Source organism: Hypanus sabinus, chromosome 6 (assembly GCF_030144855.1).
Source record: "Hypanus sabinus isolate sHypSab1 chromosome 6, sHypSab1.hap1, whole genome shotgun sequence".
NCBI lineage: Eukaryota > Metazoa > Chordata > Chondrichthyes > Myliobatiformes > Dasyatidae > Hypanus > Hypanus sabinus.
In genome coordinates this window covers 100,981,104-101,125,282 of record NC_082711.1, presented here as the reverse complement: position 1 = coordinate 101,125,282, position 144,179 = coordinate 100,981,104, and the positions used below count along the sequence as shown (strand labels likewise).

The 144,179-nt window shown below is 41.1% G+C and overlaps 1 pseudogene; it reads right to left on the bottom strand.

Moving 5' to 3' along the window:
* Positions 1–72,788: 72,788 nt before the first annotated feature.
* LOC132395175 (heterogeneous nuclear ribonucleoprotein A1-like) lies at positions 72,789–73,910 on the bottom strand (annotated as a pseudogene).
* Positions 73,911–144,179: the final 70,269 nt, after the last annotated feature.

Below are 144,179 nucleotides of genomic sequence, written 5' to 3'. Positions count from 1 at the left end.
CATTATTTATACATTCTTTGATTCTTTGGCAGTAATTGCACTTTGAATCTATGGTGATAAAGTACTTTGAGAGGTTGGTTATAGCTAGAGTCAACTCCTGCCTCAGCAAGGACCTCGACCCACTGCAATTTGCCTATCATCACAATAGGTCTATGGCAGACGTGATCTCAATGGCTCTCCATGCAGCCTTGGATCAGCTGGACAATTCGAATACCTATGTCCGGATGCTGTTCATTGACTACACTCAGCGTTTAATACCATCTTTCCTACAGTTATGATTGAAAAGCTCCAGAACTTGGGCCTCTGTACCTCCCTCTGCAACTGATCTACGATTTCTTAACCAGAAGACCACAGTCTGTACGGATTGGAAATAACGTCTCCACCTCCCTGACAATCAACACTGGTGCATCACAGGGATGCGTGCTTAGCTCACTGCTCTACTCTCTCTATACCCATGACCGTGTGGCTAGGCATAACTCAAATGCCATCTCCAAATTTGCTGACAATACAGCCAATACTGGCAGAATCTCAGATGGTGAGGAGACAGTGTACAGGAGCAAGATATACCAAGAAGTTGATTGATGTCACAACAACAACATTGCACTCAACTTCAATAAGGTCAAACAACTAATTGTGGATTTCAGAAAGTGTAAGACAAGGGAACACAAACCAATCCTCATAGAGGAATCAGAAGTGGAGAGATTGAGCAATTTCAAGTTCCTGAGTGTCAATATTTCTGAGGACTTAACTCGCACCTAACATATTGATGCAGCTATAAAGGAAGGCAAGACAGTGGCTTTATTTCATTAGCAGCTTGAGGAGATGTGGTATGTCACCAAAAGCACTCGCAAATTCTGCAGATATACCATGGAGAGATTTCTAATTTGCTGCAATGCAAAGCTGCAGAGTTGTAAAATTAGTCGGCTCCATCATGGGCACAAGTGTTTATAGTATCCAGGACATCAAGGAGTGGTGACTCAAAAAGGCAGAACCTTTCATTGAGGACCCCCATCACCCAGGACATGCTTTCTTCTCATTGCTACCATCAGGAAGGAGGTACAGAAGCCTGAAGGCACACACTCAATAATTCAGGAACAGCTTCTTTCTCCTCTGCCATCGGACTTCTGAATAGACATTGAACCCATAAGCATTACCTCAGTAGTTATCCTCTTTTATTTTGAACTACTTATTTAATCTAACTATCTTCTACAGGTCGACCTTCTATAATCCGGCACCATCGGGACCTGAGGAATGCTGGATTAGTGAAAATGCCAAACTACAGAAGGATCACATTAAGCAATAGCAAACCCCCTCATCATATCTATAAAATATCATGTAAATCAGTACAAGTTAGATAATAATGGAACAGAAATATCAAATGAGTAGCAAGTGAAATTTTAATGAAGTAATATACTGTACAGGCACAGATAAAATAAAGGGTAAATGTACAGGGAATTAACTTAGAACAGTTGAGCACTTATGCTTCTAAAGTGAGACTTTTAATGTACCTTCAGGCAAAGTTACATGTCTGCAAGTGTGGGGTTGTCAGGATCATCAACATCTTCATCATGAAAAGTGAGTGAAACATCAGGAACTGGTGCTGAAACTGGCACAACAGTTTCTGCAAAAACTGTTGATGTTGGTGGCAGCACATCTGGGTGAGCAGAAGCAGAAGTCAGAGAAAGGAGGTCTTTTATACGCCAAATTTCACATGACCGCCAGGCAGCTGGGGATTGAACTGTTGCTGTGAAGTGAACAGATATCACAACAAATGCCAATGGTATTAAAACTGATTCTGATTCTGGTGGAGATGTACAGCAGCTTCATTATCTATCTGCAACACCACTCTGCCTTGCTGATTGTGGCTCCGATCACTCTAATCCCAACAGTGGATTAATAAAATATTACCATCCCAGGAGTGCCAGTGAAGGTTGCTTCTGGGACAAATAGGATCAAATGACTCCACAATCCGTCAAAGAGAAAGTCATGTTGCCAATCACGTACTCTCCTGCGAGAATGATGGTGGCAATGGTTATTGTTCTTTGCTCTAGATAAAGTCAATTTTTGTTTGTGTAAAGCTAGAAAGAAGCAGCTTTGAGCAATTGAATTTCCATTCAATCAACCACCAGTGAAATGTTCACAACGGCTTTCAGCAATATGTTGAATAAATCATGTAATAATGTACATCACACAAAATGCTGGAAGAACTCAGCAAGCCAGGCAGCTTCAATGGATCTCTTTTCCATAGATACTGAATGGCCTGGTGATTTCCTCCAGCATTTTCTGTGTTACTCTGGATTTCCAGCATCTGCAGATTTTCTCTTGTTTTTGTTTTTGATAATGTACATTGTTGGCTTTGTCTAATTGTTGATCTCAGCAATTCCATTCATTTCCTGCTCTCTCTAATGCTGTTCAAGGATCAAATTAAATGTTTTCTGTTTTTTTGCAAGTTTCTCATGAAAACTGCATCTTCAAAACATAGCTTTCATCTAACAGTCAACAACTAACTGCTCAACTGTTGTAAGACTTGATTATGTTCTGGAAATCTTTCCAACATCTGTTTCATAACAAACAGTTGATGGATTGTGAAGCCGACTTGCCTTTCAGGCAATATTTCCTTTCTTTAACACAGTAAGAGCTTATGTGGAGATCTCAGGATTGTGATTGCAGCTTTCTATGACTACCTTTTTGTGAATCATTATCCCTTTCCCACCATTGGCATATTCTTTATGAAGCAAGTTTTTCACTGCTTTCCTCAGCTCTCTGCAAAACAAAATGTGGTCATATTATTGATCTCAAGATTCCTGTACCCTTTCCAATAATACATAGCAGTTTGACTTCCATGCAATCTTTAGAACATTGAGCAGTCCAGCACAGGGACATATCTTTCAGCCCACAGTGGTGTTCTGAACCAGCTAAAAAGTAAGTAAAAAACAATAACTAATCCCTCCTACAGACACCATGTTCATATCTTCCTCACATCCATAAACGTCTCTTAAAAGCCTCTAATACTTTTGCCTATGCCACCATACCAGGCAGTGCATTCCAGATATCCACCACTTTCTGAGTAAATAGTAATTAGCCCTTACATGCCCTTTGAACCTAATACTGTAAGTCATAAAGTGGCCACTTAGTGTATATAGTCATGGAGATGGGCTTGAGAGGATTATACCTCTTGTGGGAAAATCTAGAACTACAGGCCATTTAAAAAAAATCACTCATTTAAAGATAGGAATGACACAAATCATTTTTCTCTTTGTGTCATATTTCTTTCAATTTCATATTAGTCTGTATATATTTTTTAGGTAGAAGTAGATAGCATCACAAACACAAGAAAACCTGCAGATGCTGGAAATCCAGAGCTACACACACAATATGCCGGTGGAACTCAGAACATCAGGCAGCATCTATGGAAAAGAGTAAACAGTTGACATTTCGGGATGAGACCCTTCATCAGGACTGTGAAGGAAGGGGAGAAGTCAGAGTAAGAAGGTGGGGGAGGGGAGGAAGAAATACAAGGTAGCAGGTGATAGGTGAGACTGGTAAAGGGGGAGGGATGAAGTAAAGAGCTGGGAAGTTGATTGGTGGAAGAGGTGAAGGGCTGGAGAAGGAGGAATCTGATAGGAGAGGATAAAAGTGTGGTAAACTATGTATACCTGTCTGGACACACCCCTCTGCTGACTGCACCTGTGGCTCCTCCCACAGACCCCGGTATAAAGGCGATTGGAGGCACTGCTCCTCCCTCAGTCTTCAACATGGTCGTGCTCACTTTTCGCTGCTAATAAAAGCCTATCATTCACTTCCAGTCTCCTAGATTTATTGATGGTGCATCAAAAAGACCATGGAAGAAAGGGAAGGGGAGAAGCACCAGAGGGAGGCAATGGGCAGGTAAGGAGATAAAGAGAGAGAGGGAAACAGGAATGGGGAATGGTGAAAGGGGAGCACCATTACCGGAAGCTCGAGAAATCGACGTTCATGCCATCCAGTTGGAGGCTACCCGGATGGAATATAAGGTGTTGCTCCTCCATCCTGTGTGTGGGCTCATCATGACAGTAGAGGAGGTCATGGACTGACTGGTCAGAATGGGAATGAGAAGTAGAATTGTAATGGGTGGCCACCAGGAGATCCCGCTTTTTGTGTCAGCGAGAGCGTAACTACTTGGTGAAACGGTCTCCCATTCTTCATCGTATCTCACTGATGTTAGTGTCACTGGTACGGAGTCCATGATCCCTGCTGCCACTCACTTCGGCCTCAATACTATCGGATGCACCCAAATTATGAATCAGTACAAATCCAGCCCCGGTTCCAATGGTGACACTAACATTGCCAACACCAGTTCCAATTCTACTGCCGCCAATGGCAGTTCCAATGACCCAGAGCCCTCCAAATACTAATTGTGCCACCTCTAAGTCCGACTCCAGCCAGGATATTCACTGACAGCACCTTCAGGCTGAGTCTTCAGGTGCTGGTGCTGGAACCCCAGCCTCCCTTTGCCCCACCACCACCCCGCAATCCCATATCTTTCAGGTTTCACCGTCAACCCTGGGGTCCATGAAACCTCCACCACACCTTCCCTGAACATCCCAACCTTCCCCTCTCCTCTAACACTACCAACCCTCTTCCCGCCTCTGATCACAACTCTCACCCATGCTAGGTCTTCACAATTCCCACCCACCCACCACCCCGCCGATCTTCCCCTCTCTGAGGCAGAATGTTCTGTCCTCAGTAAGGACCTCACTTTTGTGCCCATGCCTCAGTGAGTTCTGAGCCTGCCATGATGCCCAGCTCCTCTTCTGTTGCCTCTGACTCTATGCTGAATTCCTTGGCAAGAACTCTCCAGCCCACACTGAAGAGCCCTTCTCCCATTTTGAAATCTTCTCTTCTTCCCGGACACCCCTCTCTGGTCTTCTGCTTGCCCTAGATCTTTTTATCACCAACTGCTGATGAGAGATCAACCGTCTTGACTATAACACTCACTTTCCAATTGTAACCTTACTCCCTCTGAACACACAGCTCTTCTCTGCCCTAAACCCAGCCTCACCATCAAACACTCAGATTGGGGGGGGGGGGGTGCTGTTGTAGTGTGGCAGACTGACCTCTATCTTGCTGATGCCAGGCGGCAACTCTCAGACACCACCCTTGACCAGGGTGCCAGTAAGGAGCACAAGGCCATTGTCTCCCGCAGCACCTCCAATGTTATCGACTTTGGGATCTCTCATCTACTGCCACCCTTCTCATAGATCCCATGCTCCAAACTTGCCACTTCTACCTCCTACCCAAGATCCATAACCCTGACTGTCCAGGCAGTCAAATTGTTTCTGCCTGCTCCTGCCCCATTGAATTTGTGTCTCAATTTTGTTTTATCCCCCCTGTTTCAGTCCCTTCCTACCTACATCTGTGGTACTTCACACATTCTTGATCTTTTCAATGATTTTAACTTTCCTGGCATTGATCATCTCATTTTCACTAGGAATTTCCAGTCCCTATACACCCCCATCCCTCATGAGGAGAGCCAGGAAGTTCTCCACTTCGTTCTGGCTAACAGACCCAACCAGTCTCACTCCACCACCTCTCTTCTCTGTTTGGCAGAACTGGTCCTCACACTCCTTAATATCTGCTTTGGGCCCCCCACTTCCTTCAGACTAAGGGTGTAGCCATGGCCACTCACATGGGTCCCAGCTACACCTGCCTTTTTGTTAGTTACCTGGAACGACCCATGCTCCAAGCCTATACTGGCACATCAGCTCCACTCTTACTAATGCTACATCAAGGACTGCACTGGTGCTGCTTCCTGCACCTATACTGAGCTCATCAGTTTCTTCAACTTTGCCTCCAACTTTCGCTTTGCCCTCAAATTTGCTTGGTCCATTTCTGACACACCTCTCCTCTTTCTTGATCTCTCTGTCTCCACCTCTGGAGACAGTGCATCTACTATATCTTTTATAGACCTACTGATTCTCAGAGCTAACTGGACTATACCTCTTCCAACCCTGTTACTTGTAAAGATGCCGTCCCCTTCTCTCTGTTCTCTGTCTCTGCCACATCTGCTCTCAGGATGAGACTTTTCATTCCAGACCAACTGAAATGTCCTCCTTCTTCAAAGAAAGGGGCTTCCCTCCCTCCACCATCAATACTGCCCTCATCAATATCTCTTCCATTTCACACACATCTGCCCTTACCCTAACTTCCTGCAGCCACACCAAGGATAGGATTCTTCTTGTCCAAACCTACCACCCAACTAACCTCAGATTGCAGCACATAATTCTCTGTAACTTCTGCCTTCTCGAACAGAATCCCGCCACTAAGTACATCTTTACCTCCCCCATTTTCTTCTTTCTGCAGGGATTGCTCCCGACTTCCCTCTCAACCTGTCCCCCCCACTGATCTCCCTCCTGGTACTTACCCTTGCAACCAGAGCAAGTGCGCACCTCCCCCTTTACTACCATTCAGTGCTCCAAATGGACCTTCCAGGTGAGACGACACTTCACTGGTGAGTGTGTAGGGATCATCTGCTGTATCCAGTGCTCCTGGCAAGGCATCCTGTATATCGGTGAGACCGACATAGATTTGAAAATTGCTTCACCAAGTATCCCCTCCTTTCCAGTCCTGAAGAAGAGTATTAGCTTGAAATATCAACAGTTTACTCTTTTCCATACATGCTGCCTGATCTGCTGAATTCCCCCAGCATTTTGCTTGTGTTGTTTTGGAAGTGGATAGTTCTTGATTACAAGTAGTTAAAAAAGATCAGCACAAATAGATGAGAAGGCAGATTAGATGCTATAATTAAGTAAGTCAATATTTTATTGAATAGCAGAGCCACCTCTAAGGGTTAAGTGATCCTGCTACTCTTACTTCATATGTTGATTTGGGTATATGGGGAAAATTCTAAGTCATGCTGTCCAGTGCACTGTCAGCGCCAGGAGGGGCTGATCTTTGGCATAACTGTGTAACTAGAGGTCCAGCTTCGTGAATGCCTACCACCTGTTAAAACAAACGAACAACTTGAAAACAGGCCTACAGCTGCTAAAAGGGAAGTGCATAATGGTTGTCAAGAATTCATGAAATCAGCCTCACGCCACCCATAAGACATTGAGATACATCACAAGATTTAAGAAGCGATGACTCACTGTTTCCAAACGCACTCTCAAATCTTTTGTGTCAGAGAATGAGAGGAATGTTTCTATTTTCTGATAAAGTAGAGAAGGTGTGGGAAGTGCAGTTCGGGCCATTGTTTGTGTTATCATTCCTGTGACAATCCAGATATCCACTAAAGTAAACATTTCTACAATGTCGCTCATTGTACTGATTCTCAACCTGCCCAGAGAAAATGGTTCTGTCTCCACTAAGGAAGACATAAATAATCTTCCGGAAATAGTAGGGGACCGAGGGTCGAGTGAGATGGAGGAACTGAGGGAAATACATGTTAGTAGGGAAGTGGTGTTAGGTAAATTGAAGGGATTAAAAGGCAGCTAAATCCCCAGGGCCAGATGGTCTGCATCCCAGAGTGCTTAAGGAAGTAGCCCAAGAAATAGTGGATGCATTAGTGATAGTTTTTCAAAACTTCTTAGATTCTGGATTAATTCCTGAGGATTGGAGGGTGGGTAAATTAACCTCACTTTTTAAAAAAGGAGGGAGAAAGTAATTGGGGAATTATAGACCGGTTAGCCTGACATCTGTGGTGGGGAAAATGCTAGAGTTGGTTATCAAAGATGTGGTAACAGCACATTTGGAAAGAGGTGAAATCATCGGACAAAGTCAGCATGGATTTGTGAAAGGAAAATCATGTCTGACAAACCTTATAGAATTTTTTGAAGATGTAACTAGTAGAGTGGATAGCAGAGAACCAATGGATGTGGTATATTTGGATTTTCAAAAAGCTTTTGACAAGGTCCCACACAGGAGATTAGTGTGCAAACTTAAAGCACATGGTATTGGGTGTATGATATTGATGTGGATAGAGAATTGGTTGGCAAACAGGAAGCAAAAAGGGGGAATAAATGAGACCTTTTCAGTGACTAGTGAGTTACCGCAAGATTCAGTGCTGGGACCCCAGTTGTTTACAATATATATTATTGATTTAGACGAGGGAATTAAATGCAGAATCTCCAAGTTTTCGGATGACGCTTAGCTGGGCGGCAGTGTTAGCTGTGAGGAAGATGCTAAGAGGATGCAGGGTGACTTGGATAGGTTAGGTGAGTGGGCAAATTCATGGCAGATGCAATTTAATGTGGATAAATGTGAGGTTATCCACTTTGGTTGCAAGAACAGGAAAACAGATTATTATCTGAATGGCGGCTGATTAGGAAAAGAGGAGGTGCAACGAGACCCGGGTGTCATTGTACACCAGTCATTGAAAGTGGGCATGCAGGTACAGCAGGCGGTGAAAAAGGCAAATGGTATGTTGGCATTCATAGCAAAAGGATTTGAGTACAGGAGCAGGGAGGTTCTACTGCAGTTGTACAAGGCCTTGTTAAGACCACAGCTGGAGTATTGTGTGCAGTTTTGGTCCCCTAATCTGAGGAAAGACATTCTTGCCATAGAGGGAGTACAGAGAAGGTTCACCAGACTGATTCCTGGGATGTCAGGACTTTCATATGAAGAAAGACTGGATTGACTAGGATTATACTCACTGAAATTTAGAAGATTGAGGGGAGATCTTATTGAAATGCATAAAATTCTAAAGGGATTGGACAGGCTAGATGCAGGAAGATTGTTTCCGATGTTAGGGGAGTCCAGAACAAAGGGTCACAGTTTAAGGATAAAGGGGAAGCCTTTTAGGACTGAGATGAGGAAAAACTTCTTCACACAGAGAGTGGTGAATTTATGGAATTCTCTGCCACAGGAAACAGTTGAAGCCAGTTCATTGGCTATATTTAAGAAGGAGTTAGATATGGCCTTTGTGGCTAAAGGGATCGGGGGTATGGAGAGAAAGCAGATACAGGGTTCTGAGTTGGATGATCAGCCATGATCATACTGAATGCCGATGCAGGCTTCAAGGGCCGAATGGCCTACTATTTCTATGTTTCTATGAGTATAAAGTCACCAGTGAGGAAGTAAAATAAATACTTCAAGTCCACAGCAAAAAAATATTGATATCAGTTCAAAGTTAAACCACTCTGTTTTGCATTTCATTTGTTATTGTTGTCTTTATTCCTTTTGCTGGCATTTTCTCTTCATCATATTTGATAAGGCACAATGGAGAGTTTCCCTCTATCTTCACGATAGAAAGATTCCCTCTATCATCAGAATGGAGAGTTCTCCCATCTTCACTACGGAGAGTTTCCTCTATCTTCACTATGGAGAGTTTCCTCTATCTTCACGATGAACAGTTTTCCCCCTATCTTCATGATGGAGAGATCCCCCTATCTTCATGATGGAGTATCCCTCTATCTTCACTATGGAGCATTTCCCCCTATCTCCCTGATGCAGAGTTTCCCTCTATCTTCATGATGGAGATTTTCCCCATATCCTCACGATGGAGATTTTCCCTCTTCCTTCACGATGGAGAGCTTCCTTCTACCTTTATGATGTTGGAGTAGAATGAACAATAGAGTGAAGCAAGTGAGTGTCAATATCAGAGATGCATGATGTTCTGATAATACTACATCACAATATATAGGCAATGAAACTTGGGTCTATATTGTACAAACCAACGAGGTTTACCAACTTATCAAGTGGCTACTTTAGAGTCATTCATGCTCACTATCTCAGTGTCTCCTTAGTCCCTTCAACTTTAGTCCCACACCTCCACCTTTCCCTGTCACCTGGCACATTCACTTGCAACAGAAGTAACATATATAATATGCTGGAGAAACACACTAGGCCAGGCAACTTCCATGGAAAGGAAAAAAGAGTCGTCATTTCAATCTTGTCCCCACACCTCTTCCCTCACCAACATCCAGGGACCTGAAGCAGGTGAGGTAGAGATTCATATGAACCTTCTCCAACCTCACCTATTGTATTCTTCCTCTTGATGAGTCAAGCTCTACCTTGAAGGGACCCAGGATAGACTAGCTGATTATTTTGTGGGTAAAGACCTTAACCTTCTAAAAGCATCTCTCTTCTACTCTCTTTCCCCTTACCACACCAACCAATTGCAAATTAAAAGATCAATACCTCTTGATTTACTTGGGCAGTCTAAAAATTAAATTGTATAGATAAGAAATTTTTCAGTTTCAGGCTACCTTCACTCCTTGTGTTCTTTCCTACTACTACCAGTCCACCTACATTCTCTCTTTCTGTTGACTTTTACCATCTCCGTCAGCCCATCGCCGTCACAGCCTGGTTTCTTCCCCACTTCCTATCAGTTAGAAACATAGAAACATAGAAAACCTACAGCACAATACAGGCCCTTTGACCCACGAAGTTGTGCCGAACATGTCCCTATCCTAGAAATTACTAGGCTTTCCTATAGCCATCTATTTTACTAAGCTCCATGTACCTATCCAAAAGTCTCTTAAAAGACCCTATCGCATCCACCTCCACCACCGTTGCTGGCAGCCCATTCCACGCACTCACCACTCTCTGAGTAAAAAACTTATGCATGACATCTCCTCTGTACTGACTCCCCAGCACCTTAAACCTGTGTCCTCTTGTGGCAGCCATTTCAGCCCTGGGAAAAAGCCTCTGACTATACACATGATCGATGCCTCTCATCATCTTATACATCTCTATCAGGTCACCTCTCATCTTCCGTTGCTCCAAGGAAAAAAGGCTGAGTTCACTCAACCTTTTCTCATAAGACATGCTCCCCAATCCAGGCAACATCCTTGTAAATCTCCTCTGCACCCCTTCTATGGCTTCCACATCTTTCCTATAGGGAGGCAACCAGAACTGAGCACAGTACTCCAAGTGGGGTCTGACCAGGGTGTTTTATAGTTGCAACATTACCTCCGGCTCCTAAGTTCAATTCCACAATTGATGAAGACCAATACACCATACACCTTCTTAACCACAGAGTCAACCTGCGCAGCTGCTTTGAGCGTCCTATGGACTCAGACACCATGATCCCTCTGATCCTCCACACTGCCAAGAGTCTTACCATTAATACTATATTCTGCCACCATACTTGACCTATCAAAACAACCCACTTCACACTTATCTGGGTTGAACTCCATCTGCCACTTCTCAGCCCAGTTCTACATCCTATCAATGTCCTGCTCTGATGCCCTCCATACTTCCCACAACACCCCGAACCTTTGTGTCATCAGCAAACTAACTAACCCATCCCTCCACTTCCTCATCCAGGTCATTTATAAAAATCAGTAAGAGTAAGGGTCCCAGAACAGATCCCTGAGGCACTCCACTGGTGACCAACCTCCATACAGAATATGACCCATCTACAACCACTCATTGCCTTCTGTGGGCAAGCCAGTTCTGGATCCACAAAGCAATATCCCATGCCACCTTACTTTCTCAATAAGCCTTTCATGGGGTACCTTATCAAATGCCTTGCTGAAATCCATATGCACTACATCTACTGCTCTACCTTCATCAATGTGTTTAGTCACATCCTCAAAAAGTTCAATCAGGCTTGTAAGGCATGAACTGCCCTTTACAAAGCCATGCTGACTATTCCCAATCATATTATACCTCTCCAAATGTTCACAAATCCTGCCTCTCAGGATCTTCTCCATCAACTTACCAACCACTGAGGTAAGACTCACTGGTCTATAATTTCCTGGACTATCTCTACTCCCTTTCCTGAATAAGGGAACAACATTTCCCCACCTGGCTCCATATGCTGCTTTTCAAGTCAAGTCAAGTCACTTTTTACTGTCATTTCGACCATGACTGCTGGTACAGTACACAGTAAAAACAAGACAACATTTTTCAGGACAATGATGCTACATGAAACAGTACAAAAACTACACTGAACTATGTAAAAACAACACAGAAAAAAAACTACACTAGACTACAAACCTACCCAGGACTGCATAAAGTGCGCAACACTGTGCAGGCATTACAATAAGTAATAAACAAGACAATAGGCACAGTAGAAGGTAGTAAGTTGGTGTCAGTCCAAGCTCTGGGTATTGAGGAGTCTGATGGCTTGGGGGAAGAAACCATTAAATAGTTTGGTAGTGAGAACCCGAATACTTTGGTGCCTTTTCCTAGATGACAGGAGGGAAAAGAATTTGTATGGAGGGTGCGAGGGGTGCTTCATAAAGCTGTTTGCTTTGCAGATGCATTGTGTAGTGTAAATGTCTGTAATGGCGAGAAGAGAGAACCCGATGATCTTCTCAGCTGACCTCACTATCCGCTGCAGAGTCTTGCGGTCCGAGATGGTGCAATTTCTGAACCAGGCAGTGACGCAGCTGCTCAGGATGCTCTCAATACAACCCCTGTAGAATGTGATGAGGATGGGGGGGGGGGGGGGAGATGGACTTCCCTCAGACTCCGCAGAAAGCAGAGACGCTGCTGGGCTTTCTTTGCTATGGAGTTGGTTTTGAGGGACCAGGTGAGATTGTCCGCCAGGTGAACCCCAGGAAATTTGGTGCTCTTAACGATTTCTACCAAGAAGCCATCGACGTTCAGCGGGAAGTGGCCGCTCCGTGCCCTCCTGAAGTCAACAACCATCTCTTTTGTTCTGTTCACATTCAGAGACAGGTTCTTGGCTCTGCACCAGTCCATTAGCCGCTGCACCTCCTCTCTGTAAGCTGACTTGTCGTTCTTGCTGATGAGACCCACCACGGTCGTGTCATCGGCGAACTTGATGATATGGTTCGAGCTGTATGTTGCAGCACAGTCGTGGGTCAGCAGAATGAACAGCAATGGACTGAGCACACAGCCCTGGGGGGCCCCCGTGCTCAGTGTGATGGTGTTGGAGATGCTGCTTTCTTTTTCTTATCGCTTATCTCTCACCAGCTTCTGTCCACATGCTCACCGTCCTGCTTTCTCATCTCACTCCTTCGACCTATGAATCATTACCAAATCTCACCCCCCAATTTTGCTCCATCTGTTACCCACGCCTCTGTCGCACCTCTTTATACCAGTTGTATTCTCTGTACTTTTTAATTCCTGATATATTGTCACAACCTGAAAGGACTACCATCCCTTTGCCTCCCTAGATGCTGCTTGACCTATTAAATTCCTCTGGCAGTTGTTTTTTTTTCCCCAGATTCTAACATCTGCATTTTGTCTTGTCTCTCCAAATTTATAACACAGTTTAGTGATCGGAACAGTATTGACCACAAAAGTGACAGCCACATATTTCCCCGATGGCTGGAATACAATGCAGAATCAGTGAAAATGTCAGTATGATTAGCTGAATACTGCTGATTAGCTAATGTATAAGGCAGCCTTGGAAATTAGCAAAAGCTGTCCAGCAAAGCTGACACAGCCCCTAAAACTATTGGCAGCTCATGCATGCCTTTGATCTGTGGAGACAAATATGTGCAACGATTCTGAAACTTCAGCTGGCAAGAAGAACATTCAATTGTTTATTTTTATAAGGGAAGAAGGAAAAGGACGATGAAAGCCTGAAGGAAGGAATCTAAATTTTGATGATACATAAATCCCAGGTAATTAGTTGAAAATCTAATAATATATGCATTGAAATTACCTACCTTCACTCTCTTTATGTTCCTCAAGATTGATAGATTTTTCATCTAAAAACAGGTAAATCAAAGTGTGTGAATTTTAATTTTCAACAAACCAAGTGCAAGTTCCCTGTTGAGTTATTAGTTTAATAGTCCATCCTTTATGTTCTCACCTTCTCCGAACCCAGTTACAAAGCCATTTTACTTCCTGCAGTTTTGTTTCATTTAGCCCTTAAAAAAGATGCCCTCTTCCTGGTTCTCTGAATTTAAATCGATATTCTTCAATTTCGCCCACCAATCCAACTTGGTAAATTTCAATGTAAATGCTAGTCATTTTCTTTAGTTCAAGCTAACTATTTTTCTTCCTCTCCCCTCTCCAGTTAATCTTCTTTTGCCACCAAGTCTGTGCTGAACACCCTAACTCACTTTTGCTCTTATATTTCTTTGCCTCTCCTTTTACCACATTCAAAATAAGTTTTTCTCCTCTACCTCAGTGGCAGTTTTCTTCCTTCACTTAATGTCACCTATTGCTGCCTTCAATTATCATCCATTCCCATCTCTATTTGCCACTTTATCTTCATTCCCCCTTTGATAGCCATTTATACCAAAGAGGATCTGAACCTGCAGAAATAGCAGACAATGCTTTAAAAACCCAGCAGCTCAAGCAGCATCTACAGAAATAAGATATTTCAGATCTCAGCATAAGATCTGATTCTAATTGGAGCTAATAATTGCAATAGTGGAAATATTTTCTTTCATGTTTTGACAGGAATCTATTATAACATATTAAGTTGCTGACTGGCTTGGGATTTTAAACATTTGTCCTTATGCCCACCAGCTTCCCTTATGGATCTTCTAATCACCCCAGTTTCTCTTTCCCCGATGATATATCCCATGTGATGATACAAGTGAGTGGGCCTAGAAGTAGATTAATCCCTGGTCCTGATTGAATGCATCCCAAGATACTGAAATAAATGGTGGAAGTTAATCTAGATCCGTGAATGATTTTACCCCACCCCAGCCCTGGAGTTGGTGGGAGTTTCTAAAGGGACAATAAACATAAAAGGGGTGGTGGGGGGGGGGGGCTCTTGTTAGTAAGGGAGCACCTAAGGATTACAGGCTTAATTTAAGAAGTGAATTACATATTATAAGCATGTGGTCCTCAGTGCCTCATAATTGATTACGATAATCAAGCAATTACATTATAAGACCATAAAATATAGGAGCAGAATTAGGCCATTTGGTCCATCGAGTTTGCTCTGCTATTCCATCATGGCTGATCCTATTTTCCTCTCAGCTTCAATCTCCTGCCTTCTCCCCGTATCCCTCCATGTCCTGACCAATTAAGAATCTATAAAGCTCTTTCTTAAACTTACATGAAGACTGGTCCTCACAGCTGCCTGTGGCAACGAATTCCAAAGATTCACCACTCTCTGGCTAAAGAAATCCAACCTCAACTCCATTCTATAAGGATGCCCACCTTTCTGAGGCTATGCCCTCAGTTCTTAGACTTTCCCACCGTAGGTAGCATCCTCTCCACATTCACTCCATCAGGGCCTCTAACCGTTCAATAGGCTGGTCTATCTGTTGCTAACCTACCATTCTCGAAGTATCAATGAAAGAAAGCTTGCAGTACTGGATATTTGATGAGGGAATGAGACAGGGCACTTGACAGAAAGTTTTGTACAGGAACACTTTGCACCTAGTGACAACAATGCCATTACTTTCAAAGTAAATATGCAGAAAGATAGGTCTGGTCTGTGGGCTGAGATTCTAATTTGGAGAAAGGCCAATTTTGATGATTTGGCTCGTGTTGATTGTGATAGGCTGTTTTCTGGCAACATTGTCCTTGGAAAATGGGAGGCCTTCAAAAATCAAATTTTGAGAGTAAAAAGCTTCTCTGTGGCTGCCAGAATAAAAAGTAGAAATTACAGATATAGAGAACCTTGGTTTCCAAGAGATATTGTGATCCAGGTTAAAAGGAAAAAAGGAGGTGCATAGCAGGTATAAGCAAGAAGGGACAAATGAGGTGCTTATGGAGTATAAGAAATGCAAGAGAACACTTAAAGAAATCAAGAAGGATAAAAGAAGGCATGAATCTGCTCTACAGACAACATGAATGAAAATCCTAAGGAATTCTACAGATATGTTAAAAGCAAGATATCAAGGGACAAAACGGGTTCTCTGGAAGACCAGAATGGTAATCAATGTTCGGAACTGAAACAGATGAGGGAGAATTCTTTGCATCTGTAGTTACTCAGGAGACAGATACAGAGTCTACAGGAGTGAGGCAAAGCGGCATCAACTCCATGGACCCTCTATGGATTATAGAGGAGGAGGTATTTGCTACCCTGAGGCAAATCTGGGTGGATAAGTTCACAAGGCTTGACAGTGTGTTCACTCAGACCCTACGGGAGGCAAGTGCAGAAATTCCTGGGCCCTATCAAGGTATTTAAAACATCTTCAGCAACGGGATTGGTACCATAGGATTGGAGGGTAGCCAATGTTGTCCACTGTTTTAAAAAGGCTGTAAACATAAACTGAGAATTTATAGGCTAGTGAGTCTGATATGGGAACGTTATTGGCAGGCATTGTAAGGGACTGGATATATAAGTATTTGGATAGACAGAGACTGATTGTCAGCATAGTTTCCTGCTCATTTGAGGACACTACTAGGAAAGTGAATGAAGGTGAGGGAGTAGATGTTATCTACATGTATTTTAGTAAGGCATTTAACAAGGTCCCACCTGGGAGGATGGTCAAGAAGGTTCAGTTTCTTGGCATTCAGGATGAGGTAGTAAATTGGATTAGTCATTGGTTTTGTGCGAGAAGCCAGAGAGTGGTAGTAGAGGGTTGCCTCTCTTACTGGAGACGTGTGACTAGTGGAGTGAGGTTGGGATCGGTGCTGGGTCCTTTGTTGATTGTCATCTATATCAATGATCTGAATGATAATGTGGTTAACTGGATCAGCAAATTTGCAGATGGCACCAAGTTTGGGAGTGTAGTGGACAATAAGGAAGGCAGTCATGTCTTGCAGAGGGATCTGCATCAGCTGGAAAAATGGACTGAAAATGGCAGATGGAATTTAATGCAGACAGGTGTGAGGTTTTGTACTTCAATAGGATCAACCAGGGTAGGTCTTACATTTTGAACGGTAGGGCACTGAGGAGTCTGGTGGAACAAAGGGATCTGGAAATAATTCTTTGAAAGTGGCATCACAGGAAAATAGTGTTGTAAAGAAAGCTTCTGGCACATTGATCTTCATAAAGTAATTTATTGAGTACAGGAAATGAGATGTTCTGCTGAAGTTATTTGAGACTTCAGTGAGGCCTAATTTGGAGTATTGTGTGCAGTTTTGGTCACCCACCTACAGGAAAGATGTAAACGAAGTTAAAAGAGCACAGAGAAAGTTTACAAGTGTGTTGCTGGGTCTGGAGGACCTGAGTTATGTCAAGATTGAATAGGTTAGAAACATATTCTTTATAACGTAGAATGGTGAGAGGATATGTGATAGAGGAATTAAAAGTAATGAGGGGTGTAGAGGGGTAAATGTGAGCAGGTTTTTTCCATCGAGGTTGGGTGGGACTAGAACAAGATGTCATAAGTTAAGGGTGGAAGGTCAAAAGTTTAAGGGGAATATGAGAGGAAACTTCTTCACTCAGAGGGTTGGGAGACTGTGGAACGAGTTGCCAGCCCAACTGGTGCATGCGAGCTCGAGTTCAACATCGGAGACAAGTTTGGATAAGTACAGGAATAGTAGGGAACTGGAGAGATATGATCCTGGTGCAAGTCAACCGGAGTAGGCAGATTAAATGGTTTCAGCATGGACAAGATAGGCCCAAGGGCCTGTTTCTGTGCTGTACTTCTCAATGTCAAAATGTTTGTTGTTATGCATCTAGTGTGGTGGTGTAGTGGGTAGTGCTTGGCATTCTCACTTTTAGCTTCCACCACTGGCTAGCAGTCTTCAGGAAAGGAGAGCTGAATGTGTAAGCCTATTCCTGCCAGTACATAACCTCTCCAACAGCAAGCCTCATATAGTTCCTCCTCACTGGTGACACACAGAAACTGAACTCCTTTAGGACTCAGGCTGAACGACAGAGGACGGGGAGGAGGTGCAGACCCACCGGTGCTTGTGAGTCAGATCTCCAGCCATGGGTAAATACCTCCACTACTTTATGAGCAGCCTCGGAGAGATGAAGGCGACAGGGGTTAAACCCAGACAGCAAATCAGGAGAACTCTATTGCATAAGTGCCCAGACCAAATAATTAAAGTGATGCCGCTTAGCAACAAATCAATTCAAAGATGAAATAATGGAATATCTGAGAATGTGGAAAACAAATTGAGCAACATACTTAGGACAACAGAATTTGATCTACAGTTGGACAAGTTGACTTTGCCAGGCAACAAATCTTTGCTTCTTGGTTATACTTGCTCCACAAAAGAGTTTAAGAGTTGGTTATTGAAAAAGATGAAGGGGGACTCAATATTTCACATTGTCAAGCAATTATTCGATTATTCCTCTCACCAAAAATCTTGTTTGTGCAATAGATGGGGTACCATCAGTAACATGATGCCACTGTACCTAACAGCTGTTTACAAATTACATCAACGATTTAGATGAAGGCATTGAGAATAACATCAGCAAGTTTGCTGATGATACTAAGCTGGGTGGCAGTGTGACATGTGATGAGGATGTTAGGAGAATTCAGGGTGACTTGGATAGGCTGGGTGAGTGGGCAGATACTTGGCAGATGGCGTTTAATGTGAATAAGTGTGAGGTTATCCACTTTGGGGGTAAGATCAGGAAGGCAGATTATTATCTGAACGGTGTAGAGTTAGGTAAGGGACAAATACAAAGAGACCTAGGAGTCCTTGTTCATCAGTCACTGAAGGTGAATGAGCAAGTGCAGCAGGCAGTGAAGAAGGCTAATGTAATGTTGGCCTTTATTACAAAGGGAATTGAGTACAAAAGCAAGGAAATCCTCTTGCATTTGTACAGGGCCCTGGTGAGACCACACTTGGAGTATTGTGTACAGTTTTGGTCTCCAGGGTTAAGGAAGGACATTCTGGCTGTAGAGGAAGTGCAGCATAGATTCACAAGGTTAATTCCTGGGATGTCTGGACTGTCTTACGCAGAGAAGTTAGAGAGACTGGGCTTGTACATGTTGGAATCAAGGAGATTGAGAGGGGATCTGATTGCAACATATAAGATTATTAAGGGATTGGACAAGATAGAAGCAGGAAATATGTTCCAGATGCTGGGAGAGTCCAGTACCAGAGGGCATGGTTTGAGAATAAGGGGTAGGTCATTTAGGACAGAGTTAAGGAAAAACCTCTTCTCCCAAAGAGATGTGGGGGGTCTGGAATGCACTGCCTCGGAAGGCAGTGGAGGCCAATTCTCTGGATGCTTTCAAGAAGGAGCTAGATAGGTATCTTATGGATAAGGGAATCAAGGGATACGGGGACAAGGCAGGAACCTGGTATTGATAGTAGATGATCAGCCATGATCTCAGAATGGCAGTGCGGGCTTGAAGGGCCAAATGGTCTACTTCTGCACCTGTAGTCTATTGTCTATTGTCTATTTTACCAGTTACTGTGTAATTCACAGGCATCTCGTTGCAAAAACAACCTATGAGATCAACTGCACAAGTCATTAAATACTGTTATCACAGTGGTAAATAAAATCAAGTCCCATGCTCTCAATTCTCAACTATTTCAAGAGCTTTGCATTGAGAATTATCAACAGTTTGAATGCTTGCTGTTGCACAGAGAAGTCAGACAGCTCTCAAAACGAAATTGCCTGAGATGCTTGTATGGGCTTTTTGAAAATGTGATAAAATTCTTTTAAGACTCAAATGCTTTATTCAGTAATCAACTCAAGAATATCAGACATTCGCATGTTCTTCAGAATTTAAGTGCTAATTTTAATAAATCAATCTTCAATTGGAGCTGAAGCTGAGGTTAGAAATCATATCAAGGTTGTTGAAAGAAATCTCTGAATGCTATCTGTAATAAAAGGTCAGGTAAGTTCTTTAGTGCCTTTTCAACATCATATTTAGTGGAGTGTGGTTTCAGTGCAATCGCCCAAGTTCTTTCAAAGCAACAAAAAAGACTGAAAATGACTGAACCTGGAGATCTGAGAGTCCTCTGAGTGACATTCAGCCTGATGTTGAGAAGCTGATCTCACTGCACCAACCCATCTATCTCAGTGAAAGGCGAAAAAGCAATGAAATCGAAAATAGTTGGATTTCGAATGTTCTCTCTAAAATTGTTGATGAAAATTGTCTGTGCTGTTGTTAAATAAAGCAATATTTTTATTTTCAGCTTTAAATAGATTTGAATAAATTTTTGCAATTGTCTGTCACAGCCTTGTCAGAGATTCAGGAACAGCTTCTTCCTCTCTGCCATCCGGTTCGTAAATGGACATTGAACCCATGAACACTACCGCAATTTTTTAACTAATATTATTTCTGTTTTTGCATGAGTTTAATCTATTCAATATAAATATACTGTAATTGATTTACTCATTTATTTATTTTTACTTTTTTTCCTTCTATATTATGTATTGCTTTGAACTGCTGCTGCTAAGACACATACTGGTGATAATAAACCTGATTCTGAATTTGAAGTTTCTGTTTTCTTTCACTGTACATCATAAATCAAAAATTTTACATTTTTCATGTAATGGATGGAAAACTAGATGGGGACAGTGGAGATATGGTTTGGGAGACAAAGGGTCAGTAATCCAAAAAGTTTGAGAACCACCGATCTAGAGCCATTTATATTAATTTAACAAAGATGTTAGCAAAAGACAAATTACTATAGGTAAGATTTTTTTGTGAGTGAACATGGGGAAATGGTTGTATCAGTGAGCATCTGAATTGAAATGGCACAACCAGGCAGACACAATAAGGATTCGGTAAGGGCAAGTCTTGTTTGACAAGCTGACTAGAATCCTTTGAAGATTATAGTGAGTGCAGTCACTAGATGGAACAGGTGGTTGTTATATACTTTGATTTCCAGTCGCCGTGCCATTTAAAAGACTTATAAAATAAGGATTCATTGAGTTGGAGGGTAATGTATTAACATGGATAAAGGATAGGTTAAATAATAGAAGGCAGAGATTTGGGATAAATAGGAGTTTCTCTGGTTGGCAATCAGTAGTGAGCAGTTTGCTGCGGGTGTTGGTGCACATTATATATTAACTGGAGTTCTTCACGATATACATTAATGATTTGGAAGAGGGAACTGAGTCTGATGATGATACTGAATTCAATGGCAAAACAAATAGTGCAGAAGACACGGACAGTCTTCAGAGAGATATACATGTTAACTGAATGGTAAGAGTCTGGCAGAATGAAGGGCTGTGTTGGTAAATGGGAGGCCATCCACTTTGGATGGAAAAATATAACTCATTATTGTTAATAACTTAAATATTTAAATTACAAAAAAGTGCAGCATATCGTTGTGCCCAGCAACTTGGTTGAGAGTTATTGGGTGTTAATCACAAAAAGATTGGTGTGCAGATGCAACAAGTTATCAAGAAGGCAAATCAAATGTTGGCCTTCATTGCTAGAGGGATTGGATTTAAGAGCAGGGGGTTTATGTTGCAACAATTTATTCAGGGTACAGGAGAGCTGCAGCTGGAGTACTGTAAGCAGTTCTGGTCTCATTATTTGAGAAAAATTCCAGCCCTTTGAGCCACACCTTCCGGCAATCCCCCGATTTAATCCCAGCCTATCACAGGACAATTTGCAATGAATAATTGACCTACCAATCAGCAGGTCTTTGGACAGTAGAGGGAAAACCAGAGGAAATCCATGTGGTCATGACGAGAACGTACAAACTCCTTACAGGCAGCGCAGGAATTGAACCCCGATTGTCTGTACTGCAAAGCGTTGTACTAACCACTACACTACTCTGCCGCCCTATGTGACTACAGACCCACCAATATGGTTATTATTTCATTACCTCCTGAGTTCAGGAGCAACAGGAGACAGAAGATAATCACTGGCTTTGCCAGTGAGAGCCATATCTTGAAAATAAGTAATAAATAAAGAGCAAAGGTAGAGGACGTATTGCTTTTACATGAAGTCCTGCGTGTGGATTTCTGCTTTCCGCAGGGATCACTCCCTGTGTGACTCCCTTGTCCATTTATCACTACCCACTGATTTTCCTCCTGACACTTATCCTTGCAAGTGTAACAAGTGTTACACTTCTCACTCACTACCATTCATAGCCGCAAACAGTCCTTCCAGGTGAGGCGACACTTCACCTGTGAGTTTGTTGGTGTCATCTGTTGTATGAAGTGCTCCTGATGTGGCCTCTTGTATATCACTGAGACCCGGTGTAGGTGGGGAGGCCTTTTCGCCGAACACCTATGATCTGTCCACCAGAAAAAGGAGGATCTCCCAGTGGCCACCCATTTTAATTCCAGTTCCCAGTCTCACTCTGGCATGTCCATCCATGGCCTCCTGTACCGTCAAGATGAGGCCTCACTCATGTTGGAGGGGCAACACCTTATATTCCAACTGGGTAGCCTCCAACCTGATGGTATGAACGTTGATTTCTTGAACTTCCGGTAACGCCCCTCCCTTCTCTATTGCCCATTCACTTTTCCCTCTCTCATCTTATCTCCTTGCCTGCCCATTACCTCCCTCTGGTGCTCCTCCCTCTTTTATTTCTTCCATGGGCGTCTGTCCCCTCATACTGGATTCTCCCTTTTCCGGCCCTGCATCTCTTTCACCAATCAACTTCCCAACTCTTTACTTCACTACTCCCTCACTCCCAGATTCACCTATCACCTTGTGATTCTCCCTCCCTCTCCCCACCCTCTAACTCCAACTTCTCGTCCTTTTTTCTCCAGTCCTGCTGAAGGGTCTCTGCACAAAAAGCCAAATGTTCTCTTTTCCACAGATGCTGCCTGGCCTGCTGAGATCTTCCAGCATTTTGTGCGTGTATTTGAGTTTATTTCATATTTTTGTGCATATTTTGACTATGTCCAGTAGACCAAGTAAAATAAAATTGAAGTGAGAAACTCATTAGGACAATTGCCAGGATGAGGTCTGTACTGACGTTGAAAGACTTGGCATTGCCTTACTGAGTGATCTGTGCATGGATTCAGACCAGTGTGAAATTCATTGGAGTCTTTCCTTAGGGAATTCTCAGCACCACTTGAAACAGGTACAGGATTCACTTCAGCGTTAAACCGGTGTTCCATGCTTGCTGTACCTAAAACCAGAGGAAAGTTTGTGTTATGTCGGCTTTTTTAAGGTTTTTCAAAATTTCAGCAACCCTAAGAGACTGCTGGAATTGAAGAGAAAAGATGACTGGCTTCTCTATGTACCCTGGTGCAGAGATCAGGGGAGCTTGAATGTATTCCTTGTATACTGACTACCAGATGCCTCCCACTTCCAACTTCCTACCAGTCCCCTTCTCCGAAAGCCCCACTCCAAGAGTTATCTGTGCTCCAAATGGAAGCTGAGAATCGTGGCAAGCTGCTTCTGGAGACAGCTCACCACCATTCAGAAAATAACACCCAAAGGCTCAACGAGCAGTAAAGCTCAGGCTCTTAGTCTGGCCATGGTCTTGAAGCAAGCCCTTGGTTAGGTGCCCAGAAGCATCAATAATGTATTTCTAGTGCAATTAGTGTGGAAAGCATTGAAAAAATATAGAATGGTGTTGCAAAGAAGATAATATTTCCTGTGAAAGGCTTAGTGGTAGTAAATTCAAACTCACTGAGCCAAAATGATACAGCTATGCACATCAAAGATGATTGGAGCACGAGAAATCAGTTTGAATGTTTCCTTGTGGTCAGACTGTTACTCAGATATCACTGGGAAAAAAAGCTGAACAAAACATCTCTAAAACTGCTGATAAATCTGTTTGTACCCACAGTTACAACAGTATTGTGCATTATGGCATGTTATTCCAATTATTTATTTTTAAATTGAATGTGTTTGTATAGATATTTAACTAGCAGTGATTTTTCTAATGCTTTTATGAAATAACTGGGCCTGTTTTTCATACAATAGAGTTTCTGCATAGTTATAATGTAGCTGAACAACCTTACAAGGGCTTTAGTCTTGTATGCATCAAAATATAACTTGAACTACAACCATATTGCATTCATCTGGAAATTAGAGGCATCAAGTGTAATAAAACATCAGTAGCGGAAAGTTAAAATTAATTACTGTTTAGTTCATGACAGAAAACCATTATAATTGTGCTAATAATCCATTAGATAAATATTGCATCATGAAGGGAGGTAAGGGAGAGATGGCATTAATGAAGGAGGAGGGACAGGGTCACAAACCAGCCCTCAGTTCTGTTTAAATGTTGCATTGAAATGGGGTATGTTTGCAGTGTGAATTACATTGATATTAAGTGTGACCGGACTGTTTAGGTGTTGGGATGTGATTGTAGCCAGTTCATAAGCTCCTTTACTGATACATCTTCTGTGTGGAAAATTGATTTAATAGCTGTAGCCATGAAAACATATATATTATTGAAAAGGTTGGAATATTTTATCGCAAGGTGTGACTTATTACGGAAGAATACCTAGGGAAAAGGTGTAATGGGAAATAGCAAAATGCCAAGAAGTGCAATAGGCTCCGGTTTGGACTGCTGCAACATTAACATAATAGTTAAACCAATTCTGATGTGGTTTGAAATAATACCATGAGTATATCATTGTGAAACACTATCAAATGCACATTGTTGTCAAAGAGAAAATTTGGGGCTGCATATAATCATAAAAGTACAAATGACATAATTAGACCTAACTTTGAGGCATCACCATGCTACGTTTAGGATTATGCATTATAACAGCACCTAAAAGCCTGTGTTAAACTGGAAGCAGCTTCTGACAGGTGGGTCGAAGCAAATATTCAGGTGCACCTCAAGAAGAGTTATTGGTAAGCTGAAAGGAATTGAGAATGGAAGATTTGAGACTATCTTAGTAAAGGGAAGGATGTGAATTGGGTGAAGCAGCCAACCTTATAGATTTTTTGAGGAGGTTATCAAGAAAGGATGAAGATAAGGTAGAGGATATAGTCTGGCATTCATGATGAAGTTGTAAATTATATTCAACATCAGCTTCATAGAAGAAGCTGGAGAGTGATAGTAGATGGTTGCCTCTCTGACTGGAGGCCTATGACTTGTGGTGTGGCTCAGGAATCAGTGCTGGGAATGTTGTTGTTTGTCATCTCCATCAATCATCTGGATGGTAATGTGGTAAACTGGCTCAGCAAATTTGTGGATGACGTGAAGATTGGAGGTGTAGAGAACAGTAAGAAAGGCTATAAGAGCTTGCAGTGGTATCTAGACTAGCTAAAACAATGAGCAGAAAAATGGCAGTTGAAATTTAATGCAGACATGTGCAAGGTGTTGCACTTTGTAGGACCAACCAGGGCAGGTCATACACAGAGAACAGAAGGGCACTGAAGAGTGTGGTGAGACAAAGGGATCTGGGAATACAGGACCCTCTAAGCAGGCCATTGCCTTTGTAAGAGCTGGGGAGCAGCCAATAACCGCCAAAAGAACATCTGCAGGCATCCTGACCTCTGCAAGAGACTGGCAACTGTTGGTGGACCTCGAACGGCAGCTGAAGTTTCCCAACCATATCGCAGCCACCACCCTGCGACCAGACATTGTCCTTGTGTCTGAGTCTATGAAGCAGATGGTGATGCTGGAGCTGACAGACCCGTGGGAAGATCGCTTGGAAGAGGCCTTTGAAAGGAAGCTCTCCAAGTATGCAGGACTGGTCAGCAACCGCCAGCAGGCTGGATGGAGAGCGAGGTGTCTCCCAGTGGAGGTTGGATGTAGGGGATCCGCAGCCCATTCTTTAGCCAGAGCCTTCAGCAATTTAGGCATCGAGGGAGAGAGGAAGAGGAGAGCCATCCCTAGTACCAGCAATGCGGCAGAGAGGGCCTCAAGAAGGCTATGGCTCAAAAGAGGGGAGCCATGGAGTCATAAGTAGCTAGCCAACTGGACACAAGCTGGGGTCTGATCAGCCCCGGCTGGGTCACCTGGAGGAGGCTATATGGTGTTGAAAGACCCAAAACACCCAATGATTCACTGAAGATATGTCCAGAGGCATCGGTAGAGGTATGTACACAGATTGAAAGTGAAGTTGCTGCTGGAGGGTCATAAAGAGAGCTTTTGAGCAAAGGAGTTGGGATGTTATGTTGAAGGTGTATAACACTTTGGTAGGGTTTTATTTGGAGTATCGTGTGCAGTCCTGTTCACCCCCCTGTAGGAAAGGTAACAATAAGTTTGAAAGAGTACAGAGAAAATATACAAGGATGTTGCTGGACTTTGAGGACCTGAGGAAAGGTTAGTAGATTAGAATTTTATTCCCTAGAGCATAGAAAAATGAGGGGAAATTTGACAGAGGTACGGTATAGAAAATTATGAGGGATATAGATAAGGTAAATGCAAGTAGAGCTTTTCCACTGAGTTTGGGTGAGACTAGAACTGGAGATTATAGGGTAAGTAAGGTGAAGTATTTAAGAGGAGCCTAAAGGGGAACATCTTCTCTCAAAGGGTAGTGAAAGAGTGAAACAATCTGTCAGCAGAAGTGCTGGATGTGGTTTCACTTACAATCTTTCAAACAAATTTAGATAATTACATGGATGGGAAGGGTATGGAGGGCTATGGTCCAAGAGTGGGTTGATGGGATGAAGCAGAATAATATTTCAGTACTGACTAGATGGGCCGAAGGGTCTGTTTCTATGCTGCTGTGTTCCATGGCTCTATAACCCATGAGAGCAGACTTCCACAAGGTCAGTGAGCTTCTTTGATTTCTGCAAAGCTTCTCCAAGCATATAAATAAATAATAATAATAGATTTAACTTATTTTGGCTTTTTGATCTCGCTCTGTCATTCAGTATAATAATGGGTGATCATCAATCCTAATCCATATTTCTGCTCTCTCATGATAGCACTTAATGCATCTTTTGTTCAGAAATATACCTAGAGCTTTCCTAAACATTTTGTGTGATGTGTCCTCCATCATTCATGCCGTTGGTGAAGTATTCACAGGATCACCCCATTCTGTGAAGAAAAAATTCCTGACGTAATTCCTGCATTTCTTAAACCACATCCTCTGCTTCCCAGGCTTAACAAATACCTTGCATCCATCCACTTAAGCCCTGGCAGAAATTTGTATGTTTCAATTATTTTTTTATTATTGGGAATTAAGGATGATTTCATTGAAACCTCTGACCTGCCTTTATCCAGTAATGACGTCTGACAAATAAAATGTCATATCTCTTCACAACAAAACTTACAACTATCAGCAAGAGAAATGCTCCTTTTTTCGAGATCCTATTCTTTCTATTCACTCAATTTGAGAGCTGATAAGACATTAAAACCTTCAATTTCTAACCCAAAGTCATCTCATAATTTCACTGGACTACATGGAAACCCAGTAGAGCATCGAAACATAGAAAATAGGTGCAGGAGCAGGCCATTCAGCCCTTCGAGCCTGCACCACCATTCAGTATGATCATGGCTGATCATCCAACTCAGAACCCTGTACCTGCTTTCTCTCCATTCCCCCGATCCCTTTAGCCACAAGGGCCATATCTAACTTCCTCTTAAATATTGCCAATCAACCGGCCTCAACTGTTTCCTGTGGCAGAGAATTCCACAGATTCACCACTCTCTGTGTGAAGAAGTCTTTCCTCATCTCAGTCCGAAAAGGCTTCCCCTTTGTCCTTAAACTGTGACCCCTCATTCTGGACTTCCCCAACATTGGAAACAATCTTCCTGCATCTAGCCTGTCCAATCCCTTTAGAATTTTATATATTTCAATAAGATCCCCCCTCAATCTTCTAAATTCCAGTGAGTATAAGCCTAGTTGATCCAGTCCTTCTTCATATGAAAGTCCTGCCATCCCAGGAATCAATCTGGTGAACCTTCTCTGTACTCCCTCTATGGCAAGAATGTCTTTCCTCAGATTAGGGGACCAAAACTGCACACAATACTCTAGGTGTGGTCTCACCAAGGCCTTGTACAACTGCAGTAGAACCTACCTGCTCCAGTACTCCAATCCTTTTGCTATGAATGCCAAAATACCATTTGCCTTTTTCACTGTCTGCTGTACCTGCATGCCCACCTTCAATGACTGATGTACAATGACACCCAGCTCTCGTTGCACCTCCCTTTTCCTAATCGGCCACTGTTCAGATAATAATCTGTTTTCCTGTTCTTGCAACCAAAGCGGATAACCTCACATTTATCCACATTAAATTGCATCTGCCATGAATTTGCCCACTCAGCTAACCTATCCAAGTCACCTTGCATCCTCTTAGCATCCTCCTCACAGCTAACACCGCCGCCCAGCTTCATGTCATTCGCAAACTTGGAGATGCTGCATTTAATTCCCTCATTTAAATCATTAATATATATTGTAAACAACTGGGGTCCCAGCACTGAGCCTTGCGGTACCCCACTAGTCACTGCCTGCCATTCTGAAAAGGTCCCGTTTACTCCCACTCTTTGCTCCCTGTCTGCCAACCAATTCTCTATTCACATCAATACCATACCCCCAATACCATGTGCTTTAAGTTTGCACACTAACCTCCTGTGTGGGACCTTGTCAAAAGCATTTTGAAAATCTAAATATACCACATCCACTGGCTCTCCGCTATCCACTCTACTAGATACATCTTCAAAAAATTCTGTAAGATTCGTGAGACATGATTTTTCTTTCACAAATCCATGCTGACTTTGTCCGATGATTTCACCTCGTTCCAAATGTGCTGTTATCACATCTTTGATAACCGACTCAAGCATTTTCCCCACCGCCGATGTCAGACTAACCAATCTATAATTCCCCAGTTTTTCTCTCCATCCTTTTGTTAAAAGTGGGGTTACATGAGCCACCCTCCAATCTTCAGGAACTAATCCAGAATCTAAGGAGTGTTGAAAAATTATCACTAATGCATCCACTATTTCTTGTGCTACTTCCTTAAGCACTCTGGGATGCAGACCATCTGGCCCTAGGGATTTATCTGCCTTTAATCCCTTTAATTTACCTAACACCACTTCCCTACTAACATGTATTTCCCTCAGTTCCTCCATCTCACTAGACCCTCGGTCCCCTACTATTTCTAGAAGATTATTTATGTCCTTAGTGAAGACAGAACCAAAGTAGTTACTCAATTGGTCTGCCGTGTCCTTGTTCCCCATGTTCAATTTACCTGTTTCTGACTGTAAGGGACCTACATTTGTCTTGACCAATCTTTTTCTTTTCACATATCTATAAAAACTTTTACAGTCAGTTTTTATGTTCTCTGCCAGCTTTCTCTCATAATCTTTTTTCCCTTTCCTAATTAAGCCCTTTGTCCTCCTCTGCCGGACTCTGAATTTCTCCCAGTCCTCAGGTGTGCCACTCTTTCTGGTTAATTTGTATGTTTCTTCCTTGGAATTGATACTATACCTAAATTCCCTTGTCAGCCAAGGGTGCACTAACTTCCCTGGTTTATTCCTTTGCCAAACTGGGATGAACACTTGCTGTAGTTCACCCATGCAATCTTTAAATGCTTGCCATTGCATATCCACCGTCAATCCTTTAAGTATCATTTGCCAGTCTATCTTAGCGAATTCATGTCTCATACCTTCAAAGTTACCCTTCTTTAAGTTCAGAACCTTTGTTTCTGAATTAACTTTGTCACTCTCCATCTTAATGAATTCCACCATATTATTGTCACTCTTACCCAAGGGGCCTTGCACGACAAGATTGCTAACTAACCCTTCTTCATTGCTCAATACCCAATCTATAATGGCCTGCTCTCTAGTTGATTCCTCGACATGTTGGTTCAGAAAACCATCCCGCATACTTTCCAAGAAATCCTCTTCCTCAGCACCCTTATCAATTTGGTTCACCCAATTTATATGTAGATTGAAGTCACCCATTATAACTACTGTTCCTTTATTGCACACATTTCTAATTTCTTGTTTAATGCCATCCCCAACCTCACTACTACTGTTAGGTGGCCTGTACACAACTCCTACCAGTGTTTTCTGCCCCTTAGTGTTATGCAGCTCTACCCATATCAATTCCACATCCTCCAGGTTAATGTCCTTCCTTTCTGTTGTGTTAATCTCCTCACTAACCAGCAATGCTACCCCACCTCCTTTACTTTCCTGTCTATCCGTCCTGAGTATTGAATATCCCTGGATGTTGAGCTCCCATCCTTGGTCACCCTGGAGCCATGTCTCTGTGATCCCAACTATATCATATTCGTTAATAACTATCTGCACATTCAATTCATCCACCTTTTTACAAATGCTCCTCACATTGACACACAAAGCCTTCAGGCTTGTATTTACAACACTCTTAGCCCTTATACAATTATGTTGAAAAGTGGCCCTTTATGCTTTTTGCCCCGGATTTGCCTGCCTGCCACTTTTACTTTTCACCTTACTACTTTTTGCTTCTACCCTCATTTTACACCCCTCTGTCTCTCTGTTCCCATCCCCCTGTCACATTAGTTTAAAGCCTCCTGAACAGCAGTAGCAAACGCTCCCCCTAGGACATTGGTTCCAGTCCAGCTCAGGTGCAGACCAACCTGTTTATTCCGGTTCCACCTTCCCCAGAACTGGTTCCAATGCCCCAGAAATTTGAATCCCTCCCCCTTGCACCATTTTTCAAGTCATGTATTCATCTGAAATATCCTCCTATTTCTACTCTGACTAGCATGTGGCACTGGTAGTAATCCAGAGATTATTACTTTTGTGGTCCTACTTTTTAGTTTATCTCTTAACTCTCTAAATTCACCTTGTAGGACCTCATCCCGTTTTTTACCTATGTCGTTGGTACCTATGTGCCCCACGACCACTGGCTGTTCACTCTCCCACTCCAGAATGTCCTGCAGATGCTCAGAGACATCCTTGACCCTTGCACCAGGGAGGCAACATACCATCCTGGAGTCTCGTTTGCAGCCGCAGAAACATCTATCTATCCCCCTTACAATCGAATCCCCTATCACTATAGCTCTACAGCTCTATATCACTATAGCAATAAGGAAGCGCATGCTAATATTACTCGAAATTGGTTGATACTAATCCCATAGAACATCAAAGCCAGTTGAAAATTAAATCGTAACATACCCAAGCAACTCATGTAACCTTTTCAAGTGTGATATCTTACTGACATGTATTTTCAATGAATGAGAGGGTGGAATTAGCAACCTACTCTAGCACTGGAAGGATTCTATGCATATGATCCTTAGTGTACTGTCAATGTTTCTTTGTTGTTACTTGATAGATGTCATGTCTTAATATGCTCTGTATAGTTGGCACTTCATTGATCATTACCTGATGCTGCTGACTCTAACATTTTTCCATCTCGGACAGGTACCTGGACAGGAACGGTTAGAATGATATTCACCAAATGAGAACAAATTGGATGGACATCTTAGTTGACATGGAGTAGTTTGACCAAAAGGCTTGTTTCCATGCTCAGTAACTCTATGACCCTATAACTCTGACATTTAATTGAGAAACAGTGTTTGATTTCTTAATCTAGTCTGCCAATAGATCATTATATGAAGTTGGTCTGTATCAGTAGTTTGTCAACCTTGCCAGATTTAAACTAAAGATAACATAAAAATGCACAAGAGATTGCAGGTGTCAGAAGCAAAAAGACAAATGGCTGGAGGATCTCAATGGGTTTAGCAACATCTGTGGAGGCAAAGTGTTGTTCAGGTTTTCATTTGAAACCCGACATTCTGATGCAGGCATTTCACATAAAATGCTGACCATTACTTTGTCGCCAGAGATACTGCTTGATCCTTTGAGTTCCTCCAGAAGTTTGTGATAAGTTCCTACTTATTTTGGCAGAGTATTGAAAAAAAAATCAAACTATTTTGTGAAATCCCTGTGTTGAAAAAAGGTGTAGCCTGTATGTTGACAATTATAACTTTGTGGAGTGAGATGGTTAGATCTCTACCAGCATTCAACATTGGTATGTTCCTACCCTGGGGAAGAGGACAATTGAACACAGTCAAGTTAGAAGGTAGAGAGAAACCAAAAAGGAAAGTGTTTTCTAATAAATGGAAGAATTAGGCCAAATGTGAAAAGAAGTGGAAATGGAAGTAAATGATCAAGCAATTATTAAGAAACAGCTAAGATAACAAGGAACCAAAAAGTTCTTTCAATCAGAAGGAGTTGTCAGAAGAGTGGTGAAGCTCCATTAGGGACCAAATAAAACAGATGACATGGCTGGGGTGCTAATTGAATATTTTGCCTGAACATTTATCAAAGAATTTTTTTTTGCCAAATTGTGGTTAATCTAGGAAATTGTTCATCAAAGATTAGATTAAGAACCCGTACAAGAAAGGCTGCCCAATTTTAAAACAGTGTAGATGGTAAACATCCATGGGTACTGGGGTAAAATGGATTCAACAGAGTTTTCTGAGGCCTAGAGAACTGGAAATGCGATATTGTTATTCAAGAAAATGGAGAATCGGACTTCCTTGTGGGGTGGGGGTATAAGAAGACAGCATGAATTTATTGGATAGCATCAACAATATAGAGGCAATATTTGAGAAAACAAATCAGAGGCTCTTGGGCAAAAAGATAATTTAAAAAATCTAAGCCATGGAACGAAAGTAATATTTTTGTGAAACATTTTAGCCAAAGCTTAGTTCTCACCACATGTATTTATGAAAACAATTAATATTAAAACTTATTTACGAAGCTTTGATAGAGCTTGGTACAACATTGCAGACAGATTGGTAACCAAAAGGACACAGCACAATCTGCCCTCATTATGACAGAAATAGACACCTTGCTGCTGATGTATTTGCTATAATCACTAAGGGGGCTATAGGTAACTTTTCTCTGATCATCCAATTTGATATCCTCAGTTTTCTTGTTAATTATATGATTCAAACAGCTTCTTAAAGTACCTTATCGGACTATTATATGTTTCACAATTACTGTGTTTCAATTATTTATGGGGCTATTAAAATGCACCACTGTTTTAAAAGTGTAAAATGGAGGAAGATATCATTGTTTGGGTCGATTGAGATTACTTTGAAGTATGCAGCCAGCTGCATCTAATTGATTGTGCTGGCATATTAGCACATTTTGTTCCCCTACATTAAATATTATGTCAAATATTTAAATTGGTGTAGGTCTTTATGCAAAACATTCCTTTGAGCACGCCTCTTTTAACCTCATGCACTTATCTCCAATCTATGCAAATATTTGTTGGATGTGGGGCCTAGAGTGCAGCAGTTACTGAAGTAGCATGAGCCTCTTAGTACAGAAATAACACATTTCCTTGAAACTCCAAGAACAGAATGTGCAGAGCTTTTTGTCTCACTGTGCCTGGGCTGTGTGAAGATAGACCTGTAGGAAGAAGATGGCCAGGCTCATCAAGGCACAATGACCATCAAGCACCTATTTACACTAATCCCATTTGTTTTCTCCCCGCATTTCTTTTGCTGGCTCCAGGATTCCACCACTCATCTACAACACTAGGAGTAAATTAAATTGGCCAATTAAACTGTGACCCAGTGTTTGAGATATATGAGGAAATCTGCCAAGACGTCACAGCGGGAGTATGTACACTGACTGTAGTCAGAACCTACAGTTAGGATTGATCCCAGTTTGCTGGAGGAATCATTAACTGCATTACTTTTGATTTCTCTCTGTCTGCAGATATAGCCTGACTTGCTGATTATATCCAGCATTTTCTGTTTTTTTTCTCTGAGATTGTTATTAAAGAGCCGCACGATCAATGAAATATTAATATGATGTTTAGCTGACCTATTTCAGTTTTCACATCTTGTGCTTCCAGAATGGTTGAATAGTAATTGTCGCACTAGGCTTGTTGACTGATGCTGTCTTTCGTTCACAGGAACAGACTCCATTGAGCTAACATCAGCCAGAATGCATGGGGTTAGGGATGAAATTTAGGATCACCCTTATCTTTAGAGCAATGGGGGTGGATGGAAAATATATCATTAGAATGAGCATTTACGTCACTTGGAAAATAGATAACCCCTGATACAGAGCTCACGTCTGCCAGAGCAGGGTAATTCTCATAATTCCCTGTTAGTTTGTCTTTAAGGCTTTTTTTACCTGCATAGTTGCTGTAAATGCTAACTGATAATATTGTAGTTACAGGAGATCAGAAAATGGGACAAGAAGCTGGCCAATTCCTTAACTAATCAGGATGAAGGATTGTGCAAAAGATACAGGAAGAAGTCAGCAGATGAATTGAATGTTCAAATCAATAAACAAATAAAATTATGCTACAGAACATTGCCTGGAGCGTCTATTGGTTCTATCAGCTCATGAATTTTGCTTGAAAAGGAGTAACTGAAAAACGTCATCCGAAGCCAAACAAAGATATCCCAGACAAAAATGGTGTGTCAAGAATTAAAATTTTTGAATGACCAAATCTTAGCTCTCTGCTGTTCGGTCCAATAAATTTCTCTGAACTATTTTTGTTCTGCCAAGATACTATCTTAAGCAATGTGAAATTCCACTGTAATCTCATAAACAGAGAAGCTTTATCATGATCTTCCTAACTGCTCAAGTATTGAAGATTCCTGTTGCCCTGATTCTCTAGCCAATGTTGCACTTATCTGTGCTGCCAAAAGTTTTGGTAATGATTACTCTGTACACTTAACTGTACAAATGATGACCCCTGTTCCATTAGATTCTGAGGCAGCACAATCTGGAGCTTCCACATATCATTTTGTTTTAAATTGTTAATAGACAGTCATAGAATGGTTTTCATTTCAATCAAACTTGAACAGCCGAATTTCTTCAGGTTAAAACTATGACTTCTAGTGAGATTGTTAAACCTCCAGGATTTTCCAGCAGTGGCCAAGAATTAGTAGCCTGGAAGACATCTTTGTAAAACAGCCTTCATTTCCAAATATTGGAAAATTTGCCTTGATTCTGTTTTCCTGGACTATTCTTCACTTCAGTATTGTGTCTATCCAAAACCGATGAAGTAAAATAATGTCTGATATTGAAGAGGGAGATGGGCTAGTCAAGTGAGAGAAAGACAGAGGGAAAGAGGGCGAGAGACAGGGGAAAAGAGGAAGAAGAAATAGAAAAAAGGAGGAAGAATTGGAGGGGAGAGAGAGTGAGAGTGAAAATTGTAGCTGATGGGTGTGTCTGTTTATCTTGGCTGATCTCCACCATGAAACATGCTTAAGATTGCCAAAGTTTGGCTCTGTTTATTTTGCAGTGGAGCCATGATTATGCATAGCAGATCCAATGATAAGTCACTTGACAACTTGAAAAAGAAGGATGTTTATATACATGGTTATATAACACTCAGATCTGAAACTGCTCACAGGGCATAATGGAATTTGAGTGGCCAGACCATTGAGAAACAGAACATTTTTTTAGCCTTCTCTTTCTTCTTTTCTTCCCAATCTTTATTTTTCTCCTCCTTCTCCTATCTTCATCTCTTCCTCCTGCTATCTCTTGTCTTCTCCCATTCCCCTTCCATCAGAGTCAAATGGAGAGAAGTATTTCACAGAAACAGGACCTTCAGCCCATCTGGCTCCATGCTGAAACCATTTAAACTGCCTACTCCCATTGACCTGCAACAGGAGTAAAGCTCTTCATACCCCTGCTATTCATGAACCAATCCAAACTTCTCTTAAATGTTGAAATCAAACTCACACGCACCACTTCTGCTGGCAGCTCATTCCACACTCTCACAACCCTCTGAGTTAAAAAGTTTCCTCTTATGTTCCCCTTGAACTTCTCACATTTCACCCTTAACCCATGACCTCTGGCTGTACTTCCACCCAACCTCAGTGGAAAAAGCCTGCTTGCATTTACCCTATCTATACCCCTCATAACTTTGTATACCGCTATTAAATCTCTCCTCAATCTTCTAAGTTCTAAAGAATACACTCCTAACCTATTTAATCTTTTCTCCAGACACAACAACATCCTTGTAAATTTTTTCTATATTCTTTCAACCTTGTTTACATCTTTCTTGTAGGTAAGTGATCGAAGTTGGATACACTACTCTAAATTAGGCCTCACCAATGTCTGAAACATCCTTTACATAGCATCCCATCTACTGTACTCAATAAACTGATTTCTTTATGACCCTATCTACCTGTAATACCACTTTCAATGAATTATGAACCTGTATTCCCAGATCCCTTTGTTCTAGCACATTCCTCAGTGCCCTACCACTCACTCTGTAAGACCTACCCTGGTTGATCCTCCTAAGTGCAAAACCGCACACTTGTCTGCATTACACTCCCTCTGCCATTTTTAGCCCATTTTTCCATCTGATGCAGATCCTTTTGCAAGGCATGATAGTCTTGCTTTGCTGTCCATTACAGCCCCAATCTTGGTGTCATCCACATTATCTTCCAGATCATTGATATAGATGACAATCAACCAAGGACCCAGCACTGATCCCTGCGGCACTCCACTAGTCACAGGCCTCCAGTCAGAGAGGCAACCATCTACTATCACTCTCTGGCTTCTCTCAGAAAGCCAAAGTCTAATTCAATTTACGACCTCATCCTGAACACCGAACGACTGAGCCTTCTTGACCAGCTCCCCATGTGGGACTTTCTCAAGTGCTTTACTAAAGTCCATGTAGACAACATCCTCTGCTTTATCTTCATCCACTTTCTTGATAGCTTCCACAAAAAATCCTCTGTAAATTTAGTTAGACATGGCCTACCATGCACAAAGCCATTCTGACTATCCTTAATCAGTCCCTTAGAATAGCTTCCAATAATGTCAGACTCACCAGCTGATAATTTCCTGGTTTATGTTTTAGCCTTTTTTAAACAGTGAAACACCATTGGCTATCCTCCAGTACTTTGGTACCCCCCCTTTCGCTATGGATGATTTAAATATCTCTGCTCGGGCCCCAGAAATTCTGCACTTGCCTTCCATAGGATGCAAGGAAACACCTTGACAGGCCCTAGAGATTTGCCTCAGGGTAGCAAGCACCTTCTCCTTTGTAATCTGTACAGGATCCATGAAGTTGATGCTGCTTTGCCTCATTTCCATAGACTCTATGTTCATCTCCTGAGCAAATACAGATGAAAAGAATTCATTTAAGATCTCCCCACATCTGTTTTGTCTCCTCACTTAGATTACCATTCTGGTCTTCCAGAGGACCAATTTCGTCCCTTGCAATCCTTTTGCTCTTAACATATCTGTAGAAGCCCTAAGAATTCTCCTTCACCTTGTCTGCTAGAGCAAATTGATGCCTTCATTTGGCCTTCCTTTCTTAAGTGTTCTCTTTCTTAAGTGATTTCTTTCTTAAGTGTACAGGTTTTACCTTCCCTAGAAGAGAGCGCAATGATCCAAAAATCTTATGACCCCCCCCCCCCCCCACACCAACACCTTAGGCACGTGTTAAACTGTATAATCTTCCTCATTCTGGCCTCACTAGCATGGGGTGTGGGTAGCAATCCCGAGGTCACAACACTGGACGTCCTGCCCTTTAACTTGGCACTGAACTTCCTGAACTCCCTATGCAGAAACTCATCACTTGTCCTACCCATGTTATTGGTACCTACATAGGCCACAGCCTATGTTCCAGACCCTGGCACTTGGGAGGCAACATACCATCTGGGAATCTCGTTCTCGTCCACAGAAGTTCCTCTCTGTTCCCCTAACTAACAAATCCCCTATCATAACAGCTCACCTCTTCTCAACACCCCCCCCCCCCACTTCCCTTCTGAGCCACAGAGCTGAATTAGAAACTTGACTGCTGTGACGTTCCTCTGCTCAGGCATCCCCCTACCCCCCCCCCCCCCCCAATAGTATCCAAAGTGCTATACCTGCTGTTGAGTGGGATGAGCACAGAGGTACTCTGCACTGGCTCCTTAACCCTTTCACCCTCCTGACTGTCACCAATTTCCCATGCCCTGCACCCTGTGTGTAACTACTGCTCTAAATGTTCTATCTATCACTCCTTCAGCTTTCCGACTGATCTGGACTTCATCCAACTCCTAAACACGGATTATTAGACTATGACCTGCTTCCGCTCCATTTCTGTGGAATGAAGAGGTTTCTGCAAGAATTGTTTAATTTGGGGTAACTGTTGGAGACCAGCTACCAAACAAGCTCAGGGAGCATAGTTATGGTCCAATGCAAGGAGGTCCTAGATGATTGCAGACCAGGCACACACTGATGCACTCTGACCATATAGACATACATGAACACAAAGACAGACAATTTTACTAACATCCTTTTACTCAGTCCCCTTTCCTTGATCCTCTCCTTACTTCAGTGTCCCCTCCATAAATTGTCTCAGCTTGTCTTCCCTCGTGCTTCAGAGCAGTTAAAGGAGGAAGCCCATTTTCACTTTCTGAAGTGCAACAAAAGATGGCCAATGAATGCTGACCTTCCCATGCTACATTGAAAATAATTTAGAAACTACTATGAACAATATTTAGTTGCTGTTCAGAATCTGGAAATCTTTATGCATAGTTTTCCTGGCTGTTCATTCAGGCAATGTTGTCAGAGTCCTGCCAAGAACAGAGAAATGCTTGCAGAGCATCAGAACCATATAAAGACATTGCAAATCCTCTTTGAAATACATGCCAGTTGGCAAAAGGTAGAAGCAAAATCCTATGCATTTTTTTACAACGATTTCAGACTCTTTGTATAACACAGAGGATCCTTCAGCATTTATACATGTCAATAAAACCTTGATAGAGGAATGGTTCGTTAATAGATTGGTTACCAAGACTTATAATCCAGGGAGTCATAAAATTGAGGCACAGACTACAAAGCAGGAATTTTATTTTGAACCTCTACAAATGTTGGCTAAACAACAGATAGGTTATTGTGTCTGACTCTGCTTGTCATCCTTTAGGAAGTATAGGAGGTACAGGGGAGAGCTTAAAAAAAGATTGCTAGGATGATACTAGGCATGAGGGTTTGAGGTATTGTTAAATTGGAGAAGCTGGGTTTGTGCTCCTTGAAGTAAAGGAGGCTGAGAGAGAATGGTAGTAAGATGTACAAAATTGTGTTTGGTTTAGATAAAGATATCGAGTTATGGTTCAAGGACCAATAAACACCTATTTAAAATGTTGGGAAAAATATTGAAGTGGAATATTAGGCAACAGAAGCAAAAAGGAATTAGATTAACAGTTAAGGTAGAGTAATTTGCAGGGTTATGATTAATAACTTTGTGAATGGGACAAATAAGATTGCTTTAATACAAATTAACAAAGGGTCGATGAGTGAATAGTTTCTAATATGCCATAACAATTGCATGGAAACCATAGAGACCGAGGTACAGAAATCCTTTGCTTGTGCCATGAATGTTTGTGAAATTTTTCATTCCAGTGTTCTAACCAGTTACTTCTCCCAAGCCATCAGGCAGATCAGCACCTCCACCCTTTAACACATTGTTACAACACACACCCATCCATGCCATCATCTGAGGTTCAGACACTCTAACTCAACGGAGTATGGATAGCTGGCGTGGACCCTTTAAAGCTTCAGGACAGTCTCGCTAATTGGAAATCATGTTTTGTGCGCCAAGGATTGAGTATTCAAGGAGCACTTGAACTGAGGTTTGGTGCTCAATCGTAAGCCTACTCCGGATTTCCTCTAGTGTTTGTGCAGTGCTTTGATTTTCAATCCAGTTTGAAACCATGTCGCGATCCTAGCCTTGGATACGCCAGCATTTGGATCCAAACCATTCTCGTCAAGGACTCTTGTCACACCCACCCCATAACCTGTGCAGACATCTAATCTAGTGTCAATTACTTACATCCAAGCAGTCCATCTGCAGGTTTTACCAGTTACTTGCACCTTGTACTTTATAAAATTGCTTTTTATATTTATATTTATTGAGTGCTTTTCTAATAGTGCTCTTTATGTTTATTGTGTCTTTTAATGTTGCATCAAATCAGGAGTAACATTTTGTTTTCCTTTACAGTTGTTATACTGAGGAATGGCAATAAACAACGTTGAATCTTGAAGAGGAGGTAACATCGATCCCATCAGTGAAAGCAGCAGTGCCAGCAGTATAACTTATTTTAAAAGACTTCCATGTTTCACCTTTCTTCAAACTATTTTGTTCCCACTTAGCCAACTGGGGGGTCTGTTGGTCTTCCACCAGTCTAAGCCACAGGGATGTTAGTTTTGGGTTTAGCAGCATAGCTTCTGTCAAGTAGATTCTGCAATCTCCTCACTGCTTTACATTTTCTCCAGTAGATTGATAATTGTTCACTGATGGATTGTAATATGCAATATTTGCACTTCCATGGGTAGTGCTCTTCTATGCATGGCATCTGCTGTATGACAAGTGGTAATTGGAGCACAAATTGTGATATACCGTATATTTTGCAATCTTACAGCTCCCTCTGTTGGATACTTAAGTAAAATTATAAACCAAAAAAAACAATTTTTTGCTTAAGATACAACATGCCTCTTCCCACAGCATCTCTCCTTCTGTGACTCCCCTCCATTTTTATCCTGTTATTCTTTCCCCATCACTTTTTTAAGCTTTCCTTCACTCTATCACAATGTCCAGCCCCTCAACTGTCACACTCTGCTTTGCTGTCTCTGTTGCTTATTCTCTTTTTATTCTCTCCCTCCTTGTATCACTCTCTCATCCACTCTCTCTCTCTACTTCTGCCATCCCTGAGTCTACTTCCCCTCTTTTAAATTCTCCCTGCCATGAACCGTTTTCCTTAAAATTTATCCCTGATTTTCATTTGCCCTCTCTTTTCGTCACTCTTCCCTTCCCCCATCCATTTCCGCCAAACTCGGTCTTTCTTAACACTGCACATGTCTCGCTTTTCTTTCCCTTACAGATCTGCTGCTGACTCCCTAGAGATTGGCAGCATGATGTAAAGCCCTTGCCTGTCACTTTTGACTCTGCATTGCCAGGTGCCAGCTTTGTACCTCGATTGAATGAGTGAGGAGGAGAAGGACATGCATCTAACTTCTGTGTCAGTCAGCAGGTAAACTTGTCCTCCACCCCAACACTGGGGTAGACTGTGGTGGTTGGAAGCTTCGAGATCTGCAATGGACAGACCCATGAGAGGGCAGAAATTCTGAGAAACTAAAGCAAACACTATTGGTTGCATGCCTGGGTCAGTCTTTGAGGTAATTAGTCTGCCAAGGTGTTGCAATAGAAACATTTTCTGATTGACATGGTATCATGAGAATCTTGCAGTGCTGGTGTGAAGCCATTGTAAAATTGCACTTTGGTAAACTCCACTTACTACTTAGCATATGAACGAGTTAATAGCTCTATTATATACCATTATGGAGCTTAGGAGAAGACAATGGCGCCTAATGTCAACTCCTTTGCCTGCATCTTCGTAAACAGCTCTATTTCTATCTTTAATATCTCTATTTTTTCCCTTTCAGAGTTCTTTTGAAGACCCTGACCTGGAGTAACACGCTGACTTTGGTTCTTTGCGGGAATGGAACCTGCTCTCGGGGTTTCACGACTGGCTGTTATTTGGCACACCAAGGGTGCAGCCTAAGAGCTTCGCTCACCTTCAGAAGTTTGAGAATTTGTGGCTCTGGAGATGGAGGTATCGGAGGCCAGGGTCCGGGCAGATCGGTGTGTCATGGGAGATGGAAGATCTTTGGCTGTGTGCCCAGAGACCCGAGATCTTTGCACACAGAGCTTGGAAAAAGCGATGCAACAGACTTTTAACATCGTAAACCAGCCAGTTGTTTGTTATGTCTCCCCTCTCACTATGCAACGGAGACACCTCTTTCTCCCTTATTAGGGAGAGAGAGAGCCTGTAGTATACCGGGTGAACGAGCTGTCTTTGGAGGACTGCAAGTCTGTGTCTTTGCTTTGCTCATGCTTGAGCTTGAGTGCAGGTGCCGATGCTGTTTTTTGCCGGTGAGGTGAAGTTTGGGGTTCTAACATTTAACTGTCATTCATTCTTTGGGACACTCCTCTGTTTTCATGGATGTTTGTGAAGAAAAAGCATTTCCGGATGTATATTGCATACATTTCTCTGACCTTAAATGTACCTTTGGATCCTGTGAGGTCCGGTACGAGATTAATGGTCTAGGGCAGGGGTCAGCAACCTTTACCACTGAAAGAGCCACTTGGACCCGTTTCCCACAGAAAAGAAAACACTGGGAGCCGCAAAACCCGTTTGACATTTAAAATGAAATAACACTGCATACAACGTTTTTTTTGCCTTTATGCTATGTATAAACAAACTATAATGTGTTGCATTTATGAAATTGATGAACTCCTGCAGAGAAAACGAAATTACATTTCTGCATGCAACAAAAACATTTTGAACTCCGAAAAAAAGACGTTGGGTTGAAGGTTACTTTTAAGTAAAATACTCAACGTCTATTTGAGTCCTTCTTGTATTTATGAAAAACGCCAAACTTAAATTTGCCGCCAGCAGCAAACCAAAAATAACATCAGCCAGCTGTCAGCCTGAAAAATAAAAGGACTATTTCACTGAACAATGAAAAAATATGAATATACATAAAATAATAGGCAATTAAAATATTTATCATACTTGGTTAATGGGATTTCTGCTCCTGGACCTCAGCGCACAGCGTCTGCACATCAGGGCTGTATGACGTCACCTTCATCTTTACACAGGATCGCAAGCTGTCATCTGTGAGGCGTGCGCGATGTTTGTTTTTAATAAAGTTCATGTTGGAGAACACCTGCTCACATACATATGTGGATCCAAAGATCGACAGGACTCCAAGCGCATACTTTTTCATGTTTACATAAATGTCGGGCATAGCATTCCATGTTTCGAACACAAGTTTGTCCGGTTTTGGAAGGTTTTCAATATCACTCCATTTGTGATTCTGAGCAAGAACGGCCTTCTGATGGGCAACATCTTCAAGGTCTGCTGTCAAGCGTCTAAACTTGGACACCCATATGTCTTTGTCGGCTATGTCGGCCAGTTCCATCTCAAGATCAGGTTGACTCACACCTGCCAATGCAGTCGTATTCAGTAGGGAAGGATCGATGCTTAAGGGAGTGACCGGGAAGGATAATGTGTTTTTTTCCTCTCTGAACTCACAGAAGCGTTTCCCAAACGATGTTTGCATTGCGATGATTGCAGAATGTAAATACTCCGAAATTATCATGTCGTGACCTTGTTTGAACTCTCTCAAATTGGGGAAGTGAGACAAAGTGCCTTTCTGTAAATCTCTGGCAAGCAACGTCAGCTTGCGCTCGATGCCAAAACATCCTCCAACATGTGCAGGGCTGTGCGTCCTTTCCCCTGAAGAGCTGTGTTCAGCGTGTTCAGGTGCGCTGTCATGTCTACCATGAAGTGTAGCTTTTCCAGCCACTCTGGCTGTTCCAGCTCAGGAAAGGTGAGCCCTTTGCTGCCCAGGAAAGTTTTCACTTCTTCCAGACACGCGACAAAGCGTTTCAGCACCTCCCCTTTGGACAGCCACCGGACTTTGTTGTGCAGCAGGAGATCAGAATATGCGCTTTCCATCTCGTCCAGTAACAAACGGAATTGACGGTGATTTAAACTTTTTGCCATTATTTTATTGACAATCTGAATGACAACATCCATTACTTCTGTGCATTCCGGAGGAAATGTTTGAGTGCACAGTGCCTCTTGGTGCAAGATGCAGTGAAAAGTCAGCAGCTTTCTGTCCAGCGACTTCTGCAGTAAAGCCACAAATCCCTTGTGCGTTCCCGTCATATTCGGTGCCCCATCAGTAGCTACTGACACCAGATGGGTGGTCTTTATTCCTTTGGCTCTTAAACAATTCAAGACAGCCTCACAGATGTCCTCCCCCCGTGTTTGGTCTTTTAGAGGTATCAACTCAATCAGTTCTTCCTGTGGCCCGGCAGAATTTACATACCGGCAGAACAACGCTATTTGTTCAATATCACCTTTGTCTTTAGACTCGTCACAGGCAATCGAGTAGGCCACAGCTGAATTGATGTCTTTAATTTGCTGTCTTGTGATGTCTTCTGCCATTTTTATGGTTCTGTCTTTGACAGTCTTTGCAGAGAGGGGCATATCCCTGATTTTCTGCACAATTTCACTCTTGTTTTTAAAGTCCGTGAATAGATGTTCTGAAATCTTAATGAAAGATTCTTTTATATATTCACCATCTGTAAACTGCTTCCCGTGCCTGACTATTTCCTGAGCGGCAATATAACTGGCGTATGTCGTTGATTTTCCAGACTTCATCCATTTCTGGAAATGATTTTTGCTCAGATCAACCTTCCGCATCAGTTCCGAAACGGCTTTTTTTCTCTCATCTCCATCCGGATATTTTTGAGCAAAGGCTGCGTGTTTACTCTGGAAATGCCTTGCGACATTTGACTTTTTGTTGTTTGCTAGTTTCTCATTGCATATTAAGCATACCGGTAAACCAGTCTCGTCAACAGTGAAAGCAAATGAATCTGTCCACGTATCATTAAACGTTGTTTTCTTCAGTCACTTTTCTTTTTTTAGAATTCTCCATAGTTGGCTTACCTTGGATCAAAAAATTAAAGAAATCGCGCACTGGCGGGTGTCAGGTATTGGCAGTGGTGACGTATATTAATAGCGATAAAAACACGTTGTAGCGGTGTGCTCACGCAGTCAGTAAACTGCAGTCGAATAACTTTATTCGAACTAAACAGCCTTGCTTTTAAGCCTCCCTCAACCCAGCCCCCATGGACGCAGATGCTGCAAAAGACGCGTACTCACAAACCCCCGTAGGCTATCTCCCTTAGCCTGAATGCTGGCTAATTGAGAGCCGTTTCGGATGTGTCAGAAAATGTGTCGCCACACTTACATTGTACAAGATCACCATAATCTTCAAATTTAGAATTACATTTCAAAAGCTAACAAACTAACATAAAATACATTTTAATTAAATACTGACCAATTATTTCCCAAAGCCACAGGGAGCCGCAGCACAGAGGTGAAAGAGCCACAAATGGCTCGGGAGCCGTAGGTTGCCGACCCCCGGTCTAGGGTATAAAGATCCTGTAAATATTGACAAGACATCAGCAATTGTGCTGTCCTTATTTTGCAGGTCAATGCAGGTGCCTCGACAAGACCTAGCCTGGCAAATATGGAGTACAACTGTACTGGAAGGCAAGGGTCGCAAAATTTCTAAAATCCACTAGCATTCAGCATAGGTCGTTTTACCCCCTTCAACCACCTTTCAAAGGAACCTAAGACTAACATGTGAGCAAAAATTAAAATAACAAGAATTTAGATAAATATCTGACCTGAAGCAATGCATTTAACAGATACCTAAAACATTTGAAAAAAGCTTTTTCAAAATGTTTTATAGCCACTTATATCCATTCAATATAAATGTTTTTAGGAAAAGAAGAGCAACATGTAAAGATATTTTAAACCATGTCTTTTAAGTCTTCTTGCTTCAGGTTTGTGTTAAAAAAGAGCATCAGAACTCTATGTCATTAGTGACGGGAAAGGGAAATTTGCAGTCCTAACAACAATCGACAAGGAGCCTGCACACTGAAATCCTCTTTTCCCATGGCTGGTTTGTTTGCTGGTACTCCAGTGTTCAGTTTCTGAGAACTATTCACAGTTCTTATTGAACTCCTGATCTAAAACTGTACCAGCTCAGTAAACAGCGTACCCAAACGAAAAACAGCAAGGAAGCTGCTGTATTGAAATGACTTTAAAATGCTGAATTTGTAAATATACGATAAAGGAAACCTGATACTGGTCCAAAAGACTGTTGTGAATGGAAGTTACATAATGAGTTATAAAATGCAACATAGACACTTGGACTGTGAAGTGCAATGATACTTTGCATCTGATGCTCAAATGAAGAGTAGGAAAGTAACAAACAATTATGTTTTTTCAGGAACATAATATTATGCAATGCTTGGGAAAAACCAAAATTTACAGCAATGCTTAACTAAACATCTGAAAAGAAAAGGCTTGTGGACAAATTAGAAGCAAAATATCTGGACCACTCTGTGGCAAAAGCAGGGTAGTAGATGGAAACATGCACAGATACTATGGACTAAGTCCCTTCTGAGCTCTAGGTTCAATGAGAAAAGAAACTTGAAATTAGATATGAGCTTACATTTATTAGATAGCATTGACGATATAAATTTGGACTGACATTTTGTTCTGCACCATCTTTCAGATGGCGCCTTAAAGTGAAGCTCAGTTTGCTTTCTCAGGTGGACATTAGAGATCTCATGGCACAATGCCAAAATGAGATGAGAGTAAGAGAGATATTCTTTAATTCTGGGCATCAGTTAGTCTTTAACCAACAGAACAGTAGAGGATTATTACATCACTGAGAATTAGCAGCCAAGTTTACTACACTAAATTTGTGACTACATTTCAAAACTATTTCATTGACTTTAGCACATGAAAAATTATGATAATATAAAAAATAGAAATAGGTTGTTGGGACTCTTGTGCCTGTTTTGCAAATCAATAAAATCATGGCTGATTTTTACTCAATTACCACTTCCAGAATTAACCATATCCCTATCCCTTGATTCATTAAAAATCTATTATCTCTAACTTGAGTAGATTCAAATATACAAAGCTTTCTTTTTTTCTTTAGCATATTTTATGATGTAAATAAGTAGACCTTCAGCTGCTATGAATTGCAGCTCTGGGGACCATGGACATTTCAATGGTTCAATAGTTCCATTTAATATTAGAGAACTGTACACAATATGTATCCTGAAATTCTTTTTCTTTTCAGACAACCATTGAAAAGAACAGTGCCCCAAAGAATGAGTGACAGTTAAAACGTTAGAACCCCAAAGCCCCCCTCAACTCTCCCCACGCACAAGCAGCAGTAAAACAATGACCCTCCCCATCCCCACCCACCTCCTCATCAGCATCCTCCCTCTATCCAACAAGAAACAATAGCAAAGCCCACAAGAAAGACCATGATCTGCAGTACAACAAAAACTAATTGTCCACCCAACAACTTGACATACCACAGGCTCCCCCTCTCCCTAATAAAGGGAAAAAGAAGTGTCACTTTCACAGCGAGATGGGAGACAACAAAACAACTCACTGAGTTATGGGGTTAAAATATTGTCACACCACTTTTTTTTCGAGTTCTGTGACTGAGAATCAGCCACAATCTCGCACTCGTTGAGAGAGAGCACAACCCGCTGAATATACAGCCTCTGACAGCTGATTCACTGTTCCCGATGTTCCGTTCTCAACTCTGATATTTCAGTCAGCACCACCGGCTTAGAATCAACCCATCCACAGGGCTGTGAAACCTCAGAACCCCAAAGGTGTGCTCGTCTTCTAGGTCTCATCCTTGGGATGTTGAAAAATGGCTGGCCGTGAACCCCTGGGAGCAGGTCCCACCACTGCAAAGAACTGAGGTCTGAGCGTAACTCCAGGTCAGGGTTTCTAAAAGAACTACTTTTCAAAGGTTCTCCTTCTCTTTATAAGACCTTAAGATATGGGAGCAGAACTAGGACATTTCATCATGGCTGATCCATTTCCCTCTCAGCCCCAGTCTCCTGGTTTCTCCACTTAACCTATAATGCCCTGACTAATCAAGAAACTACAAACCTCTGCCTTAAATATATCCTATGATTTGGCCTCCACAGCTGCCTGTTGCAATGAATTCCACTATTCTGTGGTAAAGAAATTCCCCCTCATTTCTCTTCTAGGTGGATGTCCCTCTCTGGTGAGGCTATGCCCTCTGATCTTAAGCACCCTCACTATAGGAAATGAAGTATTCCAGAACCTTATCTGCCAACAGACATAAGACGGAAAGGCCAACTTCCTCAGTTGTCTCTTTGTTCTTGGGAGATAGATGCATTTATTCATCCCCAGATGATCTAGGCATTGATGGTGGGGCTTTGGTTTGGACATGCCATAGCCTTTAAGCTTATGATACTCTTTGACACTTGAGACCTGCCTGATGAGACATTTAGCTGGGTTTGTAAATGTCATAATAACTGATATACCTGGCACAGGCACAGTGTTTCATAGATATGATTTATAAAATTATTTGCAAGATTAAGGCATAAATAATTGTACTTTCCATTATATATATGCAATCTAACTTCAATCTTAAATCTAACTTAGTTAGTGTTGAGTGTTCCTAAAAGGGGGGTGGGGAAGCCAAGTATCACTTTAATTACATATTTGCAAGAATTAGAAGTTAAACTGTTGTTAACAGTAACAGTTACTTATCAATGATCTACACAATGGTTTTTAAGTTGACTTCCCCCAGTATCACCTGGGACTTCATTATAGCCTAGTTTTGAACATGCCAAAGGAGATGATTTGAAAAGTGTGAATGATTGTCTTTGACATCAAGGACACAACTTAACCAGCTAAGGCAATAAGGAATCTTAATAAAATTGAAATTACACCTAGTACAAATAAAAATGCTTGTGGTTGGACACAAATCATCTTGACCATAGAATGTGTTATAGATGTCTCTTAAGGTGGTTTCCTTGGTCCATCGACTTTCAATTGCTTCTTCATTGATCTTCTCTGCATCAGTATGTTACATAAATATACACATTGACACTTGCTGTTTCTGAAATAGTGAAGCATGAAACCCTAACTTCATGCAGAAAGATTTGAAGCATATTCAGGAATAGAATGAAAGTGGCAAGTAACATTCATACCATATGTGTGACAGAGAAGATGACTTCTAACAAAGGAGAGTTCAACAATCTCCCTATATATTCACTGGAACAGCCACTGCCAATGTTCCGCTTATTAATTCCCCGTGGTTTCCATTGACAGAAGCAAATTGCTTGGATCAGCACAGATTTGGACTTTTTGCAAGATGGTGCCAGTGAATCACAGTGATGTTCTGTGGGCTATGCACAACACTTCTAAACATCCACAGTAGGGACACCCAGATGGTAATTTGCCTCCCAGGTGCCACGCTGAGGGATATCTCAGAATGAATCCATGGGATTCCAAAGGGGTAGAGTGAACAGCCAGAATCTTTGATACTTATTGGCACCAATGACGTAGGAAGGAAAGGCAAGGAGGTCCTAAAGAGAGATTTTAGGGAGCTAGGTAGAAAGCTGAGAAGCAGGGTCGTTGGGGAAGGAATCTCTGGATTGCTGCCTGTGCCACACACCAGTGAGGGTAAGAATAGGAGCATTTGGCAGATAATGATGTATCTGATGGACAGGTGCAGTGGGCAGATGTTCATACTTCTGGATCATTGGGTTCTTTATTGGGGAAACTATGACCTATACAAAAGGGATGGGTTACATCTGAACCTGATGGGTTCAATATCCTCGTGGGCAGATTTCCTTGAGCTGCTCGTGAGAATTTAAAATAATTTGGCAGGTGGGTGAGGACCAGAGTGATAAGGCTGAGGATAGGGCAGTTGATTTACATACAGAGGAAGTGTGTAGTGAGACTGCTAGCGGGAACATTCTGATGATAGGACAAAATTGCAGTCAGCAGGACGAGTTGTAATGTAAAAGGGGACAAAATCGAAAATGGTGATGAATACAGGGGTGAAGGTATATTTGAATATGCGCAGTATACAGAATAACGCAGATGAACTTGTAGCACAGTTAGAGTTCGGCTGGCATGACATTGTGGGCATCACTGAGTCGTGGCAGAGAGAAGATTATAGCTGAGAGCTTAACATCCAAGGGTACACATTTTATTGAAAAGACAGGCAGGTAGGCAGGGAGAATTGGGGTGGCTTTGTTGGTAAATAATTAAATCAAATTCTTAGAAAGAGGTGACATCAGATCAGATGGTGTAGAATCCTTGTGAATACAGGTAAGAAACTGGAATTGATTAGAGAGCTTAAGGCAAAAGAACACCTAGGGGAGCAGTGATCATAATATGATAGAATTCACCTTGCAATTTGAGAGGGAGAAGCTGCAATCAGATGTATCAGTATTACAATGGAGTAAAAGGAACTGCAGAGGTATGAGTGAGGAGCTGGCCGAAGTTAATAGGAAGGGGACACTAGTAGGGGTGATGGCAGAGCAGCAATGGCTGGAGTTTCTGGGAACAATTCGGAAGGCACAGAATAGATACATCCTAAAGAAAAATAAGTTTTTCCAAAGGCAGTATGATGTGACTGTGGATGAAAAGGGAAGTAAAAGGCAACATAAAAGCTGAAAAGGGGACATATAACAGCACAAAAATTACTGGGAAATTAGAAGATTGGGAAGCTTTTAAAAACCAACAGAAGGCAACTAAAAAGACAGAAAGCATTAAAAAATAAGGTAAGCTAGCCAATATATTTACAAGGTTACCAAAGGTTTCTTCAAGTATATAGAGTAAAAAAGAGGCGTGAGTAGTTATGGGACCACAGGAAAATGATGCTGGAGAGAGGTACTAATAGGAGAGGAAATACTGAATGAATTGAATAAGTATTTTGCATCAATTTTCATTATTGAAGACACTAGCAGTATACTGATATTTTGTGAGCATTGGGGAGCAGAAGTGAGTAAACTTGCCATTACCAGGGAGAATTTGCTTGGGAAACTGAATGGCCTGATGGTAGGTAAAACAGCTGGATAAGATGATCTACACTACCCAGAGTTCTGAAAGAGATGGCTGAAGAGATTGCAGAGGTGTTGATAATGATCTTTCAAAAATCACATGATTCTGGCACTGCTCTGGAAGACTGGAAAATTGCAGATGTCGCTCCACTCTTCAAGAAAGGGGAAAAGCAGAAGAAAGGAATTTATAGGCAGGATGATCCAATCTCAGTGGTTGAAAAGATGTTGGAGTTGATTGTTAAGAATGTGGTTTTGGGGTGCATGATAAAATGGGCCAAGGTCAGCATGCTTTCGAGGGAAAATCTTGCTCAACAAATCTGTTGGAATTCTTTGAAGAAATAACAAACTGGATAGACAATGGAGAATCAGTGGATATTGTATACTTGGATTTTCAGAAGGCCATTGACAATATGGGACACATGAGACTGCTTAACAAGTTAAGTGCCCATGGAATTGCAGGAAATATAATACCATGGATAAAGCAATGGCCAATTGGCAGGAGGCAAAGAGCGGGAATAAAGGGAGCCTTTTATGATTGGCTGCTGGTAACTAGTGGCATTGCACAGGTGTTGGTGTTGGACCCCCTTCTTTTTACATTCCATTTGATGGTTTTGATAATGAAATTGATGGATTTATGTCTACATTTCTGGATGATATGAAGATAGGCGGAGGAGCAAGTAGTGTTGAGGAAGCACAGAGGCTGTAGAAAGACTTAGACAGTTTTGTAGAATGGGTAAAGAAGTGGCAGATAGAATATAGTGTTGGTAAGTGTATGGTCATGCACTTTGGTAGAAGAAATAAAAGCATAGACTGTTCCCTAAATTGACAGAAAATTCAAAACTCCAAATTGTAAAGGGACTTGGGAGTCCTTGTGCAGGATTCCCTAAAGGTTAATTTGCAGGTTGAGTTGGTAGTGAGGAAGGGAAATGCAATGTTAGTATTCATTTTGAGAGGACTGGAATATAAAAGCAAGGATGTAATGCTGAGGCTTTATAAGGCACTGCTGAAGCTACACTTGGGGTATTGTGAGCAGGTTTGTGCCCCTTATCTAAGAAAATATCTGCTGACGTTGGAGAAGAATCAGCGAAGGTTCACTAGAATGATTCTGGGAATGAAAGTGTTACCAGATGAGGATCAATTGAAGCCTCCGGGTCTGTACTCACTGCAATTCAGAAGAATGATGGGGGATCTCATTGAAAGCTATTTAATGTTGAAAAGACTCAATAGAGTAGATGTGGAGAGGATGTTTCCTGTGGTGGGAGAGTCCAGGACCAGAGAGCACTCCTCAAAATAAAGGGACTTCCATTTAGAATGGAGATGAAGAGGAATTTCTTTAACCAGAGAATGGTGAATCTGTGGAATTCATTGCCACAGGCGGCTGGGGAGGTCAAGTCATTAGGTAAATTTAAGGCAGAGATTGATTGGTTCTTCTTTAGTCAGAGCATGAACGATTACAGGGAAAAGGCAGAGATTGGGGTTGAGCGCAAAGTGGAGCTGCCATAATGAAATGGTGGAGCAGATTTGATGGGCCAAATTGCTTAATTCTCCTATATCTTATGGTCTTTAGGACTTGTACCTCTTCTGAATTACTCTCCCTGGAATCTGCTGCATGTAATTTTCCTTTAAGCAATGCACTTTTAAATCAATTTAATGATCTACAAATTTCATGACCTTATGAAGGATTGGGTAGATTTAACGCTCAAGCCAGCATGTACAGCACCTTTAAGCAGATGAAGGTTCATCACCTTGTCCAAAAGCGAGGCAGGAGTGGGGGTGTCTCTAAGCCAGGCTGAAATTGCAGAGGCGTGTATGTCTCATATCCAGGATCTTGTTAGCAAATGTGCATTTGCTGAAGAGCAAAATTGAGGACCTCAGAGCAAGATTGCTGTGTCAGAGGGAAATCATAGATCGCTGTGTTCTATGTTTGAACGAGATGTAGCTTACTCCCAGTATGCCAATTATGGCAATCAGACCTGACAGCTTCACAGAATGGACCGCACTGCTGATTCAGAAAAGGCAAAATTTGGAGGTGTGTGTTTCATGATTAACTCTCAGTGGTGCTCTGGTAATATTAAAGAGGATACCAAAAGTTATTTCAGATAATGAAAGAGTAAAAGAGAAGTGAGAGTAGGTATCGGACTGCTGGAAAATGACACTGGATAGGTGGTATTGGGGTACAAAATATAGCAGATGAACTGAATAAGTATTTCGTGCCAGTCTTCACTGTGGAAGACACAATCAGTAGTTATTTATTGAGACATAGCACAAAATCAGCCCTTTAAGCTGCTCTTTCCAGCAACCCACCTATTTAACCCTAGCCTAAACAGGGGACAATTTACAATGACTAACTAGCATACCAACTGGTATATCTTTTGTCTGTGGGAGGAAACTGGAGCAGCTGGAGGAAATCCATGTGGTCACGAAGAGAATGTACAAACACCTTACAGGCAGTGTCGAGAATTGAACCCAGGTTACTGGTACTGTAGAGCATTGTGCTTACCACTACACTACTGTGCCACCCAACATGATAGCCTCGGAAGTATGCTGGAAGTTAAAGAGCGTTGGGGGTAGAAGTGAGTGTAGTTCCTATTAACTAGAAGAAGATGTTCAGAAGCTGAAGGAAGATAAGTCACCTGGATCAGATGCACCACACCCACGGTGTCTGAAAGAAGTAGCTGAAGAGACTGATAATCTCTCAAGAAAACTTTCTCACACTTCCCAATTGTTTTATCTATATGGATGCTCCAAGTAAGTCTTTCATCAAGCCAGACACCTAAAAACTTGAATACCTTGACTCTTTCTAATGGAGAATCATATAGACACAATTCACAATTAGGAAACTTTCTTCTAAAGCCAAAAATCATATATTTGGACTTAGAAGCAGAAATCCTAAAAGCCCATTTGTTTGCCCAGTTTTCAACAATTGGAAAGTGTGAGAAAGTTTCAAATGTTATGAGAAGTATTGCTGGATGTGACTGGGGAGCAGGGCGGGAAACTATTTACTTAATATATCCAGCTTTGATTAGATCAGTAATTGATTATGGTTATATTGCTTATGGTTCTGCTGCTACAGCAGTGCTTGAAAAATTAGACACTGTGCAGTCCAGAGCACTTAGACTCTGTTATGGAGCTTTCAGAACAACATCAGTCCCTGCGTTACGTGTGGAGATGGGAGAAGCACCTCTACATTTAAGATGAGTTAAGTTGGGCCTGCAATATTGCGTGATACTAAATGGCTTCATTCACAGCTGTCCATCAAAATGTCTTTTGCAGGAGACCTCAGAGTGCCAAAGTAAAATTAAAAGATATCCGTTTTTAGATTTGGTTAATATCTGGGTTGTGAAATTGAAACTGATTAAGGAAGCTGACCAAATTTGCTTGCTACCCATTCCTTTTTGGCTTTTGCCAGAACCAGAGGTAGACCTATTCCTCCTTTTTCAGCTTCAAGGAAGCAGAGCAATTTCAACAGCTTCGATCGTAAATGAACACTTAAATAATTTACTGATGGTTCAGTGGACTCAGAGAGCAGTAAGGCAGGATTTGGGATGTACGTGTCTCAACTTGGAGTTGAGATTGGTCACTGGGTTTCAGATGGTGTTTCTGTCTTTGCAACAGAATTATTAGCAATCCTCTGGGCCTTACAGTGGATAGAAGACTCTCGACCATGCAGGGTGATCATCTGTTCAGATTCTGCTGCTGCCTTAGAGGCTGTAAAAGGGAATAAATCAAAAGCTCGTTCTGACACAGTTATTGAAATTCTCTTAGTTTTGTTTAGAGTAGGGAAGATGGGTTGTGAAGTTAGATTTACATGGACACCTGGGCATGCTGGGGTGGAGGAAAATGAAATTGTGGATGGCATTGCAAAGTCTTCCTTACAGAGCGGTCAAGTAGGATTTAGAATACCCCTAGGAAGAACAGAATTGAGAAGTAGGATAAAAAAAAGGCATAGAGAAGAAATGGCAAGAGGATTGGAAAAATGAATTAAAGGGAAGGCATTTCTTTTCTAGTCACCCTCTAGTTAAAAAGGTCTCAGACTGTTACTCTTTCAATTATAGAGATATGGTGAAATTAACAAGACAGGTTGGGGCATTGTGGGCTAAACTATTACTTAAGGATAATAGGAAAACATCCAACCGGATTATGTGACTGTGGTAGTACAGACACAATTCAGCATGTTTTGCTGAGTTGTAATCAATATAAAATTGAAGGAAGACTATTGTTCAAGAGGCTGTCTGACTTAAGTGTATTTTGTTTTTCTATTAAATCTTTGTTTGAGAACCACCATCTGATTGAAAAGTTTATTATTCTGTTTCTATGTGCGGCTAGTTTATATTTGAGAATTTGAGTTTCTTGAAATTTTGTAATTAATTGTACATCCTGCGGAGGGCAGTAATACGCCGAGATGCATCTAAACTGTCGGAAATAAAAGAAGAAGAAGAATCTGTCCAGAATCACTAAGTTCTGGCATGGTTCCAAAGGACTAGAAAATCTTCTCTTCAAGAATAGAGAGCAGCAGAAGAAAGAAATTAGCCAGACCTAAGTGGTTGGGTAGCTGTTAGAGTTGATTGTTAATGATAAGGCTATGGGTACTTGGAAGCTCATGGTAAAGTGTGAAAGTCAGCATAGTTTCCTTAAGGGAAAATCTTGCCTGATCAGTCTGTTGGAATTTTTTGAGGAAATAACAAACAGAATTGTGGATGTTGTGTACTTAGATTTTCAGAAAGCCTTTGGCAAGGTGCCACACATGAATCTACTTAGCAAGAGATATTAGCATGGATAGAAGCTTGGCTGACTGGCAGGAGGTAGAGAGTGGGAAGAAAGGGAGTTTTTCAGATTGGTTGAAGATGACTAGTGGTTCCACAGGGTTCGTTGTTTGCAGTGCTTCTTTTTAAGTTCTATTTCAATGAGTTAGATAATGAAATTGATGGCTATATGGCCAGGTCTTCCTACAGTATGAAAGAGCTGGAGGAGTAGATAATGTTCAGGATGCAAAGAGGCTGCAGAAGGACTTAAACTGATTAAGGGAATGGGCAAAGAAGTGCCAAATGGAATACAATGTCGGGAAGTGTACGGTCATGCACTTTGGTAGAAGGAACAAAAGCGTAGACTATTTTCCAAACGGGAAACATTAAACAATCCCAGGTGCAAAAAGATTTGCAGAATTCCCTAAAGGTTAACCAGCAGTGTTGAGAAAGAAGGCAAATGCAATGTCAGCATTCATTTTGAGAGGACTAGAATATAAGACCAAGGATGTCATGCTGAGGTTTTATAAGGCTCTGGTGAAGCCTCTCTCAGAGTGTTTTGAGCTGTTTGGGCCACTTATCACAAAGGACATGCTGACATTGAAGAAGGTTTAAAGGTGGTTCACAACAATGATTCGGGGAATGAAAAGCTTATCATATGAGGAAGATGGCTCTGGGCCTGTACTCATTGGGGTTTAGAAAAATGAGGGGGGTTCTGAAGTTCAAAGATCAAAGTAAAACATATTATGTACATGTATATACATGTCAACACATATAACCCTGAGGTTCTTTTTTCTGCGGGCATGCTTAGCAAATCTATAGAAGTGTAATTGTAAACAGGATCAATGAACAACAAACTGTGCAACTGCAAATATAAATAAAATAACAATTAATAAGAAGAGCATAAAATATCAAGATAAAGAGTCCTTAAAGTGAGACCATCAGTTGTGGGAACACCACAAAAACAGTGAGCGTAGTTATCCCCTTTTGTTCAAGAGCCTGATTGCTAAGGGGTAGTAATTGTCTTTGACTCTGTTGAAGTCCTGAGACTTCTGTACCTTTTACCTGATGGCAGCAGTGAGAAAGAGCATGGCCTGGGTCATGATTTCTTTGCAATTATAGATATATATATATCTCTTAGATCCAGGACAGGTCCTCTGAGAGAGTGACACCCAGGAATCTAAAGTTACTGACCTCCTCCACCTCTGATCCTTCAATAAGTACTGCCTCATGGACCTCTCGTTTCCCTCTCCTGAAGTCTACAATCAATTCCTTGGTCTTATTGACATTAACTGAGATTTGTTGTTATTACACCACTCAGCCAAATTTTCAGTCTTCCTCCTGCATGCTAATTCTTCGCCAGCTTTTATATTGTGGTGTCATCAGCAAACTTGTATATGGTGTTGGAGCTGAAGTTTAGCAACATATTTATAGGTGTAAAATCAGTAGAACAGGGGTTTAAACACACATCCATCTGGTGCCCTTGTGCTGACAGATTGTGGAGGAGAAGTTTTTGCCTACCCAAACTGACTGACAAATGAGGAAATCAAAGCGAGCTGTGCTTATCTGCTCTGCTGGAGCTCATTAATTCTGCACCGCATTCGAATGCTGATTGTAGAATCTGAAGATCATTGATGTAAATTTGTAGTCCGTTGTTAAGAAGAAATTTACATGCTGCGGATTGCAATGAAAGTAGTTCAAAAGCAGTACATTTAAAAGGAAAACTGGAGCAATTTTCTAAAGCCCGCAGAGAGTTGCTGATATATGCTGCACGATCTTCTAGGATCTCATTGATATCCTATAGTGCGGATGTGGACCTATCCTATAGTGTGGATGTGGGAAGGATGTTACTTATAATGGGGGAATCTAGGACCAGAGGGGTGTCTATGTAAAATAGAGTTAAGATGAGGAGGAATTCCTTTAGCTAGAGGCTGGTGAATCTGTGGAATTTGCTGCCAAACACAGCTGTGGAGGCCAGGTCATTGGGTGTATTTAAGGTGGAGCTTGATCGATTTTGGTAAGTCGGAGTGTGAAAGGTCATGGGGAGAAGGCAGGAGACTGGGGTTGAAAGGGAAATGAATCAGCCATCAACAAATGCTGGAGAAGACTCAATGGGTCAAATTGCCTAATCCTGATCCTCTGTCTTATGGGCCTGTGTTCAATGGTCTTACAATTTAGCACTTGATCTCCGACCTAGTGTAGGATCTAGTGTAGGATCTGCAAACCCATTCCAGGAGATTGTAGAGACGAAAAGGAGGCATAAGAAAAATTGGTTTTCTGTTTTTCATTTTATATTAGTTAAGTGTTTGAGTTGATCTTTATAAGAAACTAATTTTATTTTGAAAGAAATTTACTATATTCTTGTATGTTTTCATATGTTGTTAAATGTCTGTCAAAGGCTTCCAGAGGATTTTCATGGAGAGCCTATTCTGACCAGTATCTTTCACATCAGTTAAGATGAATTAAAACAACACAACATGCAGGACAGCCATTTTAAAGCGATACACGCTTCGTCATTACTTTCAAATATTTATCATGCATTTCCCAAAGAGAAATGCAAAACAGAATAAAGGTGATATGTGAAAAAAATCTCACAAGAGCTTTCCACCCATTATGAAGTTAGTATAGTGTTTGATGTAGATCACAGAGGATGGATTTCCGGATGCGCTTAGGACAGTGGGTCATCAAGAGCAAAAATAAGGCCTTAAAATGGATGGTCAAAGAAATCAAGGTGAACTAGAATTCAGAGCATCAGAAGAAGAGCATTAGAAGTTTAAACAGCAGATAATGAGGCACGAGCAAATGTAATTTGTGATCAAATTCATTTACATAGCACATGAAACATTCAGCAATGCAGAAGTTTTTCCCACTTAGTGACTTTTAAAACTGAGGGTTGCAGAATTTCAAAACCTCAGTACTCATTTGTAAAACACAATGTACTTTGAAAGGAACTCTCTTCAACGAAATTTGTTTGCAAATTTCCCCCTTGTTTTGTTCAGTACATAACAGCATTGGCTGAATCATTTGGAATAGTGCTATATAAATTCAGAAGCAGCAAATTTTGGAAACAGATGTCAGGACAGCTATGTGCTTGAAGTGTTATGTATCCCGTAACTGGATAACTTACCAGCAAAGATAGAGAAGTCTGTTGAAGTCTGATGTCACTATTTTCAAACGTTTTTATTTATAAAGGGACACAAAAGTAAGGTTAATACAAACATTCAGATAATGCACCTCATCAACACTCAATCTAAAGTGCGGGTATAGTAATAATCATCATTAAGAAGTGAGCTCTACTGTTGTCTAGTGGTTAATAGATTGTCCGTTGGAAATATAAAAGTCACTCAGAAGTCTACAGGCCTCAGCCTTTTGAGAATCGCTGGGTTTCATGTGGGGCGACAGAGAGAGAGAGATTGAGGAGAAGAGAAAGAACTTGCCGGGTCTTGATGAAGCTTCCGTGAAATTGGGGAAGCGTTGGTTCCCTCTCCCCGATGTTAGTCAAAAGCGGTTTTCTGTGATTCCAGCCACAACTTCCAATCCCGGAATCTAACGCACGTGGCTTCCTTCAGAATGGCTTCCCACTGCTGCGGGATCACTCTCTCGTGTCTTCTGGGTGCGTCTGAATGGGCTGTCCGCCTGAGACTCTCCTTTATACTTCCTCACGGGGTCGCAGGAGTCAGTCAGGTTGGGATGATGCAATCTCTCTCTCAACCAGCCCACCTTGCCCGAGGGCTTTTCACGTGGTCTCCATGAGACAATAGTCGCTGTCGTCTTATTCTGCATCCCGGGTGGAACGTGCAATTCGGCACATTTCTCTCTCTCTCTCTCTCCTCCTGGGTCTACTGACCCCCCCCCCCCGAATGGTGCTCTTGCGATTCTCACAAAGGAGGGGGGCTGGGATCATAACACCTCCCCTCTTAAAACGTTTTTACCAGCGGTTAAAACGGAGTGATACACAGTCTTACAGGAGTTTTGAATCTAACACAATACACAAGTTTTTCTTTTCACAGAGTACTACCGTTATACATTCAAGTCAGTATCTAAATAGTTAACGATTACAGTGTCCCTTTCTTTAATATCTTAACATTGCGAACCGTACTAAGGTCTTGTAGCATCAGACTTCAATTCAATAACCCCCTATTTATTTTTTTCCCTTAAAACTAAGGAGGTGTGACCTTAGCTTAGGTGCATTTACAAAAGTTTATGCGAATACTAATCGTTTCAGTCGTTTAACTTAACCAGCAGGTCTCCAAAGGGCTGCCTTTATTATTCACAGGCTTTGGCGCAAACCCGTTCAACCTGCTTGGCTGTTTAACAATGGTATCCCCATTAACCGTCGCCTCTTTTTCGGCAAGCCCCCCCCCCCCCCCGTGGGGAACTTGAGTAGTTTTGCGTGGTGAACTCCCGCCCGCCTCGTTCATCGGGGTTATTTTAGCAACACCATGCCCCAAACTTAGACCATTTCCACCCAATTCTTTGATTTTTCCCAGGTGGCTGGCCCTTTTATCAGTACCCTTCAGGCTTTTGGTGTTTGATTCGAACTCTTCGCTCATGTAGCATTTCGAAGGCGGCCTCTTCACACCCCATCCTGGCATAACAATAGAGTGGGGGGCCCCGCTATTCCCCGGCTCACTCTGTGAGCGATCTGCCAGGTTTAAGATTTCTTCCTTCGATTTGGAAACTACAGACTTGCCGTTTCCTTCAATAACAATCCTCATCCCCCCATTCTTAAATTCTGCATTAACTTTGAACCCACCTTCGAGTACAAACACCGGGGAACTCACACTTCCCCCGGTTACCAAGGTTAACCCTTTTCCCGCTGAACCAAGTCTATCTGACCCACAAGGACGGCCGCCCCGTTCCACTGGGTCAGATACCTCAGACTTCTTCTGAGCTCCGTTACTAGGTTCAGCACCTCGGGCATCCCCATCTCGGTCACACTCAAACGGGACATTGGCCTCTTCCAGGCTTTCGACACCCGTACCTTTTTCAAATTCTAACTTCCCCCGATCCTCCCAGTTACTCTCTGGGCAGCTCCCACCCGGGGAAGGCGCAACCCTGCGAGCTGAAACAACCTCCTCGGCCTTTTCAGCAGACTCCTTCGAGGCAAGGGTACCCTTTCCATCTAGGACTGCCCTCACCTCATTATCGGGAACACCATTAGAACTCTCAAGTTCTTCAAACAATTCTGCCAAACCAGACAGATCATCCATGTCCAACTCTGGACCTTTTAACAGCTTTATATGTTTCTCATCTTTATTTCCTACCTTTAGGACCTTTCTCTTCGCTAAGGGCAGATCTATCTCCTCTCCCTTACCCCCTTCCACTTTACTACTCTTCGTCTTACCACCCTCTAAACCCTCATGGCACAGGGTCAGCAAAGACGTCTCGGCCAAATCAAAACTGGCCAGATTTAAACTGCTCTCGTTCACAGCTCTCTCTCTCGACAGGCTGCGAGTGACCGCGCCGGCGAGATGGTCCTTGGGCGCTAGGGGCGGGGCCACCACACTCTCCGGTCGGCAGGTCGGTAGCATTTCTGACCAAACCTTACCCCCTGCTAAGTCTTTCCCCAGCAGGATGTCCACGTCAGCTCTCGGGAATTCTGATGGCACCCCTATTTCAACTGATCCATACACCAGCTCACAATCCAGAATGACTTTATGTAAGGACACCATTTCTATCCTTTTATTTATTCCTTCCACCTTTACCATGCCCGTTTTCCGACCAAATTCTAGTACCTTACGGCTAAACAGTCAGTTCAGCTCCCATGTCTCTCCAGATTCAAACGGGAACTGGTGTGTCTCCCTCCATCACAGACACAGTTCCGTGTGACAGACAACTCTCAGAGCCTTCTCATACTCTGTCTACCCTCGGCTCTCTGGTCGATTTACCTCGGCACACTCGACAGGGACTGCGGCTTTCCCTCTTCCTATCTCTTTTCTCGGAGCAAAGCACCGAGATGTAATATGCCCCTCCTTTCCACAATTAAAACAGGTCAAACCCGGAAACCTCTGGCCATCTTGCCTTTCCCCCTCAACCTTACCGCTAGTTCCCGGTGGGACCTCTGCCTCACTCGTCGGACTTTCTCGATCGTTCCCACGGTCTCTCTGGGGACCTTTGTTCGAGGAAGTCCTTGTCTTGTGGGTTAGGACATATTCGTCCGCAAACCTAGCAAATTCTGAAATGGACTTATCCGGCTTCTCATTCAAATACATCCGGATCTCCTCCGGAACACAACTTTTAAATTCCTCGATCAAAAGTAACTCCCTGAGACGTCCACCCTTTCCGCGGTGCACCAACGGTCCAAGAGCACCTCCTTCTCATGGGCTAGCTTGGCACACGTTTGATTCCACCCTTTCCTTAAATTTCTAAACTTTTGTCTATAGGCCTCAGGTACCAATTCATAAGTCTGGAGAATGGCCTTCTTTACCTCATCATAATTCTCCGCTCCTCCCTCCTCCAGGGACGCATATGCTCGTTGGGCCTTCCCCTTTAACACACTTCGTAACAACGCCACCCACTGCTCTTTTGGCCACTTCTGATTTACTGCCACCTTTTCAAAAAGCAAGAAATAACTATCGACATCTGTCTCCTCAAACGGGGGCACCAATCTCAACTCCCTACTAACATTAAACCGTTCCGCTCGGTCTAACCCTTGATCTCTTCGCTCATTCCTCATCTTCTCAATTTCCCGGTCATGTTGCCTCTGTTTCTCTTTCTCGGCCCTTTCCCTCTCTTTCTCGACTGCTTCTAGCTCCTTTAGGTGAATTTGATGCTGTCTTTGCCTTTCTCTCTCTCTCGACCCTTTCTTTCTCTCTCTCAGCCGCTTCCAGCTCTTTTACTTAATTTCACGTTCCAACCTTAATTTCTCCGCCTCTAACTGAACCGTCCCACTTGATGGTACCTTTTCAGGGATATCTTTCAATACCTCATCATCAAACACATTCTTCCCAACATAATACTGAGTTATGACCCTTCGTACCTCCCGCTTTTTCATGGACAACCTCACTTCTGCCAGGTTCAACCCCTTCGCTAAATTTAACAAGTCTGATTTGGTGGCCATCTGTAGCGGGTTTTTCATAATTTCACCCACGACCATCTTTGCTGGTTTCCCGTCTGGCTACCTGCGTAACCAGATTCAAGTTTTGGACTTACAAGCCCGATTCACTGGCCTCTCAGTTTGGTGTCAAATCTCGAGATGAGAACCCCAAGTTGTTACGTATCCCGTAACTGGATAACTTACCAGCAAAGATAGAGAAGTCCGTTGAAGTCTGATGTCACTATTTTCAAACGTTTTTATTTATAAAGGGACACAAAAGTAAGGTTAATACAAACATTCAGATAATGCACGTCGTCAATACTCAATCTAAAGCGCGGGTATAGTAATAATCATCATTAAGAAGTGAGCTCTACTGTTGTCTAGGGGTTAATATATTGTCCGTTGGAAATATAAAAGTCACTCAGAAGTCTGCAGCCCTCAGCCTTTTGGGAATCGCTGGGTTTCACGTGGGGTGACCGAGAGAGAGAGATTGGGGAGAAGAGAAAGAACTTGCCGAGTCTCGATGAATCTTCCGTGAAATCGGGGGAGCGTTGGTTCCCTCTCCCCGATGTTAGTTAAAAGTGGTTTTCTGTGATTCCAGCCACAACTTCCAATCTCGGAATCTAACGCACGTGGCTCCCTTCAGAATGGCTTCCCGCTGCTGCGGGATCACTCTCTCGCGTCTTGGTGTGTCTGAGGGGCTGTCCCCCTGAGACTCTCCTTTATACTTCCTCACGGGGTCGCAGGTGTCAATCAGGTTGGGATGATGCAATCTCTCTCTCAACCAGCCCACCTTGCCCGAGGGCTTTTCACGTGGTCTCCATGAGACAATAGTTGCTGTCGTCTTACTCTGCATCCCGGGTGGACGTGCAATTCGGCACATTTCTCTCTCTCTCTCTCCTCCTGGATCTACTGACCCCCCCCCCCCCACCCCCCGACGGGTGCTCTTGCAATTCTCACAAAGGAGGAGGCTGGGATCATAACAGAAGAATTTGTAAATTCATAATCTCGTATCTTCTTAATATGGCAGCTGACACATTTCTAGTCAGAAGTGTTAATGTGGTTCCCAATGTTCCTCCCTGAGTCTCTGAATGTATGACCTAAAATGGTGTTCAAATGGAATCAGTGCTAAAACAATGAGAGAGATCAGTAAATCATTGGTTATTCGTCTATGAATGATTAAAACTATATAAAAGGCAATATTTAATGAATTATTTTATTTTCATTTCAATATCAAAGCTAAACAAGTTTAAAACAAAGAACAGTAGACAATAGACAATAGGTGCAGGAGTAGGCCATTCTGCCCTTCTAGCCAGCACCGCCATTCACTGTCATCATGCTGAACATACACAATCAGTACCCCGTTCCTGACCTCTCCCCATATCCCTTGACCCCATTATCTATAAGAGCTCTAACTCTTGAATGCATCCAAAGACTTGGCCTCCACTGCCTTCTGGGCAGAGCATTCCACATATCCACCACTCTCTGGGTGTAAAAGTTTTTCCACATCTCTGTTCTAAATGGCCTACCCCTTATTCTTAAACTGTGGCCTCTAGTTCTGGATTCACCCATCAGCAGGAACATGCTTCCTGCCTCCAGTGTGTCCAATCCCTTAATAATCTTCAATTAATCTTCAATAGTTTCAATCAGATCCCCTCTCATCCTTCTAAATTCCAGTGTATACAAGCCCAGTTGCTCCAATCTTTCAACATATGACAGTCCCACCATTCCGGGAATTAACCTTGTGAACCTATGCTGTACCCCCTCAATAGCAAGAATGTCCTCCCTCAAATTTGGAGACCAAAATTGCACACAATACTCCAGGTGGGGTCTCACCAGAGCCCTGTACAGCTTCAGACAGAGCTCTTTACTCCTATACTTAATTCCTTTTGTTATAAAGGCCAGCATGCCATTAGCTTTCTTCACTGCCTGCTGTACCTGCATGCTTACTTTCATTGGCTGATGTAGAAGAACACTTAGATCTCATTGTGCTTCCCCTTTTCCTAACTCCACTCCATTTAGATAGTAAACTGCCTTCCTGTTCTTGCCACCAAAGTGGATAACCTCACATTTATCCACATTAAACTTCATCTGCCATACATTTACCCACTCACCCAACCTGTCCAAGTCACCCTGCATTCTCATAACATCCTCCTGACATTTCACACTGCCACCCAGCTTTGTGTCATCAGCAAATTTGCTAATGTTACTTTTAATCCCTTCATCTAAATCATTAATGTATATTGTAAACAGCTGCGGTCCCAGCACCGAACCTTGTGGTACTCCACTGGTCACAGCCTGCCATTCCGAAAGGGACCTGTTAATCACTACTCTTTGTTTCCTGTCAGCCAGCCAATTTTCAATCCATGCCAGTACTCTGCCCCTAATACCATGTGCCCTAATTTTGCCCACTAATCTCCTACAGTAAACCAAAGTACATTGATAATGACTAAAAACTGCAATAAATCATGATCCATTGAGCCTTCATAGAGCATTATAAAACATGCTAAGAAAAGAGGAATTTAATTATTGCTCTTACTAAATTAATCACCAGGGATCTGTCAATCTTTAAAACAAAATTCTTTATTTTTCAGAATGTGGATATTACTGGAAAGGTCATCTTTTATCACCCATTCCAAACTGCCCTGTACAGAATGGCTTGTTGACCATTTCTGGATTTATATAAGAGTCAACCACATTGATGATGGTTTGGAGTCACATATAAGCTAAATGAATGAACGATGGTCAATTTCCTCCCTAAAGTATTAGGATTAGTGAATTAGATGGGTTTTGTGGTCAATATTTTAAGTTCCACATTACGAAATGAATCTAGCAGCCATGGTGGTTTCATAATTTGAGTGTTTGGATTAGTAATCCAGGCTTCTGGATTATTATCCCAGTAACTTAACCCTGCACTATCACCAGATCCAGCAGACAAAGATGATCAAAATGTTAAAAAAATGCTCATACAAGGAAATCTGAAATAGTAAATGAAAATGATCCTCAAGAGTTAAGGCAACAGTTGTGCAGAGAGAAGCACGATGAAGACCTAGATTTCCTGTTGTGGTCAAAATGTTGTTGCTACTAAACATAAGACAAATAGGAGGAATTTTAAGACATTGCGGTTATCCTCTCCAATGACAATGTTTATGTGGTAGATGTGTTTTGGAATTTTCAACTATAAAGTGGATGGAGAATAATTTTCAGTCCATACCCAAAAATCCCAAATGTGGAAAGTACTACTTCTAGAGTTAATAATTCTTTTGACTGGCCAAGTACTCTGGCAATTTCATTAAATAAATCACATCTACTTGCTGGACACATTTTTGAATAATTACTATATTATGAGAAATTGTTATCACTTTAAATAGCTTTCTCCTTCCTCCCCGTAAGCAATAATTCAGTTTTGTTTCAATCACGTGTTAATTCAACCAAACAACACACATTCTGTTGATGTTCTCATAACAACAAAACACGGTTTTGCCCTGAATATTTTTCTCATGACTCTCTAAATAAGGCCACAAAGCATATGAGCAGAATTAGGCCACTTAGCCCATGGAGTTCACTCTGCTATTCCATCATCGCTGATTCATTATCATTCTCAACCCTATTCTCCTGCCTTCTCCCTGTAACTTTTGATGCCCTGAATAACACCATAAGACATAGGTACAGAGCTCAGCAATTCCATTGATTCACTAGTTGAATGGATGCCCAGTAATAAAAATTGGATCAGGTTACCCCACAATATATTGTAAAAAAATCAGATGTACTTTTTAAAGCTGGAGTTCATTGCAACAGCCAATACAAACAGTTATTTTTTTGTAAAATGCTAAGCTCTCAAAACCATGTGGTCAATTAGCAAAAGCCAAAAAACTGAGAAGTTGCAGTAGTACCAGAAACCAAGAATTCTCTCCTCAGGAAGCTCTAGATCCTTGAAAAATTAGTGCTGCCAAGACTGAAAGGATATTTTTTTAATAGTTGATACTACCAGGGTATATAGCACCAAAATTCATTAATGGCAGTCAGGTACAGATTAACCCTGATCTAATTGATTGGTTGATCAGGTTTGAAGGATTGAACTTTAACTCCTTAAACTTATTTGATTTATACATAACTCTGTGCTGACAACTTTGGTTAAAGGCTTCAAGTTATTCATTCATAATGAGTCATGTCTGCAGACTGGCACCTTTCAGAACTATTAGTGCTTAACTGCTGAAACTTCAGTAAGTCACTGACTTCAACACAAGGCTTGCCAAGTATTAAGTTCAAACTTACCAATTGATACGGAAAGCTAAATCTGTTAATTTGCTCAGCCAATTGACTCCAGGCAGATTCCGGTCTTGCTAAGATTCCAGGCAGGATGCTGACCAATCAGTTCTTGGATTCTCCACCTGGTCTGTGCTGGGAAGTGATCCCAGGCATAATTTACTTCTATAAGGATCATGAAGCAAAGGATTAGGAGGAAAAGGACAATGTAAGTCATTTTATTTAATATGTTTTCTTTATGTTAATTTATGATGTTTTAGACATTTAATTAACATTTTTAAGGCTTGTTCAGAAGAACAGGTCAGTAAGATCTGACACAAGGCAAGATTAGTTTGTTTTCTTCATTATTAGTTTAAACTAGTTTTATTTTGAGTAGCATGCAAGAACAGAAAATCAATCATAAGGAACTGATGGGAGGGGAAAGTTTGTACCACCATTGCAAATTGTGATAGATAATTCAATACATAACATTGTGATTATAATTTGAGTTAAGCATTATCAATTAAAATCTTATTCCCTGCTGTTTCAAAGGAGGTGCTAGCATTTATTTTTAAAGTGAAAATATAGATTTATGAAATGGAAAACCAGAGGTGTAACTCGTAGAACTGAAGCCTCAGAACTACAGAAATCTGGCTCCAGTCTGAAGTCTGGGGATACCTGTGTGGCATTTTCAAGTTCTCCCTTTGCCGGTGTATGTTTCATCACACACCCCAAAGTTGTGCGAGTTAACAGGTTAATTGGCCACTGTGAAGTGGTCCTAGATTGTAGAAAGGTGAGAGAACTCAGAAGAGGTTCAAGGGAATGTGTGGAGAATAAAATCAGTTTAATGTAATTAGGGAAACCTAGGGATTAGTGGACAGAAGGGCTTGTTGCCATACTGTTTGATTCTGTGAACATCAGAACATAAAAACTTGCTGTCTCACTCATGTTGCAGCTGGCCCTTTTTCCAATCCATTTAAAAACAGAGGAGAAAAAAATCACTTACTGTAAGTACACTGGGGAGGATTTGGCTTTGAGCAATATTGTTACAAACATAACAAGATGCTGCTGATTCAGCTGACAATATAGACCTCTCCTGGTTTTTGTTTATACTCGTGTCCAAATTATCTCAATCAAGCACTGATTATCTCACAGTATCGTTTCAAGGTTTATGATGTCTGAAAGGGGAAAAAGTTGTCTCATCCATTGAAGCCAAGAGTTTCAATGCATTATGTTTCAATTATAATTTCCCCAAACAGTTCAGTTATAATAGAGCTTGCAAAATAAAATCTGTGAGCTGAATATAATTATGATTCAAGTGTAGTTTTCATGCATGAAGCTTCAATTCACCTGCTCTTTCCAATATTTGTAACCATTAAAAAAATGGTTGAAACTTCAAACAATGCTCAGTTATCAATATAATTGTTTAGCAGACAGATTATTGCCTCTCTAGTCCATGCTAGCTCTGGTTGTCAAAGTAACTGAAAAAAGATGCACTGCAATAAACCCTCTTTTATAAGCAGTATATAGGAAAAAAAGTTCTCTCATGTATCATAAGGTATTTCGCCCCCCCCCCCTCCACCCCCAGAAAGCTGCTGAGTTGTGAAAGGCCAAGTTGAATTCTGCAATATTGTATAAATTTAAAAATTCATACAGAACTCAAAGGTGGTCTCATTAAGCTCCAAAATTCTTCTTCTCAGGTAGTCCTTGTGTTCAAGGATGATGTGTTTCATTCTGGTTTGCCACTTCATGAGGCTAGTATGTGATCCACAGGCTTCCACTAAAGAGGCAGAAGGTCTCTGAGAGGGCAGATAGGTTGGAATGTGGTTGCACGGTGCACTGCAAACACTCATAGACAGGGTTTCTGTGTGCACCTAAAGCATGGTCTAAAAATCCTTAATACATCCTGGAAGTTCTTTCTGCACTTTAGAGTAATCCAGGGTCAGAGGTTCCCAGGATCGGTGTGGATCTTGAATTTCTTTAAGGAAACTATATGCACTGTTAAATGTTTTCTCCATAGGACAGGAAACCTCCTCCTGGAATATAGTGTATGATTCCATTGTCAGACATCAGGCATCACGGCCAACTGTGAACAACTAGGCATTTGGCTGACGAGAGGATGAAAATGCTGGTTCATTCATCTTTCCAGTGAATTAGGAGGATTTTGATGCGAAGCTTCATAATGATGCTAGATATTCTGCTTATTGACTTCATAAGGAATATTCCTTGAAAAAATTGTATATAATCTCACCATTCAATCACACTTAAATTATCTATTAACAAGAGTGATTGTTCTTCAGAGTACTTCCTAATAATTCAAAAGGTACCAAAAAATGCGATTGCATATTTTTTTCACTTCTATTGATGCCCTAAAATCCCATCAGGTATTGTCACCTCATATCAGAACACATTCTTCAGTCACTGAGTTAAATAATTGTGTTATCTTTCTCAGCCATGTCTAATTAACATAAATTCAGATCTTGTTCAGTCATTTCCCAGGCAAAGATAAAAACAGACTAATTATCAATGTACATCAGGCATCGTGCCTTATAAATCACACTAGGATGAAAAAAATCAAGTATTTAATTCTATAGAATCAGGACTCATCCTTGAAAACACCAGAACCAAGGCAGAAGGTTAATCAAGCCTTCCAGTTTGTAGAGTTGTACAGTATATAGTGAATATCCAGTACTCAAGGGGCTGGCTGAACCAGCAGTATAACTGCATTAATCTAGTCCAGACATTTTACTGGATTTCATTTTAATCAGCAGGACTCTTTCCAAGACTTGCAATAATAAATAAAAATTGACATTTCTTCATTTACATTGTGCTGTCTCAGCTTCTATTGTTTAAAGTATGTTGGAACCTCCACATATTTGTACATAAGTATGAACTAATGGTGTTCTTTAATTGTGACAAGTATGAGGGATCAACAAATTGTATTTGCTGTAGAGTGAGATTTTGAGCAATAACACACAACTGTACAATAACATTCAGAAATTAGGTAAGCTGTCTGTATTGCAATATTAAATTTTTTACAATAAATCTGCATTAAACATATTTGTGCATGGAGTAACATTAACAATTACTAATTAAGGTGAATATGAAAAAATGCTCATGCTACTTTCTGCCTAATGAATACTGTTGATTCTATCTAATGTGACTTGTCAAGCACATATAAAGAGCTGTTAAGGTTTCACTGCTAATGTAATGATTTCTCTGTAAGGCTTCACTGCTAAGGTAATGGTTTCTCTGTAGCAGCGATGTTTGGGTTATGACCAGAGATAAGGGGGGCTTTGGAATGTTTGCTAGCCAATGGGAGGGATGGGCATGTTGTTCTTTCTTGTGGGTCTGGGAGCAGGGACCTCGTTGTCTTTTGTCGGTGAGAGATGAAGAGAGAAGACGCAAATGGAAAGAGTTGATGGACCACTGGATGGGGTGGACTTGGAGTGAGGGTCCAACAGTCAGTGACGCTTGGAGGAGGTCGATGGGGGTCGAATGGATGATTCCATGAGCTGCAAAGTGTACTTTAGACTGTTTCATTAAAATGGGCCATTTTCTTTTTATTTTCTTTACAAACCCTACAGTCAGGTTAAGATTTATAAAGTTCACTCAGTTAATTGCATATGGTGTACTGTCTGATATTTTGTGGTTCAGATTTGTAACTGGGCAGCACATCACATAGCATCCACACAAATGAGATTCCTCAGTTTGGCTGGGCCAGAGGCTGTCTTACCCTAAACAAACATACGCTGGCCAAACCTCAGGATTACACACAGATGACGTATCTGCACCAGTCTCTAGTAGGTTATAGACAGAGACCATGTTTTTTCAATAAATTTACCACCCTCTGGATTCCAGGTTTCAAAACCTACACTGCATGTCTAATAAGTGAAAGTGCAGGCGACTCTCAGCTTACAGAGTAACACACGCAAAATGCTGGAGGAATTCAACAAGTTAGGCAGATTTGATGGAGAGGAATAAACAGTCAACATTTCAGGCGAAGACCTTTCATCAAGACTAATAGGTCTTGTCCTGAATCATCGACTCTTTATTCCTCTCCTAGATGCTGCCTGACCTGCTGATGTTCCTTCAGGATTCTGTGTGTGCTGCACTAGGTTTCCAGTATTTGCAGATTCTCTTGTGTTTATCACTCTTAACGTGTTACTTATCTCAGTTTTCTTCTTAATAAATGCAGTAGGACTGACAAAACCCATGTATATACTGTACATCATGTACAAAATAGGATTTCATCTCGATTGAAAATAAAGTTAAGAAAGCGATAAAAAACCTTTGACTGGAGATGACAAAAACAGTTCTACGTGTGCACAATCATATCACCAGCTTCCTGATAAATTATTTAGAGGACATTTCTTTTAAATTTGATTAGACCATTGAGACATGTTGGCAGGGGTCGACAGTATAGGAATTGATAGCCTTCAAACAAATCTGTTCAATTAAATAGATGTGCTACTTAGATGATTAGATGAATGGCAGACAGTTTGATGTACTTTTATTTCTTCGTGAAAAGGAGATTTTGCTATTACTCATTCAAGCAATGTGGGCTTCGCAGGCTGACCTAACATTTTATTTTCGACCCTTAATGAATCTTGAGAAGGTGGTGGAGTGTTGTCACATTAAACTGCTGTAGTTGTTGAGGTGTTGGTGTACCCACAATTCTGTTAGAGAGGGAGTCCCTGGATTTTAGCTCAGTGATGGTGAAGGCCAATGATTTGCAATATTATTATGTAGAGATACAGGAAGATAAAGCACTTTAGCTGTAATTACTTAATATTACAAGACATGAAGTGGAATTTAATAAGGGTATGTGAAGCTGTTACCAGTACAGCTTCTCAACCTTTTTGAGGTGATTTAATTACAGGTCAGAACAAATTATTCTGATATTGTAATGATGAAGCTTCTACTTGGAATTATAAAATATTACTTCCAAGTACGATAATCTATTGGAAAAGGATCAAGTTTGGAGAGATGGGGTTAACTGACTTAAACAGCAAGAGAAATATTTTTCCACAGTAGGTCACTAGCTGCCTGATTGTATTCCAACAGTTGGAGCAAAGGTTTAATGACAGGCCACCATGTCTTCAGTAAATTTATTATGGAAGAACCTATATGTCACCATATACACTGTGGTTCATTTTCTCGCTGATATACTCAATAAATCTATAATAGAATAATAACCATAATAGAATCAATGAAAGTCTGCACCAACTTGAGAAGAAAATCGGGAATTTATTTAATGGCTTATGCAAAGGTATATGAGAAATGTGCTTATATCCAGATTCTCATTATTCTGTAAAGCATGCTTAACTACTAGTGAATAATATCTATATCCACTATATACTGGGGTATCAATGATTATTAAAGTCTATCTGGCTGAAGTGATGCTAACTTTGTGTGCAGGTGGGTGGGAGGTAGGATGGTAGGACAAATGGGGCTTGTTTTGCTGCCTACCATGCTGTGTGTTGTTCTGCCGAGCATTGTGGGCATGCAACGTTGGCCCCAGAATGTATAGCAACACCTGTGAACTGCCCCAGCACTTTCCTAGATGTGTTAGGTGTTTTTTACAAAGATACAGCACATTTCTGCCCTTCGAGCGCACCATCCATTTAACTCTAACCTAATCACAGGACAATTTACAATCAGTAATTAACCTACCAACTGGCACTTTCGTACTGTAGGAAGAAACCGGAACACCTGGACCACATATTCCACAGACATACAAACTCCTTACAGGAGGACACCACGCTAAACTCTGAACTCCAATGCCCTGAGCAATAGTCTCACCCTAACTACCAAGCTACCGTGGTTGATAAAACAAAAGTTGCATTGTAAATGAATGAATCTGAATCTGAATGTGATTTTTTTCAAATGTGGTCATACCTACAGGGTGGACTGGCAGCTTTCCAAAAGCATCCATTGGATTCTATATTACCTATTTTGGGCACATTGGCAATGTTGATAACATGAAACCAGCATCAGTTATCTTAACTATTGTGACCAAGTCAACTGAAATCTTACACAAATCTTATTCTACATCTTACTGACAATTATTTGACCCTAAATTGATCTGGACTTTGTATATCAAAGAGATGATCAATACTCAGTTAAAACTGTAAAATGTCTTCTTCTCCACATCAATAATTAATTAATTAATGACAGCAGATAGCAGCTATCAACTGAAAGAGATTTCAATCTTATTCTGAAAGGAACTTCACTTCCTTTGCTTGTTTTATACTCCCAACAATACAACTCGCGTCTCATTTAGTCCTGTTTCCATATCAGATCAATCATATGCAATATTATTGCTTAGTTATATAGATTCAACAAAAATTTTACCTGTACGCTTTATGTCTGTGAGGAATTTCTTTTTTTTTTCTTTTTTTTTAAATGGAATTTATTTTATTCTTAAATCATGATCACAACTAATACATTTAATATATCACTTGAAAACTGGAGCAATAAAATCAAAAGTTTGTCTAGCAAAGACTCACTGGAATGTTTGTTGTACGCTTCCAGAAGGGAATAGGGAAGGGAAAAAGTTCACTATGAAATAACCTGTTCAACAGTTTATCAAAATATCACAGTCCTTAAGCAGATATCCATGGACATGGGTTTAATTCTTTTTTAAAGTTCATGAGATCAAACACTGACTTTTCTGACAAAAAAAAGGACATTTTCTTCTGGAAGCAGTTGTACCCTGCACTTGGCTGAGATTTGTACTGTAGTAACTGCTGGCTCTCTCCCTGTCACAACTCCTGGCTCATCCTCTCCTGCTAAGTACTGTATTCCTGCAACATAAAACTAGAACCTCTGGCCCAAGGAGCCTCCAGCACTGGAGCCACTGTCCATAAGGACCGCCTGAGCTCCTGCCTCCATAACCTCTGCCTCCACCTCCCTTCATAGGGCCGTAATTAGAGGACTGGTTGGGGTAATTACCAAAGTCGTTGTAGTTGTCACCACTGCCACCTCCAAAGTTTCTTCCACCAAATCCACCATTGTAGCCATCGTAGCCATCATAGTGGCGGCTATGGCTATCCACCTCCGCTGCCATAGCCGCCACCACCACCTCTACCCTGGTTGCCACAGCTGGGGCTGCCACCATACCCAGGGCCACCTCTGTCACCACCGCCGTAGCCACATCCACCATAGCCACCACCAAATCCATTGTATCCATCACCACAGCCCCCATATCCGCCACCTCCTCTTGAACTGCCAGAGCCACCTCGGCTGTTGAAGTTCCCTCCTCCACCATGGCCATCAAAGTTGCCTCCAGAATTGCCAAAGCTGCCTCTACCGAAGTTCCCAGAACTGCCACGACTTCTCCGATTCATGCCCGAATTTTGCATGTTCTCTCGTGAAAGTGCCTTCTTCACTTCACAGTTGTGCCCATTCACTGTGTGGTACTTTTGAACAACTATCTTGTCAACTGCATCATGGTCACCAAAGGTGATGAAAGCAAACCCCCTCTTCTTTCCACTCTGGCGATCTGTCATCACCTCAGTGACTTCAATCTTGCCAATCTTCTCGAAATAGTCTCAGAGGTGGTGCTCCTCTCTGCCTTCTTTGATGCCACCAACAAAGATCTTCTTCACTGTCAAGTGTGCTCCAGGCCTGGTGGAATCCTCTCTAGACACTGCACGCTTTGGCTCCACAACACGACCATCGACTTTGTGTGGCCTGGCAGCCATTGCACCATCCACCGCTGCGACACACCAGTAAGTGACAAATCCAAATCCCCTTGAGCGCTTTGTGTTTGGGCCTCTCAGTCAGTCAGCCAACCCCATTGTTCAAAGTGGTTTCTCAAGCTGTCATCTGTAGTCTCGAAGCTCAGACCCCCTATGAAGAGCTTCCGCAACTGTTCGGGCTCCTGCGAGTCTTCCATATCGCGTTCCTATGAGGGCGCCATCTTGCCTGATTTATGTGTCATTTCAGTGTAATTTCCTCACTGTTCACCTAGTGAACTTTGGGTGTATTTTCCAATTGCATCCTGAATGAAACCTTCACAATCTGACAAATAAAACAAGGCAAAAGGAAAACAAAAAATACCTGTGGGAGGTCAAAATAACTGTTACCAAAAATGTTAATTTAGTAAGGTCATAGACTGGCCCAATCCCTACATTTTTAAATAATTAAAAAAATATATATATTCTAGGTAGTTAGGATAGTGAAGTTTACTAAAGGAGGAGCAGAGATACTGAACAGGAATTGTTATGTAAATCCTTCAAAAATCTAGTACAAATATTAAATATAATTTCATTCTGAGACCTGTATTAAAACATTCCCAGTCAAGGTTCAGAGATCAAATCCTACATAACTATCATCCTTTCGTTTACAACAGGGGAGTTTATTTATCACTTCAGGAGTTCTGTTAGATTTGACAACAAAAAAAACAGAAATTATTTAAGTATAGACACTTTAGATCATAAACAGTATGTCAGAAGTGCAGCCTATGATTTTTTTTTCATTATGTTAATCAGTTTCTTGCTTATTCATCAGTTATCGAGAAATGAAAGGTGCAAAATAAGCACAATTAATATTGGCAAGAGGTGAACAAGCTCTATTCATTTCTTTTGTTGCAACATATTCAATAAAATTGACCTAATCTTTTAAATACGGTCATGAATAAATTGTAATTAGATTGACAAAATATTTATCCTTTTAGAACACCTATTTTTTTTTAGCAGAACACACAAAATGCAGGAACAACTCAACAGGCCAGGCAGTATTTATGGAAAAGAGTAACCAGTCATTTCCGTGACAGGAGACCCTTCATCAGGACTGGGGATAAAGATGAAAACTCAGAGTAAGAATGTGGGGGAAGGGGAGGAAGAAGTACAAGGTGGTAGGTGAGAGGTGAAACTGGGAGAGGGGGAGTGGGTGAAGTAAAGGGCTGGGGAGTTGATTGGCAAAAATGATAAAAAGGCGGGAGAAGGGGGAACCTGATAGGAGAGGGTAGAAGATCATGGAAGAAAGGGGAGGAGCACCAGAGTGAGGTGATAAGGTGAGAGGGAAATGGGAATGGGAGAATGGTGAAGAGGATGGAGGACAATTACTGGAAGTTTGAGAAATTGATGCTTATGCCATCAGGTTGGAAGCTACCCAGATGGAATACAAGTTGTTGCTCCTTCAACCTGAGTGTGGCCTCATTGTGGCAGTCAAGGAGGCCATGGACTGATGTATCGGAATAGGAATGGGAAGTAGAATTGAAATGGGTGGCCACCGGGAGATCCCGTATTTTCTGACGGGGAAGCAGACTCCTAATCTATGTTGGGTCTCACCGATATACAGAAGGCCACAAAAGAAGCATTGGATTCAGTAGATGACCCCAACAGACTCACAGGTGAAGTGTTGCCCCACCAGGAAGGACTGTCTAGGGCCCTGAATGATAATGAGGGAAGAGATGTAGGGGCAGGTGTAGCACTTGTTCTGCTTGCAAGGATAAGTACCAGGAGGGAGATCAGTGGGGAGGGATTACGAAGAAAAGGAGGCACGTAGAAAGCGAACCCTGTGGAAAGTGGAAAGTGGAACGTGATGGGGAGGGAAAGATGTGCCTGGTTTGTCAGATCCTGTTGGAGATGCTGGAAGTTAAAGAGAATTATGTGCTGAATGCGGAGGCTAGTGGGGTGGTAGGTGAGGACACGTCCCCCTCTTGGTTTCACCTATCACCTACCACCTTGTGCTTCTTTCTCCCCTCCCCTCCTCTCCCCAACCTTATTGCTCTGACCTCATCTGGTTTTTTTCCAGTCCTGATGAAGGGTCTCAGCCCAAAACCTCAACCATCTACTCGTTGCCTTAGATGCTGCCTGGCCTGCATTTTGAGTGTGTTGCTTTGGATTTCCAGTATCTGCCGATTTTCGTGTTTTTCTTGTTTGCTTGGTTATAGTGAATGGCAACACCAGATCAGTATGAGCCAGAAGTGCACCAGTTGTCCAACTGGTAAAAGCCTGAAAAATGAACACACAATGCCCATGAAAGGAATAGATACTAACCACTTACTATAATGAAATGGGTGCACAAGAATATTGGGTCTTCACGCTCTATCTTACCAAAAAAAAATCAAATAACATGTTAGGAATTGTATTACTTTTTAAATTTTGGCTTGCTGATATTTTCTCAGTACTTTTAAAGAACATAGAGCCATAATTAAACAGTGACCCCATCTGCCCCACTACCCCCTCCCACCCCCTCGAGTAAACAGGAACAGGAATAGGAACTTCAGGATCACTTATTTACCAATTGTGTATGACTTCTAAACTAAGAAGGGTGATTGATAAGTTCATGGCCTAAGGTAGAAGGAGTCAATTTTAGAAAACCTGGCACATTTATTTTTCAATGTAGTCTCCTCCTACATTTACAAACTTAATCCAGAGGTTGTGGAGAATATGGATCCCTTCTTTGTAGCAGTCGGCATCTTGGACCTCCAGAAGTGGTCCACAGCAGGGGTGATTGATAAGTTCATGGCCCAAGGTAGAGTTACTAACTTCAAACTTTCTGCATTTTCACTCAAAGAGTTGAACTGCACGTGCATGTAACAAAAGCTGTATAACTCATCTCCTTCTACCTTAGGTTGGAATCTTATCAATCAACCCTGCTATGGACCATCTGGAGGTCCAAGACGCTCTTGTTACACACACGTGCAGTTCAACTCTTTGTGATAATGCAAAAAGTTTGAAATTAATACCTCATTTCCTTTTACCTTAGGCCATGAACTTATCAATCACCCCTCCTGTGGACCACTTCTACAAAGAAGGGATCCGTATGCTCCACAACCACTAGACTAAGTGTGTATGTGTAGGCGGGGACTATGTCGAAAAATAAATGTGCTAGGTTTACTAAAATTGACTCCTTCTACCCTAGGCCACGAACTTATCAATCACCCATCGTATTTCACCTGTCCTTATCTACATTCACCGAAAGTGGAATTGTTTCATCGTGATGACAAAGCACAATAGGTAGTGGTTAGTGTAACGCTATTACAGCTTGGGTATTGGAGTTTGGAGCTCAATTCTAGCATTCTCTGCAAAGGGGTGTATGTCTTCCCCATGGAATGCATGGGATTACTCTGGATGGCCTGGATTCCTCCTATAGTGTGAAATGCACCAGTTAGTAGGTTGATTGGTCATTATAAATTATCCTGTGACTAAGTTTAGTCTTGAGTTAAAATTAGGGTTTGTTCCCTTGTGGTTTGAAGTGCCGGTGAGACCTATTTTGCATTGCATCTCTAAATAAAAAAGCAAAAATAAAGAGTAAAGTGAGACAAAATTTTCTATATATAAAAAAAGTATTTGAATCCTATTTTAAATCTATGTACTTTAGTAAAGGGACAGAAATAGAAGGGAGAAATTGATCCTTAATTATTTTGCAATTGGGAAGTTTTGGGCATCCTTGGTGATTAGCTGAAACAGGCCCTGGGCCCTCTTTGCATATTTAAATGAGAAGTAATGGGTTAAGCAATAGACACAAACAAAAAAAAATTGATGTAAAACTGAACTGTTCAAGATTTTGTCTGCAAGTCTCACAAACTCAGGTAGAAACGATTAATGAAAATAGCTTGAAATTACTTATCTATAAAAAGTAAGACATTTTTGCTTTCATATTCACAATATAAACAGCTATATGTAAACTCTTGATTCTATGTTATAGACTCCTATCAGGAGTTATATTATATACTCCTATCACTGGCACTTCATTAGTTCCAAGGGTTTAGATGGGGCAGAGTTTGTTAAGTGTGTCCAGGATGGATTCCTGTCACAGTATGTTGACAGGCCGACTAGGGGGAATGCCATTCTAGATGTAGTATTAGGTAACAAACTGGGTCAGGTCACAGATTTGTCAGTGGGTGAGCATCTGGGGGACAGTGATCACCGCTCCCTGACCTTTAGCATTATCATGCAAAAAGGATAGAGTCAGAGAGGACAGGAAAATCTTTAATTGGGGAAGGGCAAATTATGAAGCTGTAAGGCTAGAACTTGCAGGTGTGAATTGGGATGATGTTTTTGCAGAGAAATGTACTATGGACATGTGGTCGATGTTTAAGGATCTCCTGCAGGATGTTATGGATAAATTTGTCCCGATGAGGAAGATAAAGAATGGTAGGGTGAAGGAACCATGGGTGACAAGTAAGGCGGAAAATCTAGTCAGGTGGAAGAAGGCAGCATATAAGAGGTTTAGGAAGCAAGGATCAGATGGGTTTATTGAGGAATATAGGGTAGGAAGAAAGGAGCTTAAGAAGGGGCTGTGAAGAGCAAGAAGGGGGCATGAGAAGGCCTTGGAAAGTAGGGTAAAGGAAAACCCCAAGGCATTCTTCAATTATGTGAAGAACAAAAGGATGACAGGAGTGAAGGTAGGACTGATTAGAGATAAAAATGGGAAGATGTGCCTGGAGGCTGTGGAAGTGAGTGAGGTCCTCAATGAATACTTCTTTTCAGTATTCACCAATGAGAGGGAACTTGATGATGGTGAGGACAATATGAGTGAGGTTGATGTTCTGGAGTATGTTGATATTAAGGGAGAGGAGGTGTTAGAGTTGTTAAAATCCATTAGGAGAGATAAATCCCCGGCGCCTGATGTAATATTCCCCAGGCTGCTCCACGAGGCAAGGGAAGAGATTGCTGAGACTCTGGCTAGGATCTTTATGTCCTCATTGTCCACGGCAATGGTACCGGAGGATTGGAGAGAGGCAAATGTTGTCCACTTGTTCAGAAAGTTAGTAGGGATGGTCCGGATAATTATAGACTAGTGAGCCTTACGTCTGTGGTGGGAAAGCTGTTGGAAAAGATTCTTAGAGATAGGATCTATGGGCATTTAGAGAATTGTGGTCTGTTCAGGGACAGTCAGCATGGCTTTGTGAAGGGCAGATCATGTCTAACAAGCCTGATAGAGTTCTTTGAGGAGGTGCCCGGGCATATAGATGAGGGTAGTGCAATGGATGTGATCTACATGGATTTTAGTATGGCATTTGACAAGGTTCCACACAGTAGGCTTTTTCAGAAAGTCAGAAGGAATGAAAGTCAGAAGACAGGGAAGTTTGGCCAGGTAGACTCAGAATTGGCTTGCTAGAGGGTTGTGGTGGAGGGAGTACATTCAGATTGGAGGGTTGTGACTAGTGGTGACCCACAAGGATCTATTCTAGGACCTCTACTTTTCGTGATTTTTATTAACAATGTGGATGTGGGGGTAGAAGGGTGGGTTGGCAAGTTTGCAGATGACACAAAGGTTGTTGGTGTTATACATAGTGTAGAGGATTGTTGAAGATTGCAGAGAGAAATTGATAGGATGCAGAAGTGAGCTGAGAAGTGGCAGATGGAGTTCAACCCGGAGAAATGTGAGGAAGGACAAACTCCAAGGCAGAGTACAAAGTAAATGGCAGGATACTTGGTAGTGTGGATGAGCAGAGGGATCTGGGGGTACATGTCCACAGATTCCTGAAAGGTGCCTCACAGGTAGATAGGGTAGTTAAGAAAGCTTATGGGGTGTTAGCCTTTATAAATCAAGGGATGGAGTTTAAGAGACGCGATGTAATGATGCAGCTCTATAAAACTCTAGTTAGGCCACACTTGGAGTACTGTGTCCAGTTCTGGTCACCTCACTATAGGAAGGATGTGGAAGCTTTGGAAAGGGTACAGAGCAAATTTACCAGGATGCTGCCTGGTTTAGAGGGTATGCATTATGATCAGAGATTAAGGGAGCTAGGGCTTTACCCTTTGGAGAGAAGGAGGATGAGAGGAGACATGATAGAGATGTACAAGATATTAAGAGGAATAGACAGAGTGAACAGCCAGCACCTCTTCCCCAGGGAACCACTGCTCAGTACAAGAGGACATGGCTTTAAGGTAAGGAAGGGGAGGGAAGTTCAAGGGGGATATTAGAGGAAGGTTTTTCATTCAGAGAGTGGTTGGTGCATGGAATGCACTGCCTGAGTCAGTGGTGGAGGCAGATACACTAAAGAAGTTTAGGAGACTACTGGACAGGTATATGGAGGAATTTAAGGTGGGAGGTTTATATGGGAGGTTATATGGGATGGAGGGTTTGAGGGTCAGAACAACATTGTGGGCCAAAGGGCCTGTAATTTGCTGTATTATTCTACGTTCTATGTCCTATGTTCTAAAATAATTGTAGCACTAAGGATGCTGATGTGGCTTGAAATTTGACAGGCTTTTGGAAATGTTTATTATTTAAGAAATTATGCACATGTGCATATGCTTAATATGCTTAAAGATCACTAGAAAGCCCTGGTGGCAATTTCTGCAATCTTAGTTGATCACTTAGCCTGCTGCACAGTTCAATGTAAACCTTTATCAAAATGCATATATGTTACAATACGCTACCTTGAGATTCGGTTTCCCACAGGTTTTTACGGGGAAAAAGAAATACAATAGCGTTTCCAAAAAAAAACACACAAAAACAGACAAAGACTGACAACCAACCAAGGTACAAAAGAAGACAAACTGGAAAATTTAAAAAAAAATTGAGAAAATGAATTGCAAGGAATCCTTGCAAGTGAGCCTGTAGGTCATAGAATCTATTTCAGAGTGGCGGTGATTGAAGTTTTCCATGGTGGTTGGGGAGGACATATCTTATTCTGATTGTCAAATTTGCTTTGTCATGATTGGTTAGTTTAGAAACTGCAGCAGCTTTTCCCATTGGTTAACTGCCTGGTGTCCGGTTTCAAACATCCTGGATCTGTACAGAGCACGTGCGGGAGGTTCTTTCTGTCTTTCTTTGTTTAAGTCTATCAGTGCACATGGCCATTGGGAAGGTATGATCTGTGCACACTTTTAGCTCAGTATGCTTGTTGAATATTCAGTTTTGTACTTTCTGTAACTTGGGGAACATGAATGTTTGGTCAAGTTTTTACTGTCTGTAAGTAAAAGATAAATAATCTTATTTGCAGTCAGTGCTTTCTGTCTCACTTGCCAGACCTGCAAGTCTGACTCAACGTTATATTTTGGTGCTAAAGCGAACAGGATCTGGCTTCTTAAGTAGAAATGCATTTCTCTGAAAGGTTATTTAAAAGATTGGACTGTTCGTTTGAGAGACGCAGAAGGCAAGGGGTGGGAGGTGATGGATTTTGATAATTGGTGTTGCTTTCCTGTGGCAATGCTCCATGTAAATGTACTCAATGGTAAGACTTTGCTTTTGATGTATTGGTTCATTTCCACCACTTTGTGTCGCCTTTTTCATTCCTAGGCACTGGTGTTTCCATACTAGGCTGTGATGCTGCCAGTTAAGATACTCTCCACTGTGTATCTATAAAAGTCTGTCAAAGTTTTTAGTGACATGCTGAATCTATGCAAACTTCTGAGAAACTAAACAATTCTGTTGTATTTTCTTTGAGTTGACAGTCAGGTGCTGGTTCCTGGACAGATTTTCCGATATGTTCACCCCAAGAAAATTAAAACTACTGACCTCTCCACCTCTGTTTCAGAAATAAACCCACGATTTCTTCCTTCTGTGGATAATAATCAGTTCTTTGGTTTTGTTGATGTTGAATGAGAGGTTGCTGTTGTGGCACCATTCAACTATATTTTCAATGTCCCTCCTTCATGCCAATTCATCATCACCTTTGATTTGGCTAACAGCAGTGGTGATATCAGCAAACTTGAATATGGCATTGGAGGTGCACTTAGCCACACAATCTTAAGTATAAAGTTAGCAGAACAGGGGGGCTAAGCCACAACCCTGTGATGAACCTGTGCTGATGGAGATTGTGGAGGAGATGTTGTTGCCAATCCATACTAACTGGCATCTGCCAGTGAGAAAATTGAGGATCCAGATGAGCAGAATGGCTCTGAGGTCCAGGTCCTGGATCTTAGTGATGAGTTTTGAAGGGATGACAGTATTGAATGCTGAGCTGTATTCAATGATGAGCATCTTGATCTATGCATTTTCATTATCCAGGTGTTTGAGAGCTGAGAGAAGAGCCAATGAAATGGCATCTGCTATTGACCTTTTGTCATGGTAGGCAAAATGGAGTGGATCCAGCTCACTCTTCATGCAGGAGTTGATATGCTTCATGACCAAACTATCAAAGCATTTCATCACAGGTGATGTAAGTGCTTCTAGATGATAGTCATTGAAGTGATTCAAAGTCCCCACATTTTTATTGGGCAGTGATATGACTGAAGCCTGCATGAAGCAGGTGAGTATCTCAGACTACTGAAGTGAGGGATTGAAAATGTCTGTAAACACTGTAGTCCATTAATTAGGACAGGTCTTTAGCACTTGGCCAGGCAGGCTATCTGGGCCAAGTGCTTTCCATGCATTCACCCTCCTGCTCCCTTGTTGGCCTGACGTACTGAGATCACAGGGTCATTAAGGGAGTGCTTAATGTGCAGGGTGAGTGTGAAAGTGCTTCCGTGTTCTGTCAGTCAAAGGAACCATAAGAGGTATCTGGGAGCAAAATCTCATTTCTTGGTTTTAATTTGTAGGAGGTGATATCATTCAAGCCCTGCTTCAGTTGTTGAGCATACCTCTGTGATTCAAGCTTAGTCCTGAATTGCCACAAGAGACGACTTTTCAGAGATCGTACCTGGAATTTTTGCACTTCCCCTGGTCACCAGATCTGAACACTATGGGGATCTAACCCTCGAAGCTTGCAGATCTCTTGCCTATTCTAGGGCTTCTGGTCAGGGAAGACTCTGAATGATTTTGTGGGGACACAATTGTTCACACAAGTCTTGATGAAGTCCATGACAACTGTGGCAGAGTCATTATTCCTCTGATGAGCCTTCAACATGGCCTAGTCCACCAACTCAAAGATCCGACTTGTTACTGCTCCTCGGCCTCCCATGACCACATCTTTGTAGTCCTTACTTCTGGTACCTTCTTCTTTTGCCTCTGCCTGTCTGCAGGGAGGTGGAGGACAGCCAGATGATCAGGTTTCCCAAAAAGTGGTCTGGGGTGGGACAGTAGGCATTCTCAGTGGTAGTGTAGCGATGGTTGTCTCTGTTAGGCTCATGGGTGCTGTAGGTGATGGTCATTGGACAGAGATCTCTTCAAGCGAGTCTAATTAAAGTCCCTGGCAAGGATGTGAAAAGTGTTAGGGTAGGTTGTTTCTTATTTGTTCAACAAGGCAGTCAATACATCAAGTGCTAGCTTAATATCTGTCTTTAGCAGAATGGGAACTGCTTTCAGCATCACAGCAGATTACTCCCTCAGTGACTAGCATGGTTGGTACTTAATCCTTAGATGTTCCAGTTCGGGATAGGACCACTACACCTGAGCAGCACAATGAGTTTATCTTGAAGCAGATCCCTCTGCCTCGTTCCTTTCCTGACACCACTATCTGGTCCATTTGGTGGACTGAGAAACCCTGGGACTGGAGCATAGATCTGTAATGTTGGGGGGGGGGGGTGGTGGTGGTGAGGCACAGCAAAGGTGATCCATATCCAGTAAAACAGAGAAGGCTACTCATTTCCCCCGGAGTCGGTAATCTTGCCGTTGCGTCCTCTTTCTCATTCTCCAACAACTGTATATTGGCCAGGAGGTTGGTTGCATTCCCCATCAGTTCGATCTGGCCTGAAATTCCACCACCCTCTCTTCCCCAAGTGACCACACTTGCTGGAACAATGCTGGCCATGCAATCACTTCCAGGCCATAATATATGTGTGCTAAACAACCCTACTCTGCTTACTGAGATACTACACAGTTAAATGTTCATTCTCATTATTAAATCTCGAATTTGTTGCCAATTTCCTGGGACTTGTGAATTCTCACATGTTATTGCTGACTAACAATTAATTCATTCCCTATTATTCTGAAAGTTAATTTATCAGTTGTGTCACTTGAATCACCACAATTTTGATTCTCCACATCTCCAACAAAATACTTTTCAATCTCTCACGGTCTTGATTCTGAACTGTTCTACTTATCCATTTCTTCATTCCAATATTTGTGATTGTGCCCTCAGTCACATGAATTTCATGTTCTGAAATTCTCTGGCATAAACATGTGTAATAGCTTCTTTGTAATGTTTCACTACTAAGGCTAATGTAATGTCCTCTCTGTAATGTTCACTGCTGAGGTAACTGTTTCTCTGTAGCAGCAATGTTTGGGTTATGGCTGAAGATGACAGGACTGTGTTATGCATGTTAGCCAATCAGAGATTGTTGTTTTGTCTCGTGTATCTGGAAGGATGTTATTTTCGTGGTCTTTTGTCAAGGAGAGATGAAGAGGGAAGACGCATGTGGAGAGAGCTGGTAGACCACTGGATGGAGTGAACTGGGATCTGAGGGTCCGAAGGTCAGTGACGTTCGGAGGAGACCGATGGTGGAAGAATGACTACTGAATGAGCTCCAATGTGACTTTGACTTGACTTGGGCCCTTTTTATTTATTTTCATTACTAACCCTATATTCAGACTAAGATTCATAAAGTTCAATCATTTAATTGCATATTGTGTATTGTCTGATATTTTGCATTGCGGATTTGTAACTGGGGGTACATTACACAGCATCCAAACAAACGTGATTACCCAGTTTGGCGGGACCAATTGCTGTTACCTCTAGAAGAACACGAGCTGGGCGAGACTGAGGGTTACACATGTTCTCTAGTTTCATTTTACTTTTAGTGAGACATATGCACATGATGTGGTGGTGTTAGGACATGCACCATTCACATACTTTTACATATAACCAGTGATGAATTAGTTAAACAACAAAGAATGCTTAATCAAACAATACATTTTCAATGCATTCAAATATTACTGAAATATTAAACACTCAACACACTTCCATACAGAATGCATCTCAAATTATATACATATATACAATATATCATACATTACAACTACTATACAGACATCCACAGCATAGTACATTTTAAATTGTCCCATTCGGCCCTAAAGATGTAATCAGTGTGGATGATTTCTTACTCTCGTGGGATAACGTCTTTCCTGACAAGGGGGTCACTCACAAGTGAGACTTGTGGCTGTGAAACAATCTTTGGTTCTGGGGCCTCCTCCGTGGTGGTTGGAGGAGTCGACTCTGAGATTGCAGGAAGGGTTTCTGACAGCTCCGGACACACTTCTTCTCTAACAATTGGCTCTGCTCTCCTCAACTGATAGATGTGTCGTCTCCAGATGAAATCAGGTACAATCTCCACTGTGTAGGAGAGTGGTCCAGTTCAGTCCTTAATCTTTCCAAGTACCCACTTTTGATCACCTCTGTAGTCCCTCACCAGTACTGCTTGCCCAGGAGTGAAACATCACAACTCCTTGTTTAAGGAGGACTCACTTTGTCTCAGCTGTTTGTCCTGCATAGTCCTTCTGAGATTGGGTATGGGGAGATCCAAGTGTAAGTGTAAGGGTCAACTCTAATGGCTTGGGAGTTGTTGTTTGTGGTTATGCAAGGAGGAAATTGATAAGCTTCTGATTCAGTGTTAATGTAAGGTGTTTGCTGGCATTACTTACTTCTAGTCTCTTGACAAAACTTTCAGCCAAGGCATTTGATGCTGGATATTACAGTGCAGATGTATTATTCCATTCTTATTTGGAATGACTGAAATTGTTCCACAACAAATGTCGTCCATCATCGCTGACTAAGTGTTCTGGGACAGCAGTCGTTGAGAACAGGCTTCTCAACACAACAACTGTGTGCAAAGCTATAATGGATGGTGTTGGGAATTCTTTTGGCCACTTTGCAGCTATTCACGACTACCAAGAAATTTGTGCCCATGAATAGTCTGGAAAAATCCACATGAATCCTCTGCCAGAACAATGTAGACCATCTCCTGGGATGGAGAAGTACTGCTCTTGTTATCCTCTGGATGTGTTGGCATCGCAAACAGTGCATGGCAAGCTGATCAATCTGCTGATCTATCCCAGGCCACCAGACAGAGCCTCAAGCCAACACTTTCATTTGACCACGCCTAGATGCATATAGCTTCTGCAGCACTTCAGATCTTAGCTTGAATGGTACAACAGCTCTCAATCTCCACATAAGGCAACCCTGTTATGAGCAAGTTCATCTCAATGCTGGTAAAGATGGGTGAACTGGGATTTCTGTTGCATGTTTCAGCTATTTTGGGTGGCCATGTTGACCCGAGACATTTTGAGGTCTTTTCTAGTTTCCCTTTGGATCATCTTTGCAGTAAAAGGAAGAATTTCAATTTGCCTTAGGAGAAATACATCAAGCGGACTGTCATCTTTTGTAAATTTTTCAGGTATTTCTGATTCTAAGGATAAATGGGACTATTCATCAGCATTTTAATGATTAGTTCCATTTTGTAATTATGTCCTCCAGAAACCAAAGCCCATCCTTGCATTTGTGCTTGCTGCCATTAATGGAGCACACTTCTATCGACTGAAATGGACACCAGTAGTTGATGGTCAGTAAGGAGGGTAAACCCTCTCCAATGCAAGTACTGGTTGAAATGCTTTACCCTCAAAGACTCTCTGTCAATCTGTGTTGTCTTGTTTGATGCAGTGGCTGGGAACGTGATGCAAAGTCTATGGGGTGTTCACTTCCATCACTCATAACATCTGATATGACTGCACCTATATCATAAAGTGAGGCATAAAAAAAAACCTGTTGGGCCACATGATAAACATGGACCATAACATGTGATTATCTGTCATCACCATTTCCTTTACCTTTTTGAAAGCCACCTGTTTTTTCCATTGCCATTTCTTCCCAAACTGCAATAATGAGTTCGAGGGATGGAGCACATCAGTCAGGTTTGGCAGGAATCAGTTATAGCATTTGACAAATTTTAAGAAGGATCTTAACTGTGGCACATCCTTTGGAACATCCACCACTGCTTGAATTCTCTCAGCACTCTTGTGTAATCCTTGTGCGTCAATAGTGTGGCCACAGTAAGTGATGTTTGATTTAGAGAACTCACACTTCCGGCTTTTGAGCTCACAATCTTCTAATCCTTTTAACATTGTATTGAGATTTTGGAGATGTTCCTTGTCACTCTCACCACTAACAATGATGTCATCCAGGTAGCAGAGTGCTCGGCAGACTTGCAGCACTTGATCCATAGCTCTCGACCAGAGTGTAGGTGCAGATGCTACTCCAAAAATATACCTATTATAATTATAAAGCACTTTGTAGGTGCTTATGGTGAGAAACCCTTTGCACTCTTCTTCCATCTCCATCTATAGTTAGGCCTCAGCTAAGCCCACTTTGCTGAAGTCTTTCTGTTCAGAAAGGTTTGCAAAGATATCCTCTATTCTGGGCAGAAGGTATTGATCTACTTTCAGTAATGGGTTAATGGTGACCTTAACATCACCATAGATACTGACAGGCCCATTCTTTTGGTAACTGAGACAACTGGCATTGCTGACGGGCTCAATCAACCTTGGAAAGAATTTCTTCAGCTTCCATGTGATCTAGCTGATGGGCTGCTTCATCACGGATGGGCTTTGTAAAACTTGCATGTGGCATTTTCATTTAATACTTTTTTTTACCCTTGATATGTTTGAGTACTGCAATGCCACCCTAGAATGAACACTGCTGTGCCATCATCCAGTACCTTTCTGAATTCACTTTCAATTGATTCTATTGCAGGAGTTGTGGCATGTACAAAGTGGATAGATCTTCACTCAAGTTATAATTTTTACAGCCACTCAAGACCCCACAATATTGGCCCTGCTATTTTACCACATCTAAACTTTATGGTTTGTTAGTTGTTGTATTCCACCAATACAAATGTATTTTCTACCGGAGTTATCTTTTCTCCAGTATTAGTTTTTCATTGAATATCTGCAGACTTCGGATCAGTACCTTTGCAAGGCCATTTATACTTATTTTGTGGAATGGCCGAAACAGCTGAGCCAGTGTCCAATTCCACTTTAATTATTTTGTTATTCACTTCTGGTGTAAGCCATATTACTTGCTTCTGGTTATTTTTCACATTGTAAATCTCAAGGCTTCTTGATCCTGTGTCACTGTCATCACTTACATAAAACTGCAACCTAACTTTTTTATTTTTCCTCTTCCCTATGCAGTCCACTTTGTTTTGTCTGCCCAACATGCTCTTCATATGTGTCCTACTTTGTTACATTTTCTGTACCGTTTACCTTTAGTCTTATTTGTATGTGAACCGCTGCCATAATGGTAACACAGTTTGTTTGGTCAGGCAGGTTTCTGTTCCGACATTGCAATTTTGTTCACATTCAGTTTCATTCCTGACTGGAACTCAATTTCATCTCTGTCTGCCGTTTCTATTGATACAGTGATTTCAACTGCACTTTTAAATGAGTTGTGATTCAGTTATGAGCCGCTTTTGAATGCTTTCTTGTATGATTCCACAAACTAAATGATCTCTTAGTGCATCATTAAGCCCATCATTGTACTCACAATGCTCAGACAATATCTTCAATTTGGCCACATGTGCTGAAATGGAGTTCCCTTCCTTTTGATTCTGCATGTAAAACCTAAAGCAATCTGCAGTTGTAATGTTTCTTTATTCACAATATCAACAAAGCTAATTTTTGGCTGGTTTGGTTGGAACAGTTGAACTTCTAAACACACTGTATGCTCTTCCACTGACCACAGTTACAAAACTGGCACTAGTTTCTCATCGGCAATTCTCAATTTGCTCTGTATACATCACCCATTTACCCTTTGTGTAATCAGACATGTCTATCTTTCTGATATAGCCAGACATTTCTACTTTTTTAAAAAATAGTATTATTATCACTGTTTATGAACCATGATTTTTGTCTGTTTTCTGCTTTTTTTTAACTCTGCCATCTCTGTTCCCTTCTTCTGAAGAAAATATATGCTGTTATTTTTTTACTCTAATGTCTAGCTGTGCTTCTTTTTAACTCTGGCATCTTGATGCGCTTCAACAGGTCAGTAGACATCTGAAGTTTGCTTAAAACTTCCTCATCTCCACTATTAAGTTTTGTAACTCCAGAAATTAATCAATAGAAAAACATAGGGAGACCAAGATAAACATATGCTCTAGTTTCTTTTTACTGTTAGTGAGGCATGTGCATATGGTGTGGCAGCATAATCACGTAAGCCGTTTACATACCCTTACATATAACCAGTAATGAATTATGTAAACATCAAAGAATGCTTAAACAAACAATATATTTACAATATTACTCAAATGTTACTGAAATATTAAATACACAAATACTGCCTCCTCTCCACTGCTCTTTCCATTGCTGTTAATGCTCACAGTGAAAAATACAATATGCTAGCACTACTATAAAGCTCATTTAATCCCAGGAGGATTTTAATTAATGATATGTTAGAATAGAAGAATTAAATGGAAGAGAAATCTGTAATGAAATCAGAGACATGAAGAGGAATATCAAAATGATCATTCTAGAAAGTTTTGATTAATCATGCAATAGAATCACATATGGAATCTATGAAGAAAATAGAATGGAATTGATAATGAATGTATGTAAAAGGTTCCTTTTCCCAGACAAAAAAATGACATGGATTATGGATGGGACTAATATATTGCTGTATTAGATTCTGAATAATAAGATGGATCGTGTTGATGATTTAAAAGTGGTGAAGCACTTGGGATGACTAGCCCCAATATAACCGGTTTTAAAATGCAATTGGAAATAGAGAAAAAAATCAATGCATAAACTGGATTATCAGATTTGTTCAGAAGTGGTTTCAGAAAGTTAGATCATGAGCTATGTAGAGAAAATGGCTTACATAAATGTAAATCAATAACGGTAATTTTTAAAGTGATCATAAATGTGCTAAATAGCTATATTCCACTTAAAAGGAAATTATATTAGTTCATGAATAGATAAATAAAGGCCATGGATATGACAAAGTCCTGAGGTCACATTCTCCGGTATTAAAAATTTCTCATACTCAATAAGTCTTCTGATGCAGCAAATTAAAATTATATAGCTACACGGAGAATTGGTGGATAAATGAGAACTTGCTTGCCATATTTTATATTTAACTCATAAGTAATTGAATAACTTTATTACCAAAAGCATCGTCTTGCAATGAGATTCCACCACAGGAAATGTGTTGCGATGATAGGGTTTGCTGTGTAGTCCAATTAACATCAGAGCATTGATATTTGTGAAGAAATAGTAAAGACAGATCCTGTTTCTGAAAAAAAAATATCCCATAACCTCTTCATTATTGGGTTAGGTTGGCTTAGGTTGGGTTAGGAAATTCTTCATCAGTACTCAGTACTGTCCCATGAATAAAGAACAATAATTGGCAGATGCCATTGGAGAACAACTAACTGCAGAATTATCCCCCAACTAGAAGTGAAAGATAAGGCAACAAAATTACAGGGTGTATCTTTTGAAAATAAACTAAATTAAACCATAGTGACAGCATCTGTGTTGGAACAAAATGTTACCCTTTCAGAACATGTTACTGAAGTTTATTTTGAGTTTTCTGCTGTGTAATTTCTAGATCATTCAAGATCTAAATAACAAGGAAGTGAATAAAAACATCCTACATTGTATGACAGACAAGCAAATTGCAAAGTATTCTGTGTTAGCAAGTATAGCACTGAAATAGTGCCAAGTTCCGCAAGTGTAGATAAGCTTCCAAATTACGTAATCTTCCAATAACAGAGCATTGTTAAATTTACACTGCTTTTCACTTGCTTTATTGATATTTTCCTGCAACTATGTCAATGTTTAGCAGTCAATGCAGTTTAAAGTATTATATTGAACCCAAAGTATATCAAAATGTTTGAAAGGGCTTGAATGCTTTGTTTCCCTTTCCCTTTTACAACAACATTGGGTTATATTTCTCATTGGCATTCTTTGATATATAAAAATAACATAGATATTTTAACAAAGCACACTAATAATGACTTGGTTTGTTAAGCTCCAGATTCTCTAGTTCCCTTCACCACTGGGACAGCAACAACCAAGGTGTGGAATCGCCATCTACTTCTTGTGATTCTCTGTTTGGGGGAAGGTTCAAATCTCTGTACCTTTATTTTTATACTGTGCCTGCACTTGATACTAACTACAGAATATACTGTATCAACACTCCAAGGGCTTCTTTTAGCAGTTCCTACTAAACCCATGAAATCACTAATCATGAAAGAGAATAGGACATATAAAAACACTAATTTCCCCTCAAGTCACTTACCATCTGGACTTGGTTATCTGGGGAAGGTAATAGTTCCTGTGTTGTTGTTCCTGGAATCCATGTTTATTGGCTTTATGGTTGATCACATAGATTACTCAGATCTCACTGAAGATGGTCTGATGATAAGGCTATAACCCTGAAGACGCAACTACAGAAGATTCATTTTGCCCTTCCCCTAATGCAACTCTTGAGCAATCCTAATGGTCTGTTCAAAGACATCTGGGACTGAGGAAATACTGGACAATCTGAGAGCTGTCATTGCATTTTCTAAAATTTCTATCTGAAAAATTTGAACCTGCCTGAAGATAGAGTAAATAATATTCCAATGTGGCACTTGGATGTTGGGTAGCCTCTGCTTGCCTTGCAATGGGAATTAAGAAATCATCCACCAGATGCTGCATGCATCTAGAGTTGAAATGGAGCTGACACTCCAGGGCTTTTCAGAATTGGCTCCAAGATAAGAGCTTATACATGATAGGAAATGACTCCATGCTGTTAGTAATTTCAGTCATGCTCTTGAGCAAGCCTGCCAATACACTGAGCTCTTGTTGCTTATGCCTAATCAAAGTCTTCAAGTGCATCTCCTGGGGCAGAACTGGTATACAATCCTTTGTGAGAGCTTTTGGCCTGCTACCTGCTCTCTTGTCCTGACTGCTGTCCTCTACTGATTAATTACAGTCTCTGAACTGCATTCATTGTTTGACAGTGCTAATGAAACTGTCTGATTGAAGGACAAATGTTTTTTTTTAATTCCTGTCTTGTTACTCAGCTGGAGAGCTAACAGGTTGGTTATTTGGCATCCCAATGTACGGGATTACAATGAAAGTGAGGGGGGTGGTGGCATAACTAAGAAGTGTACTGTTAGGTCAACTGCATTTCAAAATTGAATAGAATGCAGAAAAATGGGAGAGCAGCAAGTGATAAAATAGACCATATAGAAGGATACTCCAAATTCCAAAAAAATAAAAATAAAAATGCTGTCAATTCTCAGGAGGTGAGGTAGCATCTATATAGAGAGGAATTGAACTAATGTTTCTGGTCAATGGCCTTAGATCATCAACCACTCTAATAATGGCGAACACTTTGTCCTTTAGTGGCTTATCCACTGGAGCAGTATTTGTCTTCACCAGCTTAGTGTTGCCATCTCTTCATTGCTGCTTCAATCATTGGCTGGAGGGCTTCTTGAACCCAATGGGTGGAGGACCTCTAACATCCTTTCCCTTCCTTTAGGATCACCCATGCTTTTTCTCTGCTTCCAGCAAGTTTACAAGACTATTGAAGGATTTCCGCCTTTGCAATAACAAAAGAACAATTATTTCCATTATAACAAGTTTTGCAAAGAGGTATTTTTTAGATGAAATGTATGATAATGAATAAAATGGTGCTATTATATTGACAGAATTCATTTGCAGGTATAATAAATAGCTTAACGAGTAATTGCAGCAAATGTAGCACATGGGTAAAGGCAAAAATATCAGGAAAATATTCAATGAAGAGAATGTGTGTTACCATTGCTTAAGAATAGATAATTTGTAGCTGTGTCCATAATATACATGAATGAAGACCTATTCAATAAAAATATGGAATAAGAAGGGTGGTTGCTTTCTTTTTAAAGTTGGTCCTTCATGTTTCCTCTTTTAAAGGTATTTCACATTGATATACAAAGATAAAAATTGAACCAAATACTTCTGTAGAAGTTGACCCTCCAGAACCTAATAATTGTTCAACAGTGTCTTAATTTATTTGCTAACTTGGTTATCTGCTTATTTGTGAATGAGAATCAGGTTTATGATCAATGGCATACATCATGAAGTATGTTCTTCTATGGCACCAGTACATTGTGAAACATTAAAAAATTACAATAAGAAATGTATGTAAAACATAAGCAGTAAAAAAAGAGAGTAAAAAATTGAGGTAATGTACCTAGGGACATAGGTATGTAGGGAAGAAGATGTTCCTAAACCATTGAGTGTGTGTCTTCAGGCACTTTATGTCCTCTTTGATGGTAGCAATGAGAAGAGGGCACGTCCTGTGTAATGGAGAGCCTTAGTGATGCATTCTGCTTGTTTAAGGCATCCTCTTTTGAAGATGTTCTCAGTGCTATGGAGGCTAGTGCACATGATAGAGCTGGCTGAGTTTGCAACCTTCTGCAGCTTTTTCCAATCCTGTGCAGTGCATTCTGTATATCAGACAGTGATAGAATCAGTACGAGTGCTCTCATAGTAAATCTGTAGAAACCTGTGAGAGTCTTTCATGATATACCAAGTCTCCTCAAACTCCCAATGAAATATATTGACTGTCATGCCTTCTTTGGAATTGCATCAATATGTCTGGATCAGGATAGATCTTCAGAGATGTTGACAGCCAGGAACTTGAAACTGCTCATCCTTTCTAATGCTGATTCTTCAATGATGACTGCTGTGTGTTCCTTCAACTTCCCTTTCCTGAAATCCATCATCAATTCCTTGGTCTTACTGACAGTGAGTGCAATGCTTTCCAAGGGCTAATAAATACTATGCCTAAGAATTTTATCCCCTAACTTCCCTACCACTGATGTGAGACTTATAGTTCTATAGTTTCCAGAATTATCCCTGGTTCTCTTCTTGAATAATGGAACAATAGTAGTTACTTGCCAGTCCCCCACAACCTTCCCCGTGGATAGAGAGAACACAAAGTTATTAGTCAAGGCTCCAGTAATTTCATTTCTTGCCTTGCTCAATAGCTTAAGGTACATCCCATCAGTACCTGGGGACTTGTCCACCTAAATGCTCCTTAAGAGATCCAGCACTACTTCCTCCCTTATCTTGAAATACTGCAGCATATTAATATGCTCAGCACAGACCTCCCTGTCCTCCACCTCCTTCTCTTTGGTAAATATTGATGTAAAGTACTCATTTAAGATCTTATCCACATCCTCCACTTCCTCTCTGGCTGTCCTCTCTATCTATGCCTCTATAATCTTATACACTTCTATCAATTTGCTTCTCATCCTCCTTTGCTCCAAAGAGAAAAGTCATAGCTCACTCACCCTCATCAGACATCCTCTCTAATCTAACAGCACCATGGTTGATCACCTCTGCACTATCTCAAAACCTTTTGCATCCTTCCTATAATGAGGTGAACAGAATTGAACACAATACTCCAAGTTTGGTCTACTCAAAGTTTTATAGAGTTGCAATCTTAACTTCTGGCTCTTGAACTCAATTCTCCAACTAATAAAGGCCAACACACCATGTGCCTTCTTAACTACCCTATCAACTTGCATGGCAACTTTGAGTGGTCTATGGATGTGGAAGCTAAAATCTCTCTGTTCTTCTACACTGCTAATAATTATACCATGAATCATATACTCTGCCTTCAAGTTTGACTTTCCAAAGTATATCACTTCACTCTTTCCTGAATTGAACTCCATCTGCCACCTCTCAGTCCAGCTCTGCACTATGTCTTATGTCCTGTTGTAACCTATGATAACCTTCTACACTATCTGCAACACCACCCACTTTCATGTCTTCTGCAAATTTACTGTTCCACTTCCTCATCCAAGTCATTTATGATAATCACAAAGAGCAGGAGTCCCAGAACAAATCCCTGTGCCACACCACTAGTCACCAATCTCCAGGCAAAGTGCACTCTATCTACTACCATGGTCTGCCTTCCGTGGGCAAGGCATGTCCGAATCCACCCAACTATGTTTCCCTGGATCCAGTTTCTCCTGACTCTCTGAATAAGATTACCATAGGAAACCTTGTCACATACCTTACAAATATTCATACACACCACATCCACCACTCTATCTCCATCAATTTGTTTTGTCACTTTCTCTAAGAATTCAATCAGGTTTTGTGAGGTTTGACCTGACCCTTACAAAGTCATGCTAACTGACCCTAAAAAGACTATACTTCTCTAAATGTTTGTAAATCATGTCCTAAATCAGTTTGCCCTCCACAGGCATAAGACTAACTGGTCTGTAATTCCCAGGATTATCCTATCACCCTTCTTCAACAAAGGTACTATATTTGTCATCCTCCAATTCTCTGTGACGACACAAAGATCATCATCAATACCCCAGAAATCTCTTCTTTCACTTCTGTAGTAACTTGGAGTATATCGAATCTGGCTCTGGGGATTTATCTATCCTAATACTTTATAAAAGCTCCAACACTGTCTCTTTCTTAACTTCAATATGCTTTAGCACATTACCCTGTTCTGTGAATACCTCACATTGAGCAAGGTCCTTCTCACTTGTGAACACTGAAGGAAAGTATTCATTAAGAACCTCTCTGACCTCTTCCAACTCTAAGCACATTTTCCCCTTTATCCATTAGTGGACCTATCTTCACTTTAGTCATTCTTCTATTCTTCACGTATGCATTGGCTGCCTTGGAGATTTCCTTAATGCTTCTCACCAAGGCTTTCTCTTTTCCCATTCTAGCTCTCCTTAAGCTCATTCCTGGCAACCTTATAACTCTCAAGAGCCTTGACTGATATTTGCTTCCAGTTCCTTTAGTATGCTTCCTTCTTCCTCTTGACTAAATGTTTCAATTTTCCACTTCTCTTGTCAACAATGTTTCCTCCATCCTACCGTCCTTTCCCTCTCTCAATGAGCAGAATTTATCCAGAACCCCATGCAAGTTTTCCCTAAACAATCACCACATTTCTGCCATGCATTTCCCTGACAACATCTAGACACATTCTACAATCTCAAATTTCTAAATTTCTACCGAGTACCATCAGAATTAGCCCTGCTCCAATCAAGAACTCTCCCATGCCATCAACTAATGAATTCTGCCCCACCTAAACCTTTTGCACTCAGGAAGTGCCAACCAATATTAGGGAAGATGAAGTTTCTGTTGACAACAATCCTATTATTGCATCTTTCCAAAATCTGTTCTTCAGTGTCCCTATTATTAGGGCAGTCTATAGAAAACTCTCAATAGAGAGGTTGCTTGCTACCTCTTTCTGATTTCCACCCACACTGACTCAGATGATTCCTCATGATGTCCTCCCTGATTAGCAATGCCTCTCACCCCTACCCCCTTTTTATCTCCCTTCCTGTCCGTTTTAAAATATCTAAACCCCAAAACATCAAGTAGCCAATCCTGCCCCTGCAACATCCAAGTCTGGGTAATGGCAACAACATTATAATTTCATGTACTGATCCATTCTATAAGTTTACAAGCCTTGTTCTTCATACTTCTCATATTAAAGTAATCACACTTCAATTCACCCAGCTGACTGTAATTTATGCCCTATCCACTGACTATCCTTCATTACAGTCTCTGCATTTACTGTACCTTTACACCAAATGCCACATGATTTAACATAACACTGTGGTTCCCAAACACCTACCAAGCTGGCTTCAGATTTAGCAAAATTATTTTTTTGTGCAAAGAAATTGAAATTCAATTATATGACATTTGAATGTGCAGCACCACACAATTCACATTCTAAGACATCCTGTCACATTTATAGTCATTATTTAAAATATTTTAAATTCATAACCTAATTCTCAGGATGTTATAAGATCACCAGTGATCATATCTAACAAAATGGAAAGTGTCAAGTGTTCTCTGTCCTGTGGGCTCAGCATTGTTATCTGGACATAAGCTAGATAAAGGATCAATCCTGTCACAGGGCATGAAGTTCATAATCTTTGGAGCTTGAGGATCATGGTTGATCACCACCTGATGTATTTACATCACTATCTCCATTGGAATTAAATTTCAGAAGTGGCACAGGCAATGCAGATGGTTTAGATATTTACTGCTTAGAAACACTAACAGGATACCTTTCTCAACTTATGAACATTTAATATGCTTCCTAACAAATGGGCTAATGCCCTATAATGCAATGTACAGTTAAAAAATATAATTTAAAAATACCTTGTGACGCAAGTTAGAAGATATACTCTGTTCCCAATAAAATCTAATTTATTCATTTATAGAGAATTGTTGGAGCCATTTTAAAACATTTGTCAAACTGAAAATAATTTCCATAGTTTCTAGGGTTTATCATGTAAAAATTATAGCTATTTCAGGCATTCATCTGCAAATTATTGCAATAGGAAACTCAGCCTGAAAATGCTTGTTAATATGAACATCACATGAGAGAAAAGCTACTTAAATATTGTTACTACAAGTGCCAAGAAATCCTCTTCCATTTAACAATGTCCTTGTATCTAATGAACGAGCTATCAGGTAATTCACCAGGCTGAAATACCCAAAGGTATGAAGTAGATCTTACCCAATATGTTACAAGCTAATTGGGTAAGGTACTATGCATAGAATAAAAGAGAAAGAGAGAACACTGTGAGTTCATTGTAGAAATAAGTAGCAGAAGTACTGGTCATATGCAAAGCTCAAATGCCATCTATGAATTTTGCTGATGACAACCATTTTCAGCAGAATTTCAGATAGTGACAAGGAGGTGTACAGAAGACAGATGAATCAACTGGTTGAGTAGAGTCGCAACAACAACGTACACACTCAACGTCACTAAGACTAAGGAATTGATTGTGGACTTCAGGTAGGGGAAGTTGGGGAACATACACCAGTCCTCATCAAGGGATGAGCAGTGGAAAGGGTGAACTGTTTCAAGTTTCTGGGTGTCAACATCTCTGAACATCTATTCTGGGCCCAACATGTTGATGCAATTACAAAGAAGAAACGACAGCAGCTATATTTCATTAGGCATTTGAGGGGACTTGGTATGTCACTAAAGACTCTGGCTAATTTCTTCAGATGTACTATGGAGAGCATTTTAATTGGTTGCATCACATTTGCTATGAATGGGCCACTGCACAGGATCGGAAAAAACTTAAAAAGTTGTAAACTCAAACAGCTTCATCATGATCACTAGCCTGCCCAACATTGAGGACATCTTCAAAAGGTGATGCCTCAAAAAGGTGGCATCTGTCACTATGTCCCTTGATTAGGGCAAGAATCTGTTACTGAAAAGTTTCTAGCTAATGTCAGGCATGTGCATGTGTATGGCTGTTAGACACTAAAGCATATTTAGAGTAAACAGTTTTTAAACAGTGTCAGTTGTGCGTGCTTATCTTCAAAAAGCAATAATTTTTGTCACTGATAGTTGGCAGGAAATAGGCATTAAGACAATTCAGAACTGTTTTGCTCAATGCATTCAGGCTTGGAGAAGCTAAAAAATGTCGGGGGTGAAAATGTAACAACTTCACTGATTTAACAAGTTAGGGACTATAAAAAACTTGATGGGATCAACAATCATCTTGAATGTTACAGTAGATATGAAGATTTGAGGGATGCAATCATTGAAGGCAGTCTATCATCTACACCAGGTTTCTATGCCGATTTTGTTCATTTACAGTTTATCAAAAGAACATAGCAACGGCCACTGGTTTATTTACTCCTTGATAACTATTAGGAGCTAATAGACTGTTTTATGTTACTTTTGTAGTATTGATAGTTTTCTAATTTGTTCAGTATTTCATTTAAGTATATCATTTGTTACTCAGTTAAACATTAGTTTGGTTTAAAAAAAAACATTTTTTAACTATTTCCATGAAACTTAGGCTAATTGGACTAGCCACATAATTGGGCCAAAATGTACTGGACCCGATGTGTCCCAATTAATTGGAATTCACTGAACATACTTATTGTAATTTGTAGTGTTTTAAATTATTATGTATTGCACTGTACTGCTGCCATAAAACAACAAATTTCACAACATGTGCAGGTGATATTAAACCTGTTTCAGATTCTGAAACTTGGTCTAATTAGGGATAACTGGCATGGCTTTGTGTGGGGCAACATGGCCATAAGACATAGGAGCAGAATTAGGCCATTCAGCCCATCGAGTCTACTCTGCCGTTCCACCATGGCTGATTTCGGATTTCTCTCAACCCCATATATCTGCCTTCTTGCCATATCTTTTGATGCCCTGGCTGATCAGGAAAAGACCAATTTCCACCTTAAATACACATACGGACTTGGCCTCCACCACAATCTGTAGCAGAGCATTCCACAGTTTTATACTCGGGCTAAAAGAATTCCTCCTTACCTCTGTTCTAACGGGGGGGGGGGGGGGGCTCTTCAATTTTGAGGCTGTGCCCTCGAGTTCTGGATACCCCAACTATAGGAGACATCCTCTCCACATCCACCTTATCTAGACCTTTCAACACTTGGCAGATTTCAATCAGATCCTCCCGTATTCTTCCAAATTCCAGTGAGTACAGGTCTAAAGCTGCCAAACACTCCTAATACATTAACCCCCTTCAATCCCAGAATCATCCTTGTGAATGTCCTGTGGACTCTCTCCAATTAGAAGAGAGCAAGAGAAAATCTGCAGATGCTGGAAATCTGAGCAACTCACACAAGATGCTGGAGGGACTCAGCAGGCCAGGAAGCATCTATGGAAAAGAATACAGTCGACGTTTCAGGCTGAAACCCTTCGGCAGGAGAAAAGAACAACCACTGTTATCAAAGTAAACCGAGGCATTTTCCAGGCTGACTCTCAAAGCCCACTATAATTTTTGACTGGCTTCAAATCTGCTCTCTAATTTATTGAATTGAACAAAAATTAGGAATCATAGAAACATAGAAATATAGAAAAGCTACAACATAACATAGACCCATCAGCCCACAAAGCTGAGTCCAACATGTCCTTACCTGAATAATTACCTAGGGTAACCCATAGCCCTCTATTTTTCTGAGCTCCATATACCCGTCCAGGAGTCTCTTAAAAGACCCTATCATATCTGCTTCCACCACCATTGCCAGCAGCCCATTCCATGCATTCACCACACTCTGTGTAAAAAACTTACCTCTGATATCTCCTCTGTACCTACTTCCAAGCGCCTTAAACCTGCCTGCTCGTGCTAGCCATTTCAGCCCTGGGGAAAAAGCCTCTGAATATCCATACAATTAATGCCTTATACACCTCTATCAGGCCACCTCTCATCCTCCGTCGCTGCAAGGAAAAAAGGCCGAGTTCACGCAACCTATTCTCATAAGGCATGCTCCCCAGTCCAGGCAACATCCTTGTAAATCACCTCTGCACCCTTTCTATGGTTTCCACATCCTTCCTACAGTGAGGCAACCAGAACTGAGCACAGTACTGCAAGTGGGGTCTTACCAGGGTCCCATATAACTGCAACATTATCTCTCAGCTCCTAAACTCAATCTCACGATTGATGAAGGCCAATACACTGTATGTTTTCTTAACCACGCAGTCAACCTGCGCTGCAGCCTTGAGTGTCCTATGGACTGGGACCACAAGATCCATCTGATCCTCCTCACTGTCAAGTGTCTTACCATTAATACTATATTCTGTCATCATATTTGACCTACCAAAATGAACCACCTTACACTTATCTGGGTTGAACTCCATCTGTCACTTCTCAGCCCATTTTTGCATCCTATCAATGTCCCGCTGTAACCTCTGACAGCCCTCCAACATTTGTGTCATCAGCACATCTATTAACCCATCCCTCCACTTCTTCATCCCGGTTATTTATAATAATCACGAAGACTAGGGGTCCCAGAATAGATCCCTGAGGCACACCACTGGTCACTGGCCTCCATGCAGAATATGATCTGTCTACAACCACACTTTGCCTTCTGTGGGCAAGCCAGTTCTCGATCCACAAAGCAATATCCCCTTGGATCCCATGGCTCCTTACTTTCTCAATAATCCCTGCATGGGGTACCTTGTCAAATGCCTTGCTGAAATCCATATACACTACATCTACTGCTCTACCTTCATCAATGTATTTAGTCACATCCTCAAAAATTTCAATCAGGCTCGTAAAACATAACCTGCCTTTCACGAAGCTGACTATTCCTAATCACATAATACCTCTCCAAATGTTTATAAATCTTACCTCTCAGGATCTTCTCCATCAAGTTAACAACCACTGAAGAAAGACTCACTGGTCTATAATTTCCTGAGCTACCTCTACTCCCTTTCTTGAATAATTGAACAACATCCTCAAGCCTCTGATCCACCAGAACCTCTCACATTCCCATTGATGATGCAAAGATCATCACCAGAGGCTCAGCAATCTCTTCCCTCACCTCCCACAGTAGCCTGGGGTACATCTTGTCCAGTCCCGGTGACTTATCCAACTTGATACTTTCCAAAAACTTCTGCACATCCTCTTTCTTGATATCTACATGCTTAAGCTTTTCTGTCTGCTGTAAGTCATCCCTACGATTGCCAAGATGCTTTTCCGTAGGGAATACTGAAGCAAAGTACTCATTAAGTACCTCTCCTCCAGTTCCATACACACTTTCCCACTGTCACACTTGATTGGTCCTATTCTCTTACGTCTTATCCTCTTGCTCTTCACATATTTGTAGAATGCCTTGGAGTTTTCCTTATTCCTGTCAGCCAAGGCCTTCTCATGGCCCCTTCTGGCTCTCTTAATTTTTTTCTTGAGCTCCTTCATGATAGCATTATAATCTTCTAGATCTCTATTGTTACCTAGTTTTTTGAATCTTTTGTAAGTTCTTCTTTTCTTCTTGACTAGATTTACAACAGCCTTTGTACAACATGGTTCCTGTACCCTACCATCCTTTCCCTGTCTCATTGGAATGTACCTTTGCAGAAGTCCATGCAAATATCCCCTGGACATATGCCACATTTTTTCTGTACTTTCCCTGAGAACATCTGTTTCCAATTTAAGCCACCAATTTCCAGCTTGATAGCCTCATAATTCCCCTTACTCCAATTAAACACTTTCCTAACTTGTCTGTTCCTATCCCTCTCCAATGCCATGGTAAAGGAGATATAGTTGTGATCACTATCACCACAATACTCTCCCACTGAGAGATCTGACATCTGACCAGGTTCATATCCCAATACCAGATCAAGTACAGCCTCTCCTCTTGTTGACTTTTCTACATACTTTGTCAAGAAACCTTCTTGAACCCATCTAACAAACTCCACCGCATCTAAACCCCTCACTCTAGGGACTTGCCAATCAATATTTGGGAAATTAAGTTCTCCCACCAGGACAACCCTGTTATTATTACACCTTTCCAGAATCTGTCTCCTTGTCTGCTCCTTGATGTCCCTTTTACTATTGGGTGGTCTATAAAAAACACCCAGTAGAGTTATTGATCCCTTCCTGTTCCTAACTTCCAGCCACAGGGACTCTGTAGACAATCCCTCCATGTCTTCCTCCTTTTCTGCAGCCATGACACTATCTCTGATCAGCAGTGCCACGCTCCCACCTCTTTTGCCTCCATCCCTGTCCTTTCTGAAACATCTAAAGCCTGGCACTCAAAGTAACCATTCCTGCCCCTGTGTCATCCAAGTCTCTGTAATGGCCACAACATCATATCTCCAAGTACTGACTCATGCTCTAAGCTCATCCGCTTTGTTCATAATACTCCTTGCATTAAATCAGATACATCTCAAACCATTGGTCTGAGCGTGTCCCTTCTCTATCACCTGCCTATCCTCCCTCTCACACTGTCAACAAGCTTTCTCTATTTGTGAGCCACCTGCCTCTTCCTCTATTTCTTCAGTTTGGTTCAAATCAGAGACAACTAAATAAATTACACCTTGACACTCCTTCTATCCATGCATGATTTGAAATTATACACTTCTTCATCAGTAAAGCAAAAGCAATTAATTCAAATAGTAGAACCATTTTTGAAAGCATGAACTTTGGGCGAGATAAGTGCAGAACATTAAACACAAAGAAAGATGCCATACAGCTAGAATAGTATAAAACCGAGCAGCAGGATAAAATACAACCAATGGATGAACATGAAACATAAATATTTGGGAGAGCAACAAGCAAAAAAAAATCATAGTGTTATAAAGGCTTAAGAAAATCAGCCAAACTGAGCTGAAATAGAAAAAAAATGACGAAGTTAAACACTTTCAGTTGTTACGTACCCGTGACACGTGACAGTGGTGTACTTGTCACGTGACAGGTGTTGAAGCTATACTGGACTTGAGGTAATGGTCTTGTGATGGTGGAATGACATCATTTTCCCGCCAGTAGAGGTCATGTGACAGTTTTTTTAAACAGGGTATAAAAGGAGGACCCCTCCCTGTGAGGAGGGGCAGTTCGTGGCTGGATTTGCCATGTTGACTTCATGCCACTGCGTGATTTAATGTTATGACGCAGTTTAGTTGAAAGATGGAGTTTTATCTAATGCCTAAAGTTTAAAGGTCTTTGCCAGCAGTTCCTTTATAATACTGCTAGTTGAGAATTAGTGGAGAGTGAAGATCGGAGTTTGGGAGTTAAAAGATCGAGGAAAGTTGATTTCGATGGTTCGACCTTGTTTGATCCTCATTCGGAAGGAATTCGTGGACTGTGCTCGTGTTAATCCCTGTGAAATAGCAGAAAGTATTGAGTACAGTGTTGTAAAGGAAAGGTCAGTGCCTTTAAGCCATTTCATTTTCCGTCTTCGCAAATTATTCGTGGGAAAAGTAGTTCGACTGGGAACTGAAGCAAGACGACGTGAAAGAGAATTTAAGTCATCTTAAAAAGTCTCTCCCTTAAATGGACTATAAGCATTTTGAACTTTTGCAATACTACTTTAAATAACTGTTTTTGCAACATCGCTTTAAGAACTGTTTAAGCTGCCGCACAGCAGCTGATTTCCGGTTATGTTAGTGATTTGTTTACTTTTGGGGGGTTTGTTTTTCAGTGTTTAATAAACATTTTGTTTGTTATCAAAACCCTGCCTCACTCATATATTTATTGTTGCTGAATCCATAACACAGTCTACACATATTAGTGTACTCGTTTGGCATATTATCTTGGTTAGAAATCAATCTGGAATATTTACAAAGGAAAATAAGGACTGAAATGACAAATTTGAGAAAACACTATATACACTTGAATACTTTGATTAGCACTATCTAGGACAAAAGGTGGAAGAGGAATAGCAGACATAAAAAATTTACACAACATTCTAAGGATCTATTTTCATCAACAAAAACAGGATTCAGCACTTCTTGCGAGTATGTGCAATTCTGACATGAAGAATACTCCACTAAACTTAAATGAGAGCACAACCCAGAAAAATGAAGACATTATCACTATTGAGGAAAAAGTTAACCAGTGGAAGAACATGACCCTCCCTGGAAAACATCCCCATAAACTGAGCAGACTAGAAGTCGATAAGGAAGGACCGAACGTCTGGCTAAGAGTTGGGGCACCTCTTCCCAGAAACAGAAGGGTTCCTTGTGGTAATACAGAATCATGTGGTCAATGCACAAAATTATCAAAAATACATAATAAACACCAACAAATTCATGATGATAAATGCAGAAAATGCCAAGATAAACCAGCAACAATCCAACACATTACAAGATGATTCAGCAGTTGAATTTTTTCTGATTACCTACATAGGCACAAACACGTGGCAAATGTTATTCACCAAAACCTTGCTTTAAAATCCAAACTCATAAAAGAACTATACCTTACTATAAATGCAAGCCTGGTCCAGTTTTAGGATCAGAGTCCTACAAATTATATTAGGAGTGATCCATTGTTACAGATCTGGCAGGTATTATGGATTGCCCTGATATAATTTTACAAATAAACAAGCATGAACAACTTACTTAATAGATATAACCATTCCAAACACACACAGCATACAGAAACCAATAAGTAAAAACACCAGTAATATGTTGAATTAAAAGAGGAAATGGAAAGACTACAGAATAGTAACAGGGTGCATATTTTCCCAGTATTAATATCTATGACTGGTATCATCTCAAAGTCACTACACAATAGCAATAAGCAGTACTTATGTTGTTTAACATAACATAACAGCAAAATTTATTTAAATCTCCAGAAAACCACAGTACTAAACTAAACACCACTAGAATAGTGCAAATGTTCCTAGCAATTGAGAAATGACTATGCTTGGCCATGCCTATACCTCAAGTTATATAAGCCGGAGCTGAGAAAAAAGTAAAAATAGTAATAACTTATTGATGGAGCACTTTTCATACAAATGTTCTTTACAATGAGATAAAATACAAATGTGAAAATAAAGAGAAAATTACGTTAGTTAAAAGCAATATTAAATACAGTAAATATGTTCTGATCTTTCATTTATTAGAATCAGGTTTATTATCAAAAGCAATGTCGTGAAATTTGTTAACTTAGCAGCAGCAGTTCAATGCAATACATGATATAGAAGAGAGAAAATAATAATAGCAATAAATAAATTACAGTGTACATATATTAAATAGATTGAAAATTGTGCAAAAAACAGAAATAATATATATTTAAAAAGTGAGGTGGTGTTCAAGGGTTCAATGTCCATTTAGAAATCGGATGGCTGAGGGGAAGAAACTGTTCCTGAATCGTTGAAAAGTGTCAACTGAGTCCTCTTCCCTTAGGTATTGTGTTTTGTAGCTTAGGAGCATAGTTTAAAAAATCTTACCTGCCAGTTATCTTTTGAGGGACAATATTTAAGTTTAAGAGACTGGTAGAAGACCTGAGAGCTTGAGCAGGATTATAAAACAAAAGCGATTCTGTGATGTATCCATTAAGAACTTTAAAAATAAGATTGAAAGCTTTAAAATCAATTCTAAAACATACAGAAACCCAGTGTGGAGTTGTTAGGATGGGTGTGAGATGTTCCCTCATCCTCGTTTTAGTTAAAAGTCTAGCATAGCATTCTCAATGTGTTGAAGTTTGTCAATAGATTGCTTTGGAAGGCCTGTGGGAAGTGAATTTCAGTAATGTAGCCTACTCAATATAAAGGCACGAATTATTTTTTCAACATCATTACATGACAGAAACAAATGTATCTTTGCAGTATTTCTGAAGTGTAGAAATGCTGTTCTGGTCACTTTCTTTGTGTGGGATTTAAACTTCAAATCAGAATCAAGGATCGCATTGAGGCTTGCTACTTCAGATTTTACAAGGGGAGCCAAGTTCCCAAGTTTATGAACAAGTTTATTTTTTTGGCTTTGGGAGCAACTAAAAGTATTTCAGTCTTATCTTAATTTAATTTTAGAAAATGATTGCTCATCTATTTGTTTATTGCAGCCATAGCAGAAGTCAGATGGAGTGTTATCATTCTCTGGCTCAACTGAAATAAACAATTGTGTGTTATCTACATAACTGTGGAAATCAAGTTCATGCTCTCTAGTTATGTTTCCCAAGGGCAGCATGTGTAAGGAGAAGAGCAAGGGACCAAGATAGCTTTCCTGAGCAACACCAAAAGGTAAACCATATCTCTCGGAATGGTCTCCAAGACAGACAAAAATAAATCTCTCTAAGTATAGGAGCAAGACAAATTAAGGGCATTACAAGAGAGGCCAACCCAGTTCTCAAGGTGATCTAGAAGAATGTGGTAGTCAATTCTGTTGAATGCTGCACATAGATTTACGGGAGTTAGAACTGAGACTCTGGTGGTATCATTGAAAACATCATTGACAATTTTGGCAAGGGCCATTTCTGTGCTGTGGTTTGTTATAAAACCTGAATGATACATTTTCTAGAATATTGTTCTCATTCAGAAAGTTTTTGAATTGGTTGAAAATAACTTTCTTAAAAACCTTGTACAGGAAGGGAAGATTTGATGAAGGCTGTGGTTGCCTGGTATCTCACTATCAAGGTGCTTGATAAGTAGAAGTTTGACAGCCAGAACTTTGAAGGCATCTGGACAAACTCCAGTTTCAAAGGATGTGAAAATATCTTTTTGTAACAAAATTGAAAACACAATTAAAAGTCCTTAAAAAGTGACTATATGTGTCCTTAAAAATGACTATAAAACAAAAAACAGGCCTTTCACCCCACAATATTGTGCCAAACTTTAAACCTACTCTAAGATCAATCTAGCTCTTCCCTCCTACATACCCTCCATTTATCTATTATCCATCTGCCTATCTAATAATTTCTTAATTGACTATTGCCCTGTATCCCTCATACTTACTGTGAAAAAGTACTTCGAGAGGTTGGTCATGGCTAGAATTCATTCCTGCTCTAGCAAAGATGTAGACAAACTGCAATTTGCCTACCAACACAATAGGTTTACAGTAGATGCAATCTCACTATCTCTCCACTCAGCCAAGGGCCACCTGGACAACAGCAATAACTATGTCAGGCTTCTGTTTACTGATTACAGTTTAGCATTCAACACCATTATCCTCACCATGGAGGACATCTTCAATTGAAGGCATGCATCATTAAGGATCCTCACCATCCAGGTGATGCCTTCTTCTCAGTCTTCTCATCAGGGAGGAGGTGTAGGCGCCTGAAGACATGCACTCAATGTTTTAGAAACAGTTTTTTTCTCTTCACCCTTCAGATTTCTGACAGACAGACCATGACCATTTACTCGTGCTGCTCTCTTCTTCCACTACTTACATATTTTTATATCTTTCTTATTGTAACTTGCAGTAATTTTTATGTATTGCATTGTACTGCTAATACAAAACAACAAATTTCATGACAAAGTCAATGATGATAAACCTGATCCTAATTCTGATTCTGAAGATGGTTGTGATGGGTAAGCAACACAAGTCCAAGAAGGCTTGACTTATATCGAGCAGTATCTCTGCCTCAGTGGCCACAGATACGGTGAACGTGCTAACCACTGCCTGATAACCAGCAGTGGGAGAAGATGTGCAGAAATTCCAGGAAATTCAGAAACTTCAATTTTCACCACGCAGGGGTTTGTGGGGGGTGGGGGGGGGGGGAGGGAGGAGGGGAGTAGAATCTCCCAGGACCAAACATTCCAGCGTGCTGTGTTTCTGTTGAGATCCAGATCAGCACACAATCAGCCCCCTCATGTCAACCGAGAGCTCCCCGACGGCAGTTGTGTGCCCTGGGATGTCAGTCCTCTGCTCCATGCTCCTGCAAGGAATGTGGGTTGTACTGAAGGTGGCTCCCCTCAGGGCTTCAGGGCAACAGTGTGCTCCTGAATGACAGGCTGTGAAGCTCTGACTGGAGCAGCCAGAGACCACCAAAGCACTGACTTAGGTTGGTCTTTGCCTTCATCTCAAGGAAACAGAAACCAGCTACACTGTGAGGTGTGCGTCATAGCAACTGGAAGTGCTGCAGTTCTGGCTCTGCATGAAGATTGACTCCTCAAGCTCTTTGACAGCCAAACAGACCAGATAATTCTAATATGCAGTATCATTATGTGTTTTCATTTACAGCGGCCTTCTCGTGTACACTTCCATTTCATACCTCTCAATCAAGTTTCTCCCTCTAGCACATGCCATAAATTCTTGTCATTGGTTTGCCTTATTCTAGCCCGATGCACTGTGTGATGAATTGATCTGTGTAGACAATATGCAAGACAAATGATTCACGGTAATTTGGTACATGTGACAATAAAAATAACAATGTCAAAACCAATACCAGTATTAACAGTGATACCTTTCCTATCTCTCTGGCCCTACTGAAGCCCAGTAATGCCAAGATTCTCCCACATACCTCTAATTTGGTCCTTTGGCCCTTCATAATGCCAGTACCAAAAATGGCATTTGGCTGTGACAGACTTCTAATTGTCTTCTTCTTTTCCGTGGTACCCTCCCTTCCCTCTTCTTCTGTGGTGTAGTTCAATGGCAGTGGAACTGGCTAGGTGCTTCTTCTGAGGCACTGAAATGCTAAAGAGAAAAGAAGTAAAAGTTAGTCGTGCAGGCCTCACATTGTTGTGCAAATGACCCATCACCATGCCGATGCAACATGCACAACATGCTGGAGAAACTCAGCAGGTTGGGCAGCATCGCTGGAAATGAACAGTCAACGTTTCAGTCCAAGAACCTTCGTCAGGACTGAAAAGGGAGGGGGCAAGAGCCCTATAAAGAAGGGGTGGCGGAGACACGTTCCCAGGAAGGCAATGTGGCTATGGTAGCAAGTCTGGGTCAGGATGTGGTCGAAGAGTCGAAGAGAAGCGGAGATCACAGAGGGGGAGCAGTGAGAGAGGGTCTCACTGAACTCCCATCGAAGGGAAGACTCAAACTTCTTCAGGGTAGGCATACCTCTTTATAGGGCCCCTGCCCCCTCCCTCTTCTGTCCTGACGAAGGGTCTTGGCCCGAAACATTGACTGCTCGTTTCCACAGATGCTGCCCGGCCTGCTGAGTTCCTCCAGCGTGTTGTGCTTGTTGCTTTGACCACAACATCTGCAGAGTATTTTGTGCTTACCATGCAGCTGCATTGCTCACCAGCAGTACATTGATAATACCTCTGATATATCTGTTTTTTATCCCGCAGATGGACAAGTTACATAGGAACATGAGAACAACCTGTCAGTCTGCTATATCCCATGTCTTACATCTTCTAGAAGCACTTTTGCATCGTTGCTCTGACAAAATGCTACATGACTCACCGAACAGGACTTTGGGAGTACCTCGGCCACAAGAACTGCTGCTGTTTAAGTGCTTACTTCCACCTTTTTAAAAACATGTCGTTGTATTAATACAAAAAGAGTTATATTTACCTTTTAAATTCATTGGAATGATTTGAGTCTTTGCCCCTTCTACCTTGTTTCAAGGATTTTCATTTTCTTTGGATTTATGAGCCCTCCTGTTCTGCTGTTTTGTTGATTGTACATATAAGGCCAAATTCAGCAATAGCCAATGAACTTCAAGGGAGGTGACTCATGTTTTAGGCAAAAAGGCTAAATAGAGACTATAAGTATTAATTTCTTTGAAAAAGAGGTGATTACCATACATATGCAAACTTAAAGCACACGGTATTGGGGGTATGGTATTGATGTGGATAGACAATTGGTTGGAAGGCAGGAAGCAAAGAGTGGGATAAAATGGGACCTTTTCAGAATGGCAGGCAGTGACTAGTGGGGTACCGCAAGGCTCAGTGCTGGGACCCCAGTTGTTTACAATATATATATTAATGATTTAGACGAAGGAATTAAATGCAGCATCTCCAAGTTTGCGGATGACATGAAGCTGGATGCTAAGAGGATGCAGGGTGACTTGGATAGGTTATGTAAGTGGGCAAATTCATGGCAGATGAAATTTAATGCGGATAAATGTGAGGTTATCCACTTTGGTTGCAAGAACAGGAAAACAGATTATTATCTGAACGGGGGCCGATTAGGAAAAGGAGAGATGCATCAAGACCTGGGTGTCATTGTACACCAGTCATTGAAGGTGGGCATGCAGGTACAGCAGGCGGTGAACAAATGGTATGTTGGCATTCATAGCAAAAGGATTGGAGTACAGCAACAGGGAGGTTCTACTGCAGTTGTACAAGGCCTTGGTGAGACACCACCTAGAGTATTGTGTGCAGTTTTGGTCCCCTAATCTGAGGAAAGACATTCTTGCCATAGAGGGGATACCAAAAAGGTTCACCAGATTGATTCCTGGGATGGCAGGACTTTCATATGAAGAAAGACTGGATCGACTAGGCTTATTCTCACTGGAATTTAGAAGATTGAGGGGGGATCTTATTGAAACATATAAAATTCTAAAGGGATTGGACAGGCTAGATGCAGGAAAATTGTTTCCGATGTTGGGGAAGTCCAGAATGAGGGGTCACAGTTTAAGGATATAGGGGAAGCCGTTTAGGGCCGAGATGAGGAAAAACTTCTTCACACAGAGAGTGTTGAACCTGTGGAATTCTCTGCCACAGGAAACAGTTGAGGCCAGTTCATTGGCTATACTTAAGAGGAAGTTATATATAGCCCTTGTGGCTAAAGGGATTGGGGGTATGGAGAGAAAGCAGGTACAGAGTTCTGAGTTGGATGATCAGCCATGATCATACTGAATGGCAGTGCAGGCTCGAAGGACCGAATGGTCTACTCCTGCACCTATTTTCTATGTTCCGATGTTTCTATATATTTCATATTTTCATTGAAATTTCCTGTTGTGTATTTACCATTCGCTGTTTAAATAATTCATTATGAGTCGTATCTAGAAGTGTCTGAATGGCATATATCGTTATGCCATCAGGTCATAAGCGCATGTCTTGCTAGAATTAAAAATGAATGTAGGGCATGCATTCCCAGCTGCACGTTTTTTTTCAATTGGTTCTATGGTTTGGAGTTACAAAGCATAACAGTGGTAACGAAGAAGTTTTAAATGAATCAGGACGACTACTTATCTGTTGAAGCATAGCCAGGCATTCAAGTTTAAAAAAATGCACAATGAAACTCTTGAGTTTAAAAAAGCTGCAGATAATGGAAAAATTCACTGGTTCTTAAACAGTGAGCACTCTCGGCTTGATGGCTATTGGGCACTGGTTTTTAAAATTATCAGTGAGGTTTTGGGGGTGGCACTGAGATCTTGCCCGCTTATAGCTGTATTTGGTGTGGCGGATGTTTCTTTGGGTTTAAATGCAAGCCAGTCAGATATCGTTGCACTTACATTGCTTTTGGCCTGGAGGATCTTGCTGGTCTGGAAATCTGCCACTCCCCCATCTGCTGCTGCTTGGTTAGAGGATGTAATGTTTTTTCTGAAATTAGAAAAGATTGAATTCACGTTAAGGAGCCTGTGAAAAAGTTCTATTCAAAATGGGGACCTCTCTTGTCATATTTTGGGAGTCTTAAGGAATTACCTACTAGTCGAGGGCATCTGATTGTACTTGGGAAGTTGCCTCTCTTTTAACACGCATATGGTTTACCTCACAGGGTGGTTGATGAATTGTAATATGAGTATATTCTGGATCACCTGACATGTTGTGGATGTGTGTGGGCCTTCATCTTGAAGTAGTGTGGGGGTATGGCTGTGAAATTTCCGTAGTTGTATTTGGGAATTGTTGTATTGTAAGTACATTAGCTGCCATGGTATGTTTGGGGAGGGAGGGTGAGGGGAGGTTTGTTTAGGGGTAAGATGTAAAAGCAAAATGGAGGAAAATGTAATCCATTATGTATTCTGTATTGTGTTATTCCTTCAATAAAAATATATTAAAAAAACAGTGAGTACAGTGTGATAATAATCATAAATTAAAAAAGAGCAGAAATGGTTGGCTACATCAGAGAGACAGACACACTTGATTGCACAAAAGATAACTGGATATTGTATACTCAGCAAACTGAGCAGTAATTTGAAGCCAATTTAAAGCCAGCTTTGCTGTGTGCATTGGGTGGAAAAGCATACAGTTTGCATAGAGCAAACTGCTCCAAACAGACCAGCTGAAATTAACTTTTCTGATATTGTGAAAGTAATGCAGGAACATCTAGAAACAAAACAATTATTGATTGCAGAATGCTTTAGGTTTCACAAGTGGAATCAAAAGAAAGTGGAGTCTATTTCAGTAAATGTGACTGAGTTGAAGATATTGTCTAAGGATTGTCAGTTTAGTGATGGGCTTAATGGTACACTGAGAGATTGTTTAGTTTGTGGAATCTTAAAAGAAAGCAGTGGAAAATGGCTCCTAACTGAAGCACAACTTACATTTAAAAGAGCGGATGAAATAGTTGTATCAACTGAAGCAGCAGACTGAGATACAACTGAGTTACAGTCACTGATGCACAGAATTGCAATGTCTAAATAGAAATCTGCCTAGCTGAACAAATTGTGTTATTGTTATGGCACAGAGGCTCACATACACTAGACCAATGCAGATTTAAATGCAAATCTTGCAGAAAATGCAACAAAGTATGACATGTATGATATAAAGAGCATGTCGGGAAAAGAAAGGAAAAAGTCAAGTTGCAATTTCAAAAACAGCTATAATCTGTGTGACTTTCATGAAAATCTGATAGTAATGAGTGATACAGGACAGGGTAACTTTGACATTTACAATGTGAAAAATAATGAGAGACCAGCAGTATGGCTTACACCAGAATTGAAAGGCAGATTAATTAAAGTGGAATTGGAGACTGGCTTGAATGTTTTTTTCCACAAAATAAATTTGAATGGCATTTCAAGGATATTGAACTGAAGCCTGCAGATATCCAACTAAGAACTTATATTGGAGAAAAGATAACTCCTGTTGGAATAACATTTGTAACAGTGAAATACAACAACCAATAAACCACATTGGGCTTGTACATGGTAAAAACAGAAGGACCAGCATTTTGGGGTCATGATTGGCTGAGACAACTACAAATTGATCAGAGAGCCAACCACAATTTGAATGCCATATCCCCTGGAATTAAGATGATGATGCCACTGCAGTGTTTAAGAATGGCATTGAAAAACTCAAACATATCAAGGGTAAAATCGTGTTAGATGAAAATGTGTCACCCAAATTTTACAAAGCCCACCCAGTTCATTATACCATTCACGATAAAGTAGCCACTGAGCTAGATCACATGGAGGCTGAAGGAATTCTTTCCAATACTGAGTGGAGCCCACGGCCAAAACCAGTGGTCCAAGTAGTCAAGAAGATATGAGTTAAGATAAGGGGGCTTGGTGTTCAACTTAGGAATGTTGTGTCAGCCAATCAGGATGATGGAATTGGGAGAAGCTTCTAGAGGATGCTGGCTGGAGAGGTTTTTGTGATGGACTCTGGTGTGGGACAGGGTCTTTTTGGTGGGAGCCCAGAGACAATAGGAGGGAAGATGGTTGAGGATGCTGTCCTTGTTGTACAAGATGAATGGCTTCGAGGAAGAAGGCCAATACTCCAGTGGGCAAGCCCATTTGTTTGAGATGGATTCCGAGCGATATTTGCAAGGTGGTGCAGGCTTTCACACAGACAGAGGGCTCAGCGCTTGAGTTAAAGACAATTTCAAGATGTGTTACAACTTACGAGCTCACTTGATTATTTAATTATGATCGGCCCTTTTGTTTTCTTTCTTTCTTTTCATTAATAACTGTTTAATTAATTTAACATTCATAAATGTACTTTCTTTATAATTTAATGCAGTGTACAGTCTGTTATTTCTTGCAGCCAGGCAACTGCATGGGAGCAGTAAGTTAAACAGTATTCATACAATTTGGGGTTTGGGTAGGTGAAACATCCCAACCTCACGGGTTTGGTGGGACCCAAATCATATTGACCCTAGGTGAACAGAGTCTAAGAAAGGTGGTTTACTCACCGCGGGTGCAGTGGCTGTTAGCAAGGGGCTAGTGAGCTGCCTCTCTAGAGGCACCCAGTAGAAAGGGGTTTTACAGGTAAAAGGAGGCAAATGGTGGAGATGGGTATTTCATGATCAACTCCTGGTGGTGCTCTGATGTGTATGTTTTGTCAATCTCATGTTCCCTCAACTTGGAACACCTAACAGTCTAAAGTCATCCATTCTGTTTACCTAGAGAGTCCTCATCCATAATCCTGACCACAGTTTACATGCCCCCAATGTATATTAGGAAATCCGATTGCTTGGTTGCCATTCTCCTGCCTGCGTACAGGTAAGGGTTAAAGACCAACGCTCCAGAGATTCGAACAAAGAGGTGGTCATGGGAGGCAGAGGAGCAGCTACATCGTTGCTTCAAGGACTCGTCTGTGGATCTGAATGAATACACCACAGTTGTAATGGACTTTAGTATGACAACTGTAGATGACTATGTCCCCAACCAGAAGCCCTGGATTAACCATGAGATTTGAAATCTGCTAAGGGCCAGATCATAGGCACTTAAGTCTGGTGACCAACAGAGTTACAAGAGGTTCAGATACAATCTCCAGAGAGCCATCTCACAGGGGAAATGGCAAGTCCAGACCAAACTTAAATCAATGAAGGATATCTGGGCTTGAATACTATCACCTCTTATAAAGTTAAACCAAGCAACATAGGAGACAGTAGGGTTTCACTTCAGATGAACTCAATGCCTTCAATGCTTAGTCTGAATGGCAAAACATGAAGGAATCATCACAAACTCCCACAGTCCTTGATGATTCTATGATCTCTGTCTCTGAAGCCAGCGTGCTACTAGGCTTCAGGAGGATGAATCATTGAAAAGTATCTGGCCCAGATGGGGTACCTGGCCAAGTACTGAAGTCCTGCACTGCACAACTGGCTGGAGTGTTCACTAAGATCTTTAGCTTTGACAGTGTGTGGTACCCATGTGATGGAAGCAGGTTTCAATCATACCAGTGCCCAAGAAGAGCATGGTAACCTGCCTCTATGACTATCACCCAGTGGCACTGACATCCACAGTGATCAAGTGTTTTGAGAGATGGGTGATGCAATATATCAACTCCTGCTTAAGGAGTGATTTAGATCCTCTCCAGTCTACCAGAGCAACAGGTACACTGCAGGTCCAGATAGCAAAGATGATATGTACATCAGCTCAGTATCAACTACAGCTCAGTATTCAACACCATCATTCTCTTAAAGCTAAATAATAAGCTCCAAGATCTTGGCCTCAATACCTCTTTGTGCAATTGGATCCTAGATTTCCTCACTTTCCCAGTCAGTTCATATTGGCAACATCTCCTCCACAATCTCCATCAGCACAGGTACACCACAAGGCTGTGTGTTTAGTTCCCTGCTCTACTTGTTTTACACCTATGACTGTGAGGCTAAGCACAGCTCCAACACCATATACAAGTTTCCAGGTGACACCACTGTCATAGGCTGAATCAAAGGCGGTGATGAATCAGCATGTAGGAGGGAGATTGAAAATCTGACTGTCTGGTATCAAAACAGCAACCTCTCAATCAGTGTTAACAAGACCAAAGAGTTGATTGTTGACTTCTGGAGAAGGAGACAGAAGGTCCTCATCAGAGAAATCAGATATGGAAAAGGTTTCAACTTTAAATTTGTATTTGCTATTATTTCAGAGGATCTGTCCTGGGCCCAGTACATAAGTGCAATTATGAAGAAGGCACAGCAGCATCACTAATTCCCTTGGGGTTTATGGAGATTTGGCATGACATCTAAAACTTTGATAATTTTCTGTAGATGTTCAGTGGACAGTTTATTGACTGGTTGCATCACAGGCTGGTTTGGAAACACCAATATCCTTGAGTGGAAAATCCAACAAAAAGTAGTGGATATGTTCCAGTCCAGCACAAGTAAAGCCCTCCCAACCATTGTGCACATAAAACTCTGTCGCAGAAAAGTTTATCTATCACCAAGGTCCCCCACCACCCAGGACATATGCTCTTCTTGCTGCTGCCATCAGGAAGAAGATGCAGGAGCCTCAGGATTCTCACAATTAGGTTCGGGAACTGTTACTACCACTCAACCAGCAGGGTCTTGAACCAAAGGGGATAACTTCTCTCAACTTCAATCATCCTACCATTGAAATGTTCCCACTACCAATAGACCATTCTTCAAGGACTCTTCATCTCATTTCTCAATATTTATTGCTTGTTTATATATTTATTATTGTCATTCCTTCTTTTTGTATTTATACAGTTTGTTGTCTACTGCACTCTGGTTGATCGCCCTAGTTTGGTGTTGTTTCATTGATTCTGTTATAATTATTATTCAATAGATTTGTCGCATATGCCCACAAGAAAATGAATCTCAGGGTGTATATGGTGAAATAAATGTATTTTGATAATAGTATTTACTTTGAACTTCAAACTTTGAGGTTTGATGCCTCAGGTAAATATTCCTTGAATTCAGTCACATAACAGTATTTGTCCAGCATTATATGACTGAAAATCAATTGTTCCTCAAGTGAAATATGAACATGGCTATTTCTATGTCACTTTCTGTCACTCAACCAGGCAATTCTCTGAGTGAGTTGTGTTTCTGCTGGTGAGCTTTTTCCACTACCAGCAATAGAACTAATTGTGTCACTCCTCATATACCATCATTCTTCACACATAAGCGGCAGACAAAAAAAATGCAGAGTAAATAATAGTCAGTTTTTATTCACAAAAAAAAAGATTTTCTCAAGCACAAATACCTTGTCAGCTTACTCACTTCTGTCAGCTGTTGTGCATTAAAGTGCAAAGATATCCATGACCTGGATTTTGCAGTTCCTGAGCAAATTGAAGAAACAGAGAGCTCAAAATGTTGACTCATTTATAACTGAAATTCTGCACTTAAACCATTTAGCAGTGAGTCATTTAACAACCTTACCAGCAATAGATATTTTAAACCTATAATTAAAGATCGATACAAGTACTTACAATTCTGTCATGCCATACTAATTAAACACTCAAATATTTAAGTACTAAACCCTAAGCAACTTTCAGATCTGTTATTTAGCCAATCTTAGAAATAAAGCTAAAATGAGCAGAGTTCATTTTGTTGTCACTTTATGAATCAGACAAAGAGGCAAACAATGGGAGGGAAAAGGAAAGGCAGATATATTCTTATGGAGCTGTTTACAGCTTTAGTCTGTGGTGCATTGGCTATCATTATGTCAAGAGGCTCTGGGGTTGTCTGCCAAGAGACACTAGACTGATGCTCCAATACTTATTGTGCAATGGATGATGGTTCTCATGAACGATATCAATTTGAAACATCGGCTGCTTATTCCTTTCCATAGTTGCTACCTGACCTACTTAGTTCCTCCAGCAGTCTGTGTGTGTTCCTCAGGTATTTTGCAATGAAACTTCACAAATACTTGAAGCAATTTAGATTGTTTGGTGATGTTGTGAGAAAAGATAAAAGAAATCACTCATTTCTCTAGTGTTCCTCACAGCCTTGGGTATCACATAGTTCTTCCCAGGTACTTTTGAGGAGTTATCACTGCTGCAAGATAGGAAACTAAGAAGCTGATTTGAATACAGTGAATTCAGACTAACCATGAAACAAGATTTAACTACAGTATTATAAATCTCAAATAAAAATCAAAAACACTGAAAATGCTCAGCAGATCGGACAGCTGTATGAGAAATTAACACTTCAGCTTAATGCCAAACTTGCCGGCTGAGGTAGAAAACAGGACTATAGAAAACCCACGGCACAATACAGGCCCTTCGGCCCACAAAGCTGTGCCAAACATGTCACTAGAACACTAGAATACTACAGCGCAGTACAAGCCTTTCAGCCCTCGATGTTGTGCTAACCCATATATTCCTTAAAAAAGTACTAAACCCACACTATTCCGTAACCCTCTATTTTTCTTTCATCATGTGCCTGTCCAAGAGGCTTTTAAGTACCCCTAATGTCAGTGTGACATGCGAAGAGGACATTAGGAGAATACAGGGAGACTTGGATAGGCTGGGTGAGTGGGCAGATACTTGGCAGATGTCATTCAATGTGAATAAATGTGAATTTATCCACTTTGGAAGCAGGAACAAGAGGGCAGAGTATTGTCTGAACGGTGTAGAGTTAGGTAAGGGAGAAATGCAAAGAGACCTAGGAGTCCTAATTCATCAGTCAATGAAGGTGAATGAGCAAGTGCAACAGGCAGTGAAGAGGGCAAATGGAATGTTGGCCTTTATTACAAGGGGAATTGAGTACAAGAGCAAGGATGTCCTTTTGCATTTGTACAGGGCCCTGGTGAGACCACACCTGGAATATTGAGTACAGTTTTGGTCTCCAGGTTTAAGGAAGGACATTCTGGCAATTGAGGAAGTGCAGCGTAGATTCACTAGGTTGATTCCTGGGATGGCAGGGCTGTCTTACACAGAGAGATTGGAGAGATTGGGCTTGTACACACTGGAATTGAGGAGATTGAGAGGGGATCTGATTGAATCGTTTAAGATAATTAAAGGATTTGATAGGATTGAGGCAGTAAATATGTTCCAGATGTTGGGAGAGTCCAGTACCAGAGGGCATGGATTGAGAATAAGAGGTCAGTTATTTAAAACAGAGTTGAGGAAAAACTTCTTCTCCCAGAGAGTTGTGGAGGTGTGGAATGCACTGCCTCGGAAGATGGTGGAGGCCAATTCTCTGGATGCTTTCAAGAAGGAGCTAGATAGATATCTGATGGATAGGGGAATCAAGGGATATGGGGACAAGGCAGGGACTGGGTATTGATAGTGAATGATCAGCCATGATCTCAGAATGGCGGTGCAGACTCGAGGGGCCGAATGGTCTACTTCTGCACCTATTGTCTATTGTCTAATGTTTTAGCCTCCACCACCATCCCTGGCAAGTCATTCCAGGCACCCACAATCCTCTGTGTAAAAAATTTACCTCTGATGTCTCCCCTACACTTCCCTCCCTTAAGTTTATACATATGCCCTCTGGTGTTTCCTATTCATGCACTGAGAAACATGTACTGGCTTATCCACCCTATCTATGCCTCTCATAATCTTGTAGACCCCTGATGTCTCCCCTAAACCCCCCCCCACCCCACCATTTAACATTGTACATAGGCCCTCTGCTGTTTGCTATTTGTACCCTGGGAAACAGGTACTGGCTATCCACCCTATCTGTGCCTCTCATAAACTTGTAGACCTCTAACAATCCCCTGTCATCCTTCTACGCTCCAAGGAGAAAAGTCCCAGCTCTGCTAACATTGCCGCATAAGACTTATTTTCCAATCCAGGCAACATCCTGGAAAATCTCCTCTCCACCCTTTCCATAGCTTCCACATCCTTCCTATTATGAAGTAACCAGAACTGAACACAATTCTCTAAGTATGGTCTCACCAGAGATTTGTAGATTTGCAACATGACCTGTCTACGCTTGACCTCAATCCCCCTATTAATGAAGCCTAGCATCCCATAGGCCTTCTTAACTACCCTATTGACCTGTGCAGCGACCTTGAGGGATGTATGGATTTGAATCCCAAGGTCCCTCTATTTCATCCATACTCTTAAGTAACCGACCATTAACCCTGTACCACACACAAAATGCTGGTGGAACACAGCAGGCCAGGCAATATCTATAGGATGAAGTACAGTCGACGTTTCAGGCCGAGATCCTTCGTCAGGACTAACTGAAAGAAAAGATAGTAAGAGATATGAAAGTGGGAGGGGGAGGGGAAAATCCAAAATGATAGGAGAAGACTGGAGGGGGTGGGGTGAAGCCAAGAGCCGGAAAGGTGATTGGCTAAAGGGATACAGAGCTGAAGTGAAAGGATCATGGAATGGGAGGCCTAGGGAGAAAGAGAGGGGGAGGGGAGCACCAGAGGGAGATGGAGAACAGGCAAGGAGTGATTGTGAGAGGGGTGGAAAGTGAAAAAAAGGGGAAAGAAAAGGGGAGAATAAATAAATAAATAAGGGTTGGGGTAAGAAGGGGAGGAGGGGCACTATCGGAAGTTAGAGAAATCAATGTTCATGCCATCAGGTTGGAGGCTACCCAGACGGAATATGAGGTGTTGTTCCTCGAACTTGAGTGTGGCTTCATCTTGACAGTAGAGGAGGCCATGGATATCCATATCAGAATGGGAATGGGACGTGGAATTAAAATGTGTGGCCACTGGGAGATCCTGCTTTCTCTGGCAGACAGAGCGTAGATAGTTAGCAAAACGGTCTCCCAGTCCATGCTGGGTCTCACCAATATATAGAAGGCCACACTGGGAGCACCGGAGCTCCTTGCCTGTTCTCCATCTCTCTCTGGTGCTCTGGTACTTATGAGGTTGCCCTAAATTGCCAAAATGGTAAAATGATATGAGGCTTAAAGTAAAGGGAGCCTTAAGAGACAGGAATGTAGATTGAGTTAATGGTGAGAAGCCCAATGCAATGTTAGTATTCATTTTGCCAGAACCAGAATATCAAAGCAATGATGTGATGCTGAGGCTTTACGAGGTGTTGGCCAGATCACATTTAGAGTATAGTGAGTAGTTTTGGGCTCTACATCCATGGAAAAATGTCCTGGCATTACAGAGGTTCCAGAGGTTTTCTAGAATGATCCTGGAGATAAAAGGATTAACTTAAGGGCAGTGTTTGGTGGTTCTGAGCACATATTTGCTGGAGATAAAAATAATCTGAGGGTTGCAGGGGTTGATGAGGGATGCAGATCTCATTAAAATCTACTGAGTTTTGAAATGCTTAGATAGAGTGGACTTGGAGAGGATGGTTTCAGTAGTGGGGAGTTGTGGTGAACTATGTGCCTGTCGGGACACGCCCCCTGCTGACTGCTCCTGTGGCTCCTCCCACAGGCCCCTGTATAAAGGAGATCTGCGGCCTGACGCTCGGCCTCAGTCTCCAAGACCTTGTATGATAGACACTCACTCCTGGTTCCTTCTTCCAGTCAATAAAAGCCGATATCTCGCCTTACGTCTCAGTGTGAGTTATTGATGGTGCATCAGGAGTCTAGGTCACAGACTCAGAAGAGAAGGGCTTCTTTTTAGAACAGAGAATTTCTTTAGCCACAGGAAAGTGAACCTATGGAACACATTCCCACAGATAGCTATAGGCCTGTACTGGCTGGAGTTTAGAAGAATGAGGGAGTAGGTTCCAATTGAAACCTATCGAATGTTGAAAGGCCACAGAGTGGACATAGAAAAGATGTTTCAAATTGTGGGAGAGTCTAGGAACAGGGCGCACAGCTTCAGAATACAAGGTCATCATTTTAAAACAGAGATGAGGAGGAAGTTTTTTAGCTAGAGGCTAGTGAATATATCAAATTCTTTGCCAGTGATTGCTGTGAAGACAAGTCATTGGGTGTATTTCAAGTTGAGGTTGATAGGTTCTAGATTAGTAAGAGTTTCAGGGAGAAGGCAGGAGAATGGGGTTGAGGGAATAATAAATCAACCATTATCAAATGATGGAGCAGATTTGATGGGCTAATTGGTCTATTTCTGCTCCTATGACAAATGGTTTTATGGTAAAGTGGTTTATTATTATCACATGTAATGAGGTCCAGTGAAAAACTTGTTCATACAGATCAATTCATTACAACAATGTATTGAGGTAAAACAATACCGGAATGCCGAACGAAGTGCAACTTCTAAAACCTTGACAAGCTTCTATCGAAGTGTAGTGGAGAGTATATTGACTAGTTCATCACAGCCTGGTGTGGAAACACCAATGCCCTTGAATGAAAAACCCTACAAAAATTAGTGGATACTGCCCAGTCCATCATGCATAAAGTCCTCCTCACCATTTAGCACATCTACAAGGAGTGCTGTCACAGGAAAGCAGCATCCTTCATCAAGGGCCCCCACCACCAAGGCCATGCTCTCTTCTCACTAATACCATCAGGAAGGAAGTAGAATGGCCTCAGGACTCACACCACCAGGTTCAGGAACAATTATTGCCTCTCAACCATCAGGCTCTTGAACCAGAAGGGATAGCTTCACTCAACTTCACGTCCCCCCTCACTAAGCTGTTCCCACAACCTAAGTTCTCACTTGCAAGGATTCATCATCTCATGTTCTTGATATTTATCATTTGTTTGTTTATTTATTTATTTTGCTTTTGTATTTGTACAGTTTGTTGTTTGTTGCACATTGGTTGTTTGTCCATTCTTTTGGGAACAGTCTTTCAATTATACTATTGTGCTCCTTGGACTTACTGTGATTGCCCACAAGAAAATGAATCTCAGGATTGTATATGGTGACATGTATGTACTTTGATAATAAATTTACCTTGAACAACTACAGAGAAAGTGCAGTGCAGGCAGGCAATAAGGTACAAGATCATAATGAGGTCTATAGTTGTACCATGGCGAGGATTCTGACAGGCTGCATTACTGTCTGGTATGGAGGGGCTACTGCACAGGACTGAAGGAAGCTGCAGAAGGTCATAAATCTAGTCAACTCCATCTTGGGCACTAGCCTACAAATACCCAGGACATCTTTAGGGAGTGGTATCTCAGAAAGGCAGCATCCATTATTAAGGACCTCCAGCACCCAGGGCATGCCCTTTTCTCACTGTTACCATCAGGTAGGAGGTGCAGAAGCCTGAAGGTACACACTCGGCGATTCAGGAACAGCTTCTTCCCCTCTGCCATCTGATTCCTAAATAGACTTTGAATCTTTGGACATGACTTCACTTTTTTTTAATATACAGTATTTCTGCTTTTGCATTGTTTTTTAATCTATTCAATATGTGCAATTGATATACTTATTTATTTATTTTTCTCTCTGCTAGATTATGTATTGCATTGCTGCATGTAACTGCTGCTGCTAAGTTAACAAATTTCATGTCACATGCCGGTGATAATAAACCTGATTCTGATTCTGATTCTGAGGTCACGAGTCTATTACATAGTACTAGAGAACTATTCAGAAGTCTTATCACATCAGGGCAGAAGCCGTTCTTGAGCCCAGTGGACTATGCTTTCAGGTTTTTACATCTATCTGCCTGATGAGAGTGGAGAGAAGGAAAAATGTCTGGATACTACAACACAAAGTATACTTCAGATGCTGGGGTCAAAGCACCATGTACAACACGCTGGAGGAACTCAGCAGGTCGGACAGCATCAGCAGTCCTGATGAAGGGTCTAGGCCCAAAACATTGACTGCTCATTTCCACAGATGTTGTCCGACCTGCTGAGTTCCTCCAGCGTGTTGTACATGGATACTACAGACTGGGTCGTTGATTATGCTGGATGCTTTACTGAGGCAGCAGAAGTATAGACAAAATCCATAGAGGGGACGCTGGTTTCTGATCTATGCTGAGCATTTCACTACCCTTCCTTGCAGTCATATGCAGAGCAGTTGCCATAACAAGCTGCAATGCAACTGAAAAGGATATTTTCTTCCGTTTGTTCTTAGAATTAGAGAGGGTAAAGGGGGACATGGCAAATTTCTTTAGCCTCCTGAAGAAGTACGTCTTTCTTGGCCACGGTGTTAACATGGTTGTACTTGGACAAGCTATTGTTGATGTTCGCTTGTAGGAAGCTCTTAGGCCTTTCACCCCATACAGGAGCATTCGCATCGCCCCTTTTTCTGGAGTAAACGACCAGTTCTTTTGTTTTGCTGACATTGAGGAAAAATTATCACTAGGCTTTCTAACTCCGAATCATCATTCTTTGAGATATGACCCTCTATGATGATATCATCTACCAACGTGTAGATGGAGTTAGAGCAAAATCTGTCTGTACAATTACAAGTGTACAGGAAATACAGGTGGTGGTTTGCTGTCTATACTTACGGATTGCAGTCTCTTGGTCAGAAAATTACAATCTATTTGCAAAGGGAGATGATGATTCCCAGTTGTAGGATTTTGGAGACAAGTTTACTTGGAATTTTGGTGTGGTAAACTGAGCTGTAGTCAATAAGCAATAGTCCAATGTAGGAATCTTTACTGCCTAAGTACTTTGTATTTGTGTGAGAGTCAGGGAGATGGAATCTGCCATAGGCCTGTTTCAGCAGTAGGTGAATTGCAGTGTGTAGAGGTTGTCTGAGAGGATGGAGTTAATGAATGCTCTAACCTGGCTCTTGAAGTACTTCATGATGGTGGATGTGAGAGCTACTGGGTGGTTATCATTAAAGCATGTTACTTTGTTTTTTTTGTACAGGATGATAATGGCCTTCTTCAAGCTGGGGGCAATCATCTGAGTGAAGCAATGAGGGGTTACAATTGGCTGTAAATGCCCCTGTCTGCTGATCTGTGTAAGATCTAAGGACATGGCCAGGGTCGCTATCCAGGCCAGATATTTTCCACAGGTTCACTCTCTGGAAAGCTGGTCTTGCATCCACAATGCTGACTGTGAGTTTGGGTGAACTGTATGCTGTCAGGGTGGGTAGTGACATTCCCATCCCTTTCTATTCAGAATGTGCAAAGAATGCATTAAGCTCATCAAGAAGGTATGTGTTATTTATCAGTGATGCCACAATTCATAACTGGTCTAGGACCGCTTTTGGACAGGTATTCTTTCTGGACATCTGTCGGTTTTACAGAGGTTGCATCTTGATTGTTTGCAAAGTCAAGGTCACCCCATTTGAATGCCGCCATGCTGGATTTCAATCAGGAGCGGATCTCCAGGTTCATCCACTTTGGGAACTCCCAGATTTCTCTCTTTGGTACATATTTACAACACTCTTATGATGAAGTCTGTGACAGCAGTGGCCTACTCACTGAGGTTGCCTACTAAGTCTTTACACAGGGACCAGTCATTTAACTCTAAGTACTCACATAAAAGCTCATCTATTTAATCAAAGCAACACTGTGACTTTCTGCATTGGATGTCGTGTGTCAGCCTCTCTCTGCATACAGGGAGAAGGAGCACAGCCTGGTGGGGGATCTCGAATGAGGTCCTTTTAAGTTCCTTTTGCTTCCCATTTCATTGCAGTGACATGACAATGCAAATTGTGAATAGGTTAAAGATCTGAAGAATTCCAGTTGAACTGAAAGCTGAGTGTAAGAAAGAACATAAAAAGATAGATGAGTCTCAGTCCAGCTGAGAATTGGAGGCACTGCCTCTTATAAGTAGCATTATGGCAATATGGGGGTAATGGAAGGATATGAACAAGAGATAAATCTTAAACAAGAGAAAACCTGCAGTTGTAGAGTGAAATCTGATATTTAGTGTGCAGGAAGAAAATGTGTCATCAAAGCAATTGCTATAAAATCCCAGCTGTTTCCTTAAATTTCTTCAGAAATCAGGAATTTATTATGTGACTCCAGTGCTACAAAAATTGCTTCACCCTTAAGGCCCTTGATACATATTGGAGTCAGTAATAAATTCTATGTTGTCTTCTAAGTAGAGGCAGCACATATCTAATAAATCATGTAGAAATGGTGGACTTCAGCACCACTCAAGTGGAGTGCTCTGACCTTAGGGTTTGAATAGATAAAAAGATGGCATTTTGGGATTAATTTTTCATAATGAGTCATTACGTGACACAACATGAAAACAGACCCTTCTACCCAATTTGTCCAGTGCCTTTCTGTACTAGTTCCATTTATCAGTATTTGGTTGTTAACTGTCTAAACCTTTCCCGTTGATGAGTAAGTGCATTTAGAAATTAAAGACAAATGAGAAAATTTGTGAGGAATTTTGGGAGAAGAGGTTTACAGCATGAAATAGGGAAATGTGGAAATAAGGTAAGGACAGATATCAGTGACATTTTAAATCATCCACTCTTCACCATTTTATGGCTTCAGGGGTACCACTTGTCAGTGGAGGGCATCCACGGGACATATTTTGAACCTCAGTACTGAAAAGACTATTCCAAAAGTGAAATTTGGAGTTGGCAACACAATAAAATAATGTGTGATACAAATTCAAAGTGCTGAAGAATGCTTCTGCTTCAATGATATCTCTTGCACTATGCTGCTAGAATTGGGGAGGCAGAAGAAGTAGGTAGGATGAGTGGAAAGAAGAAGCCATCCATGGGTGTTGTAGGCGGTCATCAGTAGGAGACTTCTGCTTCATTTATGGATTCAATGCAGGAAGAAGTTCAGTAACTTAAGCAGGTTAGAAAAAGTGAGTATTTTTGTACTGTCTATTTTTTACCAACTTTATAGTTGGACTTTCATTAACATCTGTTTTCATACAATTCCTGTTCCTTAAGGTTCCAAGACAAGTTTATTCCTTTACATCATCATCTCTCTCTCTCTCTCTCTCTCTCTCTCACACACACACACACACACACACACACACACACACACACACACACACACACACACACACACTCACTCTCTCTCTCAGTCACTCTCTTACTCTTACTTTGGCAAATGTGCCATGATTTAATTCCATCTAGCCATCTATTCATCTTCCTCTTTAGGTATTGAAGCCTCATCCTGAACATTACCAATTGCATACAGCACAGCGAGGGAACACATTTCAGTCATTTCATTCCACATATATTGTAAGTATATACTTTCACTGAGGAGAAGGATAAGCAACAGTATATGATGGAGAAGGAATGATTTGAAAATGTTCTTCAATTGATCTTGCCTCTTTTACAACAAAAGAAGGTGCAAGAGGAAAATAGTGGCATCTCAATATCTCTAGCAACTGTAGACATCAGTCTTCCAAATGTCTGTTGAGACAGCACTCCTCATGTCCTTCTATAAAAATCATAGGTACTTCCATTGGTGGCCACATTCCACAGTTTGTCCAGTAGCCTTAGCAAGAACCTCATACATGCAAGGCCCTAGGCAGATCCAAAGGTAAACCTCCACACTCAGTCATTTCATTGTCTTAGGGAAGCTGATGGACCACACTCTTCAGTCTAAAAGATACAATTAAAACTCAGCAGTGTTGACTTGATTTCAAAAATGATTGCAAATGCTTACCTTGAGACTATTAATTCAGTTCGATTATTTTGAAAATGCCTTCTGCATATGCGGCAAAAGAATGTGGAGATTCAGTGAGTGCTCTACAACACTGATTGGTTCTGAGGATGGACTGCTATAGGACTTGTTTGAATCACACATATCCTCATGAGAACAGCCGGACAGGAAGTTGCCTTCCCCACATGGTTGCCCAATTTTGACAGATGCAGATGATAGGACATCAGGAGAGAGAATGCTGGGAGGATTCAGCCTTTTTCATTCACTGCTCAGTGGACTGCACCAGAGTCTGTCCAGTGTTATGTTCTGCAACTCCAAAATGTAAAATGAATTGCAAGAAAATCCCAGAGATGGCGATAATGTGTCTTTCGTTCATTTTAATCTAGTGATGTGGAGACAATGATGTATACCATTCCTGTACTTATATATCTACAATATTACACAAATATTAATGAAATATTAAAAACAAAGCACTTTCTTGCTTAGGTATAAACTTCATCTCAATATTGAATGCACCTCACCTATGCACAGGATGCTATATAATACAACTACTATACAGGTATCCACAGCATAGTAAATTTTAAATTGCTCCATTGAGGATTGAAGGTTTAATTGCTGTTGACTATTTAATTTTCTTGTAGTATAGTGTCTTTCCCAAAAAGGGTTGTCCCTCTGTTTGCCAGGTGAGACTTGTGGCCGTGAAACAATCTCAGGTTCTGGGTTGTCGTAGTTGAGCTGGGACTGCAGGAAGTGGTTCTGATGCAATTGGACACCTTTCTTCTCTAACAATTGACTGCGCTCCTCAAGCGATTAATGTGTTGCCTTCAGGTGATATCAGCAGCAATCCCCACTGCATAGGTGAGTGGTCCAGTTCTGTCCTTAATCTCTCCATCACTTTTGATCACCGCTCTGGTCCCTCACCAGAACTCCTTGTACAGGAGCGAAACATCGAACCTCCTTATTTGAGGGGCCCTCAATTGTTCTCAGCTGTTTGTCCTGCATAATCCTTCTGTAGGTAGACCACAGTTAAAACCACTTTACGAAAGTGTTTCCCTCCAGAAAGGTTTTTAAAGAATTTTGCTATCTTGGGCAGAGTATATTGATTTACTTTCAGTACTGGGTTGATGGTGACATTAAAGTCACCACAAATCCTGTCAGACCCATCTTTCTTGGCTACTGGAGCCATGACCATTGCTCACGAGCTCCACTCAACTTTAGAAAGAATTCCTTCAGCCTCCATGTGATCTAGCTCTCTGGCTACTTTCTCACAGATAATATAAAGAACTGGACAAAATTTGGGTAGACATTTTCATTCAACACTATTTTACCCTTGATATGTTTGAGTTTTCCATCTCCATTTTGAACACTGTGGTGGCATCATCCAGTATCTTTCAGTTGACTCTATTACAGCCAATATGGCATGCAAACTGTAGATGGATCCTCAATCAAGTTGTAGTTGGCTCAGCCACTCAGAGCACCACAATGCTGGTCCATCTGCTTTTACCAAATACAAGCCCAATGTGGCTTGTTGGTTTCTGTATTTCACTATTACGAGTGTTATTCCCACAGGAGTTATCTTTTCTCCCAAAGTTGTTCCGAGTTGGATATCTGCAGGCTTCAGTTCAGTATCTTTGAAAAGTCATTGAAACTAATTTTCTGGAATGACTGAAGCAGTTCAGCCAGTGTCCAATTCCATTTTAATTAATTTGCCATTCACTTCTGGTTTAAGCCATATTATTTGTCTATTGTTTGTTTTCAATTGTAAAAATTAAGGTTACCTAGTCCTGTTTCACTCTTATCATTATCGGATTTTTGATAAACAACATGCATATTAGTGCTATTTTAGAAACTGCAACTTGACTTTTTATGTTTTTCTCTTCCCTGTGCAGTTCATTTATGTTTATCTGCACAACATGTGTGTCCTTCTTTGTTGCATTTTCCTCAAGTTTCTCCTTTAAACCTACATTGGTCTGGTGTATGTGAGCCCCTGCCACACAATTTTTTTGGCCAAGCAGGTTCCAGTTTAGGCATTGCAATTTTGTTCACACTCACTTTCATTCCTGACTGCAGCTCAATTGCATCTCTGGCAGAAGGGAAAAAGGCATAGTCGATCTTCTAAATGACGAGAACACGCAAAAATTGAGAAACAAAGGGTCTTGGTTGTCCTTGTGCAAGATTCCCTAAAGGTTACTATGCAGGCTCATTTAGTGGTAAAGAAAGGGAAATGTAATGCTAGCATTAGTTTTGAGAAGACTAGAATACAAGATTCAAGATCTATTATTTATTATTATTTTATTATTATTATTTACATTTATTTATTATTAAAGAGTATATAACATATCACCTTGACATTTGTTAGCTCACAAAAACCACAAAACAAGAAACATAAAAGAACCCAATTAAAGAAAAAAAAGAATAAAAATAAAAGACCAACCCTCGATGTGCAAGAGAAAGAAAAAAAATACAGATTATGCAAACAACAGCATTCCAAACCAAAACTGAGTCCTCAGATTACAAGAGCAAGGATGTAATGCTAAGGCTTTAGAAGGCTTTGATCAGACTACACTGGGAGTATTGTGAGCAGTTTTGGGCCCCTTTGGTAAGAAAGGATGTGCAGATGTTAGAGAGGGTCCTGCAATGTTTCATTAGAATGATCCCAGGAATGAAAGGGTTAACATATGAGAAGCGTTGGATGGCTATGGGAATGTACTCATTGGAGTTTAGAAGAATGAGTGGGAATTTCATAGAAATCTATCAAATCATTGAGACACCTAGAGAGAGTGGATGTGGGGAGGATAATTCCTATATTGGGGAATCTGGGACTAGAGGACACAGCTTCAGAATTGCAGAATATCCACTGCGAACAGAGCTGAGGGGAAATTTCTTTAGCCAGAGGTTGGTTAATCTGTGGAATTCATTGCCACAAATGGCTGTGAAAGCCATGTCATTGAGTATTATTAAAGTGGAGGTTGGATAGGTTCTTGATTAATCTGTGGTTTTGACATTAAAATTAAAAGTTGGGATAATGTCCTTGCTGCATTATAACAACACACCTTTGGCTAATGAAATCCTGAATGCAGATTTACAGACTTCCTTGCTTTTGGGTATGTCAATGACTTGGGTGGGCAAATTTGCAGATTACAACTGATACAAAACTCAGAACAAAGAAAACATTACAGTCTTGTGCTTAGAGAGCTAGTGAAATCATCAAACACATGGCTGATAAATTTAAATCACACACTTTTACTTTGATGAACACAGAATATAAATGTAAACTGCAATTTTAATTGAAAAGGAAGTGTACAGAAATCTGACAAAGGGCATATTTTGTCTTGGAACCTGAATAATATAATCCTAATTCTAAGTATATCTGAATTGTAATGATGAATGGGAACCAATAACCCACAGTGTAACTTTATCGATACTCTATTTGGCTGTTGACATTTCTAGGGCATTTGCAATGATTTCATCTAAAGATTAGATACTGTCTACTCATTGAATCAATATTTATTTGGCATAGATTGAGGATAATTATCATAAAATGTGTGGCCATAATAAAAAAAACTTCTAAGCATATGTCATCATATTTTGAAACTGTAAATGGATTTAATGTGAATTCCTATACTACAAATGCACATCGTACAGATAGGTATTACTTTTTTTGTTATATATTTAATATAAATATTTGGTGATGTAAAGATGTCTTGTCAGCCTCCAAGGGATATATTTGAAATAAGTAATTTATCTAAAAGCAATTCAAAAGTTTCCAGAATATATTGACATATACCAAAAATATTATTAAAGCATTCCTACTAATTTTACCTATTTCAGATATTTTGCTTCCAAGTTGCTTCCAGCTCATATTAGCTTTATGTTTTTTATGCTTTATTGCCCAGTTTGGTTCACCAAAACAGGCATTTAAACTTACTGTATTCAACTCCATTGAAGATTTTATTTTTCGACTCACAAATCAAAAGCAATACATACAAAAGAGGACACCAGAGTGTTCTTCAGGTATATAAAGTGTAAAAGAGAGGTGAGAGTGGATATCAGACCACTGGAAAACAATGCTGGTGAGGTAGTAATAGGGGACAAGAGTAAGTACTTTGCAACAGTCTTCACTGTGGAAGACACTGGCAGTATGCTGGTCGTTCCATTTGGCAGAAGTCATGAAGTGTGTGAAGTTACCATAACTAGAGAGAAGATTCTTGGGAAACTGAAAGGTCTGAAGGTAGACATGTCACTGGACCAGATGGTGCACACCCCAGGGTTCTGAATGAGGTGGCTGAAGAGATCATGGAGACATTAGTAATGATTGTTCAAGAATCACTAGATTTTGGAATCGTTTTGGAAGATTGTAAAATTTCAAGTAGCGCTCCAAGAAGGGAAAGAGGCAGAAGAAAGGGAACTATAGGCCAGTTAGTCTGACCTCAGTGGTTGGGAAGATGTTAAAGTTGATTATTAAGGATGAGGTCTCAGGGTACTTGGAGGCATTTGATAACATAGGCCACAGTCAACATGGTTTCCTCAAGGGGGAATCTTGCCTGACAAATCTGTTGGAATTCTTTGAAGAAATAACAAGCAAGATAGACGATGGAGAATCAGTTGATGTTGTGTGCTTGGATTTTCAGAAGGCCTTTGACAACGTGCCGCACATGAGGCTGCTTAACAAGCTATGAGCCGATAGTATTACAGGAAAGAGTCTCACATGGATAAAGCAGTTGCTGATTGGCAGAATCAAAGAGTGGGAATAAAGGGAGTCCTTTTTGGCTGGCTGCTTGTAACTTGTGGTGTTCCACTGGATTGTGTATTGGGGCAAATTCTTTTTACATCATATGCCAATGATTTGGATAACTTTGTTGCCAAGTTTGCAGACAATATGAAGGTAGGTGTAAGGTCAGGTAGCTTAGAAAGGCTACAGCATGACTTAGACAGATTAAGAGAATGGGCGAAGAAGTGACAGATGGAATACATTGTCAAGAACTGTATGGTCATGTGCTTTGGTAGAAGAAGTGAAAGGGTTGATTATTTTCTAACTGGAGAAAATATACAAAAAAACTGAGAGCTCATCTTGGATTTGAACCCGGGCCCTCTCGCACCCAAAGGGATTTTGTTATGACTTGTAACAATTTAGAAACAAACCAGCAGCAATGGAGTTCACACTTGGAGTCTGGTTTTGATGTTAAAACCACTGTCTTTATTAGTATCTACTTATAATATTGTAACTTAACCAAGATAAACAAAAGTTAACAGTGTTACGTGTAAGTGTGTGTAAATATAACTCCCAACCTATTGAGCCTGGGGGAACACGGCTTAGGGTCCTGAGATGGTAAAGCATGAATGTTCAGTTCATCCACAGAATAAATGATGGGAGAGAGATATTTGTAATCCAAGGTAAAATGTAGAGAGAAGGCAATTATGTCAAATTCCACAGGTTCCACGATGGTAATTAATAAATATGTTATCGAAGATCCTCCATCGAGCCGTTCCAAATCCACACGTGAATTACCACCCACGTGATCCGTCACAGGGATGTCATCTTCAAGGGGTGACCACATAACATACCCAGGCAAGGGTTAACTTCGAGTGGTCCCACAAGACATTCCTAACTCCACTCCTAAGGATTATATGGAGTGACAGCCACACATTCGGTGCACACTGGATCGATAATCAACCCACACTTGTGGGTATAGCAGAGTTCCAAAGTCCCAGCTTCGACAAGCTGGAGCTGCTACCTTTTACCAGGCTCGTTCCTCTCTGACTCCTGACTGTGACTCTCTGTGTCCTTGTTTTAAAGGTAAACATGCTGCAAGTGAGTCAGTCAGTGAACAACATCATAGTCCTGCCTCACTGAATTCAGCGTTCTTTTAAAGTGAGAGTCCACAGTAAATGTAACCTACGGATTCGTAACACATCATACATGAAATCCCTCTGTCCGAAAGCGGCCTGGTCGAGGGAAGTGCCTGGTGTGTTAGTCTTTGGCTCGAGAGTCTTTGGCGAGGAGGCTGAGGGAGGAGACTAAGTCAGGCACAATTGGAGAGGGTGAAGACATGACCGCTAAGCTGATTCAGTGTGCTACGTGCATGATGTGGGAGATCAGGGACACTGATGGTGCCCCCGGCTGCTACAGCTGTGAAAAGTGTGTCCAGATTCAGCTTCTGAAGGAGCATGTTGCAGCACTGAAGAAAGAACTGGATGACCTCAGGTTTATCCGCAAAAACGAGAGTTTTCTGGGCAGGACCTACAGTGAGGTTGTTACACCGAGGATACCGGAAGAGAGAAAGGGGGCGATGATGAGGAAGGAAAGGATGCTTGAAGTACAGGAGACCCCAGGGGATGTAGTTCTCGTAAACAGGTTCACCCTGTTGGAAGCTGTCAGGACAGAAGATACTGCCAGTCTGAGAGGCGGACAGGTCTGCGAGCGCAAAAATGGTGCAGAAGCAGAGCCGAGGAGTCAGACATCAGGAAGAGCCATGGTAGTAGGGGACTCCATAGTGAGAGGTATGGAAAGAGGTTTCTGTGGCAACCCGTGAGATTTAAGGATAGTATGTTGCCTCCCTGGTGCTAGGATCCAGGATATCATGGACCGATTGCAGGGAATCCTCAAGGATGAAGGTGAACAGCCGGAAGTGATAGTGCATGTCGGCACAAATGACATCGGGAAGAAGAGGAAGGACATTCTGCAGCAGGACTTCAGAGAACTCGGAAGAAGGCTGAAAAGCAGGACTTCCAGGGTGGTTATCTCTGGTTTGCTTCCAGTTCCTCGTGCTGGAGAGGGCAGGAACAGAGAGATAATGGATCTGAATGTGTAGGTGAGGAACTGGTGTAGGAAGCAAGGATTTACATTCTTGGACCACTGGGATCTGTTTTGGGGTAGGGATGAATTTTACAAAAGGGACGGGTTGCACCTTAATAGGTGGGGGACCAGCATTCTGGCAGACATGTATGCCACTGCAACACGGATGTGTTTAAACTAAGTAGTGGGGGGGGGGGAGGGGGGAGGGGATGAACTGGAAATATAAGGATGGAGTTAAAGGGAAAGTGAAAATAAGAAAAGTTAAAAAGTACAACAGAATCCATGGAGTAGAAAGCTTAAGAAGAGATCATACAGTATGGCCAAGTGAAATAGGAATTGATATGAAAGGTGAGGGGAGTAACGAATTAAAAGTATTATATATGAATGCACGAAGTATAAGGAATAAAGTAGATGAGCTTGAGGCTCAGTTGGAAATTGGCAAGTATGATGATGTGGGAGTAACAGAGACATGGCTTCAAGCGGACAGGGCCTGGGAAATGAATATTCAAGGATATGCATCTTATCGAAAGGACAGACTGACTGGCCGATGGGGTGGGGTGGCTCTGTTGGTGAGGAATGATATTCAGTCCCTTGCAAGGGGGGACATAGAATCAGGGAATGTAGAGTCAGTATGGATAAAACTGAGAAATTCTATGGGTAGAAAGACCCTAATGGGAGTTATCTACCGGCCCCCAAACAGCAGTCTGGATGTAGGGTGTAAGTTGAATGAAGAGTTAAAATTGGCATGTCGCAAAGTTAATGATACAGTTGTCATGGGGGATTTCAAAATGCAGGTAGACTGGGAGAATCAGAATGGTACTGGACCGCAAGAAAGGGAGTTTGTGGAGTGCCTCTGAGATGGATTCTTAGAACAGCTTGTACTGGAGCCTACCAGGGAGAAGGGAATTCTAGATTTTGTGTTGTGCAAAGAACCGGATTTGATCAGGGACCTGGAGGTAAAGGAACCATTAGGAGGTAATGACCATAACATGATATGTTTTAACCTACAATTTGAGAAGGAGAAGGGAAAATCGGATGTGTCAGTATTACAGTTGAACAAAGGGAACTATGGAGCTATGAGGGAGGAGCTGGACAAAGTTCAATGGAACAATACCCTAGCAGGGAAGACAGTGGAACAACAAAGGCAGGTATTTCTGGGAATAATGCAGGAGGTGCAGGATCGGTTCATTCCAAAGAGGAAGAAAGATCCTAAGGGGAGTAAGGGGCGGCTGTGGCTGACGAGGGAAGTAAAGGGCAGTATAAAAACAAAAGGGAAGAAGTATAACATAGCAAAGATGAGCAGGAAACCAGTGGATTGGGAAGCTTTTAAAGAGCAACAGAAGATAACAAATAAGGCATACGCCAAGAAAAAATGAGGTACGAAAGTAAACTAGCCAAGAATATAAAGGAGGATGATAAAAGCTTCTTTAGGTATGTGAATAGCAAAAAAATAGTTAAGACCAAAATTGGACCATTAAAGACAGAAACGGATGAATTTATTATGGGGAACAAGTAAATGGCAGATGAGTTGAACAAGTACTTTGGATCTGTCTTCACTAGGGAAGACACCAACAATCTCCCAGTGGGTAAAGGATGAGCTGAAGGAAATTTTTATTAGGCAAGAAACGGTGTTGGATAGACTGTTGAGTCTGAAGGCTGATAAGTCCCCGGGATCTGATGGTCTGCATCCCAGGGTACTTAAAGAGGTGGCTCTAGAAATCGTGGATGCATTGCGTTTTCCAATGTTCTATAGATTCAGGAACAGTTCCTGCTGACTGGAGGGTGGCTAATGTTGTCCCACTTTTCAAGAAAGGAGGGAGCGAGAAAACAGGGAATTGTAGACCGGTTAGCCTGATGTCAGTGTTGGGAAAGATGCTGGAGTCAATTATAAAAGAGGAAATTACAACACATCTGGATAGCAGAAGAAGGATCAGTCTGAGTCAGCATGGATTTATGAAGGGAAAATCATTTTTGACTAATCTTTTGGAGTTTTTTGAGGATGTAACTATGAAAATGGACAAGGGAGAGCCAGTGGATGTAGTGTACCTGGACTTCCAGAAAGCTTTTGATGAAGTCCCACATAGGAGATTAGTGAGCAAACTTAGGGCACATGGTATTGGGGGTAGAGTACTGACATGGATTGAAAATTGGCTGGCTGACAGGAAACAAAGAGTAGTAATTAATGGGTCCCTTTTGGAATGGCAGGCTGTGACCAGTGGGGTACCGCAAGGTTCGGTGCTGGGACCGCAGCTGTTTACAATATACATTAATGATTTAGATGAAGGGATTAAAAGTAACATTAGCAAATTTGCTGATGACACAAAGCTGGGTGGCAGTGTGAAATGTCAGGAGGATGTTATGAGAATGGAAGGTGACTTGGACAGGTTGGGTGAGTGGGCAAATGTATGGCAGATGCAGTTTAATGTGGATAAATGTGAGGTTATCCACTTTGGTGGCAAGAACAGGAAGGCAGTTTACTATCTAAATGGAGTCGAGATAGGAAAAGGGGAAGCACAACGAGATCTAGGTGTTCTTCTACATCAGTCAATGAAAGTAAGCATGCAGGTACAGCAGGCAGTGAAGAAAGCTAATGGCATGCTGGCCTTTATAACAAAAGGAATTAAGTATAGGAGTAAAGAGGTCTGTCTGAAGCTGTACAGGGCTCTGGTGAGACCCCACCTGGAGTATTGTGTGCAATTTTGGTCTCCAAATTTGAGGAAGGACATTCTTGCTACTGAGGGGGTACAGCATAGGTTCACAAGGTTAATTCCCGGAATGGTGGGACTGTCATATGTTGAAAGATTGGAGAGACTGTATACACTATATACAGTATACACTTGTACACACTGGAATTTAGAAGGATGAGAGGGGATCTGATTGAAACATGTAAGATTATTAAGGGATTGGACACTCTGGAGTCAGGAAGCATGTTCCCCCTGATGGGTGAACTAGAGGCCACAGTTTAAGAATAAGGGGTAGGCCATTTAGAACAGAGATGTGGAAAAACTTTTTCACCCAGAGTGGTGGATATGTGGAATGCTCTGCCCCAGAAGGCAGTGGAGGCCAAGTCTCTGGATGCATTCAAGAGAGAGTTAGATAGAGCTCTTATAGATAGCAGGATCAAGGGATATGGGGAGACGGCAGGAACGGGGTACTGATTGTGTATGATCAGCCATGATCACAGTGAATGGCGGTGCTGGCTAGAAGGGCCGAACGGCCTACTCCGGCACCTATTGTCTATTGCTGATGCTTTTGACATCTTTTATTTTGTAGGGGAAACTAATTGTAATATTATATTGATTTTGCCATTGTAGGTTTAATAGCAACCTAATGGCCAAGTACAACATAATATTAAAATATAAGAAGTCTCATGAATGCCTGGTGTGACATGGAGCTTTGCTCTTTTGGACAATATTCCAGATCATTTTGCTGTGCATTACTGTAACAAAGCATACTGCAACATTCTCCGAATCCTACAGGTGCAAAATATAATTAACTTATTAGGGACTCATCTTCATCTCATTCCTCGTGTTCTTCTGTCTTTCTTCAGTTTAGTTTCTATCCTTGATATCGATCCTGGTATATGCTCACTGAACTTTGATGCATGAAAATACATCCAATTAGCAAGGATTTGATAAAGAAATATGATTGCAAACCAGTTCCCTGATTAAGGATTAACCAAACTGATTTTATAATGACTCCTGCAAGGAACTTTCTACGGAAGCAACGTACACTCTGCAGATACAACTATACAGCTGCTCATTGATGCAAGTATCTAATCAGCGATCATGTGACAACAACTCAGTGCATTAAAAACATGCAGACAAGGCCAGGAGATTCAATCATTGTTCAGACCAAACATCGGAATGGGAAAGAAATGTGTATCAAGTGACTTTGACCATGGAGTGATTACTGGTGCCGGACCGAGTACCTCAGAAACTGCTGATCTCTTGAGATTTTCATGCACAATAGTCTCTCGGGGCGACAGAGAATGGAGCAAGAAGCAAAAACATACCGTGTGTGGCAGTTCTGAAGCCAAGCTACTATGGTAGCTTAGTGCTTAATTGCAGTTCAAAGTTCAGTCCTGGCATTCTCTGTAAGAAAGTCTGAGTGTACTTCCCAGCTGTGCGTGTGTTTCCTCTGGATTCCTCCCACAGTCCAATGATGTACCAGTTAGTAGGTTAATCGGACATTGTAAATTGTCCTGTGAATAGGCTAGGGGTTAAATTGGTGAGTTGCTGGGTGGCACAGCTCAGTGTACAGGAAGGGCTTGTTCTGCATTGCATTTTTAAGTAAATGAATAACTAAAAAAAAAATAAACAGCAGTGGTGTGCAGAAGAGCATCTCTGAAAACACAACACGTCGGATGTTGCAGTGGATGGCCACAGCAGGAGAATACTGCCCTGGTTTGCACGCTTGTACCTAATTAAGTGGCCAGTGAATATATTATGGATTGAAAGGGGTCAAATAATTATTGTTTGAAATGTTTTGGGAATGTTTAAGATGGGAGCATAGCAATTAAATACAATCTATTAATAAGTCCAAACTACTTCACCAAATAAATGTGAATAAATATGGAAGGTCAAATTAAATCAACAATTGTCTTTTCTGTGTGCGTGTGCAGTAATACAAGAATCAGCAATTACTTTAATCTACAATACTGCACCAAAGACCCATGTTTGAAAATTCCTGTGGCCATGACTACTTGCAGGCCATACATAGGCAAATAATCACACTTCTGTATCTTGCTATAGTGTGCAGTTAATTTGCATTACACAACATAAAACTCATATATACAAGCAATCTATATTTTTGTCACTTTCAAGCTGATTGTTGAAGCCTAAATACTGGATAAACAAGAGTTTACTGTCTTTGTCAGTGATAACTGGTTGACAATTTGTTCACAGACCAGAACAAAATCAACTAAGTGTAATCACCATAATTTCCATTGGAATATTTATGTAGTTGTGAATGCAAACTGATTTACTGAACCAAAACACTGTGAACTGAATCCCATGACATAATTTTTCTAGTTAGTAGGGCAACCTTTGAGTTTCCTGGGAGGTGCCGGAAAATTGGATCTTCTTGCACTCGTGTAAATGTTCTGGTGCTGTTGGCAGTTCAGCTTGCTGTCAAATTGGGAAGTCAATCTACAATATCTCAGTTAGTCTCTTCCACTGATCTGGCAGTCTTTTATGTATTTGTTTTGTCTGTTCTCTGTGAAAGGAATCAGGCAAATCTTAGGTCAGCTCGTTTTGCACAACAACTGCTTTCAATTCAACAAAATGTTGCCTGTTACGATATTTCCAATGGGATTCAGAAGGTGAAGAATCTGAGTTATAGAATCACAGAGCTATAGAACAATCTGGGCATCCAATTCCATTCCATCCATCAACAATAATCTCATGTTATATCTTCCCACTTTCCCTTAAGTTCCCCTAGATATTACTATTCACCTACACAACAGGGACAATTTAAAGTGATCGATTAATCTACCATCTTGCAATGACTAGAGTACATTAATAAGAAAGAACAGAAGTCTTGTGGTTTTTGCTTTATCAATTTTTTACTTTAATACCGACAGCAGATAAAATTTGAAAAAATTACCAAGATAAGACCACACTGAAGAGTGCATTTTTTTAAGAAAGCAAGCACATAATTGGTAATTATTCACAGCTGTGGCTCTGGTGTCCGATGTGTTCTAATAAAAGGTTTAAAATCAGTGTGGCTGTACATAGCAATATATTCCTGTCTTGACTGACTAAAACTGAGTTATACAGAAGTTGCAACTGGGAAACATAAAAGTCATATTCACACAGTGAACCTCTAGGAGACACAATCCATGAGAATCCAACAAAATCTCACTCTCCTGACATGATGTTTTACACTTCTCAAACACAAAGATAGCAATAATCTGTTAACCACAGTTTCAATTGCTGTAATAACCTACTTTACTTTATTGTCACCAAACAATTGATACTAGAGCATGCAGTCATCACAGTGATATTTGTTTCCGCGCTTTACACTCCCTGAAGTACAAATTGAAGTAAATATAATAAAAATTTAAATTATAAATCATAATTAGAAAATAGAAAAGGGAAAGTATGGTAGTGCAAGTCAGGTCCGGATATTTGGAAGGTAGGTCCCAGATCCGGGTCAGGATCTGTTCAGCAGTCTTATCACAGTTGGAAAGAAGCTGTTCCCAAATCTGGCCGTACGAATCTTCATGCTCCTGAACCTTCACCTGGAGGGAAGTGGGACAAAAAGTGTGTTGGCTGGGTGGGTCTTGTCCTTGATTATCCTGGCAGCACTGCTCCGACAGCATGTGGTGTAAAGTAAGTCCAATACACTTAATAACACTTAATAATACAATAACACTTGCAATATAATCAGGTAAATTAACAGAATTACATGTTTACAATATCAACACATTCCTAACTAGCAGAACTGCTTTGAATTTTCAATATTGATGTTTATTCCAAAAGTCAAACACCTATGGTATAGCAACACACACAAAATGCTGGAGGAACTCAGCAGGGCAGGAAAAAAAGTACAGATGACGTTTCAGGCCAAGACCCTTCAGCAGGACTAAAGTATACCCCTTTTGATATTGTGTTGAGGGAAGGTTCTGTGGATATAAGACTAATCAGAAATTCAAGTGATAAAACAGATCTCACCTGAACTCTCGTAAATAAAGCGGCAGGGACAGCCTCCAACAATGTGCTAATAACAGGAACATTCATCTACAGTTGGCCCTCCTTATCCGTGGGGGACTGGTTCCGGGACTCCTCATGGATACCAAAATTTGTGGATGCTCAAGTCCCTTATTCAACCTGACTCAGTGTGGTGGACCTTAGGACCCAGCGGATCCCCAGACCTTATTTAACCTGTCTCAGTGAGGTGGACCTTAGGACCCAGCGGAACTCCAGACCTTATTTGACCTGTTTCAGGGCGGTGGACATTAGGACCCGGCACCAGAGCTCTGAAACCGCAGTGTTTCTGTTCATGAAAATAATCACAATCATGATTGAAAATAAAGTGGAAATAATAAAGCGATAGGAAAGAGCTGAAATGCCATTGGTCATTGGAAAAGCGTTAGGCTACGTCGGTCAATGATCGGAACAATTTTAAAGGATAAAGTGAGAAAGGCTCTGCCCCGATGAAAGCTACAATTATTACCAAGCAACGCAGTGGTTTAATTATTGGTTTTTGGGGTTTTGGGTTTTTGATCCTCCACATCAACCCACCACAGATGGAGAGAGTGCTCAGAAGTTGTCTGTTGCTGGATCAAACTCGGAAAATTCCGTTCCCGAGCCCAGCGCTGAAGCATACGTTCTTAAGTGTTTTATATGCATAGAAAGGTAAAATATATACTATATACTAAGACAAATGTTTGACTAACTGATGCTAAATAATACTGGGTGGACCTGTTCCAACTTACTTAGTAAGAGAACTTCTGATTTTTTTCGATCCCGATCCACGATAACCCACGCACATCCTCCCGTATACTTCAAATCATCTCTAGATCACTTATAATACCTAATACAATGCAAATGCTATGTAAGATAGTTGTTACACTGCATTGTTTAGGGAAAAATAACAAGAAAAAAGGTCTGTACATGCTCGAACAATGAGTGCTGGAAGAGCACTTCCGGGTTTTCACGATTGAATTCACACATGCAACATCCACGGATAAGGAGGGCCGACTGTATTGTTGTTTCCAATAGGGTTTCAATGGGATGGAAAGCCTCAAAAGTATAAAGTATCAGGTTGCATCCACTCTACTCCGGATAAATCCGTAACCGAAGCTTTTTCTCTTCGTTTTTACACTCTGCCCACACTAAAACGACGTTTTTATCACCCAAAATCGGAGCTTTTCAAAAACGCTTTCCAGAGTGCGTAATTTTGAAAATGCCGGCTTGGTCAGAGCAGTGTGGACTGGGTAACCGGAGAAATCTGAAAACGCTGTCAGATGGCAGCCTGCCATTTTATTGTTTTCCTGAATGCAACCTAACAATTTCAGAACAGATGGAAACAAGACTGAAGCCAGAAGAGTTAGAAATGTACTCACCAAATACTTTGACCTATAACTTACTGAATAAATAAGTATACTCACTTCGCCCTGTTTTCTGTCCTTGCTCATATGAAGGTAGTTTACCTATTTATGCAAGTACTTATCTGACAATAGATGTGTAACAGCCTAATTTAACATTGTATGGAAATACAAGATAACACTGATGCAGACATGTTTTATACATTTAACAAGATGCTTTATTTTTTCAATGTTTGTCGTCAGCCGGGTCAATCTGTCTCTGAACTCCCTGTCAGTTGCCTCCATACAATCCAGTATTTGTTTTTTACTTTTAATCCCTCTGTGCAGGAGCCAACAGCTGTCCGTCGTTTGTTTTTCTAGTCTGTAACTGAACAAACACATACCATGTTTCATGGCGAGATTCGACACCAAACGCGTCGCTTGTTTTCGGTAGATGTGTCCTGCGCATGCGCAGTAGGAGGAGATTCACCAAAATCTCCGTTTCAATGTGGACGGAGATATTTTTTAAAATGGATAGTGTGGACGCCTATCGTTTTTACACAGAACTGACGTTTTCAAAATTATCCGGTGTAGTGTGGATGTAGCCTCAGTTATATAAGTTTTATTTCCTGAAGACTGGTTCTGGTTCTCATTTTAGTTAATCCATAATTGTGCTATTCAATACTTCATCCTCCGAATAAAGATTCCCTAGCAATTCTTACATAAGTAAATAAGCCCTTGATGTGACTTCATTTAGGTAACATTGAATGAATTTCATTAAAGGTATTTGAAAGTAGCTACTACTAAAAACATGCAAACGTGAAAACATAACATTACATTGCTAGTAAGATACTTGATTGAAATACAGCCCATTGAATTTCTTGCTTTCAGGGAAAAGCATTAGCTTTATTAGTTTCTATGACAATAGCAATTCTCTAGGTCTACACTAATTCAATTCCAGAAGACTGTAAAGCCGAAAACCAATAAGCCCAGAAGGTACTGGAGCAGAATTATGTCTTTCAAATCACTGAGTCTGCTCCCTCATTCAATCATGCTTGATATATTTTCAACCACTTTTTCTGCCCACCTCCTGCAACCCTTAACTCACTTACCAGTTAACAACCTATTATCTCTGCCTTAAGTTGACCCAGTGATCTGGCCTTCACAGCTTGGATGCCCAAGTTTGAAATGCTTATTTTTTTCTCCCCCGGTATTGAATTCCAAGGGTTCACCACCCTCTGGCTGAATAAATTTCTTCTGAGAAACAGACACAAAAAGCTGGAGGAACTCAGCAGGTCAGTCAGCATCTATGGAAATAAATAGACAATTGACATTTTGGAAAGGAAGGGTGGAGAAGCCAGAAGATGGAAGTGGAGGGAGGGGAAGCAGTATAAGCTAGGAGATGATAAGTGAAGCTAGGTGAGTGGGGGAAGGATGATGAAGTAAGAAGCTGGAAGGTGATTGGTAGAAAAGGTAAAGGGCTGAAGAATCAGAAATCTTAAAGGAGAGGAGAGTTGACCATGGGAGAAAGGGAAGGAGGAGGGGAATGGGGGAGATGATAGGAAGGTGAGAGGAAAAGAGAAAAGAAAAGTTAAGAGGGGAGCTGGAATGGACAATTGTTGGAAGAAGGAAGAAGGAAGAGGAAGGGGGAAAATTACCAGAAGTTAGAGAAATCAATGTTCATGCCATAAGGTTGGAGGCTACTCAGATGAAATATGGGGAATTGCTCCTACAACCTGAAAGTGACCTCATCATGGCAGTAGAGGAGGTCATGGACCAACATGTTAGAATGGAAATGGGCTTTGGAATTGAAATGGTTGGTCACCAGGAAATCCTGCTTTTTGAGCATGGAATGAAGGTTCTCCAAAATTCACCTGCTGAGTTCCTCGAACATTTTGTATGCATTGCTCTAGATTTCCAGCATCTGCAGAATCTTGTGTTTAAAATTAATCCTGAACTAATTTTTAAAGGGACAACCTTTTATTCTGAGGCTGTGCCCTTAGACACTAGACTATTATATTAATATAAATATCCTCTCCACATCTACTCTGTCCAGGCCTTTTAGCATGCAGTAGGTTTCAATTAGATCCCTCCTCATCCTTTGGAACGCTATCAAATATAGGCCCAAAGACTTTAAACTCTGTTCATATGTTATAACTTTCATTCCCGGGATCATCCTTGTAAACCTCCTCAGGGCCAGAACATAATTTCTTAGAATTTTCTTAAAATTGCTTATAATATTTAAAATATGGTCTGACCAATGCCTCATGAACTTCATCAGTAATTCCTTACTTTCATATTCTGTTGAAAAATTACTAAAGGCTCAGCAAATGAATTGTAGCAGATGTATCTGTTGATACTAGTATTAGTTAGCATCACCTAGCTCTTATGGAGATAAAATCTCATTCTGACGCTACCATCACTCTCAACTCTGTTTTCTGGTAACCCCGTTGTGCTTG